This window comes from Mauremys reevesii, linkage group 4 (genome assembly GCF_016161935.1).
Source record: "Mauremys reevesii isolate NIE-2019 linkage group 4, ASM1616193v1, whole genome shotgun sequence".
Lineage (NCBI taxonomy): Eukaryota > Metazoa > Chordata > Testudines > Geoemydidae > Mauremys > Mauremys reevesii.
Window position 1 is genome coordinate 63557045 of NC_052626.1, and position 144179 is coordinate 63701223.

The 144179-nt window shown below is 42.9% G+C and overlaps 4 protein-coding genes across 15 annotated transcripts in view; 1 reads left to right on the top strand and 3 right to left on the bottom strand.

Annotated features, from left to right (window-relative positions):
• The first annotated feature begins 1204 nt into the window (after positions 1-1204).
• MIDEAS (mitotic deacetylase associated SANT domain protein) lies at positions 1205-89187 on the top strand. 10 transcript variants are annotated; one of them, XM_039533208.1, is made up of 15 exons: positions 1205-1501; positions 12771-12901; positions 37218-37546; positions 65188-66874; positions 69546-69860; positions 71454-71799; positions 72309-72375; positions 75315-75457; positions 78644-78747; positions 80006-80081; positions 81113-81201; positions 84599-84748; positions 85284-85442; positions 85860-86071; positions 87902-89187. In XM_039533208.1, exons 4-15 carry the CDS (start codon positions 65414-65416, stop codon positions 88104-88106), a joined length of 3327 nt encoding a protein of 1108 aa, XP_039389142.1. In that variant the 5' UTR covers positions 1205-1501; positions 12771-12901; positions 37218-37546; positions 65188-65413; the 3' UTR covers positions 88107-89187. The 10 variants fall into 10 exon arrangements, with proteins under 10 accessions (XP_039389142.1, XP_039389146.1, XP_039389143.1 ...); XM_039533212.1 differs by having other exon boundaries at positions 12774-12901; XM_039533209.1 differs by lacking the exon at positions 37218-37546.
• A 17255-nt stretch (positions 89188-106442) lies between these two features.
• On the bottom strand, positions 106443-122751 carry DNAL1 (dynein axonemal light chain 1). 2 transcript variants are annotated; one of them, XM_039538854.1, is made up of 8 exons: positions 122515-122533; positions 118929-118967; positions 115251-115360; positions 114171-114226; positions 112152-112207; positions 110518-110644; positions 109936-110082; positions 106443-108198 (listed from the first exon to the last, which is right to left on the bottom strand). In XM_039538854.1, exons 3-8 carry the CDS (start codon positions 115283-115285, stop codon positions 108152-108154), a joined length of 468 nt encoding a protein of 155 aa, XP_039394788.1. In that variant the 5' UTR covers positions 115286-115360; positions 118929-118967; positions 122515-122533; the 3' UTR covers positions 106443-108151. The 2 variants fall into 2 exon arrangements, with proteins under 2 accessions (XP_039394788.1, XP_039394787.1); XM_039538853.1 differs by lacking the exon at positions 122515-122533 and adding an exon at positions 122575-122751 and having other exon boundaries at positions 106444-108198.
• A 6455-nt stretch (positions 122752-129206) lies between these two features.
• Positions 129207-139081, bottom strand: LOC120404305 (acyl-coenzyme A thioesterase 5-like). The gene is made up of 3 exons (XM_039536578.1): positions 137539-139081; positions 133269-133471; positions 129207-132834 (listed from the first exon to the last, which is right to left on the bottom strand). Exons 1-3 carry the CDS (start codon positions 138098-138100, stop codon positions 132259-132261), a joined length of 1341 nt encoding a protein of 446 aa, XP_039392512.1. The 5' UTR covers positions 138101-139081; the 3' UTR covers positions 129207-132258.
• Positions 139082-139663: 582 nt separating this feature from the next.
• Positions 139664-144179, bottom strand: part of LOC120404304 (acyl-coenzyme A thioesterase 1-like) — an 8725-nt gene continuing 4209 nt past the window's right edge. Inside the window, exons 2-4 of one of the 2 annotated variants that reach the window (XM_039536577.1) lie at positions 143507-143709; positions 140271-140766; positions 139789-140017 (exon numbers count right to left, since the gene is read on the bottom strand). In XM_039536577.1, the coding sequence (XP_039392511.1) occupies positions 139911-140017; positions 140271-140766; positions 143507-143709 (806 nt within the window). In that variant the 3' untranslated portion in view covers positions 139789-139910. Of the gene's footprint in view, positions 140767-143506; positions 143710-144179 lie in introns of both variants that reach the window. The other variant, XM_039536576.1, reaches the window with a different exon arrangement.

The following is a 144179-nucleotide window of genomic DNA, read 5'->3' on the forward strand; positions in this document are numbered from 1 at the left end:
AATCCCCAGGTTTGAGTACAGTACAGTAATTCTGTATTAACCTTTGTGTGCTGGATAGACCCAAGCCTGGGGCAAAAGTAAATGGGGGTGAGAACATCAAGTGCTCAAAAGTGAGAGAACAGGGATATACAGGAGTCTTTTCACAAAATGTTTCCATCTTAATTTTGATTTGACTTGTTAGTACAGGGGTAGGCAACCTATGGCACACTTGCCAAAGGCGGCACGTGAGCTGATTTTCAGTGGCACTCACACTGCCCGGGTCCTGGCCACCCGTCCAGGGGGACCTGCATTTTAATTTAATTTAAAATGAAACTTCTTAAACATTTAAAAAACCTTATTTACTTTACATACAACAATAGTTTAGTTATATATTATAGACTTATAGAAAGAGAACTTCTACCAATGTTAAAATGTATGACTGGCATGCAAAACCTTAAATCAGAGTGAATAAATGAAGACTCGGCACACCACTTCTGAAAGGTTGCCGACCCCTGTGTTAATATATTTTTTCTATATGATCCCAGGGATGATTTTTCTGATCATTTTAAGACTGTCCAAAGCATTGCTTTATATATTTAAAGTTTTGCTTGTGGTTAATGAAACGGGGTGTGATGATGGAACAAGAAATTTACTTCCTGACCTATAGTGGAGCAGGGTGAGCCTGTTTGCCAGCATGCAATATTTATTTTTTTTCAGGCCAAGGTGACAGAAAGGGTTATATTCCAGAACTGCACGCGAATCATTGAGAAATCCTAGAAGTACATATTCCACTGGGCGAGAGAACAATTTCCTGTAGCAAAAAGAAAATTCTTTTAGAAAGTTTCAGCTGTTTGAAACATTCAGCATTTGTTGAAATACTTTGAAGATTTGTCAAAAACACAGAACACTATGGTTCCCAGCTTTTAATCCTACTGTATTTGCTGGGGGACGGACGGACCGGGAAATATATTCTCTGGGGCAAGTAGCTCCCTAAAACAAATCACATTATAATCCTTCCTTTTAAAAATAAGTAAATAAACCAACCTTAACGGGAAGACACATTATATAACCTAGGAGTTTTGCAAAGTATGACATACACAGAGCGGCATTTCACAGCGAGGTTTTGCTTCACAAATCAGTGCAGCAGACCTTCCCCTCCCCTCTTTTCTACAAATAAGTAATAAATACTAGGCACAGAAAGTCAAATAAAAATTTGTGAGAAGGCAAGGGCAGCAAGGATCACGATACTGCCAGTCAGAACTCCTCAATAATCAAGGGTGGAAGAGAGGAAGGAGCTGCTTCCCGGCTAAAACTCTAAACTACAACTTCTATGAGAGGAGCAGGAGGGAGGAGTTGAATTAAAGGGACTCATTGGGAGCCTCCTCTACTTACAGTATGAGGAAGTGACGCTTTTAGTGAGCCCCAGAGAGAAAGGAGCAAAGTTTTGTTTGTTGTTTCCTCTTCGTCCCCCCTTCTCGGAGTAGCAGACCTGGGAACAGAGCTAGTGCCTTTAGCTTCCAAGGTGAGCAAACAAATTCTACTCCCCACCCTCTTTCCTGCAGCTTCATTTTTGGTGTTAATTTATTTCCGTGTCAGTGGTATTGTGTTTTTGTTTTGTTTAAATCAGTGGGTTGGTCTGTGGTTATTTGGTGCAAGATGAGACGAAAAGAACTAGAGAGGGAGATCTGCTATTAAGTTTCCGTTTGTATGGCCTTGACATCCCCCCCCACTCCATCTCACCATTGCCAAATGACAGGAGCAGCTGACTTCGCCCTTCGGGGGCCCAGGGGCAAGCGGCTGTAGTTTAGCAGAAGTGCAGTGACACCAGTTCCTTTCTTGATGAGAAACACAGCTTTGGTTTCTTCTGTTTGAAAACAGTAAAGATTGAACTCCTTTAAAATACATTTAAAACGAAGGCCCTGCAAAGCCATTCTCTTTTGTTTTTTTGGATTTTATTGTTGTTTTTGCCAAAGCCACATCAAGGCTCTAAATATGGGTTTGCAACTCTGCCCCCCCGCCCCCTCCCCCCCCCACACACTTAAGAAGCAGTCTCTTGCGTGTTTGTTTTTTTTTTCTCCTGTTAAAATTTCCATCCGATCCGTATCGGGATTTCAGTGCAAGATTTTTGAATGTTCCATGTTTTATTAGCCTTTGCAATGTGTAAAGTGAGGGGAAAGTGTTGTCTTTAAGCCTCCTGTGCATGTAGGAAGGAAGCTGCATTATTTTTTTAAAGTACTAAATTAAACAGAAGGGAGCTCTTGCTTTGCAACGTTCATAAATATCACTGAGATTTAATCAGTTTTGGATTTTTTTTTAACTTGTTTTTGACAATCTTGCATTCTAAGTTGTACAATTCTTCATCTGACTGTAACTGCAAAGGACTGATATTTTGCAGTTTACTAGTAAAAGCTGACAATACACCCACGCACATATGCGAATGTCTTATATAATACAAGCCCTTTATTCTAATACATTTTAAACAAAGTTTTATTTTTGCTTTATAAAGCCTTGCAAGGTTGCAAACCTACAGGATTTTTTTTCCACACTGCATTTTGTAGACTTATTTCACATTTGTTCTAAATCAAACAGTTGAAAATTTTATAATATGATAATAACTTGATTAAATCCAGGTTTGCTGGTTTGTAAGTAGTGCAGAAGTTCTCTGCATCAAAGCAGTGAGCAAACAGCAAAGGGAGGGGAAACCAGAGAAGAAATATCCTAATGCAGAGACTGAGATTAGTTGTTTAGAGGATGATATTACAGTTCATAGCAGCCATGGCTTTATGAGTGTATAATTACAATGTGATTGCATAGGAAGGCATTGTTGGAACTAATGTGCATACACAGGCTATTGTGCAAGACTTCAGTATGGAACAAAAAGTAGATTTGCATTGCAAATAGTAAAAAGAAAATGTAGCCCTTACTAAACGTCTAAGTTCCTTTTTGCCTTTTGACCTCAAGTCATGATGATCCCTCCCTGACATATTACCAAACACCTGAAAGTTAAAGAGAGGAGAGGAAAATGAAGTTGTTTGCATTGCCCCACCTAAAAAGAAATGGGAGAAGGGAAGTATTGCACAGGAAACTGGTGCCACTACAGGAGTCCTAGATTTGATGTACTGCACAGAAAATACCTATAACAATGTCTGAACTTGTAAAAGATTTTGAAAGCTTATTGAATCTGTGGACTTGCAGTCTGACAATTCAGCGGATACTAAGCAGTCAGTTTTGCTAGCAGTTTGGTGGATTTTGTGTAGACTTCTGCTGTACAATTGTGACTCTAGTCAGAGCCTTGTCTCTTGTCTACTGGGTGAGGAAAAACAAGTGCATTAAAATTAAAAAGTGGTTGCAATTCAGCTATCCTGTTTTTTGGTAGAGTGAGAGTCAAAAGAGGTAGTTTGCATGTTCTGTCACAAGAAGTAAAAGGTTCAGAAGAGGAGTGGTAACAGAGACCTGATGTTCCCAACTCTGGTGATTTTATTGTGAATCTGGCAATATTCAGTGGTGTTCTTTTAAAAAACAGATCCAGGAATCTTTTGATAACAGAGAATCTGTTTGCATTATTATTATTATTGTTGTTGTTTTATTTTATTTTATTTTATTTTATTATATATATAAAAATAATTCTAGCCCTCCCTGGAGGCATACAAGCTTGAAAACATGACCTAAGTATACCCTAAAAGCCACAAAAACCAAGAGGCAAATAACCCACTCCCCAAATTTATTATTTAAAAAAAATCTCATGATTTTAAAGATATTTAATGATTTTTGGAGGGGCCCAAATCATATTTTTTTAAATATTTGGATTAGGCAATACTGGCAGAGCAATGGGTAGTTTGATCCATACAGCAAACCTACCAATTCTTTGGAAAATCAGAACTTAAGAGGAACATTGATTTTTCAATAACAAATTTTGAACCTCTTTTTTCTGTAGGTAGTGTTGGCTCCTACTTAGAGCAAGGAATTGGGAACTAGGATTTCTGGGTTCTATTCCTGAGTGCCACTGACTTGCTGTATGACCTTAGGCAAGTCTCTTTGACTAAGATTTTGAAAACTGGTGTGTAATTTTGGGTGTGTAAGTTCATAAGTGCTCAACTTGAGACACCGTAGAGCAGGGGTAGGCAACCTATGACACGCGTGCCAAAGGCAGCACGCGAGCTAATTTTCAGTGGCACTCACATTGCCTGGATCCTGGCCACCGGTCTGGAGTGCTCTGCATTTTAATTTAATTTTAAATGAAGCTTCTTAAACATTTTTAAAAACCTTATTTACTTTACATACAACAATAATTTAGTTATATATTATAGGCTTATAGAAAGAGACCTTCTAAAAACATTAAAATATATTACTGGCATGCAAAACCTTAAATTAGCGTGAATAAACGAAGACTTGGCACACCACTTCTGAAAGGTTGCCGACCCCTGCTGTAGAGCTTTTCAGAAGTGCTGGGCAGTGATTTCATTTGAAGTTGTGGGTGCTTGCCACTTATGAAAATCAGGTCCAAAGTGGCTCAAGCACTGAGAAATTGGAGCACCCAAGATCAGAGGCCACTTCTGGAGAAATTTGGCCTTAAACTCTACTTCAATTTCCTCAGATATGAAATGGGGATAAATACTGTCCTACTCTGTGGATGCTGTCAGGCTTACTTTTTCATAGAATCATAGAACTTAAGATCAGAAGGGACCATTATGATCATCTAGTCTGACCTCCCGCAAGATGCAGGCCACAAAAGCTGACCCACCCACTCCTGAAATAATTCTCTCCCTTGACTCAGCTGTTGAAGTCCCCAAATCCTGATTTAAAGACTTCAAGTAGCAGATAATCCTCCAGCAAGCGACCCCTGCCCCATGCTGCGGAGGAAGGCGAAAAACCTCCAGGGCCACTGCCAATCTACCCTGGAGGAAAATTCCTTCCCGACCCCAAATATGGCGATCAGCTGAACCCCGAGCATGCGGGCAAGACTCTCCAGCCAGACACTCAGGAAAAAGACTTTTTTGCTTATAAAGTGCTTTGAGATCCCCCTGGTAAAAGGAACTATAGAAGTGAGAAGTGTTATTTCATAATAATGTCTTGGAAGCTTAGGGTAGATTTCAGCTCTACCAGAAATGTAATTCCTTTGATGTGCATATACACATCAGTTTATTACTGTAGGTTTTCCCTATCATCGGGCAAATAGTGCATATACAATTATTCTTAGTTCTCTTGAACAAAGAGCACTGAGTTTGTTTTAAGCAGAAATTTACTTGAGCTTTGCAAATAACGTATAAACCACAATATGTAGGTCGAATGGTAGACCCACTGACCTTGCCAGTGTTCCTTCAGTGAACCACCTGTAAATTAAAATAAAATAAAATAAATAAGGTATTTTAATCAGTGCATGATTGAACCGTTATGTACTTGTGCATTTCTCTTCATCCTGCTCCTCCTAGGGTGACCAGACAGCAAGTGTGAAAAATCGGGACAGGAGGTGGGGGGTAATAGGAGCCTATATAAGAAAAAGACACCAAAATTGGGACTGTCCCTATAAAATCGGGACATCTGGTCACCTTAGCTCCTCCTGTCTGACTTATTTAGTGAAACTCATAATCACGTGTTCTGACATCAAAATTATTTCCAGAAAGAAAGACAAAAAATCCTCAGAAATGCTTCTTTCTTGTGCTGTAATGCAGAAAGATCAGCTCTCACTGAAATCTTTTGTTTTCTTACAACTCATATGAAAGAAGTCTTAGGCCATGTTCCTGCAAATCCTTACACAGATAAATAGCTTTATTCCCATGAATAATCTCATGATATTCAATGAGATGACTCATAGGCATATAGTTACATGCAGAAGAGTGTGCAATATTGAGGGGTTAGACCCTGATCCTTCAGAGACTTAACTATATGCTTTACTTTACACACCGGAGTTGTCCATTGGAGCCAGTGGGACTCCTCACATGCATATAGTTACATGCAGAAGAGTGTGCAATATTGAGGGGTTAGACCCTGATCCTTCAGAGACTTAACTATATGCTTTACTTTACACACCTGAGTTGTCCATTGGAGCCAGTGGGACTCCTCACATGCATAAAGTTAAGCATGTGCATAAATCTTTGCAGAATCAGGGACTAGATTTTAATACATATGAAAACAGTAGGCTTTTTGAACCATTCTATTCAAATCAGTATCAAGGATACAATTGTCTATTCAGCTTTTCTAGGATGGTTCAAGAAACCTCTAGAAAGATTATGCTTTTTTCATTAAACTTTATTGGACTTTATGATGAATAGAGCCCTACCAAATTCACGGCCATGTGTCATGAACCAGGAAATCTGGTCTCCTGCTGTGAAATCTGGTCTTTTGTGTGCTTTTACCCTATACTATACTGATTTCACAGGGCAGACCAGCGTTTCTTAAATTGTGGGTCCTGACCCAAAAGGGAGTTGCAGGGGTGGTTGCAAGATTATTTTAGGGGGATCGGGGTATTGCTACCCTTACTTCTGCACTGCCTTCAGAGCTGGGCAGCCGGAGAGTGGCAGCTGTTATCTGGGTGCCCAGCTGTGAAGGCAGCACCTGCCAGCAGCAGTGCAGAAGTAAGAGTGGCAATATCATACCCTGCCACCCTTACTTCTGCGCTGCTGCCTTCAGAGCTGGGCGGCCCGAGAGTGTCGGCTCCTGACTGAGGGCCCAGCTCTGCAGGCAGCAGCGCAGAAATAAGGAGAGCAATACCATACTATGCCATCTTTACTTCTGTGCTGCTGCTGATGGTGGCTCTGCCTTCAGAGCTGGGATCCTGGCCAGCAGCTGCTGCTCTCCAGCTACCCAGCTCTGAAGGCAGTCCCACCACCACCACCAGCAGCGCAGAAGAAAGGGTAGCAGTACCGCAACCCCCTCTGCAATAACCTTGTGACCCCCCGACAACTCCTTTTTGGGTCAGGACCTAAGTTCGCTCTAAGCTGTGCGGCCGCGCAGCTGCCTATTAAGCCCCGCGCAGGAGCTTAGTGCTGTGGCTGGGAGAGATGCCTTTCCCCCAGCACGGACCTGCTGCAGCTGGGGGGAGGCCCCTCCCCCTGCTGGACCCAGCACAGACCTGCTGTGGTTGGGGGGGAGGTGCCCCTCCCCCTAGGCCAGGTGCTGCTGCGGGGGGGAGAGAGATGAGGGGAGTCCTCTCTCTCTCTGCCGTAGCTCCCAGGCAGCCTGCACCCCAAACCCTTCATCCCTGACCCCACCCCATAACCTGCACCCCCAGCTGGAGCTCTCACCTCCCTGTACCCCAACCCTCTGCCTCAGCCCTGAGCCCCTAATCCCTGGCCCCACCCCTCACACACACACACACACCCCCGCACTCCAATCCTGTGCCCCAGGCCTGAGCCCCCTCCCGCACTCTGAACCACTCAGCCCCACCCCCACCACATTAATTTTGGTATGTGCACCAGTATGGAGATGATGTGTGTATTGGTGCACATAACAAAATTCATTCCGCACATGCATGGGAAAAATTTGAAGGAACATTGGTCAGGACCTCTACAATTATAACATCATGAAATTTTAGATTAAAATACCTGAAATAATGAAATTTATGATTTTTAAAATCCTGTGACCATGAAATTGACCAAAATGGACCATGAATTTGGTAAGGCCTTAATTATGAAGATATTGGAGGGGTGGGGGGGAATATACAGCCAACTCTCCCAGAGTTCATTACCTGAAGTTCTCCTCATCCCCCAGGGAAAAAAATTGTGTTTGAACTACATTGCTTGCTTTTTTTTTTTTTTTTTTTTTTTACTTCTAATAGACATTTGTTCTATTGTTTCACCCAGCTGATCAAATAAAAAAATGGTTGGAGTAAAATGATTTCTGGCTAGGGTAAACTTTGACATAATTTTTATATCTTATTTCCTTTCATTTTGTTTGCAATTTTTAACGGATATTTTTGCTGCTATATTTATTCAAAAACGTGTTGATTCTATTAAATTAAAATGCAAAGGACTCTTCATTTTGCCTTAACATCACAAATTTTCCCAGTAATATGAAAAAAAGAAACCCAAATCACTTCAACCGTGAATTCACCTCTCCTCATAGCTGTGAAGAAAAGATAAGTTTTGCAACACATGCCTGGAAGATTAACAAATTCTGGCACTGGCAGATCAAGGGCGAGGAGCAAGTTCCAAAACAGAGACTTCTCACAGAGAACACATCTCCAGCACTTCTTTTCTATTTGCAGCAAGGGACCACCTTCTTCAGCACCTCCACTGATCAGAATTGTGGCAATATGGCAAAGGGAGATTGTCTGCTGCAGAGGTTTTGGTTATGTTCTGCGTCATGTGCATAGGTCATGCTATGTAGTACGTGTGAGACCCCTGCTGAGAGATGGTTCCTTTGCTAATCCATTGACAGCTATACAGTTGAACACCAACACTTTGAATTCCATGTGGAAGTTCACTGGCAGCCTGTGCATCTCCTGGAGCACTGATAGAGTGTGTTTCCATCCATGACACTGCTTAATAAGCAGACCACGGCATTCTCCTTAGCTTCTGTTTGTGAATGGTTCCAAGCTGTAGCCCTTTCTAGAGTACATTGCACCAATCTAATCTTGAGGTGGAAAAAGTGTGGATAATCCTAGCAAGATCAGAGAGAAAAGGTTCTCACCAGGAGAAATGAAGAAAGTGCTTTTGATTATAGCCACTACCTGGACATCCAGGAGCAGCCTAAGATCTAATAAAACACCTAAGTTGCACATCTCTAATACAGACAGTGGTCACATAGTTAGGGATGCTGAGATAAATTCTGCTAACTCTTCTGACTGCTTTTCCCCAACGTGCCAGCATTCTCAGTCTTGTCTAGATTAAATTGTGACCACCTGCCTCTCTTCCACACTCAGATAGACAATGGTTTATTTTATTTATTCTATACTACATAAAATGTACTGACACACTTTGGAATTTACATATCTTTTGATCACCATTGAATCTGACAAGCAGTCATATGTACTAATAAATTACACTACTACCTGTTGTTGCTTTGACAGCTAGTGTTTAGCATGAAATTAGACTTGTAATTTTTTTTTTAATAGTATGAAGTTAAAATAAAGACTGGGAGAACCCAGATAAGTTTAGAACTTGTCAAAATAAGCTATTTTGACAGACACATAAAAAAGCACGGGAGGACTCCTGGGTTCTATTCCTAGCTTTGTCACTGTCTTGCTGTGCATTCAGTGTTTGAATACAAAGAGAGAGAGCCAAGACAGTGCAACATTCAGGTTTCATTCCTCCTCTACATATGCTGGCCTCTCATAAAGTACTTCCTGAAAGTGTAATTCTCTAGTTCCTTGACATTACCCTATACATAATCATACTACAGCTGCTCCCATGGGGAAGCTATCTGGCACAACACTTTTTTGTCACCTTTATTTCAGAAAGAAAAACTGAACATGTATACTATAACTCATTAACATATTTAATGTATCATACTCCCTTAAAGTCTCCCTTATATATAAAAACTTAATATCAACATATTTTTGCAAAAAGAACAGGCGTACTTGTGGCACCTTAGAGACTAACAAATTTATTTGTGAAAGCTTATGCTCAAATAAATTTGTTAGTCTCTAAGGTGCCACAAGTACGCCTGTTCTTTTTGCGGATGCAGACTAACACGGCTACTACTCAGTCTAAAAATGTTAGATTTCAAACTCTTCACTTGCTTGGGAACTAATCTCTGGATCTGGCAGGTTTGGGGTTTTTTTTTTTTTTTTTTTTTTTGCTTTAATATTTGTACATAGTCTTTTGTATAACTTCTAGGCAGGTTGGTGATGGAGCAAGTATAACTTGTTTCTTCTCGTGATGTGGTGTGTTGAGAATCTTTTCCAATATCTATTAATCACTTGTGAGCCTGTGTTCCTGATGATCAAGTCACAGAGCAGTGTATATTTCTCTATTCTCCACATCTATGTCTTGTGTTCATAGTGAGTGAATGTATTTTAGTTTCAGTTAAATATATGTCTATCCCCTGTTGTCATATGAATGAGGATTTCTCTATTCAGTACATCTTGCCTGCTTCCAATTGCATAATGTGGCCCAAGGAAATAATTGGATTTTGGCAGGATCTCCTGTTGTGATTTTTGGAAGGTCTTTAGCTTGTCAATCATAGCAGGTTTTGGCCTTTGCAAGTCTCTCTTCCTTTTCGTCTGTTACTCCTTCCACCACTGCCAAGTATAGTAATGCTGGGGCTATGGACAGCAAGGTACGCATGTCTCAACATCAAACATTGCAATGGGCTGCTATTAAGGCCTTCTGTGTGAGTTTTTCTTAATTCAATAATAATTTGCCATATATTTTCTTTGCTTTTTGCAGCTTTCTTTAGTAGAATCTTAGCAATTTTTAACAGCCAGTTCAGGTTTCTCATTTGACTGACTATTGTATGGTGATGATGTGATATGATGGAATTCCCATTCCCAGTTAAATTGCAGGAATTTGCTGTTGGGATACCATGCTGCTGAAATGCTTCACTGCTTTGTCTGTGATGGCCTCTATGGTAGTGTCTGACAGTTCATCGGTTTTAGAGGTCTGAATAGTAGTCTACAGTAATGAGGTAGTTGGTGGTGAAAAGGTCATACTTTGCACCAAGGTCAGTTGGGGATGTTGTCTATTTTTCTTTTATTTTAATGCTTTCCCTTTGCTACTTGGTGAATTATCTCTTGCTGGCTTCATTTACTCTCTGTTTTGATGTGAGCTTGTTCACTAGCTTTGCATATGTTTATAGCTTTTGGTAGAGTTAGTGTGGGATCTCTTAGCATTCTCATTTGAGCTTCTGCATCTTTCATCTCTATTACTAAGTTACCATTAATTAGTTAATCTTTTAAATTTGATAATCACAGAAGTTGGCCATTTTGCACAGTCGGGCAATATACTGATTTATTGTTTCTCCATTTTTTTTCATCACAGTTGTTGGAAATAGGGCCGGTTCCAGGGGTTTGGCCACCCCAAGCAGCCAAAAAAAAAAAAAAAAAAGCTGCGATTGCGATCTGCGGCAATTCAGCGGGAGGTCCTTCACTCCAAGCGGGAATGAGGGACCCTCTGCCGAATTGCCGCCGAATACATGAAAGTGCTGCCCCTCTCCGGAGTTGCCGCCCCAAGCACCTGCTTCATAAGCTGGTGCCTGGAGCCGGCTCTGGTTGGAAAGATACCTTTTGTATATGACATTTTGTGGGTTGAAAATGCTTTTGGAGCGATTCTAGGTTTTTACATTTGGTTGTGTTCTAATGCAAAATAAAACTGAAAAATTTCTAAATTCTCCGCAAAAGGGGATGGAACTGCAGCTCTGGGGCAGTCTGCCTGGTGGGCTGTGGCAAAGCCAGAGAACCTGAAAGTCTGGTCTGTTGATTAGGGAAGCTGGGAGGAGAACAAGTAGATTTTGAACCCTGACTGGGTTCTGTTGGAACTTTGTCAAAATCAGTGGCCGCAATTTAAACCAACTGGCAAATTCTGACAAAAAAACTGTCCGAATTTTTTCCAAACCAGTTCTAGACGTTACCTCCTATATGTAATCAGTCATAACACTGTGATCTTGTGCAAGACACACAATCTTTCTGTGCCTCAGGTTCTTCACAGGGTAGTTGTGAAACGTGACTAATTCTTGTAAAGGGCTTTGAGATGCTTGGATGAAAGATGCTAAGAAATTAAATGTACTGTTCTTAGGACTGGCACTTTTATTGTTCTTAGACTGTGAAATCCTTGAAGTAGAAATGATCCTTTCTGAGTGTTTGGCAAGTACATTGCTAGGGCCATACCAAATTCATGGTCCATTTTGGTCAATTTCACAGACATAGGATTTTTAAAATTGCAAATTTCATGATTTCAGCTGTTTCAATGTGAAATTTCATGGTGTTGTAATTGTTGGGGTCCTGATCCCTACAATTTTAGGGGGGTTGCAGTATTGCTACCCTTACTTCTGTGCTGCTGCTGGTGGTGGTGCTGCCTTCAGAGCTCAGCAGCTGGAGAGAGGCAGCTCCTGGCCGGGAGCCCAGCTCTGAAGGAAGGGCTGTCACCAGCAGCAGCACAGAAGTAAGGATGGCATGGTATGATGTTGTCACTCTTACTTCTGTGCTGCTGCCTGCAAAGCTGGGCCCTCAGTCAGCAGCCACCACTCTCCGGCTGCCTAGCTCTGAAGGCAGCAGTGCAGAAGTAAGGGTCTTGTGGTGTGGTATGGTATGGTATTGCCACCCTTACTTCTGCGCTGCTGCTGGTGGGGCGTTGCCTTCAGAGCTGGGTGCTCGGCTAACATTTGCCGCTCTCCAGCAGCAGCTCTGAAGGCAGTGCAGAAGTAAGGGTGGCAATACCATGATGCTCCTAAAATAACCTTGTGACCCCCTTCCCTGCTATTCCCTTTTGGGTCAGGACCCCGAATTTGAGGAATGCTGGTCTTCCCTGTGAAATCTGTAGAGTATAGAGTAAAAGCACAAGAAAGACCAGATTTCAGGGTCCAGGATGTGTTTTTCATGGCCATGAATTTGATAGGGCCTATACATTGCACATAGTGGGTGCTATCACAAATAAAAAATAATATTGTTATGATGCCTTTGTGTCATTTGTGCAAAAAGCAGCATTTTCGTTTAGTCTCAGAATTGAAATGGCCTTCGTTCAAAAACTTTACTTCCCCGCGTCCAAAACTGTGTGTGAGAATGAGGCACTTAGGAGCTGATTTGTTTTCTTTCCCATTGCACCAAAATATATATCCTGAAGTCCGACGGCTGTTTTGAGTCTTTACTTCTGCTTTTGGTGCTGGTATGTTCATCCATTTTTATTTTTTTTTCTCAGCAGAGGCAGAATATCCCAGAAACAACATTCTGCAGAACCATCTTGCTACTGGAGCACTGTAGATTACTTGTGATTATTGACATTTTTTCTGCAGTGACTAGGGTGCCGTGACTGCATACAAGAGGGGAAATGTGAGAATTATGATTTTTTGTTTATAGAATATAAACAATGTTTGATTTATTAAGTTTGAATTTGAAATAGAAAGAATAACCACTCAAAGAAATATTCAAATGTAAAAACTCAGGAAGTTTAGAGTGATACCCTTACTCACGTTAAACAATTCTGTATTCCTTAAGTAATCCTCTTGAAGTCAGAGGCACTATTTGTAAAGTACAGCTCAGTATGAGTAAAGGTATCACAATTTGCCCTTTAGTGGGTAAAACCCCCACACCTAATGTATCAAATAGCAGAGGATGCATGTCTCAAGCAGCTGCAAATATTCTATCTCAGGTTATCACAGAATCTTACTACTGTAATTAAAAAAAATCCTAACCAATTAAACGCCCCCATAAACTCAAAACAATGGCAAATAAATATATTTAAATATCACTCTCTTCAACATCAATTATTCATTTATCATCTTTCTGAACAGGTGAAGATTTGGAATCTAGAAAAGGTTTAGCTTCCTTATAGTCCTAAAAAGTTAAATTGGATGTTGTGGATGATATTGGACAAGTTTACGAGGTATAAAAGAGAGGCTGTTGCTCCAATTTACAAAAATCTCACTTGAAAGTCTCAAATTTATATCTAGAATTCTGATAGTTTAGACAAATTGGGGAATTATTTGATTAACCAATTCGTTTGTGTGTTATTGCATTGTAATATTACATTTCTTAAAGCTCTTGTTTTTGTTCCAGATTTAATTCATCTGGGGTTTGAAACTGCTAGACATGTGCTTTTCCTCTAACCTGTAAATACCTGCCCACTTAAAATAAAAGCTTGAAAGCAATTTTTAGAAGTATATTCTGGTTCTGTTTATTTTTGTCATTATACCAAGAGTCATGGTGGATATTCTGTTACTGACCACTTTTTAATGAAGATTGAATGTTTGATCTGAAAGATATGCTGTAGGAATTGTTTTGAGGAAGTTCTTTGGACTGAGTTATACAGGAGGTCAGACTAGATGATCACAATGATCCCTTCTGGCCTTGGAATCTATGAAGACATAGTGCTTATGCTAGCCTATCCTAACATTTAAAAATGTAATATTTGCTACTAATGGTATGGTAGGGTTACCACCTTTGAGATGCAAAAAACCCAGCACCCACTCTCTCCACAAGGCAAGCCTGCCACAACCCCAACCACAAAACAACTCTATAACCTCCCCTCCACCCCCTTCAATAGCCACTTATAGTATCTAGAGAGATACTTAATCTTATCTATATATGTTAAGAAAATAATGTTCTCACACTGCAGAAGTGGGAACACTGCAACATCTTTAGCTGGACACAAACTTTTAACATTAGATATACCAGTGTATTGTGATGATAATGCAAATCTTTAGATCCACATAAAAAAAAACGGGCAGATCAAATTATTTTTCTGGCAACTGGCAAATCCATAAACAAGCCCGCCAGGCTGGTCAAATACTAGCCAGGAGGTAACCTATGGTGTGGTGTACCTATTGCAGGTACTAGGATGAGGAGGCCTAGGCCTTCCCACAACTAGAGGCCCACTCCCTCAGTTCACAGGGAGGAACCACTGAGCCCAGTTGCAAGTGATTATGAGGGACAACAAATTAAAAAACAGGAACAGGAGTGGTCATAGGACCAAAACAGGGGATCCAAATGGGGACACCGAGCAAAGAACCCCAGACATCACCCACTGTTCCACAAAGGAATCTAAATATTTAGTAGCCAGTGCCAAGAGGAACTCTGCCTGAAGACATGATACAGAGGACTGGAAACAGGCCCCAGAGTCATAGAGAACTCCCTGCATTTAGCTTCCTCCTCCTGGTGTGATGGATGGCCATCCTTGCCAGTGGCAGAAGGAGGTTGATGAAATCTTGCAATTTTGTGGGGCCGCAGATAGGGTGTGTAAATATAAGAAGGTGTGTGCAGAAATGCAGCCAGAACCTCTACAAGAGGTTCTGGAGGAACCAGAAGAGGGGCTGCAGCCTGACACACTCTAATAGGTGTGTGCCAGGGTCTCCCTCTCATTGCAGAAGAGGAAGGTGTTAGAGGAATCCATAAACTGTGCCAACCACACAACCATACTCACGGCTCCAGGTAGGAGCCACCAACTAATATCCTCACCGGGATGTGGGACCAGGGTTGTGAACAAGCTGGTCCATTGGGCTCCCTGCCCTCTGCAAGTGGCAGCGGGTCCTGCCGCTTGGTATTGGGGTGGAACATAAGGGCAAGGAAGTGGGTGGTATGGAGCATGAGCATGTACAGATATTCTCTGTGTGCGGTTCAGAGATGGACTAACTGGATGGCATTCAGCCTACTCAGGTTGTGTATTGGGGTGGAGAACTACTCTTGAGGCAAGGATCCAATGACGACCTCGGGTGGTCAGGGAGCGCCCTCCCACAGGGCCTGCTTGAGAAAAGTGAGAGAAGCAGGAGGCAAGGCTGTCGTCACCTCCTGGAGCACATGACAGGGGATGCGCAAGGTTGGCAACCCCATGCACTAGCTGTGCACCATGGGCTCCACTCAGTCCCTCCAACGGTAGTCCAGAAGGTCTTTGATTCTCGTGACACCGGCCAGGACCATCTTCTGGTGCACCAAGGGGGACTCCACCACAAGCACACAAAGGTGGGGTTTGCATAGTAGGGGTTCTGTGAGGAGGTCTTTTCCCTAAGTGGCCACTGTGAACATGGATGCTGAAATTAGTTTCCAAGTCCAGAGGTGGTCCTGGTAAAAGACTGGCAGCTTGGAGAGGTTTCAGGGCAGACACCGCGGGTGGAGATAAAATAGCTGTTGGTTATTTCTAAGCCAGTGGAGGAAGATGTGCACCAGCACACTCCATGCCGGACTATGACTACCATAAAGGAGTCTCTATGGGGCCTGGAGGTGGAATCTGTGGACCTGGCTGCTAATGCAGACCAGACCCTGCCCACTCTCTCTCAGAAGGAGGCTCAGGACATCTAAAGAGACCTAGTGCTTTCCCCAGCTGGAAGAACTCCAGGATCTTCTTTTGGAAACTGGCCAGGGTAGTAGTGGTGCAGTGTAGGATCCATTTGTCGGGCCTGATGCTGCAGTTTCTCTGTGCACAGAATTTTAATTGATTTCACCGGTAGTTCTGAGTGTGAAGTGCCTGTAGAATCAGGTCCTTGATGATGCCATTTTCTTTGGATTTTCTTTCATTTATATGTTTCTGATGAACTAATAATATTCACATCTGATCTCAAAAGAATTTACAAAAATAAATAGGCATTGTGATTTCAGTTTTACAGATAGCATAAACTAAAGCACAGAGGAGTTAAGGTCATCTTGTTAGGCAAAATAGAGCCAGGAAAAGAACCCAGGTCTGATTCCCTATTTGTACAGTTCTTCTGTAGCATTGAGATTCTTTTATAAATAATTACTATTAATAAAGCTACCTGAGCAAAGAAACTAAATCCTCCAAAGTAGTGTGTAGTGCCATTGTAGGATGAGTTGGATGAGTTACTCTGCTTATGTGCTGTGCATATGTACCCCAGGAGCATAGAACAGACCTGAAATCAGCCAAGCCTCTCTGTAAAGAAGCAGGCACAACTATTTAAGAGGAATTTACATCTTGGTATTTTGGAGAGCAAAGTTAGATTATTTTTTTTTAATTTGGTATCTGGATGTGCTGCTGCTTTTCATGAGTTCATAGTTTTCTCCACAAAGTGCCTTTGCCACAGGCATGGCTAGGCAGGTGTGAGACCAAAGGCACTGTCCCAAATACCTGTCAACATAAACAAACAACTGCAGACCATGTGCATAAAGATAGTTTATTTAAAGGACCAGTGTACTCTAATAGTTTAGATGGATAATAGAACAAAACCATAGTCACAAGACACTCTTTGTTTGAATACATGTGTATTAATGTGCTATATGTAACTGGCTTTGTGTTACATTGGATTAGCTTTTTGGGTGTCTTTAAACAAAAAAATTTCTTTCAATGGCAGGACTAAACCAATAAGCTAATCCTGTCCTAGTAATTATATTGTTTGCAAGTACAAAATTACTATTGATTTGCCTCTTTAGGACTTGTACAACATAGTGATAGTCTGTTAGTGTCAATCATTAAACTGCAAAACTAAAATAGTGAAAGATGCCATAAATATAGATTAATATTTAGACCCACTATTTTAATTCAGGGTATTGGTACTCATTCTAGCCATGTACTTTGAACCCAGAATTCAAGTACTACACTAAATAATGCCCTGCCTACTTCCACATACAGCAGACTGGGAGAGTTACAGGGTGACAAAAAACAATCAAACATCCCCCCCACCCCGAAACACGCACACGCACACACACACACCCCCTACCTCTCAAGAGAACAAGTGCCCCTGGTTGGTGGTGGTGGTCTGCTTCAATTCCAGCTCTTCAGCAATCTTGCAGCCTTTGTTTCTGATACAGAAAATAGTATATCGGGGTCATAAAACTAAGTTTCAGGTTAATTAATTTGTGGGCCTTTCAGCCTTAGAGTGTCTTTTTTTTTTTTTTTCAAAACAAAGCATGATGACTGTAGATGAGAAATGTTTGTTCTAAAAATGAAATAGGACTAAACTTTGTTTCACTAGTCCCTGTTTGGGGATCTTCTGTTGCCTTTTAGTGGTAGACTAAAGAGACTTGAATGATTTCTACTCAACTCCTAACTTGCTTTGGGGAAAGATGCTGCTGTTCTATGTAGCATGAGAACTGAAGAAGAAATGTTTCTCCTCTTGCATTATAAAACTCTTAAGCAAAATTCTCCTATGTCTTCATTTCAAAACTTAGATGAAGGCCTTGTCTACACAGTGCAGTGGGCACTACAGGGGTTTTGATTTCTAAAATGCACTAGCATGTTGCACACTAAATAGTTTTATTTCAGCATAAGCTTTCGTGAGCTGAGCTGTAGCTCACGAAAGCTTATGCTGAAATAAATTTGTTAGTCTCTAAGATGCCACAAGTACTCCTGTTCTTTTTGCGGATACAGACTAACACGGCTGCTACTCTGAAACTAAATAGTTTGTAGACCCTGCTGGTGCACACTGTAAGGGTAGGTCCATACTTACCCGCCGGGTCGACGCGGAGAGTTCGACGTCTCGGAGTTCGAACTATCGCGTCTAATCTAGACGCGATAGTTCGAACTCCGAACGCGCTCCCGTCGACTCCGGAACTCCACCACCGTGAACGGTGGTGGCGGAGTCGACAGGGGAGCCGCGGAGTTCGATCCCGCGGCGTCTGGACAGGTAGGAAATTCGAACTAAGGTAGTTCGACTTCAGCTACGCTATTCGCGTAGCTGAAGTCGCGTACCTTAGTTCGACCCTCCCCCCCCTGTAGTGTAGACCAGGCCTAAGTTGACTAGTGCACTTTAACACAGTACTATGTTAAAACTCAGTAGGGAACTTCTAGTGTCTCAGCTGGGTCTACAGGGACCAATTTGTGCACTTCAGAAATCACACCTCCATAGTGTGCACTGCTCCTCCATGTAGACAATTATGGATTCTGAACCAATCTGGTTTTACTACTACTTCTAATGCAATTTAAATTTAAAACAATGTATATTAAACTGAGGGCTGCTCTCATGGCTTCTGGGATCTATAGGTAATTCTTCTGTTTAAAAGGAGATTCAGCAAAGTGATCTGTTAGGATTGCCAACCCTCCCAGTTCTGCCAGGAGTCTCCTGGAATCGGGCTCTATCTCCTGGAGGCTACTGAAGCCAAAACAGGAGATTTTAGGCCCCTAAAAGTCCAGTGGGGCTAAGGCAGGCTCCTTGCCTGCCTGCCCTGACTCTGCGCCACTCTCAGAAGTGGCTGGCACGTCCCTGCAGCCCCTGGGAGAGGCCGGGGGGTCTCCACGCACTGACTCCACCCCGAGCGCTGACTCCGCAGCGCCCATTGGCCGGGAACTGTGGTAAATGGGAACTGTGTGGGCGGTGCCTGCAGATAGGGGCAGGGTGCAGAGCCCCCTGCCCCCCAGGGGCCGCAGGGACATGCTCGCTGCTTCTTGGAGCAGCGCGGGGCCAGGGCAGGCAGGGAGCCTGCCTTAGCCCTGCTGTGCTGCCAACCGGGAGCTGCCTGAGGTAAGCGCTGCCCAGCCGGAGCCTGCACCCCCCACCCCTTCCCACATCCCAAATGCCCCAGCCAGATGAAAGTGAGTGAGGGTAGGGGAGAGCGAGGGATGGAGGTAGGAGGGACAGAGTGAGTGGGGTGAGCCTCAGAGAAGGGGTGGGGCCTTTGGGAAGGAGTGTGGCAGGGGGCAAGGCAAGGGTGTTTGGGTTTGTATGATTAGACAGTTGGCAACCCTAGTTAGCTAAGGCAACAATCCAGCAACTGGGTCTGCACTGGCAGACCTCAGCTCCTGTATGGACCTACTGCTCAAATTCTATCTCTGTTTTAAAGAGAGAGGCACACTTTTTTCCCCCTAAGGTATTAATTACAGTAGGAAGTCCAAGTCAGACAGGACCACAGTAAGTCAGTGATTTTTACCTAGCCCTTCTAAAAATGTGTTATATAAAACCTTAAACATGTATCTTTGTCTTGAAGTAAAACAGGGGTTCTCAAACTTAATTGCATCGCGACCCCCTTCTGACAACAAAAATTACTCCACGACCCCAAGAGGGGGGACTGAAGTCTGAGCACAGGTGAGCCCTGCCACCCTGGGGTGGGGGGCCAAAGCCCGAGCCCCACTGCCCTAGGTGGGGGGCAAAGCTAATGCCCAAAGGCTTCAGCCCTAGGCCTGTAACCTGAGCCCTGCCACCCAGGGCTGAAGCCATCGGGCTTTGGCTTTGGCCTGGGGTGGTGGATCTTGGGTTTCACCTTCAGCCCTGGGCACCAGCAAGTCTAATACCAGCCCTGACGACTGCATTAAAACGGGGTTGTGACCCACAGTTTGAGAACTGTTGGGCTAAAATATTTTCCATGTCCTCCTTTTCAGCTCAACAGAAGACTGGTACAATGTTTTATCAGCCTTGTCTTTGAATTTATCTCATGCTTAGCAGTACTGATTTGTGCAGGAACAGCTGACTGGTGCTTTCTTTTCCACCAACTGTCTGCACTTGGTGTTGCTGTGGTTTTGTTTTCAAACATCAGTGCTATGTTCCTGAAACCGTTCTGGAAGAATGTTTTAGCCTGCACTGTTTTCATTGATGTTTTGTCTGTACGGAGACCCAGTGAGCTGCTTATACTGAAATGAAAATTTCCTATGAAAGGGCATAATGTGCATATAGGGCTCAGAGGTGTTTTTTCCTGTTTTGCCCTGGCCAAGCAGGTCATTATAGGCCTGTAATTTTAAAATGTGCCATCTATTGGATTAAATACAGGATTACACTTAAGAGAAATATAATTGGTACAGACGGCAACTGTACTATATCAGGAGGTAGTATGGTCTAGTAGTTACAGGACATAATTGGGAACTGAATTCTGTGTTTTTAGTCCCAGCTTTGTCGCTTGTTTATACTGTTGACATGTAATTTTACTCTTTCCTTGCCTCAATTACCTCATTTGTAAAATAGAGATAATTACCTACCTAACAGAGCTGTAGTGAGGCTCAGGGCCGGTGCAAGGAAGTTTCGCGCCCTAGGCAAAACTTCTACCTTGTGCCCTCCCAGCCATGCGGCAGCTCCCCCCCGCCCCCGCCCTGAGGCGCCCGCGGCAGCTCCCGCCCCACGGCAGCTCCGCCTCCTGGCCCGGGGAGCCCTGCAGTACCTCCCCACCCTAGCTCACCTCTGCTCCACGTCCTCTCCGAGCACACTGTCCTGCTTTAATTTTCCTCCCAGGCTTGCGGCGCCAAACAGCTGATTGGCGCCGCAAGCCTGGGAGGCGGGAGAAGCGAAGCAGCGACTGTGTGGTGGAACCCCCGGGCTGCCAGCGGCGGCACGCTGACCGAGGGGAACCCCCGGGCTGCTGGCGGCGGCGCGCTGACCCAGGGGAACCCCCGGGCTGCCGGCGGCAGCTCAGACTCCCTCTCCCTCCCAGGGCAGCGGCCGCTCAAACACTTTTTTAAAAAAATTGGGGGCGCTGCTTTCTGGGGCCCCCAAATCTTGGCACCCTAGGCAACTGCCTAGTCTGCCTAAATGGTAGCACCGGTCCTGGTGAGGCTTACTTGCATCCCATAAAATACTTCAAGATTCTTGGATGGAAGATGTTGCGTACATTAGGTAATAAGGTAATAATTGGAGATATACCAATCTCCTAGAACTGGAAGGGACCTTGAAAGGTCATCTAGTCCAGCCCCCTGCCTTCACTAGCAGGACCAATTAAATGAAAAATATTTTATAAATTAATTTGCTGTAACAAAGAAGAAAAAAATATATAATTTGGGAGACAAGAAATCAGCTATAGAGCTTTCACTGCCAAGTCACTGGTTCTAATTCAAACCAGGTTGGTAGTGAACAGAAGGAATCATTGTCTAATGATTGTAATTCTGTGAGAGTTAGTGGTCTCAGTCCTGTTCCTAGTGACAAGTCCTCAGTCTAACTGATATCAGCTAGAGCTGAGATTAGCAACCTCATCAGAAAGGTCAAGGACTGAGAAAAACAAGGAGATTGATCCCTTAGAGGATGATCCCTCCAGCTCCACACTGAGGCACAGTGGCTGGGGTATTTGCACAGTAGCTGCCATAGGTGGTGGGTAAAATAGGCCAGGGAGGCTAAGCGTCCCCTGGCACAGACACCGCCACTGGATGCCCAGTTGTGGGTTTTGACAGTTTGCACGGGGGAAGTTTTTGCTTATTATTATGCCCCATGCAGGTTCCGAGGCATCTGAGGAGGCAGTATGTGATATTCAGCTTCCTGGGTTCATCAGTAATCTCTATGGACTCCAGGGAGATTACTGATGAACCCAGGAAGCTGAATAGCACATACCGTCTCCTCAGCTGCCCCAGAACCTCCCTGGTGCATATCAAAAGTTCAAGTTCTTCAGGAGACAGGAGGTTTTCCTGTGGGGTGGCTTGGGGTCTCAGTAGGGGAGGCACGGCGTAGCTGGGGCAGCTCGGGGTGGCCTTGGGGCTCCAGCCACGAGGGGGGTGTGGGGAGGCTAGGGTGGAAGGCGCAGAGCTGGGGGGATAGCCTCCCCGGACGGGGGCTCCACCCACCGCCCCTGGTAGCTGTCCATGCCATACCCATCCTGAGGATGAATAGGACTTTAGCGTCCACAACTCTCAGTATGTCAGTTTTCATAAGCACTAAAATCACTTCAAGAAAACAGTAAGAGGAAATCTCCCTTCACAATTTAAATAAAATCACTTTTGGTTTAGTAACAGCTACAATGGAGACATTTTAAAATGACAGAATTTGCTTGAAAAATATTCCGCTATGAATAAGTATGAAATGTTTAGTTGTATTTGAGTAAACATCACTGCTGTACAATGTGGGTTGCATGGGGAGAATGTGAAAATCTATTGACATCTTTAGTTACTCAACAAGTTTATTTTTGGGAGTTGATAAATTGGCAGGACATAGTGACCCTATGCAAAGAGAAGGAGTGTAATCATGTCAGTGCAGGTATCTTAGCAAATGCTTTATGAAATGCTTAGCAAATGGCCTGGAAGGCTATACATCTCTATGCATAAGGCTTTCTGTCATCTTTTCCTCCTGACAACAATAGGAAGACCATGGAGTTTTAACCATTTGTCATGTGGACAGAAATGTTCTTGTCTTAGTCTCAATAAATTTTTAAAAAACATCTTTATGCAAAGTCATAGCGTGGATGCTGTGCAGCCAACAAAAGTTACTTCAGAATCTTTTAACTTAACAGGTTTGTGGGACAGGAGATCTCTGCGTTAAATTTGGGATTAGTTTGGAAAAATGAGCTGAGAGGCAACTTTGCAGATCCGTAACCACTTATGAGGGTCATATGCTTTTTTGGGAACAGCTATAGGTTGTATTCCGAATCAGCTCAGGGCAAGAGGTGCTGCACGGTTGTGTGGCCTACTCCAACAAGCATAGATACCCTACTATTTCCTTGCATATCATTAATGCTGAGTGTAAATAGGCAAAGAGAAAGATTGCTGGAAAGCACTGTCTGAACAAAAGCACAATTGTATTCTGCATGGCACTGATGATGATCAGGCTGGCGACTATATGCTTTGCACTCTGTGGCTGGGAATATTACAGCAAACAGGGTCAAAAACTGCCAGTAGCAACTGCAGACTCTTGTAGTATACTCTCCCCTCCCCATTATAAACTCTCTGCACCTGGCTGACTGTTATACAAAACTAACACCACTCATCCAGTGGAGTTGGTAAGGAAGGGTTGGAGGAAGAAAGCTTATCCTTTCCAGCACTAAATTCCTAGTTTGGAGAGCTGACATGAGTTTGCATGCAGTAAGTTTGTTCTTTGGTTAATGGTTTACGGAAGTATCTGGGAATTTACTTTGAATGAAAGCTGAATCTATTTGTGTCTCAACATTCCCATATCTTACACAGGCAAAATCCCCTCCCTCCATGGGGCAATGCTCTGTCCCTGTCCTCTGATGTCCCAGAAACTGCTCAGACCCACTTTTTTGTACTGTTCAGGCTGTATTTTATTCTAAACTCTTCCACCCACTCCAGTACAGTGCAGCATTCCAATTTTAAATCCCTACATCTTTCAGCCTTTCTTTACTAGGGCCCTAGGAGGAAAAAAGATCTCCCTCTCTAGGAGATCTAGGAAGCTCTTTCATTCTAGGCTCCGCTAGCCTCCTCATCGTCATCCTCATCTTTCCCACCCCTTGGAATACTTCCTGTCAGGTTAGTCAGCTGAGGGTTAATTGGTTCCTTACTTCCTCACACTCTCCTTCTGATTAGCTAACTGTTCAATCAACCATCACTGGAGGAAACTAATTGAGGCTACAGTGATTAGTGTGCTGACCCACCTGTTGCACGTGAAAGTTATTTTCAAAATTCAGTAACTTTTTTTTCATTGGCACTGTTTCCAATAGCTTCTCAAAAGTGTAAATGAAAGGTTTCCTTACTTACGCTCCACCACTACATGCATACGCCCCTATTAATGATATATGTCACAGATGTGCATGGTGAAGCTATTTTTGCCCTGTCTTACCCTAATTTATAGGGTTTCTTATGGCTGCAAAGGTATTGTATGTAGATCTTCACCTCTCAAATGGCCTTGGTTAGTTTGTATGTTGTGTTATTTTGAGAGTGTGGTTTTTTGCGTAATTTTAAGAAAAAATATTTGGCAAAACTGCCCACTGTCCAGCATTTCTTGAGTTATAACTTGTATGCTGAATGACATTTCTAGAGATAAGACAAGGTCAATCAACAATTTCAGGTGTTGCTAACAGACCCTTGCTTAAAATATCCTTTGCCACCAGCATCCTTCCCCTCTTGTGCAAAATTGCTGTGGCCAAAAGCAATGTAATGTTGTGGGATCATTGCTTTTCTCACTTATCTCCAGGCCAGAGCACTATGTATGAATTTGGCCTGTGTTGCTCTGGGGCTGCAAAATCTTGGAATATGGTCCTGGAGTTTTCTGGTTGGTTGGTAACATGTATCACTGGGTTAGTTCATTTTATTTACCGAGTGGTTGCAATGTGTGGATTCTCCTTCATTGCTGGAAATGAGTACAGAAGATCTAGGATGACTAGAGGAATACTTTATTTAAAAATAGTAAATATTAGTACATATTGCATACATTAATAGATAACCGTATAGACTGAGAGGTAGTTAGGTGCTCGAAGCATCAGATTTGAGCTTAATGTAGTTTACCCTGAAGAATCTTTTGGAGGATAACTTATTTAAAGAGAAACAAAAAACAGAGGGTTTATCCCCTCTAACCGGAGATCTTTAATGACCAAGCACTTTTCAGAAGAGTAGGGTTTTCCTGCTTGTCACTTGCCCCGTTTCTTTCCTGCTTCACTTTTGTCTAGCATGTGGTGAGCTGGCTTCCTGCATAGCCTCCAGAAGCAGCTGCATACAGTTGTTGGTGTGGTACATATATAGATCAGGAAGCACTTTGGGGGTTCTTTGAGAGGAAAGGTGCTATATAAATAACATAATATAGGTAATGAAATTAATATAAATAATAAAAGAATGTAATAGAACTTACTTATTTTGTTCCATTATCATTATCTTTCTAGTTTCTGGAAATAAATAACTCTGGGGGAGGGAACAAACAAATTAAAACAAAACAGGTTTGCACTGAGTCACTGAAGAATTAATAGCTAAGATAGGAAGGGTGGGTACCTCTGTATTCTTGCATATGAGCTGATCAAAAAATTTGGGGAGGGAATTTAAATAATTTGTTACAGTGGTTTTGCAAGAACTTCTATGGAAACTTTTGGATTTTAAACTTTTTTTATTTTTTTCCACCCCTCCCCCACCCCTTCCATCCACCTTTTCCTCTTTCCATTTTGTCAATTCAAAATGGGGACAATGGGAAGGGGGAAAGCAAAAGTAAACTTTTTTAGACAGATCCAGTGCCCCTTTCATCTTGGCACATGCTTCCCCTAAGAACAGGAAGTCATTGGAGGCTTCTGAGAGGGCTCCAAAGAAGCCCAGGTCACTTATGAGATCTGCAGTTTCCAAAACCTTGACCTCTGAGCTCAGTACCATTGAGTTGAAGGACTCCTCCACCAGTACTGGCAGTGCCAGAAATCCCTGGAGCTCGAGGGAGAGACATGGCTCTGACAGAGCTTCAGTACTGTCTACCAGGGACAAGGAGGGCAAGCATAATCACCTGATCTGGTACCATCAGGCTCAGGCCTGCCATTGGCAGCTACCTATTCAGTACCCTCGGTACAGAGCAAGTGATGGCATCAGACTCCATCGGCACCTATATTGGTATGCCGGCCATCGATCTTCAACTACCACATCTCTCTTCGGCTACTGCATTGGTACTGTTTCCCTGCTCGGTACTGCAAGAGTTTAGAGGGACCTGTCCGTAGTGGATGAGCCAGAATCCTCATGGGTACCAAGCATGTCTTGGCACTAACACCTTGGTCTCCAGATTGCTATTGTTCCCTGGTACTACAGGACTTTCCACCCTTTTCTATGCAGACTCTTCCATTGGATGATGTTGAGGAGGATGAAGGGGACTTCTAGTCAGTGTCTTCAATTTCAGTCCAGGATTCCCCAACATAACTTGTCAGGAACTCGTTCTTTGACAGTGACAGGGAAGATTGCAACTGTAATCAAGGGTGGTGGAACCAACCCTGCATGCCACCCCACTCTGGTATGCCCCACATCAGTGGCCGTACTGGGATCCCTGGGCTGATTACCAACAGCATTTATCCAGACCACTGGTACTGTCTCCAAGGGACACTAGGCTTGTTGAGTCCTCTCCTCCCCAACCAGCTCCCTCACAGGAGACGTTTGAGGAATAGGAGGCCAGGATGGATAAGGAGGCCACCCCTCAAGCACCCATCTCATTCTTGTCCCCAGATGAAATGGTTATACCTCCACCACCTTTCCTGGCTGACAATTTTAAGACCTGATAAAGAGGTCAGTTGAACACTCTTCAGATTCCACTTGAAGATGTCAGGGATTCACAACACAAGCAGTTGGGTATCCTACAGTCAGCAACACCCTCCAGGGTTGTGTTATTCATTAACAAGGTGTTCCTGGATCCAGCTGAGACTACGTGGCAAACACCTGCTACTATTCTACGAACATGAAAAAGGCTGGATAAAAAGTATTATGTTCCCCGTAAAGACTCTGATTTCTTGTTCTTCCACCCTCCACCTAACCCCTAGTTGTGGATGAGGTAAATGAGGAGGGCAGGCAACACTTCTCCAGGTCTACTCCACCTGACCAGGACCAAAAGAGACTGGATCTATTTGAATGGAAGTCCTATTTGTCAGCAACCCTGCAGTTCCAGACTGCAGACTACCAGGTGGTCATCGCCAAATACAGTTTCACAAACTACAATAGATGCATGACTTTTTTTATTGAACATCTGCCCTAGGAACATAGGGAGCAATTCCAGGTAATCATTTCAGAAGGCCAAATATTGGCCAGGACCGCTCTTCAAGCATCCTTGGTTGTAGCGGACACTGCGGCCAGGTCCATCTATATGGTGGTAGTTATGCACAGGGCATCATGGCTCCAGCTCTTGGGATTTCCAAGAGAAGTACAGAATACTGTTGAAGACCTCCCCTTTGACAGTCATAGGCTTTTCCTGGAGACTGTAGATGAGTTCTTCCATACACTGAAGGACAATAGACCCCTTTATGTTCCCTGGGCATATATACAGCTACAAATAAAAGATGGTGTAGTAGGTCTCGCACTGCCCAGAGGTTGCATCCTGCTTAGTCTTCTGGATTCCCTAGAGCCACCAACCCCCCCAGAAAAAGACATAAATTCAGAGAAAGAGGGCTGCCCCCCCAAGACCACCCAACCATTGGGCTGGTCTAGGGTTTGAATTCTCCTGCATCTCTGGTTTTACAGGTGTGGCCCATTTTCCCACCATTCTCTCTTTTTTGAGACCACCTTTCCCATTTCCAACATGCCTGGAGAGGGATCACTCAGACAAGTGGGTCATAGAGATCATAATATTGGGCTATACTATCCCTTTGATGTCACTTCCTCCCTTCAATTTCCCTTCCCCATCCCTCTTCAAGGACCCCTCTCACAAGCTTGTATTAAGACACAAGGTAAACTCTCTCCTCCAATTCGGAGAAATAGACCCAGTCCCTCCCCCTCACAGAGGCAAGGGGTTTTATTCAAAGTATTTCCTTGTACCAAAGAAGGACAGAGGATGGAGACCAGTCTTAGATATAAGACTTGTAAACAAGTTCGTAAAGCTATAATTCCTTCAGTGGAGAAGGGGGGATTGATTTTCAGCTCTTGATGTCCACCGCATTGCTTAAGAACATACCAATGTCTGATATATGTAGGTCTGCTACATGGGCTTCAATACATACATTTTAGAAGTACATGCTTTAATCTATGCTGTCAGATTCGATGTGGCTCTGGGTACTGCAATACTATCTTCAGTTCTGGACTCAGTTCTGAAGCTCCCTCCTCCTTCTGGGGAAACTGTTCAGAAGTCACGTCAAGTGGAGCACCCACAGGGACGCTACTCAAAGAAGAGGTTACTCACCTTGTGCAGTAACTGCAGTTCTTTGAAATGTGTGTCCCTGTGGGTTCTCCACTACCCGTCCTTTCCTCCCCTCTGCTTCAGGCTGTTTTCTGTGGAGACATTCAGGTGGAGCAGGAACTGAGTGCAGTTGGCCCATGAATCTCTATATAGCCTCGGTGTCTAGCATGAGAAGGCACAGCATGCATGCGCGGGCCTTATGAGCCCGATCATGGGCTCAAGAGGCACATGCCCACCTGAAGTGGATCACCCATAGGGAAATACATTTTGAAGAACTGCAGTTACTACACAAAGTGAGTAACCTCTTCTTTATTTCCAAAAGCCGTATCTTTTTAAAAACACATTTCATTTGAAAGACCTTTGACTATATATCATAGTAGTTTGTAAGGGAATTTACCTTAACTCGTGTTACTTTAGGCTACCACATATAGGCACTGATCCTGCAATCAGATCTATGTGGGGAGACTGCTGTGTATGTGTAGAGCTCCACTGATTTCAGTGAGGTGCTGCACATGTGCAGGTGTCCACGCACATAGATCTGATTGCAGGCTAGGGGGTATAGAGAATATTTAAAAATGGAATTAAGGTACAAATTCCATCTCATATATTCACAAGGAAGATTGTGGAGCAAGATTTAAGAATATGTTAACCATAAAATCCCTTTCTTGGTCCAAAATCTTTAATCTCTACCATACTTAGATTCCAGCTTTTAGTTTATCTATTTGAGGAGTCTTCACAGAGAGATTCTGATAGACACCCCCACACCCCCCACCCCCGATCCTGGGGATTACCTTCTCTCTCATCCACAATCACATAACATTCCTGTGGCAGCTACAGAAATTGCTTATGTCATTGGTTTGCAATCTGGTTTTTATTGGAGCCTCCGACTCCTTGGGATGGATTAGTGGCTGGGTGCTGCAGTCCCCATCCCTCCAGATGCTGCTAGCCTTAGTTTATTCTATCCTCTCTCTCTCTCTTCGGTCCCTTTCTGTCTATTTTCTTAACTTTGTTTTTGTGTATTTTTTCTATATCTATTTTAGTACGTTTAATATGTAATAATATTTAATAGGTTTTTCTGCTCCTCTCCTTTGATTCCATCTCTGTCCCCTTCCCTGTTCCTCCACTTACCAGAAGGCTACATGCTGCTGGGAGTGAGGCTTCCCCTGGTGCCACCCAAAGCTGAACTTAGTGCTGCAGGAGCAGAGCAGCTTGCACTAGTAGCCTACCCATGTGAACTGATCCTGCAACCAGCTCTATTTAGGAGCAGGAAGAGAAGGCAAGTGGGTTTCACAGATCTTTATATGCCCCACTTAACCAAAAACAGAAGCATGTTTGGAGAAGCATGGATCTGGGGTTCTGCAGCTTTCCCAGCTGCAATGCTCATCACTTCTGTCTTGTGCCTCCTGCACCCAGTTTGGGGCAACACAGGTTTAAATGGAAAAAGTAATATGAGGGAAGTATTATTTTTATTATAAACTGTGTCTAGTGAGAAGTGTTATTTCCTTTCCATTGTTTACTTCTCCTCTTAACTTAGTCTCCCCCGTCATCTGTTCTGTTGTCCTTTGTCCTCCTCATCACCTGCACATGTTTCCCAGCTACTTGCTTCCTTGTTCCCTTAAACATGTTGACCAGTTACTTGGTCCTCTTCTCCCATCTGGACATACCACCTGGATGCCTCTTTCTGCTTTCCTAGATGGTTCTCTTTCACTGGTAGCTAGTGGCTTTGGACCCTGAGGTTAGTTCTTGTTTGTTCCTCCTCATGAAGCAGAAGTCCTAGGAGAGGCAGCTAGGCAGACTAGGGTGACCAGATGAGATGAAGAAAATATCGGGACACATGCAGGGGGGGTCCACCAGCGGAGGAAAAACAAACAAAAAAAAGCTAGGTGCTGCTGGCAGAGCAAAAAAGAAAAAAAACCAATAGTGCTGCTGGCAGAGCGAAATATCGGGACGGGACACGGAACAACCACCCAAAATATTGGGAAGGTCCGGATTTTATCGGGACGTCTGGTCACTCTAAGGCAGACAGGCTAGCTTCATCTCATTTCCAGCTGTTTATAAATCTCTCCAGGCTCTTGTTGGCAATGAAGTGCTTGGAGGCCTTTAGAAGCATCTGGGATCAAGGAGGAGGAGCCAGCACCACAAGACCAGCCCATCCTGAGGCCTGAAGCAGGTGCTCTGTCATTGATTGGTGTTTTATGTCCCACCCCTAGCAGAGAGTCATTTCAGGGAATTAGAGCCCCCGTACAGGAGTTCTTGTCTCAGGATTAGCTATTTCTCTTCCCCAATCCTTTTTGCAGAGCCAGTTTATGTTTGTAAAAAAAATCCAAACAACGAAACAACCAACCAAAAAAAAATTAAATCCCTCAGTCCCGTGTGGAGGCAGTTCATGGAGAGGGGTAGTGAACTGCTTTTTGGAGATTACCCCTCACTCCACCCTAAAGTAGTCACCAACGGTATTACAGAGAGAGAAGCAAGGAGTAGGGACCATACAGCTAGTATTACAGTTCTTAGTGTGAGAGAGATGCATGATTTTTTTGAAAAATAAAATGGCTCTTGTATAGAAGAGGTAGCGCTCACAGTGAGCAGGCACTGAACACCAGATTCTGAACAACAGATTTCTGTTTCATCTGAGCAAGCCAAATAAATGTTAAATAATTATTGTTTTTTTGTATTGCTGTTGTGCCTAGGAGCCCTGGGCATGGATGAGGACCCCATTGTGCCAGGTGCTGTACAACCACAGAGCAAAAAGATGGGCCCCTGACCCAAGGAACGTACAATCTAAGGCCATGTCTACACTAGCGAGCTTACAGCTGTACCGGTGCAGCTGTGCTGCTGTAAGATCGCTTGTGCAGCCACTCTGTGTCGACGGTAGAGAGCTCTCTTGTTGACAACATAAAACCACCTCCACAAGAGGCAGAAGCTCTCCCACCGACATAGCGCTGTGCACACTACCACTTATACCAGCAAAACTGTCGCTCAGGGGTGTGATTTTTTTTTTTCCACACCCTTGAGCGACTTACGTTTTGCTGACATAAGTCATGTCTACACTACCATTGAAGTGTCAAGACAAGAAACAACAGATGGGGAAGTACAAGGAAACAATGAGACCGGATTGGTCAGCATGATCAACAGTGGTCTCAGCACACCAACAGCCCAACTGTTGTCAAGTTTTGTAGGCATCATGGCAAAGAAGAGTTTGAAGGAGGATCATGAGATAGCTTTGTGGATGTTTACAAGGAGCACCGCCCACGCATGAAAGGCAGCGTGGAGGAAAGCATGAAGGTGCTTTTTTTGAAAATCTAACAGGTGGGTAGTGGAGGCTGGCATCATGGGCCAATGGGAATTGAGCATCAACATCTTGATAGTGAATGAGAGATGATAGGGTAGGGATTGACAGTGAAGGATCTTGAAAGTTAAGACAAGCAGCTTATGTCTGTGATGGAGAAGATGGAGCCAATAGAGAGATTTAAAGAGAGGGGTAATGTTGTCTAAGTGATGGGTTAGGAAAATGAACTTTGCAGCAGCATTCTGAATAGATATGAGTGGGGCAGGATTGTATTGGTCCAGGCCAGAGAGAAGGATGTTGTAGTAATCTAGATCAGTGGTTCTCAAACTTTTTTTTTTGTTTGTTTTTTTCTGGGCCACTTGAAAATTGCTGAGGGTCTCGGCAGACCACTTAATGATCTTTCCAAATGTTGTTTGTACTGTTAGCTAACTAGTGTAAAGCGCTTTGGATAAAAGCGCTATATTGAAAAAAAACTTAATAATTGATTTTCTTTGTTCTACAAATAAAAGCACACAACTCATATTTTAATATCAGTGGTCTTACCTTTCTAATGTGACGGATGTCCCCTCTCTCCCCAGCCATGGCAGCCCCCAAGCTGAGGCTGGGAAGGAGGGCTGTCTCTCCCTGGCAGCCGCAGCCCTGGAGCTAGGGAAAGTCACCTCTTTCTCTGGCCACCGCAGCCCTGCACGTCTCAGATTCCCCCCACCCCTCTTCTCACCCCACTTTCCTTCCCACCTACTCCCTATTCCCCCAAGTCCACCACCTCACCTTACATGTGCGTCTTCTCCAGGGTCCAGGCACCTAATTAGTGGAGCCACGCTTGTGTAGCTCCACTAATTAGGTGGATGGTCCTTCATTCTCTTGTGTGCGGCCGCCCAGGCATGCACCTTAGAGGGAACTATCCATGGACCACCTGAATGGAGCTCGTGGACCACTGGTGGTCCACAGACTGTAGTTTGAGGACCTCTGATCTAGATGCTAGATGATTGAGAGTCTGGAGAGATGATGTTTTTTAGATGTGTGAATTGATGAGAGAGGCCATATCTTTGATCTGTTAATCCAGGAAGAATCAGCAAGATTTAGATGTAGTCTGGATTTGAGGCCCAAGAGTGAAGTCTGAGTTGAAGATGATGTCCAGGTTGCAGGCCTAAATTGTAGGCAAGATGGTGGTGGTGTCCAGAGTGATTGAGAAAGGAGGTAGGGGGAAGGGCTTTGGATGGTGGTAGGGAGATTAGGTTCCCTGTTTTAATCATATTGATCTTGAACTGATGGCTAGACGTCCACAAGAAGATGTCAGAAAGACATGCCAAGATTTTAGTTTGTACAGAAGGTACAACAATTGTGAAATAATGTTAAAGGTTGTTTGCATGAGGGATGAGTGGGACTTCAGTTTGTCTTTTTTTGCTTCATTATAATATATGAAAAGCCTGAAATATTTGTGTGTGGCGGGGTGTCTTTTTTTTTTTTCCCCCCTTAGTATCAAAATTTCAGGTCTTCCTCCTTTCAAACAGTAGAGAGCTAGTAACATTGTGCCATTGCAAGAGTTGAGAAACGAAAGTTGAGCAATTGAGGGGGAATTTTGTGTTTTAGTTACTGATATTCTTGATGTTTCTAAATATTAACAAAACTAATAAGAAACATCCCTTCTTATTTATAAATAAGATAAAAGGGATGGGGCAAACCCTCAATTTCTTGAAAGTGGGGAGTAAGTTTCAGATAATCATTAATGGATTAGAGAAAGTCCCTACCTCTTCTCTACTTACTACTAAACACAGCTTTGTGCATGAGGCTGTTCTATAATGTTCTCAGCAAAGTGGAAATCAAAATATTACCATTAAATAAATAATCTATCCAGCTTTGCTGAGAAGTTGAATAGCATTTTTCTGCCAATGGCTGCATTCAGCATGTCATAGTTGTTACTTATTGATCTTGTATGTTGCAGGAAAAAAATGAATTGCACTTAGTTACAGCACAGATGTCTATATCCACAAAGCTACCTCACTACTGCACTTAGGAAGCAAGAATCCCATGCACTGCTACAGGCTGGGGACCGACTGGCTAAGCAGAAGTTCTGCAGAAAAGGACCTGGGGACTACAGTGGACGAGAAGCTGGATATGAGTCAGCAGTGTGCCCTTGTTGCCAGGAAGACCAATAGCATATTGGGCTGTATTAGTAGGAGCATTGCCAGCAGATCGAGGGAAGTGATTATTCCCCTCTATCTGGCACTGGTGAGGCCACATCTGGAGTAGTGTGTCCAGTTTTGATCCCCCCACTATAGAAGGGATGTGAACAAATTGGAGAGAATCCAGCAGAGGGCAACGGAAATGATTAGTGGGCTGGGGCACATGACTTATGAGGAGAGGCTGAGGGAACTGATGTTGTTTAGTTTGCAGAAGAGAAGAGTGAGGGGGGATTTGATAACAGCCTTCAACTACCTGACGGGGGGTTCCAAAGAGGATGGAGCTAGGCTGTTCTCAGTGGTGGTGGATGACAGAAAAAGAAGCAATGGTCTCAAGTTGCAGTGGAGGAGGTCTAGGTTGGATAGTAGGAAACACTATTTCACTAGAAGGGTGGTGAAGCACTGGAATGGGTTACCTAGGGAGGTGGTGGAATCTCCATCCTTAGAGGTTTTTAAGGCCCGGCTTGACAAAGCCCTGGCTGGGATGATTTAGTTGGTGTTGGCCCTGCTTTGAACAGGGGATTGGACTAGATGACCTCCTGAGGTCTCTTCCAACCCTAATAGTCTATGATTCTATCCACCTTCAAATCCCTCTTCAAAATTCTTCTTTGCTGTGATGCCTACAAAAAAATTGATAACAGTTAGGTTGTTGGTGTGCAGAGGCCACTGCCTGTCACCAGTAATGTCTCATTGTTTCTTTGTACTCCCCATCTGTCTATATCCATCTGCTGTCTCTTGTCTTCTACTTAGATTGTAAGCTGGTTAGGGCAGGGACCATTTTTCTGTTCTGTTTGTACAGCACTTCACATCATAATAAGTACCTAACAGTGCACTCCATGAGATGCTTTTTTCCCTTATGGTGTTCTATAATGTCCCACAAAGAAAGGAAGCAAATACTGATTTTAATGAGGAGATGCTTTTGTAATTGTAGGTGGTAGTGGATGCACTTCAGAAAAATGTTACTGGGTATGCTCTGCTATCCCTTGTGGAACAATTTCTGTTCCCATGATCTCTTTGGGGCACCAAAGGCATTTGGTAATAAATGCTGGACTGTTGTCATGTTGTATTGAATGTGCAAAGGGAATGGAGAATGCAGGTGCAAGATCAACTGTGCTTGCAGAAACCAGCATTCTTCAAGGTTCACAAGGCAGTTAGTTAATTCTTCCTTCTAATATTCCATCCTCGGACATTTCACTCTGCTCTTAGTTGCAGCCTTCTTGCACATTGCAACAGTAGTGGAAATGAGCTGTTGTCTGTGCTTGACCTCAAATTTTAAATACCCAAAACAAACATGGGGGTAATGGAAATGTCAGATTCTTCAGCCATAGGCCCTGAGTGGCTACACTGGTGAGTTGCAGCGCTGGAAAGCCTCCACCAGCGCTGCAATTAGTAAGTGGCCACACCTGAAGGGCACTTCCAGCGCTGCAACTCCCTGGCTGCAGTGCTGGCCGTACACCTCACTCAGCATGGGGAATAAGGATTCCAGCGCTGGTCATCAAGTGTGGCCACACACCAGCGCTGTGATTGGCCTCCAGGGTATAAGGATGTATCCCAGAATGCTTTTATAAATTACTCTCTTTGTTTTGTTATGCAGCCTCTCTTTGTTTTGTTATGAACGAGCTCCGCATGGAGCTCCGTTGCCAAAAAACAAACAGAGCTCCTGTTTGCTGTGATCATCTGTACCTGGCTGTAAACAATCAAATGAGAGGCAGTCAGGGAGTGAATCAAACAGCGGGGAGTCGTGTTGGCTGCAGGCTGTTTGCAATTAAGAGTTAAGACTAAGGGGTCGGAAACATGTTCTGATTTTTCAAGGCAGGAAGCTAAACACACAGTGTTGGCTCCAAAAATCCCCTCTCTCTCTCCCCCCACTCCCTGTCACACTAGACCCCACTCCACCCCCCTCTTTTGAAAAGCATGTTGCGGCCAGTTGAACGCTGGGATAGCTGCCCATAATGCATCACTTCCAACAGCGCTGCAAATGCGGCCACACACCAGCGCTGGTAGCTGTGAGTGTGGCCACACACCAGCGCTGGCCCTGCACAGCTGGACGACCAGCGCTGCAAACCGTAAGTGTAGCCATACCCTCCTGAGTCTGCAAGCTGCTTTAAGGAAGCCTGCATGCCTGCACAAAACCCCATTGTGGGGCATCATACAAGCATAGGAGTTCACCTGCATGGAACATCTTGCAGGGCTGGGGCCCAGGACTGTGCTTAGAGTGCAGAAGAAAGCAGGCTGGTTTTAGCAAGGCAGTAGTTTAGGAACGGTCCATGCAGCATAAATCTAATCTGATTTTTAAGGGACGTCGTCTCTTAAAAATTACTCATCAGAATTTTCCCCCTAATATTCTTGCAAGTAACACACCTAAGATTAAAGAAAACAAATATTTATTTAATTGTTTTATTTGCTGTCTTTGACAGCACTGTTTTCTTTATATAGTCAGTTTCTCTTGTAGTTTGGGATTTTTCACACAACAACAGGGAGAAGAAAATGTATTTTTGAAAACCACAAAAATTGTCAAAGGGACTCAAAAACAAAGAGAACAATTAGTTATTTAAAGCGATAGCCACTGTACAATCTAATCAATCAGAAAAAAATAGTTAAAAGTAATTTCAGGTTCAAAGCATGTTCTTAAGAAATACTACTACTTAGCTTTTCTCATGTGTAAATCTCAAAGCACTTTAAATAGGTGTCTATCGATATACCTGTCTTACAAAGCAGAAAACCAGTTTTGCCAATGTTCACAATTTTACATTTAATGTTTTTTCTTAAAGCCTCAGGCCCTGGAGACTAATTATTGTGAGAATTTTGGCTTTTGTATTTTTAAGTGAGTTTCTGGCACTCATGGTTGCTGAGAAAAGCTTGAAAATGCCCCAAGTGTATACTAAAAGCTCAAAACCAGAGGGCAAATGAAAATAAGCAACCCTAAATGTATATATTGTATTATTTTTAAATTGTCATGATTTTTAAGCCAGTGTCACGCTTATTTGGGGGTCCCAACTTACGTTTTTGAATGTTTGGGGTTGGCAGTGCTGAGAGCCAAAGTGTTTAATCTTAGGTAAGGCACTTAAACAGTGAGTCATCAGCAGAGCTGCTGAGACCTCTGATCTGACATTGTCCTATGTCCTGTGCTACTGAGTCATGCTCTATCTGTCCCACATATATGTACCTCTTTTTACTTGCCTAGCCTACCTGCACCTGGAGAGTTTGTAAACAGAACTGTTTTGTCCAGAAGAAGGCCTGTTGGATATTTTGTCTCTGATATGCACCCCAATTATCAGTTGTAATAGCTAAATTTCCGTTTAATGCATCTGTAACTATTTTGAACATAGCAAATTGCAAAGAGAGGTTTCCTCAGTGGAAAGATAAACTGCATATGTAGTCTTGTGGGTAAAAGAATGTTCTCCAAAAGTCATCCTCCTGGTGTGGTTTGAAGAGATGCTAACTGGATGCTTTTTTGCAAATCAAACAGTAGATGTGTGAGAGAGAAAGGGAAAGCTATTATGTAGAGCTAAAATATGCTGGAAATCCCCAACTCTGTGGAGTTGCTAAAGTGGTTTTTAAACCCTTTCACTGCCTTATATGGCAACAGGAAGTGGGAGTGGCCCAGGCCTGCTTGAGCAGTGGGGGAGCGGGAGAGAGATGGCTCCTGACTTAGGCAGTTGTGCTGATGAAGTGGAAGAGCTGGTTTCAGTTCTCCATAGTGCATGTGTGTTTAGGAGGCGGGTGCTTCTTGTTTCCTTGCCTGGGAGTTGTGCAATCCTTTAGGTCGGAGAAAGCGCCCTCCCTAGCTGCTGCCGCCACCGCCTTGTTGGTTTTTTTTTTTAAAGCTGTGAGCTCAGCCGATGAGTCAGAACCATGCAATCCTGACACTGCATCGTGGGACTGGAGGTGAGAGAGAATCAAAAACAGGAGCTGTAGATTTCAGCCAAGTACAGTGCAGGACTTCGCTTTGCTTGTGCACAGAAGGGGAGCTGAGTAGTGACCACTTCGTGGGATATTCTTGATTGCAAGAGAACTTCCTGCTTCTTTCCTGGAAGCCCAGAGGAGCGGTTCTGGAAAACACTTTTTTGTCGTCTCCTGGGAAGTGAAGCAAAAAGAGAGAGAGGAATCGCCCCGTTACATAATTCTGACTGTGTCTGTCTCATATTAGGACGAGGTAAATTGAAATCTAGGGTTCTTACAAGGTCCAAAGGGCCTGCGCACTCCTGCACCTTGCTCCTGATTGAGGCTAGAATCAACACCGTGGAGGCTATTTGAATCATGGCTGTGGTTTTTTGCAAGCCTGAAGGTTTGCAGCAAGGAGCTGTGTGCGTGGAGGAAATGGGGAGATTGAGTGCTTGGTAACTTTGCTTTTTATTTTTATTTATTTTTTTATCTGTATAATGCATGCAAGCTGCGTATGTGCAGCTACGCAGCTCAGCGCTGCTAATGGACTGCCTCAACAGGAAGACTGCCTTTTTAGTGTGGAAACTTGGTACAGAGAATTCTGGCTAATATTCATTTTAGTGAAATGTGGTAAATTGCCCTTTGGATGGGGAGTTGCTTATGGTATGAGAGCAGAGAGGTGATTCAAATTGCATTGCTGTTGTTCATTATTTGACAGCTGCTGCAGTCTTGCTGCGTGCAATTTAAAATTAATACCCCTCTTTTTGTCTTAAAATTTTAGAGTAAACTTAGTGTTAACGAACATGAGGGACTTATGTTTAGTACAGGTAAGAGCTGTACAAGAGCTCCCTCACCCCCAGCCTCCCAAATCTCTACCACGTTTATCTTAATTCTGAGCCGTATACGCTGCTATCCTAATTCTGGACCTTTTGAGTACAGATTCTTAAGTGGACAAGCTGGGTGGGTTTTGGCATGTATAAATAGGGGTTAGGTCATGCCTTGCTTGTTTTTTGATAGGTATCCAAGTCCCCTGGAACAGGTTTCTGTGCTTTCTGTAGGTCAGTGCTTCTGGCTCAGGTTCTGAAATCTCCATGCACTCAGGTATTTGATTGCAGTAACTGCAAGCCTGTATCCAAATCTTAGCTATCTTGTGCAAGGAGACTGATTGCAGTACTTAACTTCAGTTCACTTTCAGATCTCAACACTAGCATGTAAGGCACCTGGTTTCAGCATCCCATAAGGACAGAGCAGCAGCCAATAGGATAATCTGCAGTTTGTTACCACCTTAAGATTTTTGCTCGTCAGTTTACTTATGGTTAGAAATATGATGCAAGCTAGGGAGGGTTAAAGTGAACCAGTGTTTGTTAGGTAACTGCAATGATTTCTTACTCCTAGAATATTAAATTAGTTCCTCTGATGGCTGTTCCTGTTGAAATCAGTGGGAATTTTGCCATTTGCTTGGGAACATGATTAGGGCCTGTATTTGAGAGTGTCTCATTATGAAGATGGACATGTTTGGCTCTGAACCGCTGGACTCTAAAAACATTCAGCTCTAAGATATCTCAGTTCCTTGGGGGCCTGGAAGCTAGTTTGTGTATTTTGATGGTTCAAAGATTGCAATTGCACTGTGGGGGTGGGAAAGAGAGAAACTATTCCGTCTTCTGGAGTAGGTTAGGGAAGTAGGTGGCAAAGTTGAGGGTAATGTACAATCAAGCTAGAGCTCTCACTCAAAAGCACTATCTTGCTATAACTAATTTTTTTTATCCTTTTAAAAATAACATCAAAGTGCATTTCTTACACTTTAAAAGGTTTTGATCTGTGTTTCTATCTGTTAACTGTAATTTAAAACAAAGTAGTTTTAACTTTAGGTAAGTTAAAATGCCCCTTTAACACTGAAAATACATTTCATGGCAAGGATTCGGTCAGATTGTCTAACGTTGGTCTACAAAACATATGGCTGCCCAGACACAATTAAGGCATAGTTCCTGCTGAGGAGAGACTGGAATGATGAATGCTGTGTGCACAAGCTGTGGCCCTATGAAGTGGACTTAATTAATGTTCCTGGATTGTGATAGGACTTCCTCTCTGTGTGCCCTGTACATTACTCCTGTTAAGAGCCTAGTATGTCTTTTGTGGTCCATTGGTGGCAAAAGGAAATTGGTAGTATCCATTCTAAACCTGTCTCAGCTGCAATACAGTGTTACCATAGCCTTAGTTTAGTATGAGTGGCAGTCCCTGCTGAACACTGGCCCTAGGCTGGAATAGAAAAGGTGTTGCAAACCAGCATTGTGGTAGGTTAGCAGAGGACTAGGGTGAGGTCTAGGACTGGATAACAGAGGAAGGAGGGTCTACTGATTAGTGTGCTAGTCTAAATCTTGAGAGACCTAAGTTCAGTTCCTTGCTCTACCACAAACTTCCTGTGTGATCTCAGGCAAGTAAGTTAGCAATTCTGTACCTAAGTTCCCATCTGTAAAATGGGAATAATAGCACTTCCTTACCCTATATAGGTGTTGTGAAGATAAGTGCATTAAAGATTCAGGTGCTCAGATACAATGGTGATGAGGGCCAAGTAAGTGCCTAAAGAAGTGGATGCTACAGTTCAGGAATGAGGTGCAGGGGCAGTGCAGCAACAGGTAAGGTTGCAAAAAAGTCAGTCTGCTCTGTGTCTGAATCCTGATAAATGTTAGTTTTATAAACACTAAATTCACTCAAACATTTTAGGTGCCATTTTCTTTAGCCTGCAGTTTCAGAGAGAGCTTTTGGAAAAAAATACAAAGGGAGTATAGAAGAACAGACATGCGACATCATGATTTGGGGACATCAGTAACTCAGGCAGAGGTTATGAGTCTCTTACAGGAGTGGGTGGCCGAGGTTCTATGGCTTGCAATGTGCAGGATGTCAGACTAGATGATCATGATGGCCTTAGTCTTTGAGTCCAAAGTACTGGTCAGAGAGCTGTCCTATTGATGTTAGAGCTTTTCTATAGATAGCAATAGCCAGGCTTGTGTGTGTGTGGCTTTTTTTTTTTCTTTTTCTTTTTTTTTTTTTTTAAGAAAAATGTTGCAATTATACTGAAGTAGCATGATGCTATCATAAGTCTATTATTTACACAAGAGGTCTCCCAAAGATCTGTAGTGGGAGTTTGCAGGTGATAAGAAATTGCTCAAGATAGTTAAGTCCAAAGCTGACTGCGAAGAGTTATAAAGGGATCTAGCAAAACTGGGCAACAAAATGGCAGATGAAATTCAGTGTTGATAAATGCAAAGTAATAAACATTGGAAAACATAATCCCAACTGTACATACAATAACGGGGTCTAAATTAGCTCTTACCGCTCAAGAAAAGAGATGGTGGTGTTATTGTGGATAGTTCTCTGAAAACATCTGCTCAGTGTGCAGTGGCTGTCAAAAAGCTAACAATGTTAGGAACCATAGAAAAGGGATATGTAATAAGACAGAAAATATAATGCCACTATCTAAATCCATGGTATGCCCACAACTTGAATACTGCTTGAGGTTCTGGTTGCCCCATATTCAAAAAGATATAAAGAATTGGAGAAGGGTAAGAAAAATGATTAAGGTATGGAACAGTTTCTTATGAGGAATGATTAAAAAGACTGGAACTGATCAGGGTGGAAAAGAAACGATTAATGGGAGATATAATAGAGGTCTATAAAATCTTGACTGCTGTGGAGAAGGTGAATAAGGAATTATTTACTCCTTCACATAACACACAAATCAGGGGTCACCCAATGAAAATAATAGACAGCAGGTTTAAAACAAACATAAGGAAGTACTACTTCATGCAGCACACAGTGAACCTGTGGAACCTGTTCCCATGGATGTTGTGAAAGCCAAAAGTACAAGTGGGTTCAAAAAATAATTAGATAAGTTCATGGAGGATAGGTCCATCAGTGGCTATTAGTTAGATGGTCAGGGGCACAATGCCATGCTCTGGATGTCACTAAACCTCTGACTGACAGAAGCTGGAATTGGACGATGGGGTGGATTACTTGATAATCTCACTAGCCATTGTCAGAAGACAGGATACTGGAATAGATGGATCATTAGTCCAGGCCAGTATGGCCATTCTTATGTTCTCAAAGGTGGGATGAGCTTGTTAGATGATGGTTTTTTTTTTTTTTTTTGAAAGCTGTACTCCTCCATATTATTTTCTAGATTTTAGTCCATATGATCAAAGTATAGATGTTTTTCCTCTTTCTGATGCCTTCCAAACACGGTCTGAAGGAATGAGCAGTGGATGTTGGAAGCCAGGAACTCCTGAGTTATAATCCCTGCTTTACCACTGACTCACTATGAAGCAATGGGCAAGTCTCCCTGCCTCAGTTTACCCATTATAAAAATTGGATTAATAATATTTACCTACCAGCTCAATTGTGTTGTGTGAGACTTAGTCAATTAGTGCTCATACAGTGTTTGTGGGACATCCCCTTCACTCACTTCCCCCAAAAGACATACAATATTCTATTCAACTTAGAAACTAGCATATTGTGGGAGATGAAGGGTATTTATCTAGTTTAGTGAAAAATCCCTTTAACTCAGCTAAATTGTTGGTCGTATTGACAGCAAAAGGCCTCCTGCTGCTCCTATAGAAGTCTTGGCAAAATTCCTTTTGACTTCAGTGAAAGCAGGATCAGGTCATCATGGAATTTGTGCCCCTTCTGGGATGACTGATCCGTTTTTGCTACAGTTTGCAAAATGATATAATTTTCATGTAAGAACTTTTATTATAATAACACTTGGCTGCTTTATATGGAAGTGGTCTAATGATTAGAGAGGGGTCGGCAACCTTTCAGAAGTGGTGTGTCAAGTCTTAATTTATTCGCAGTAGTTTAAGGTTTCACATGCCAGTAATACATTTTACATTTACGGGGGCTGGCGGATGGAACCCCAGACTGGCAGCAGGCTGAGTGGACCAGTGGCTGGGACTCCAGGCCGGCAGTGGGCTGAGGCGCTCCCTGCCAGCTGGGGTCCTGGCCGCCGGCCCCGCTCAGCCCGCTGCCGGCCCGGGGTTCCGTCCATCAAGGCCGGCAGTGGGCTGAGCAGGGCTGGTGGTCGGGACCCCAGGCTGGCAGCAGCATGCCACAGTAAATCAGCTTGCGTTGCCGCCTTTGGCACACGTGTCATAGGTTGCCTAGCCCTGGATTAGAGCTAGATGCTGGACTCTGTTGCCAGCTTGTCCAGTAAACTGCTCTGTGATCTTGCCCAAGTCATAGAGGTATTCACAAGTGAGGAGGATCTATGGCTCCTTGTGATTTAAATTGGAATTATGTGCCTAGTTAGCACCATGGAAAATCAAGCTCTTAACCTCTCTGTACTTCAGTTTTCTTCATCTCTAATATGGAGGTAGCGATACAAAGATGTTGCAGGGATTAATTCACAAATGGTCTGTACGTTGTTTCAAGATCCACAGATGGAAGTGCAGAGTAAAATGTCAAAGCGCTTTACAAACATGAATTTATTAACCCCTTGCAACCTTTCCCCTCATACGTAGGTAAATTTGGATGTTTTATTTTGTTCTGTAGTACCAGTTTGATTGTGATAAAATATTGTTACAGTTTTGTGTAATGTTCAGAATTGAGTCTCATGCTTGACAGGGTGTATTTGATTTAAATCAAATTGATAGGAAGACTCGACTTAATCATGGATTTCTACATAAAAGTGCATTCTTGTTGGTTGTTATAACCTTAATACATATTCTTCACAACTCAGAGATAGATGTAGGTTTCATTTTTAAAAGGTACACACTATACATTTCTAAAGTGATTTATTTTGAAAAATTTTCAGATTAGTTTCCAGCTATATCAGAAAATGAATGATTGTTTGGTAATTTCATTTACCAAAGGTGATTGAAGTAGATAGTTCACCTCCCAATGACTTCGTAAATATCTCCAATTCAACAGGTTAATCATTTAATATTTGGAGGATTTTCTTGCCATGCTGTATTAGGAGGAGAACATCACCAGGCAGACATTTAAGTTGTTTTATTTAACTAAAACAACAACATTATGTATTCTGGATTTTTTCTTCAACAGAAAACACATAATATTTTAACAAAACAAGCATATACATTTTTGAATTTAGTTAAACATTCAAGTTTTTTTAAATCAGGTTTGTTTTTGTTAAAATTGTATTTAACTAAAATAGTTAAATGAAATATTTAAAAAAAAAATTAAATGGACTACGTCAGCCAGGTCAACATGAGAAACTTAAAATATTGGCTTCTGCAATCATTTTCACCTTCATTTTCCTGTTAGTTCATAATCTAGAAAAGAAAAACAAGCTTTCCTGCTTTTTCAGGTCTCAAACGACTTCTGAGTTTGGAATGAATTAGTCCAAAGGAAGAAAATATTCTTTCTACACTGGCAGAAGAAGCTACTGCTGTTAAAAGTGAGATTATCACTTCAGCAGTCTCTGAATCCAAGTGCTTAAGTGACTTCCACCAGTTCACTCATTTGACTTTCTTAAAAAAATTATCAGCAAACATATATTTCTTGAATGGTTCACCCTTGGCTCTGAAGTTTATTATAGTTGGCATTATGGAAGGATGATGGCTATGACATGGACATCCAGCAAACTCCTCCTCTTCAGCAGTTAAGGTTTGACCCTGTTACCGAGTATTGAGAATTTTTGCAAGAAAATGAGCTGGAGATAGTGCTTGTCCCATTCATTCTTTTAATGCTTGTAATTTAACTCTGTCATTGCATATTTCTCTTTTTAAGATCTCACTCGGTTCATTCCAAATTTCAACAACGTAAGCAATAAAATAACTATTTCCTTGCATTTTGTTCAAGACTACAAAAATAGGCTTCAGGGTACTCAGTGTGTGTTCAACATTTCTCTTAAGCCCAGTGTTGAGAACTTTGGCTGTGACAGTGCCATCTATTTTTTCACGATTTTGTTTACAAACTGTCATTGGATTAGGCCAGTTCTTGATATAGTGCTCAAAACAGTCGTCTACTGAGTTCCATTGCACGTCTTGTGAGAGAGTTAGCTTGGTTCCTCCCACTTTTTTTTCAGAGCAGCTGCTGCAAAGTGATTGATTCAGAAGTATTTTGCAGTTTCAACAACATTAGCCTTTATCTCTGGAACACTGAAGTCTTTGACTAGGAGGTGCATCAGATGAGCACTGCAACCCTATGTTGTTAGCTTGGGACTCTCTTCACTCTCCTAAATTTCTTCTCATCTTGGATACATTTGCAGCATTGTCTGTGACCAAGCTGCCTACTAGACATATGAATTTTTTTTCACTGTTTGTTACAGCTTTTACTGCTGCTACTTGTAAGTATTCTGCTGTGTGTGCAATTCCTGAAGTATCAATTGTTTCTGTAAGGAAGACATTCCTTTCTTCTGTTGTCACACAAGCACATACATCAGGATCATTGTGGACATTGCTCCACCCATCAAGACTCAGGTTAACAATTTCACCATACAGACCTTTTCCACACTGCTCAATTTCTCTTTCATACACTTTATCCAGCAGTTTGCCTGCGACATCTGCTCTGTTGGGTGGACTGAATCCTGGTCTTAATGACTGAACCATGTTAATGAAGTGTGGGTTCTCAATCATATGGAAAGGAGAGTTTATTGCATAAACAAACCGGGCAGTTTTTTTTATCAATTACCTCTTTTTGTAATCTGCTGGTTCTTATCACAAACTTATCCCTGGTTGTTTCTGGATGATGGAGATTTTTTTTCCCCACTTTGCTACAGGTGATATTACTGTGGCTATGTGACATATATGATGCAACTGAAACACTATCATTGGCAGATAACTCTGAAACTATAGAAAATGATGGTGATCTTGAAGGTGGATAGTCTTCAGAATCCTGTATGTTGAGGATGGATTCTCCTAAACAAAATAAGTCAATGCAGTTGTTTAATTATTATTACCATACTGCTCATTTAGTATTACTTACTGCATTCACTGACACTCAGTACAACTTTAAAGGTGAAATTGTAAAAGGAAGATCTGCCTATTTCAGTTATCTATTTATTTTTATCACAACTGCATCCAAAATGATAGTACCATAGAGTAACAACTATATTTTTTTGCTCCAACATGAGAATTCAAGAATAGTCCTTAAGAAAGAAGTATGAAATAAAAAAGTTTACCACCTGGAGATCCTGCATATTCAGCCATGTTCCTTTCATCATCTTTAACGCAGCTTCCTCCTGAGAAGGAACACTTCTCATGATGTTTCATTTGGGCACCAGGCCTTACATTTCGCACACATGCGTGTCTTATCCACAGGTAGATTCATTAAAATATTCCCAAACTGGGTCTCTCTTAGGGCCTGCTGCCATTATAGGGTTTCCCTTCTAGTGTATAATATATCTCAAATCAGTGAAGGCTACATTCAGAAAGACCTCAAGACTTCTGGAATATGCTGCTCAAACAGTTTCACTTTTGTTTCTACTGCCTGTCCCTCCCTTCTCACATTTATCTCCAGACTTCTTCTTCTTGTCCAGATCTATTCCGCCCCTAACAATCTTCTATTCATTGAACTTTTTGAAACTTTGCACTTTTAGAGAAAGGTAAGGGATTGATTCTTGTGTACACAAATTTGCAGAGGGTTGAGGTCCTTTATTTCTCACGTCTATATATTTATTTATTTAAAAACATTTTTGCTGTTAACAAGCATGTTAGCTCTGGAGACACAAATTCACAGTTTGAGAACTGCAAAGCTAGGCATCTCTGATGGTATCTTCTAGACTGAGCACTGATTCCCATTGGGTAGATAGAAAGATTAATCTATACAGAAGCCCCTGAAACTACATAAGATTGGGTCCCTAATCCATGAACTATTGGAACTCATTTACAAAACTTTTCTTAAACATTACCTGAATATATTGTCTCATACTATAGAATTAGAATTTATAATCCCTATTCCATGTTGCGATATCTTTGAGCTATAGTGTATCTTTGGATAGGTTTTTCCCTCAAAAAGCATTTTATCAAAAAAATGCAATTTAAATTAAAACTGATTTTTTTTAAATCATTGATTTTTTTATCCACCCTGATGCTTGATTTAAAACTTTTTTTGCAAAGGTTTGCAGGCAGGAGAAAATTTGTTCCAAATGCAATTGTAAAGAATGTTACTCTTTTTCCTGAATTATTGATAAGTGGAGGGCAAGTGGTTTCTTTCTCTGCTGGCACTTGTGTAAGTCTGTTTTGCAGGAAACTTCTGACTTTCTATGTAAGCTTAAATATTGCCTTTAAGAACATAAGAACAGCCGTACTGGGTCATACCAAAGGTCTATCTAGCCCAATATCTGTCTACCAATAGTGGCCAATGCCAGGTGCCCCAGAGGGAGTGAACCTAACAGGCAATGATCAAGTGATCTCTCTCCTGCCATCCATCTCCATCCTCTGACAAAAAAAATAAAATAATTGGAGATATTCCTATCTCCTAGAACCAGAAGGGACCTTGAAAGGTCATCGAGTCCAGCCCCCTTGCCTTCACTAGCAGGACCAATTACTGATTTTTGCCCCAGATCCCTAAGTGGGCCCCATCAAGGATTGAACTCACAACCCTGGGTTTAACAGGCCAATGCTCAAACCACTGAGCTATCCCTCCCTCCACAGTTCTTGTTATGTTGATTCAGAATGTGGTTTAATAGGGACACAAATTAGCTGCTACAGAATTGGTCAAAAATTTGCTTTGCTTTTGATAGTTTTGGTTCCAACCAACCTGCTCTTTTCGTCCTTTAGTGTACTCCCTCCCCCCCTTAAGGTGTGTGGGTTGGGGGAAAGGGGTTGTTTTGGGGGTTGAGGAAGTGGGGAATTCTGAATCTATATCCAGGAAGATACCTCCAAGGCTTAAAACTTGTAGCATTCACTTCTTAATAATTGCCCTCCACACTGCTGGTTGTCCATCTAAAACACAGCTTGAAAATGCAGTTACTGAAACGATCCTTCTTACCTGTTGACCTGACCACGTCATAGGCACTGCCCAGTTCAATATCCTACATAACTACCTGACCTTGCCCCTTACTTCATCACTTGCTCACTCCTTTGCTCTACTAAAAGTGACAGCCTTGATAATCTTTTGTCTACATTTCCCACAAACATTCTAGTCTACCAGCAACTACCCTCATGTCAGCTAAAACCCTTCAGACTTTTTTCCCACAGTACTTTAAAAAAGCTACACTATTTATTTAACAGTTTTAGAAAATTCAACTGAACCGCTACAACCTTGTCTACTCTTGGAAACAGCATCAATTTTAGCAATTGTTTGCTAAATGATAGTCTGTCGGTAAGTGTAGGCACGGACAAACTGTGTCCAGTGTTGGTTCAGCTAAGCCAGTTACTGAAACCATACGATTTTCTAGTGTAGACCTGGTGTAAGATACACATATGACTAATGAGCAACTATAGGATCTTACTAGTGTAACCTTTGTCCTTCCACCTGTCTACTCCCTGTTGTTTGATTACCCCCAACTTGTTGCGTCATGTCTAAAATTAGATTAAACTCTGGGGAATAATCCCTATTTGTACTATAAAGTGCCTAGCATACTTGTGGGTGCTATAAAGAATAATAGCACCTTTCAACTGGGGATTTCAAAGCACTTTATAAACATTAATGTATTTAGCTTCAGAACATCCACGTGAGACAGGTATTATCTCTGTTTTACCGATGAAGGAACAGAGTTGAAATGATTACTTGAGATTACACTCTGTGGCAGGGCTGGGAATAGAACCAAAATCTCCTGACACCTGTTCTGTGCTTTTTAGCCATGCAGCCCTTGCCCTAACCTCAGGCCCACACAACAACTAATACCTACCTGATGATTGGAACAGTGTCTCTGCTGTGGACTAACAGCTGTGGAATTTTGGATCCATATCAGTGAGTAGGAGACTCTCTCCTAGTAATGAAAAGTACAGTTACCCCAGCTTTCCCTCCTCGCCCATCAGAGGAGACTGTCACCTCCACAAAGCCCTGTGTGGGGAAGGAATCTGATCAGCATTCGAACTATGATCCTCCATGCAGTGTGGACACCCAGGTTTGTCTTGCTTCTTACTCTTGACCCAGATGACAGGAAAGGTCAAGAAGGGACAAAGATTTACCCTGCAGTGTATATTCCTGCTGCAGCCCTGCAAAGTCAGGCATGTATTTTTCTCGGTGCAAAAAGGCACAATGACTTGGTCACATCCGCTGGGCATGTCCAATTCCACGGCTGGCTTATTTGCGGTTGGGAAGAAACTCTGAGTGAAAGAAGTATGGCTATGTCAGCTATGTGAGTGCAAGCGTAAGGAGAGCATCTTGGCCAGCTCTCTGCCATTCTGACTATAGAGCTGTCTTCAAATCCTGCACGCTAGAGTAAACATTTCTCTCTGTTGCTAGCAACTGCCTTCCCTGACAGTTCCAAACAGAAGAGCCTAAAATAGCTCTAAGTCCTTACAATTAGTAGAAGTGTAATCCATTTCCACAGGAAAAGAATAGCACAGCGCTTTCTAGCTTCATGTAGTCTCAGAACATACAATGTTCTTAAGTTCTCTGCTTCTATGTGTGCATGCCCCACCACAGGCTGCACAATCTTCTTCAGATCATGTTATTTCTTAGTATTATCTGTCATCATATTTGGCACTGACAGCACTTTCAACTTCAATACAGTTTACAAACATTAATTAATTAGAGGAAACAAATGGCAGAAACCTACTTTTACTGAAGTGTAATACTGCACTGTGGTGTTCTCCCCTACGTATACATGGCTGTGCTTTCCCTCCTACCCCTTTCCTGCCCACAGTAACCCCATTTATGTCGGCTGCTTTCTCTTCTATGCTAAATGTTGCACGCTCATGCGTGCAGAAGGATGGCATGGTATGGTATTGCCACCCTTACTTCTGTGCTGCTGTGTGCAGAGCTGGGTCCTCAGTCAGCTACCACCACTCTCCACCCGCCCAGCTCTGAAGGCAGCATAGAAGTAAGGGTGGCAATACTGCGATCCCCCCCCTAAAATAAATTTGTGACCCTCCTGTAACTCCCTTTTGGGTCAGGACTCCTAATTTAAGAAACCCTGGTCTCCCCTCAGAAATCTGTATAGTCTAGGGTAAAAGCACACAAGACCAATTTCACGGCAGGAGACCAGACTTCATGATCTGTGATGTGGTGTGTTTTTTTTTTTTTTTTTTTATGGTCATGAAATTGATAGGGCCCTATTTATGAGATAAGAAACTGATGCTTTGCAGCAGTCTCCTTTTTTGTTATCTTGCAAGATTTGAAAATTTTCAATTTAGTTATTTTGGAATCATCACTTAGAAAGTTAAGCTGAGGATCTGGTTTGTGCTAATTGTTCTAAATTTTCTGCAGCTGCTAGAAAGGACATTGTCACCTCTACAATCATTTCCCCGCCCCCCCTCCATTGTTGCTTGTAATAAGCTTGAAACACAAATGTTTCCTTAACATTATTTGTTTTCCTTTGCATGCATGCTGATTTTGTTCTTGTGGGGTGAGTCACAAGTGCAGGACTTCTTATGCTGCTTTGCTGTTATGGGTTGAGCTCAGAACCAGCACATCGGAACACTGCTTTCTTAAAATCCATCTCCTGTTGCTTTCTTTCCTCCAAAAACCAAAATAAAACCCAGAAGCATTTGGAAAGCAAACCTTGAATAATTTCAGAGTTTACAAACAGGTATAAGAAAAACTGTGACAGTAGGGCACATTGACATGTCCTTTTAAAGTACAGAATGTCCTCCGGATAGGGCTGTTGTCTGAAAGCCTGCTCTGAGGTGCAGCTGCTGCTCTTCTGACCCTCCAACCCCATCAGGCATTCTCTCTTTATAACATGCCCTTTGCTAGAATGTATCAAAGTATTTGGAAGGAATGAGGAAGGTGTCAGTGAAGTTTAATGGGTAAATAAAAGCATATTCATAAAGTTAAATGATAGGCCAAAGTGACAATTGGAGTGCATGTTTGGGTGGAATTGTGATTTTTTTTTTTTAAGCTGCATGTAAACAAAAGAAACCAGCCTAATTAAAACAGGTGTTTTATAATTCCTTTTCAGTGCTTTCCTTTCTCTTCACAACCACCAAAAGTGAGAGAGGTCATGATGTGATATAAACAAAAGAAATAAGAAGGATATTAATTTCTCCATATTCCGATTCATGTTCATCAAAGTGAAGTTTATCCTTGGTCCTTATTTTTCTTTGCATTGATTTTTTTTAATCACTTTTACTTCCTGTTTTCAAAACAGTAATTCCCCATTGAAATTCACTTTCATTTTTTGTTTTGGTCATTTATAGCAATATTCTTGATGTTTAAATCTCTGATTTCCTGAAGATCCTATATCAAATAGGTAGGTAGATTGCTGTATGATGGCAGACAGAGTGAGCAGAAAGCTATCACAGAGCTGCTGAACTTCACTCTAAAGACCCTGAATGGTACATCTGCTTAATGGGGTTTTATTGATTTATTACCAGGCTGTGAGTGAGACTGGAGAAATGAGAAGGGTGGTAATAGTATCTTTAAATAGGTGCACCAGGTGGCTGTTCTGGCTGCTTGAGAAGTTACTGCATCATTACTTTCTTCAGTAAGGATGTGTCAGGTACATGAAAAGCAACCTTGGGGATAGCGCCATGTAGCCGTTATGTACAGCAATGCTGCAGCGGTTACATTTCCTGGGTGCTAATTCCTCTCCTTCGATATTGCCTGTCTCTCATAAACTGTTTCCCCTTACACCGTCATCCTCCGAACACATGCATGCACTGGAGAGTTCCTTCTGTGCTGTGCAGTATTTTCCCAAGGGGGCTCTCTTTGATCCCTGTCTTTCAAAATGCCTTATTGATTTGCAGGACTCTCACCTAATGCAGTTGCCTAAATTATTCTATTCAGTCAGGAATGGCAGCCATAGGCCTACACTACTCCTGTGTATTTTATCGGCACTCGGCCCTTAGAAAGCTAGAAGCAGTCCTGCCAGTCAGCATCTCTTTTTCACTTTGAGTTTAGGTTGTCTCTACTTTGTTGCACTGGGCACCTGTACAACATATCTCTTTAGACCGAAGCCTTTTTGGAATTAATTGATAAACTCAACATTAACAAGTCACCGGGACCAGATGGCATTCACCCAAGAGTTCTGAAAGAACTCAAATGTGAAGTTGTGGAACTATTAACTAAGGTTTGTAACCTGTCCTTTAAATCGGCTTCAGTACCCAATGACTGGAAGTTAGCTAATGTAACGCCAATATTTAAAAAGGGCACAAGAGGTGATCCTGGCAATTACAGACCGGTAAGTCTAACATCGGTACCGGGCAAATTAGTAGAAACAATAGTTAAAAATAAAATTGTCAGACACATAGGAAAACAGAAACTGTTGAGCAATAGTCAAAATGGTTTCTGTAAAGGGAAATTGTGTCTTACTAATCTATTAGAGTTCTTTGAAGGGGTCAACAAACATGTGGACAAGGGGGATCCAGTGGACATAGTGTACTTAGATTTCCAGAAAGCCTTTGACAAGGTCCCTCACCAAAGGCTCTTATGTAAATTAAGCTGTCATGGGATAAAAGGGAAGGTCCTTTCATGGATGGAGAACTGGTTAAAAGACAGGGAACAAAGGGTAGGAATAAATGGTAAATTCTCAGAATGGAGAGGGGTAACTAGTGCTGTTCCCCAAGGGTCAGTCCTAGGACCAATCCTATTCAATTTATTCATAAATGATCTGGAGAAAGGGGTAAACAGTGAGGTGGCAAAGTTTGCAGATGATACTAAACTGCTCAAGATAGTTAAGACCAAAGCAGATTGTGAAGAACTTCAAAAAGATCTCACAAAACTAAGTGATTGGGCAACAAAATGGCAAATGAAATTTAATGTGGATAAATGTAAAGTAATGCACATTGGGGAAAAAATAACCCCAACTATACATACAATATGATGGGAGCTAATTTAGCTACAACGAGTAAGGAAAAAGATCTTGGAGTCATCGTGGATAGTTCTCTGAAGATGTCCACGCAGTGTGCAGAGGCGGTCGAAAAAGCAAACAGGATGTTAGGAATCATTAAAAAGGGGATAGAGAATAAGACTGAGAATATATTATTGCCCTTATATAAAGCCATGGTACGCCCACATCTTGAATACTGTGCACAGATGTGGTCTCCTCACCTCAAAAAAGATATTCTAGCACTAGAAAAGGTTCAGAAAAGGGCAACTAAAATGATTAGAGGTTTGGAGAGGGTCCCATACAAGGAAAGATTAAAGAGGCTAGGACTCTTCAGCTTAGAAAAGAGGAGACTAAGGGGGGATATGATAGAGGTATATAAAATCATGAGTGATGTTGAGAAAGTGGATAAGGAAAAGTTATTTACTTATTCCCATAATACAAGAACTAGGGGTCACCAAATGAAATTAATAGGCAGCAGGTTTAAAACAAATAAAAGGAAGTTCTTCTTCACGCAGCGCACAGTCAACTTGTGGAACTCCTTACCTGAGGAGGTTGTGAAGGCTAGGACTATAACAGTGTTTAAAAGAGAACTGGATAAATTCATGGTGGTGAAGTCCATAAATGGCTATTAGCCAGGATGGGTAAAGAATGGTGTCCCTAGCCTCTGTTCGTCAGAGGATGGAGATGGATGGCAGGAGAGAGATCACTTGATCATTGCCTGTTAGGTTCACTCCCTCTGGGGCACCTGGCATTGGCCACTGTCGGTAGACAGATACTGGGCTAGATGGACCTTTGGTCTGACCCGGTACGGCCATTCTTATGTTCTTTTAAATATTTGTTGGAAAGGTTTTGCTGCCTGCGGTAAAGTGAGAAGAGGCATTTGGGAGGATGGCATAATTTAGTGCAGGATTTAACTTCTTTTGCTTTCTGGTCAAGGGTATGATTTTCAGTGCCTGATTGCCCTGGCAAGTCTTGTTGCTCCACCCCTTGGGTGGATAAAATAGACTCAGTTCTCTTCCAGATCACTTTACACAGCTTACAATGATAATTTATTTTTTCCTCTCCTCTTCCTGATTGAAAGAATGCTGTGTTGCTGTCCCTCCTGCTTTCAGGAGTCTGAGGGTAGTGAGTGGGAGGAAAGGCTGAGTGAGTTCAGTCTGCAGGAATTCTGTTGGTGTTGACCGACTACTTGGAAGAAAACACTTGAAAATGTGAGAGAGTTTTTTGGAGTAGAATTTTAGTGATTGTGAGACCACGATTTCATGGCTATGTGTAACGTATGCAGAGGCTGTGCCATAAGCTCTGCTGAGTTCATTCTTCCCATGCCTGCCTTCATCACTTCTTATCCAAGTATTTCACAATAGATGGTGATTTAATGATGATAAACCTCCAGCAGGCTGAGATGAGAACATTTTTCCTGCTTATGACCTATCCTAAGTCTCAAATGATGAAAAGCTATTGAATTAACACCAGTGTGCCACATTTTGCATCTACACTCGCCCTCATGTTGATGGATGAGGGAATTGTTCCCATTTCAAAATGGGAAGATTTAAATTTTTTTTCTTTCACCCTGTGTGTTTATGGAGTTGACCTTGTTCCCGTCACCTTTGCAGCTGGTAATTTGACAGGTATTGTCTGTGTGTCCCACCCCCTCAAAGTTAATTTATTCACACGTAGGAGCTCTTAGAATGTCTTCCCTTGCTTTGCTTCCTAGTCCTTGGTATCCTACATCATAGCCACAAACTTTGCACCTGAGGACTGGAAGGATCTCCTTTCAGAAATAACTACATTTCATTTGCTGGCTAGAGGGAACCGCAAATACAAAAATTCCTTCTTCTCTTTCTCTCTTACTGCTCTCCCCCAGATGCTTGTGGTTCTGGACCATGAAAGGAGAGATCTGAACCAAATAACTTCCTTTTTGTCTTCCACATAGTGGCATGGAGCGCAATCACTAGGCAGTGGATATGAACTGTACTGTGACTTTTTGTTGTTAGCTCCTGGATCAATCCATTTTCTCTGTATGTCAGAGGAATTAGTCTATTATTCCCCTTCAACACCAACATAAAAGTAGCCTATCTGCTTTGTGTAAACAGCCCCACCCCCACCACTTAAGGCTCATTGCTCAGCTATACAATATTATACAGCTGGGGCGTATTAACTGGAGTGTCGTACATATGACCCAGGAGGTAATTGTTCCACTTTACTAGGCACTGGTGAGGGCTCAACTGGAGTAGTGTCCAATTCTGGGTGCCTCACTTTAGGGAAGATGGGGACAAATTGGAGAGAGTCCAGAGAAGAGCAACAAAAATGATAAAAGGTTTGGGAAAACCCTACTTATGAGGAAAGGTTTAAAAAATACCTGGGCATGTTGTTTAGTCTTGAGAAAAGAAAACTTGGGTGCTGGAGTGGGGGCGGAAGGATCTGATAACTCTCTTCAAATATATTAAGAGCTGTTATAAAGAGGACGGTGATCAGTTTTTCTCCATGTCCACAGAAGGTAGGACAAGAAGTAATGGACTTAATCTGCAGCAAGGGAGATTTAAGTTAGATATTGGGAGAAACTTTGCAACTAAAAGCTCTGGAATAGGCTTTCAGGGGAGGTCATGGAATCCCTATCATTGGTGGATTTTAAGAACATGTTAGATGAACGCTGTCAGGGACGGTCTGGATTTACATGGTCCTGCCTCACTGCAGGGAGCTGGACTAGATAACTTCTCAAGGTCCCTTCCAGCCCTATATTTCTGTGATTCTATAAAAGGGACTTAAATAAAAATCATATAGTTTTATTGCCTTTTAGGTAAGTATTGAAATAACTCTATGTATGTACATTTAGGGAGTGTTTTATAGTACATAGAGCAGGGGATTAATAGTCATGACTTTGTACTGTTCATGATTCTGCCACTGATCTCTTTTAACCCTTCTGTCTTTAGTTTCTCATCCAGTAGAATGTGGGTCATGATACTTTACCCACACGTCATAAATCCCTTGAGATCCCCTAATAAAAAGCACTTTGAAGTGCTAATTATTAAGGCTGGAGGAAGGTTGTATCTGAGGCAACCACTCTGTCTTAGAAGGGAAGCAGAGAACTGTGTAGCCTGGTACATCTGATTTTGATTCCAGGAACAATTTTTAGATTCATTCACTAGAGACAAAGAAATTGAACTTCTTAAAGAGGAGAGCAGTAAGCTTAGCAGCTGCCAGCAAGAGGATTTAATAAGAAACCAATCTCATCAAACTAATCTGATAGCGTTTATTTAAGGGTCTGACAAAGAAAATTGATGTGGATAAGGCAATGGAGGCATTTTAGCTAGATCCCAGCAAGGCTTTTGATGAAGTATTGCATGAAATAATTTGTAAAATGGAGGAGCTTGGACTCTGTGTTAGTTGTGAAATAGAAGATGACCTACTACTATTTATTGTAATTTCTGCATCCTATATTTCATCCATTTTTCTGAAGAGAAGCCACACAGCATCTCTCATAGCTCAGTATTGGGGCCTTCTATCTAATACAGTGGTTTTCACACTGGGTACACATACATCTAGAGGTACATGAGCTCTCATCAGGGAGTACGTGAGAAAAATCCTGTAATGGCGGACAATGGATCGTGTTATACCTTATAGACCTTTTTTTTTCATAGGTATATTATGACCCTATCTTAGATGGGTGTATGCAGTAGACCAGTGGTTCACAAACTAGGGCCGCCGCTTATTCAGGGAAAGTCTCTGGTGGGCCGGGCCGGTTTGTTTACCTGCTGCGTCTGCAGGTTCAGCCGATGGCCACGGTTCGCCGCTCCAGGCCAATGGGGGCGGTGGGAAGCGGCGGCCAGTATGTCCCTCGGTCCGTGTCGCTTCCCGCAGCTCCCATTGGCCTGGAGCAGAGAATTGCAGCCACTGGGAGCTGCGATTGGCCGAACCTGCGGACATGGCAGGTAAACAAACCGGCCCGGCCTGCCAGGGGCTTTCCCTGAACAGGCGGAGGCCCTAGTTTGAAAACCACTGCAGTAGACTACATTATTTAGAAAGGGGTATGTAGCCTAAAAAGTTTGAAAACAACTGATCTAATAGTTGTATGCAAAAAAATCTTAAAGCGGATCAGTAATGCATAGAATTTAAATTTCCTTATGATGCCAAATATGGGTGGAACAGCAGGTGAAAGTGAGGAGACCATAAAACTGCAGGGAGGCTCTCAACAGAAGAGCTGGAGAATAGAGTTTCATGGCATTACAAAATGTGAGGTCAGGAACTTGTCATATTAAATGGTAGAGAGAGAGATTGTTAAATGGAAAACAGTATTTAAAGAAATTAAGAGGAACTGGGTGAAATAGTAAATTTCCAGGCAAAACCTTCCAAAATAGAATTCATGTTGGAAATAAAGGTCTATTCGTGTGAAATATTATTATTAGACTGGTGTACATTTAAAGAAGAAAATTATGAAAAAGCTTTTTAATTAGGATAAAAATATGGACATGGACATTAAATAATAAGGTTGTAGTTAAAAAAATCTAAATGTTAAAGTCTAGAAATATTCTGTCATTCGATGTCAATCTGAGTTTTTCCCTCTTATGCTTGTCTATTGTCCCGCTACTGGTAGAAGAACACAATTATTTACCAAGTGACAGAAGCTAAATTATTCCCTCTTCGCTAATTGGTTCTGCATTTTGTTGTTTGATCACATAACCTTCCTCTGTCCTTTCTGCCCATATCAGATACAGGGGGTTCTTGAGCTCTTCTTGAGAGGGTGCATCAGATATTCTTTGTCCTTGTATTTTGGGTATGGGAGGGAGGTAGGGAGGGAGGAATGCAGCTCACAGTGAGTTGTTGAACAGTCCTTGACTAAAATTCTTCCCTGTCCCCAATACTATACTGTATTCTGGTTGTTTACTGCCCTCCACTCCAAAAGTTGCAGTGTTTCATTGGTGCTATGTGTTTATATAGTGCACAGTGCCTTGGTGGGGGATTCTGTAGCAAGAAAAATGAGTTAGAAGTTTAAAATACTAATAAAAGTATAATGAGAAGTACAAGACTAACATGTTATAGAAAAGAAGTACTCTGAAGAAAAGCTTTGTGAAGAGTATTTTTACCTGGAGAGGCTGCTAGTATATGGAATAGTTGACCCAGATGTGTCAGGAGCTGACAGTCTTTGACTTAATTTCACTAACTTTAAGTCCTGCCTTTTCTTTACCCTTTGTACAAACAGTACCACATAGCACTCTCAGACACTAAGAGGTAAGGGAGCGTGGCATGGGGGCTGGTTCCTGCGTATGCTGTATGCCAGTGGTTCTCAAACTAGGACTGACTCTTGTTCAGGGAAAGCCCCTGGTGGGCTGGGCCAGTTTGTTTACCTGCCATGTCCGCAGGTTCGGCCGATCACAGCTCCCAGTGGCCGCTCCAGGCCAATGGGAGCTGCAGGAAGCGGTATGGGCCGAGGGACGTACTGGCCGCCACTTTCCGCCGCCCCCTTTGGCTTGGAGCGGCGAACCATGGCCAGTGGGAGCTGTGATCAGCCGAACCTGCGGACATGGCAGGTAAACAATCCGGCCCGGCCCACCAGGGGCTTTCCCTGAACAAGCGGCGGCCCTAGTTTGAGAACCACTGCTGTATGCCACAGCAGTTACCAGCTAGAGGCATTCTATGCTGCTGCTCAGAGGAGTAGTACACTTAACAATATGTTGCAGAAACCTGTCCTAATGCAACTGCAGGATGACTCTTGTGGAGAAATGTTAATTTTTTTTTTTTTTTTTTTAACTGACATGAGGATGATATGAGGTCATCCCCAGACATCAGGGAGGGGAGCCTGCTTAGTCATTGGGGCAACAGAGCTCAGCAGTGCAAGCTGCCAGTTGGGAACAATGATGCTGCAGTCTGAACATAGATCTGCTTCATCTTAAGCTATAGATGATGATTATTATTTTAAAGATGGCCTGCAAAGAATCTTTTGTCCTGCTTTATTGTGTATAAAAAAGGCTTGTAAGGTTTATTTATGTATTGTTTGTTTTTAACTTCAGAAGTATTAGGAATATAAAATCTAATTCTTTGTTGTTTTGTTTTTCCTGGAGGAATCTTGAATGTAATCTGTGAGCTCTCATACCTTAATTGAAGGTGCAGGGTGTTTAATCTTTAGCAAATAGATTTCTTTCTCCCAAGTATGTCTGTCTTTATTTAAAACTTTGTTTTTTTAATAATTTTAACTATTCCCTTCCTTTCTTAATAACTCAGTTTCAGTATTCTGATTTTTGTGATGTTGTAACTTCACTAGTTTTCCAGTCACTAGGATCTTCCAAAGTAGACAAGACTTAAATTTCTTCTATACGCCTCTACCCCGATATAACACTGTCCTTGGGAGCCAAAAAATCTTATCGCTTTATAGGTGAAACTGTGTTATATTGAACTTGCTTTGATCCACCAGTGTGTGCAGTCCCGCCCCCTGGAGCGCTGCTTTACCGCGTCATATCCAAATTCGTGTTAGATCGGGTTGCATTATATGGGGGTAGAGGGGTGTGTGTGTGCGCACGCTCTTCTGACAACCTTTCAATCCCTCTTTGAACAATACAAAAACACAAGTCCTTTTTTCCCCTTTACCGGTCACCTTTGACCTTCTTTCATAATTGTTGTATTACCATTTTGATGTTTGTTGCTTCTCTTTTCCAGCTAAGTACATCTCCAGACCACATACTATTACATTCTGCATGCACAAGGACCTCATCTAATAATGGAAAAACAAAAGCCAATCCTGGGCAAGTAGAGAGTTGGAGACTTAATATGTACGTTAATAGAGGTCTTTTTTGTTTATCTGAGACAGCTATTTTTGAAGGTCTCATTACCAGGCCTTACCCTGTGTCTGCACAATGGGCCACTATACTAAATGTGTTTGTATGGTAGATGCAGATTGGAGCCACACTTTGTAAGTACAGGGTCAACTTTCTTTTGGGAAGATACAACTTAAACAATCTTCCCTTGTCTGTCAGCTTGTGGGTAGTGTTCCTTATGGCCGCCTCCAAGACACAGGAGATATGTAAACTCAGTATGTTTAAGGTTCAGACTTGCAAATGGAAAGCTGACTTGGTGGTACTGTTTTGTGCTTCACTGAGAACCCCAATCTCCTACTGCCAGGTTTTTAGAGCACCTTAGACAAGGCATGCTAATTCCCAGGAGGAAAAGAGGAAACTGTAACCTGAGCAATGCAAGCTTTTATAAGGGCCCTGCAAGCCCTCAATTCCTACCACTTTCTCAAAATATAGTCTCTAATATAGACTCCAAAGAAAGAGGGATGGAGGGTCAGGATTGTGTATCTGCAGTGATCTATTCAAAGAACTCCAATGCCAAATAAATCTTTCTATTTTGAGTACTATCAGTATAGATTCCTACCCTTGGGAGCCTCCAGGTAAGTGGGACTTGAGGAGTCTTTCTTAGTTGAACAATGACTGCAGCACAACTGTTCCAAACTGGGCATACTAACACAAGGCTGGGTCAAGAGAGCAAGGCGGAGGGATAGACAGTCCGTGAGATAATCTGGGGTGTGTTATGCATACAGGGCTTGGAAAAGGCCAAGGATCTTGAACTGAAAGCAAAATTTGACTGGCAGTTATGCGGAGTTTGGACCAGTGGAGTGAATGTGTTTCCTCTGGTTGACCCTCCTGAGGAGGATGTGATGTTCCATATGGCCTCTTGGGTTTGTGCTAGAAGTTCATTAGTAGATGTTTGGCTAGTTTAAGAAGGTGTAGGGCATTTCTGATCATTGCAGCTTTCAGGGCCTTTAGGAGTGGTGAGGAGCTGAATGGAACCCAGAGTATGACCCGACCATATTTAATTCAGATGCCTTCAGTGTTGGGTGAGAATAAATTTTTATCTGTCTCCAAAAAAAGACTTCCCTTGCACATCAATATTCCCTCTGGATTGGGTTTTAGCCAGCTATGTTTGCTCCAGTTTCTCACTTCACTGTATTGCATGACTGGGGGAATCATTGGGAAGATGATGCAAAGCAGAGCAATGGTGTTTGGGTTTTTTTTTCCTCTCTCTTTCACTGCAACACTCCCTTCGCCTTCCAAGATTGAGGTCCTCAAGCTTTGAAATCTGTTGCAATCAGCAACAAATCTTTTAAAACCTCATGCCCTGATCACGTTGTAAGAGAGAACCTGAGATCTGAAGGATTTTCTTCATTTATTTCTAAAAAATAACTAATACACTTGATTGATGGTTTCTGAAAGAGAAATAGGAAGGGTTTGCTAGATGTTCTAACTAAAGTAAGTGCAAGTCAGAAGAGAAATTCTACAAGAGATTCTAAACCAGTGAACAAGTAGGGGAGGCAGGTATCTGATTTGAGAACAGTCTGTTGAACATTAGCAAGAGGACAGGAAACTGCTAAGGTTTTAGATGAATTTGTACAGATAACAATAGGCTAGATTTGAATAGTCAGTACTATAGGAATTCAAAAAGGACAAAGGAAGGAAAACTGCAAAGGAATTGGATTTTTTTTTCCAAACAAATATTTTGCGACTGTTCTGGAAGGTATAGTAGTATCATAAGGCACTATTATTTGTATAACCTTACACACTGTCAAACAATGCTGCTAAATTTGTAGCAATTCTGCAGAAAGCAAAGGGGAAAATAACACTAATACTCTTAAGCCTGTACATTTATTACTTTTGTCCAAGAGTGTTCATGTTTACAGCCTGGGTTCCATTTTAAAGCATCTCTTATCTTGTGGGATGTGGATTTTCAGGGTTTCATTGAACACATTTGGTTAGTTACATTGTGTGTTGGTAGGATTTTAAAAAGAGAATTTTTCCATCTCCTGTGTCTCTCATTTCTTTTGGAGTTATTTTTGTGCTGTCCAAAGGGGATTGGAAAATGAGCTGAGAGAGTTTGTGCTCGGTGAAGGAAGGAACGCACGCCCTGGCCTCTGTCATACTAGGTGGCAGAGTTCCATTGCTTATGGCCAGGGTGAAGGAGTAGGAGGAGGGAAGAGAACAGCAATAAAACAGGCAGAGGAAGTGAGTCAGTTCTCACTGAAACAGCAAGCCGTGATTCCACTTGCAGGGAAGCCAAGCTTGGTCTAGATTGAAGGTAGAAGTTGCATAAATCCCATGCCAGCCTCCCCCCTTCCCAGTTTTAAAATCTACTCTGCAGCCATGTGAGGTTTGAGGAGATTCAGGTTACAGGACCTTGGGCAGAGGGGAACATCCAGTTTAACTTCTGTTTTTAACACACAAAATATTTTATTGCACCTTGTTGTTGGGGTCTTTAATTAATAATAATGAAAATGTCTTGTCTGCTCTGTGTGGGTTTTAAAAATCCCATGGCAGACTCCATAAGAGATGGCCCTGTTTTCCTTGCTTAAGAATTCCCTTACACACACGCGCACACACACACGCGCACACACCTGCTGTGTGTCATTTGCTTCCTTGCCATCCCAAAGAAGGCTGCATTTCTGTAATGGTTGAAGTGATCCTGGATGGAGTATAAGTTGTGTGTTGGTTTGTAAAGTGCTTTGTGATTCTCTGGGATGAAATACACCGTTTAAATGTTAGTGAAGAAACAAACTCTTTAATGGTGTTTTCTCCCTTCTCCCAAGCCCTCTGTACTTTTTTCCATTCCCATTGTTTTATGGGAATTGTGGCCTCCTAGTCTGCATCTATGCTTCCTGCTCTTCCTCACTGTTTCTACAACCAATTCGGCTCCACAGGTGGGAGCTTTGAACTTTGGTGACTCTTATTTTAGCAATGCCCAAAACCAACCAAACAAAAAAATCCACCAAACTGAGCACAGTTCTCAACTTGCTGTAATCATCATTCATTTCTCTTTGATAGTAAAAGGAAGGTTGTGGTCACTGTGCAAGTCAGATAGTAGAGTCAGTTTGTGGGCTGTCATTCAGACTTTTCACAATGGGAAGGAGGTGGGGAAATGTAAAGAGCAACTGCAAATAAATGTTTCTACCCCCGAGAGACTCCATGTATTTTTCCTCAAAACTATTAAACGCAGATCAACCCCTGCAGCACAGACCAGGAATGAGGGGCTGAACTGGAATCTAGGAGTTGGGTTCTGTATGCTTACGTGTACTGCGCAAACCGTGAGTTGGACTTATGTTGTTCACTGGTGTTTGTGTAATGTAGACTGTATAAGCAGGCGGAGTCCCCACCATCCTGCAAATAGACTGAGCATATACAAAGGATATGGCTCAAATTTACCCTCTTCCTGGGGCCTCTTCCTTCTATTTAACATAAATAATGACCGAGTATTTATTTAAGCTATTATATTTTCCATTAAGCAACAGACACTGAAAATACTGCCCTTTGGGGAAAAGTAAATACACCTCTACCCTGATATAACGTGACCCGATATAACAGGAATTCGGATATAACGTGGTAAAGCAGTGCTCGGAGGGGGGGGCTGTGCGCTTCGGCGGATCAAAGCAAGTTCGATATAATGTGGTTTCACCTATAACGCGGTAAGATTTTTTTGGCTCCCGAGGACAGTTGTAAAGACTGAAGATGATGTACATATCTAATGTAGTATATGACATATTATATACCATATTTGTAAAGCTTGACATCGAAAGTTAAACGCTTTCCTCTGATTTTATGTATAAAAATGCAGACTTTAACTAATTTCTTACTAAATTTGAGGCGGGCTCATTGATTCTGCTTATTTTTAATTTATTTTAGTAAATTTAGACCTCATATAGGTAGTCATGAAGTCTAATTTAATTTTAACAGGTTTATTTTTAAAAAGGAAATATTTAAATTTAAAATCTATTTAAATCATTTACAAATACAGGATAGATAAGAATCATTTATAAAACGTGTGTGTATAATCATTTAAAAGAAATACAGTAAAAGCACCATCATATCCCATATGTCGTAGTAATATCCACACGATAGTTTTTTTCCGTGCATTTTTCACTGCCTCTCGCATTTTGCCCACTAATCCTGTCTTCCCAGGACTACTAGTGAAATTCCAAAACTAAGTTTCAAACAGCTGCCATTTAAAATACTTTTTTTTTTTAATGTTTACACCATTAGCCATAACTGTTCTTTTCCTTTCCAAATGCAGAATTTCTTCATCTCTTCCCTGCCTTCCTGTCCATTCCCCACCCCGTTATAAAAAAAAAAAAAAAGAGAGAGAGACTTAGTTACTTTCGCCCAAATCTTAGGTTAGGTGATATTCAGGTTTGGGCAAGTGACAAATTTAAGATCCAAAGTCTTGGGCTCATGAGAGCTAGAAATGGTTGCTATTTCTTATTGGAATGTGAAGATTCCTACTTTTCCAATGGGATCTGTGGCACTTCTTGTCCTGTAGGCCCCAAGGTTTTTTTTACCTTGGAATCATGGCTTTATTAACTTGTTCTAGATCATTTTTAGAGATTTATAACATTTATTAGCATTTTCTCTCCCGCTGAGGTCTGAACAATTAGATTGTTCGCTAAGAGAGACTAGCTTTGTAGGTGGATAGATACAAATAGCATTACTATTATTATTTATTATTTTAAATCTAAAACATTTCAGAAATAATTCTTCTGTAAAATGTGACTTACTGGATGAGTCTGTATCAGTATTCTCATGACTACATAGCATGATATCTAGGTTTGGGATAGCCTCATTACGTGGGAGCTGGTATTTCTATGTATTTTAGTTTAAGATAATAAGATTCCTATCCAAGGCTTAAGGTGCACTACTGTCATTAATAGCCCACCTTTTAAGAGAATGTGCCAGTCCATGAGCGTTCTGGAGTATGTCCCATAGAAGATGGCTTCCTTTATTGTGGCTTTTCATCCTTGATTATGTGTATTCATGTGCTTGAGGGACCTTATTTTCCTGTTGCATACCAACAGATATTTAGTCTGAAGATTGTTAAAGGTGCCTCCAGACTCTTCATAAACCACTATTCAGTGTGAAATCCCTTAACAGAAATGGCAACTTCTAACTGCCGCAAAAGACACTGAGAGTACAGCAGGTTGGGCAGGTCCTGCCTGCAGTGAGCTGTTAAGAGGTTTCTTGGCTGATAAGCCGATAGGCTGCTGCAGAAGCAAGATGATTTCTCCACAGTACAGCTACTGGCTACTTCCCTTCCCCCCCGCCCCCCACTGTTGAATGGAGCACCTTTCCTTTATGTTCAGCTGAAGATTTTGGTGTTTGTTTTTGTTTTGTTTTGTTTTTTTTTAACCATCTCGGAGAGGAAGTTTGGGAATACTGAGATAATTTAAATTGTTTTGCCTTTTTTAGTTTTAGCAAGTCATTGTTATTTTTTCAGGGTTTGAATTAAAAGCAGATCATTCAGCTTACAAGAAAGAAATTAAATCAAAATCAAAGGCTTGATGGGAGAGAAGGGAGGAAGGTGGGAATGTTGAACAGAAAAGGCTTCAGAGTGGGCTAAAGCAGTGGTGCCCGATCTTCTTACACAGGAGCGCCACATAAACCTAAACGCAATGTCGTGTGGGCCAAACAGATCCTACATATTTTAATAAGAAATAGTCACCGGTATTGATTTATATTTTAAGTTCATCTTATTTCATGTGTATTTAGATAGTTTGTTTCTAAGTACAGTATTGTCTATTTATACACTTGGATAAACTAAAATGATGTAAACATGACGACAAAACACTGATGAATTGGCTGATAGTATATTGTGTTGAAGCAGGACGTAGGCCTTATGAAATGTTGTGGTGGGCCGTGTGCGGCCTCGTGCCCTAAATTGGGGCACCCCTGAGCTAAAGTGTTCATTATTGAAATCAGAAGTGCTGTTTGCAACTGCTGTTCTTGTTGTGCAAAAGTACTCTGATATTTTTTATTTCTTTTTGAGTGGGATAAATCAGTTAGACTCTACAGAGGGTCAGATCTATTTTATCTTCCTCCACTCCATTCCCCATGGGACAAGATTTTCCTGGTCATGATTTTTTTGGAAGGAGGGACAGGCACAGACCTTGCTGTTTGCTGATTCTGAGGGTGTATATGCCATCTGATGTCCTATTGCTGTTTTGTGCTCCTTACTGGTGACTGACTGATGTTCATTCTCTGTTTCAGGCATTGTGATCAAGTAGACTCCAGCATCCTCTGAACTGCAGACAAGAAGAGCAGAAAGAAGAAAGGGAAAGGCGCACAGAGGAAAAGGAGGTGGAGGCACTTCCATTTGGATTTGTACGGAACTGGAACTGGATGGGGAAGTGAACTGTTTGGTGTCTTTTCTTCCCCCAGTCTTTGAGATGGGTGGGTTGTAAATCTGTGTGTGTAACTGGGAATAGACTGAACCATGAATCTTCAGGCTCAACAAAAGTCTTCAAACAAGAGGGCTGGGAAACGGATTGCATATTTTAATGAGCAGGATGTAGCTGTGCCATCGAAAGAACTGCAACAGCAGCTGAAGGAAGGACAGTACTATGGACATGGAGGGGAAATACCTGCTTCACAAACTATGGAGCTTTCTAAAGCAGGGGGTTTAACTGGTGCTCCCAACAATGTTGCCTTGATGAACTCCGTTGTTTATACTCAAGATAGGGGGGATTCCATGATGATGTCTCAGCAGCTGGCTGCTGTCAAATGGCAGAACTCATTGATGGGGAGCAGGTTGCCTGAGAGGATTGATTCCAGTTGGCAGCCTTCACCTGCGGCATGGAACCACAGTGTGGTCTATGGGGGCAATCAGAAAGGGGTCCACCACAGTGCCAGTGCCCCAGGTTTTTATGGCCATCCTGAAGCTCTGAAAAGAAGCCAGGAAAAAGAAATGGAGGTGCCGCAGCTAGAAATATATGGAGATGCTGCTGTTCAGCAGATGATGGCCCAGAAGATTCAGCTGGAACAACAAGCACTGATGAGACAGCAAGCTCAAATGAATTCGTATCACCAGATGCAGAAGCAGCAACAGCAGAATCAGACTCTACCTTTACAGCCTTTCCAGCTTGCATTCGGTCACCAAGGCCAGAAGCAAGGCCTTCCTGAATTGTTACATGTCTTTCAACAAGCCCCAGCTTCCTCCAACCCAGTCTTTACTACGCAGCAGAAACAACAGTCTCTTCCTCAGCTGCAACTGTTTGAAAACTTCTACCCACAACAGCAGCAACAGGCCACCACGCAAGCCTTCAACCTCCAGCAAGCTGCTTCTATAGCACAGCCCCATGTGGCAGCAACAGCACCCCAGCATCATATGGTGGCCCACCAGTACCAGCAACCGGAGAGGAACCAGGAACTCTTGAAAGCCCTAACAGAGCAAAACCAACAGACTGTGCTACCTCAGACCCAGATACCCTTTCCAAGGAGATCAAGGAGACTCTCCAAGGAAGGTATTTTGCCATCCGCTTCTTCAGGAGAAATATTGGCTTCTAAACCAGTAGAGGAACAAGCTAGCAATCTGTTCCTGCATCACTGGCAACCACAGCAGCAAGGACTCCAGTTTCAGCATGAGACTGAAGCTCTGGGCCACAACAAGGGTAGCTATCCACAGCCCACGAGAACACCCCTGGGACAAAAGGAGACCCTGAGTAGTAATGAGTTGAACCAGCCTGACACAGAGAGGCCGGCCACATCCTATAATAGCAGAGATGGGGAGAAGCAAGTGGCAATGACCGAAGAAACCACTCAGAGAACTAATGACTTTGTGGGGGTGAGAGGTGGTGTGATCCAGAGCACCCGAAGAAAACGGTGTGTTTCTCAAGAGGCCAACCTTCTAACTCTGGCACAAAAGGCTGTTGAGCTGGCTTCTCTTCAAAATGACAAGGTAAGGGATACCTCCTGACCAATATAGCATTTCTAAAATAGCCCCCATACCATATCACATCCTGAAAATACAGTTCTCAGAGAAAAAAACGTGTGGGAAGTCAACCTAATCGAAAACAGCAAGGAGTTCAGTGACACCTTAAAGACTAACAGATTTATTTCAGCATAAGCTTTCATGGGTAAAAAAATCAGTTCTTCGGATGGTTTTTTACCCACAAAAGCTTATGCTCAAATAAATCTGTTATTCTTTAAGGTGCCACCGGACTTCTTGTTGTTTTTTGTGGATACAGACTAACACACTACCCCCTGATACTTAACCTAATCGAAGAGAGACAGAGTATACTACTGCAGAGTCAGCTCTGGAATGGTAGCAGGGTGGGGGATGGGACCTGGTTACAGAAACTCTTACGTGTATGAGAGTGATCTCATAGTGCAGTGCAGTTACCTGAGCGGTGTCATTTACCCCACTGGTATTGAATAAAACTCCTGACCCGGGTTCTCAAAATTAAAATATAGCTAGTTATTCAAGCTGATCAAGAATTTAGAATAACAGGTGTAAATCTGCTTGGCTTGGTTTCTTATGGCCTGTTTCACCTGACTTCTTTCTCTTGACTAATCCTCAGTCAAAACATAAAGGAGGACATCTTTAACAAATCATTTTAAAATATTTTTAAAAAATTAAATAAATTTTTAAAATTCCAAATTGAGACAGCCATGAAGAAATCTGGTTAACCTATAGGACAAAGGCCTGTAGGAGCCTTTGTAGGACTTGTTGGGGAAGATGCACTATCTCTTGGTGAATAAGAGATAAGAGCAATCACTCCATTGCTCCCTCTAATGTTCCATAGCCGTAAGCTGCATAGTATCATGTCACATGGTGAGATGAGGAAATAGGAGGCCAAGAACTAAGGGGCATAACTGAGAGCTATGTTCTCTTCCAACCTTGCTTAGACTGGTCTTACAGTGAATCCCTCACATGGGAAGGTAAAATATCCTTTTCTCTGAAGACTTCATTGCTGAATGGGGTGGAGGTGGTGGGGAACAAAGCATGGATTTCAGGATATATAACTATCTTTGCAGCGGTGTATTGGAGAACAGTGACAAGAAAAATAAAAACATTTCCTTTTTGCCATTTCCCCCCCTTAATCTCCTGCTTGCTCAGTGGCTGCTTTGCCTATCCACTCTATACAGGGATGTGTAGTTTATTCAGTTTTTGTGAGCAGGTCAGAAGAAGTGCACACACGCTGCTAAATCTGTTCCACAGAAGACCAACAAAAACCTTCATCAGTTAGTTAATCGACCTTGTGAACATGATCATCTTTTCCTTGCTGTGCCATTCCTATTGAGCAAGTTACTTGTTAGCACACTTGGTAGAAAACTGGGGAGTAGTTAGCAATGTGAAATATGTACTCTCTTGCTTATCCATTGCCCTCTCACCCACAACATGCTTGTACTTATCCAAGTAGAGCTGCATTACACGCAATCTGATCACCGGCATGGTGAGTGCAGTTAGAGAGATCTGGTTGTGTACTTAAGAAAAGGCTTGGGGAGATCATATAGAATTGACAGTTGAAACAAGAAATTTCACCCCTAGTCATGCCTGCATATTGCCATGGTTAGCAACTTGAGGACAAAAGAGAGCAATATTTATGACCAATTCTGTTTGTTCTCCCCAATGAGCAGTGAAGAGGGTTTGATTCCACAGTGGCCCAAATGGAAGAGATTCTGTTCACCCCACTCTTCTAGATAATTTTATACATTCAAGATGAGATTTTCAAAGATATCCTTCTGGGGCTAATGAACTCTACATTTTTAAGGGGTTAACTCCAGTGGATCAGTGGGTGGATGCGTGTGAGAGAGAGAAGACATATGTTTGTTTGTAGGAGTGTGGTCTGCTCCCCCACTCTCCTCAGTCCAGTGGTTTTCTGTCCCACAATACAAGATGCTGCTTCCACTGTTGACTCCTTTCCGCTGATCGGAAAACCTACTGAGCACAAATCCAAAAGGCACCTACCTGATTGTTGTAGCTTATGCAAAGAACATATATAAGAAGGGTAGGGGATCACAGAGCTGATGAAAGAGGTTTGTTTATTCATTTTAGTAAAGTACATTTCCACTGGATAAACTATAGTACAAAAGTCAGTTTTTAGTTCTTTGGTCAAGAAATTCAATTATAGGAGCTCTCAAAGAAGAGAGAGAACCAGGGAAAGCAGGTATGTTATAGTTCAGGAATTTGGATCAAAAGTCAGACACTTGGAACTGCAATATACAGATGTTCCCCAAATAATGAAAATACTTCCTCATAAGCACATTAGGGGGTATTGGGGAAGTTATTTGCAGGGCATAAGTCAATCTGGAAAACAAAATGTAAAACTATGGATGTGGGAATGAAGGATCAAGAGAGTAGTTTGATACTGTTTCTAACCCCAATTGAAATAGATGGGACAACTCTAAAATAGTTTTGCCAACTTTGGAAGATAGTTCAGATAAAGTATCCTTTTTCCCAGGTATTGTAGTTCTGAGTACTTTCCAGCTAAGAGAACGATGTGTTGAGAATACCATGGAACCCTGAAATAAGAGATTTAGACTGAAAGTGACACATTGTCTAATTAAAAGGTGGGTGATGTAAAACTTTTAAGGTGCATGTGGGATTTTTTTCTTCTTGTCTTCAGGAATTGGATACTTCAGAAGAGAAGAAGAATGTGGTGGCTGCAGCACCTGCAGCAGCCAAAAGTGTTTTGGAATTTGCCAGTTCTCCACAAGCCTCCAAGAGACCCCGGGAAGATAGCAGCCTTGTTCCTCTAATCATGCCTGTGTCTGTGCCCGTGAGGAAATTCGATTTGCAAGCTATTGGGAAGGAAAAGGGTGAGGAAGGGAAACTCCAGAGGGTGCTGGCAAATGATCGAGGTCTTTGTGAACGCAAGCCCTCTGTGATAGTCACCCGAAGAAGATCCAATCGCAGCTCCAACATGGAAACCTCAGTCCAGGTATGGTCACGTTAATAGACCTAGAAGTCTGCTGGATCTATGTACCCAGCTTCATCCTTTCTGTTGAAACAACTTTTTAAATTGTGAATGAGTAGTTTGAGTCTCCTAAACTTGAAAGGGACACCTGGTCTTTGGCTGAATTTGATTCAGAGACCATATCTGAGTTCTGTATGTAGAGGGTTGGGTTTTTTAAGTGCACCCCTGCCATCTGATGGCTAATCTGTGGAGAACCATTGGCTTTTTGAGGCCTATTGCTGGTACTAAAATAGCCAAGTAATGCCCACAAAAAGTCTGAAGGATAGAGGAAATTAAGGTAGACAAAATGTGTGTCTGGGTAAATAATGTGTTTGCTGTTGGAAGCTTGCTCTATTCAAGTGATCTTCATTTAGCAGAGCTATGCTCTAAATAAGGGACATTTTTACCATTCATGCACAGGTAACTTTGAGTTGTAAAACTATGTGCCTATCTTTGGGTTCTAAGTCCCAAACTGGACCTTTGTTCACATGGCTACCATGATGTTATAAGAATCCCTTGTTGGGGTTCCCTCAATATCTATTTTTTATTTATTTATTTTAATATTGCATCTAGTCAGAAGAGAGGGATTGAGATAAAGGATTATAGTGGATAATTTTGCTGGCTGGAGAGATGACAAATAGTATATAGTTCCTAAGCAGCTGCAGACTTTTGAGAAAAGACCCTTGGATTTTCCTCTGTTCTATCATTCAAAGTGACTTATTCCTCCTCTCACCCTGTGAGGTCATCTGTATGTGTCAGAGTTCTGTTAAAATCCCATCTCCCCCCTTCATGACCACCACGTTGTAACTGCCATCTTTCTAACCCAGCATCAGACTGGACCTCTGTCTGGAGCCTGTAAATGCAACTTTATAATCTACCAGAAGTGTTGTCGCTGAATAATAGTTGTCCCCCCATTAGGGCTGCATGGAGTGCCTCTTAAGAAGCCCTAGCCAGCTCCTATCCTGCAGTGCACTGAGCATGTCATCTCACTGAAATTTTTTAAGCAATCTGAAGGTATCATTACAATACAATTTAGTGTTTAGATCAGTGTTTCTCAAACTTAATTGCTCCGCAACCCGCTTCTGACAAGAAAAGTTACTGCATGATCCCCGTACCCTGTGTTACTCAGAATAGTTAGTATTTTAAATAAAAAATGCATTACAAGGCCGTATCAACTAAAAGTAGCCACTAAATATTTTAATGCACAATACAATCACAAGACAATCTTTATATCCAGTAGTTAAAAAATAAAAATAAATATGCACATAATGGGAGGGGTGAGCTTGCATTGATGAACACAAATCCTTGAAGTGGGGCTCTGTGTGGCTGAGGTAAAGACAGAGGTCATCTTCAACAGCGAGACCTGACCTTTGTGTGTTTGTTTTTTTCAGTGCTTCAGCCCACAGTCGCCTGCGGAGAGGTGGGCAGGCTGGCTGGGGCTTCAGCTTCCCTTTTCCCGTGGACCTCTGGGTTGGGGCTTTCTGCCCTGGGGACCTCATCAAAATGAGGTTGTGACCCACACTTTGAGAACCCCTGGTTTAGAAGGTTGTATTCAAAAGATTTGTTTTCTTTTTGTAGCATGAAGATGCTGTTCCAAAGGAGGAATCAGAGGGCTTTTCCCGGAAACCAAAGCAGCGCCCAAGACCTGAGCCACTCTTCATACCACCGAAAGCAGGCACCTTCATTGTCCCTCCAGTCTATTCCAGCATCACTCCATATCAGAGCCACTTACGCTCACCTGTGCGCCTTGCAGATCACCCTTCAGATAGGAACTTTGAGCTACCTCCTTACACACCTCCACCAATTCTCAGCCCAGTGAGAGAAGGGTCTGGGCTGTATTTCAATGCTATTCTCTCTGCTAGTGGTCACTCAATTCCACCTCCAATGACCCCTAAAAGTACTCACAGGACTCTGCTCAGATCTAGTAAGTTCTTTTCTTTGTCTTGTTGGGAGTGGGAGGCTGAGTGCCAACATGAATGAAATTATGGCTCTCTTAGACAGTTATAGATAGCTGGATGTGGAGCTTCCTGTTGGGAGACTCGGGGAAGTGGGATATAGCAGAAGCGATGCTGCCATATTTAGAGATGTTACTTGGGATCAACCCACCATTGATCACCTGCACCCCCTACTGACTTCCTAAAGAAAAGATTTAGTCTTGAAAGAGTTAGTTGTTCTCTCAAGCATGGGATTAGTTTAGCTGATGTATGAGAGAGTTTGCTTTAAGGGATGGGTTACTGTCATGAAGATGGTGGACCAGAATGAAATGGTGGGTGAAAATTCAAAAATCCCTCTTCAGCTTACTGTTCTTTGGCAGTTGAATGCCTGTTTTGGGTGATGGAAAGTCTGTGCTCTGATGTGGTGTTCACATACTTCCACATCTGTCCCAAACATAAAATTGATGAGTTTTGAGCAAGTCTGTTGCTTGTCTTACAGATAGTTCAGAAGTCACCCCTCCCATCCTTTCAGTAATGGGGGAGGCCACTCCAGTCAGCATTGAACCGTAAGTATCAATACAATCATACAAAATCCTCCACCTCGCTTGATGGCAAGCGTGTATTCCTTACACGGCTTCCAGATTTAGGAGGATAGGAAAGTGCCGCAGAGTCCCCTTTTGTTGGTTTATCTTTTAGAAATTTACAAACTCACTGCTATGAGTGAGTGTAGGGTTTTCTTCATGCACTAAATATAATTTCTAATGGTCCACTGAACAGTTGCCACAGTGGTAACTATTTTCCATCACTACTGTTCAGTTGCTGGGCTGAATTTGAACTACTGTAGTTAGCTAAAGGTGACAGGGTCACTGTGTCATTTCACCATGCATAAACATTATTATGCATCTTGTATACTTTTTTAAGAGTTAGGAAATATTGCTTCTTAAAGGGAAGGCAAAGCACAGAATGGACAAACATAGTTAATTTTCAGAATTTAACCAGCTTCAGGAACAAATTCATAGGGCTTTCTCTTTCTTTCTTTTCTTTTAAATAATGGTAACTGAGTTAGCAAAACAATGGGGAACCTTTAACCCTAAAAATAAAAATTGCATTAATCATGTTCTCTCTACTTTATCTTGCTACTATCTGGTGATTCTAGAACTTATAGCAACTGGTGCTGAAAATGGTTTAACTACTATTGTACATGAGATGGAACCATTTTCAGCACCTTTGCAAATTCCATCCAATATGAGGCTTGGTCTACACTTAAAACTTATATCGGCATAACTGTGTCAGCCAGGAGTGTGAAAAAACACTCCTGATCGTCATAGCCATGCTGATTAAACCACCAGCATAGGCATAACTGTGGTGACAGAAGTTGACATAGCTATTCAGACAGGTGATATTCCTATACCTGCAAAAAACCTGCTTTTATTGGTGTATGCTGCATCAACACTAGGGCATAGGCTCCGTAGTGTAAACATAGCCCCTGTCATGCTTTCTTCAACCATTTTGTTAGTCACTTGTTAAATTGTTTCACACCAGTGCAATGGAACCTGGTGTTGACCACTATTGTCATCAAGAGATCAATTTCTTCATCTAGATCATGGCCTTTGAGTCACAAAATACGTAATTGATTTGGGCCAAATTCTCAGTTTGGTATAACTTATTAAATCAGTAGAATTGTGCCAGCAAACAATGTGAACCTTCACTGGAATTTGTGAAACTTTATCTTTGGAGGTTTCGGGTTGCAGTCAGATTCACCATTTCGCCTAAGCTCTTATGGCCAAAAATTTCTTGCGCTTTTGTTTTAAGCGGAACAAGCACGGGAAAGGTCAGGTTGAAGACTAAAAGTAATGGTTCTTTTCTGTGCCTACTTGTAAAATGTTTGGCATCATAGGGCATTGTGGTGTGAGCCCTCTGGTTCAGTTAGGTCCATATCCGCAAATCATGCCAGTGAAAGGTAGATTTGAGTTTTTCATTGTGGGTATGTAGTGACTTGTTTTTTTCCAGCAATATTATCCATTGAGGGTGTTCTTGATGCTTCTTTTTCTTTCTCCTGGGCCTCCAAACTTTTTTTTCTTTTTTCTAATCTGTTCTTGGCCTGATGTAGTCCCCCTTTAAAACTGATCGGATTATCTAAATATATCAAAATTGCAGTTTGACATTTTCACTGTTTCTTATAAGGTAGCTTGTCACACTTAACATTTATGAAGACATTAATACAGAAGATGAGTTCCCTTTCCAGTGCTAATTCTACTTACCTACCTTACCCCTCCTTATGACCTGCATGGCTTGATAGAGCAGGAAATGGGGACAATTCCATTTCAAGGAGTGGGATGCAAGGATCTATCTTGCAATCACTCTTGGGCCCCAATTCTGCAAAAACGCACATGCTTAACTTTTCTGCTTGGCCCAATCATGTTTACAACCCTGAAAAGTCCCACTGAAGTTAAGCTAGTATGTGCATAAGTGTTTACAGGCTCAGGGCATTGGGCATTATCAATAACTGTTGCAAGTAGTAACGTAATTGGTCTTCAGACTAACAGAATGTTATTCATCCCATCTCTCAAATAAATTATTTTGCAGCATAGTAGCTTTTCTTGGAAACAGACTTCCTGAGCACGGCAACCGCCTGTGCTGTGACATTCAGCCTCACCTCATGTCCCTACAGATGGCAGATCTGTGTATGCCTGATAATGTGATTCTAATTCTAAATTCTTTCTTGGAACTAATTTTTAAAAAATGGAGGAGGGGATGACAGGAGACATTTTTATTCTGTAGAAAAGATATTTTTAGTGTGATCTACTAATTTTTATTCTTGGGTCTGCCAACATGTGACCATAGTTCATACTTACCCTATACTTCATTTTGAGTTGCCTGTCTGTGGTTCAGTTGCTCAGTCTATCTCAAGCCACCTGTTAATGCTGCTCAGTAAGTCAAATGATGGCAGAGATATGAAGTGAGAAAGAGGGTAGTCAAAGGTTGGACTCATATTTGGACTCATGAAATAGTACAGTGTGCAGCTGTGCTCAGTGGGGCTGGTTGTGGATTTTCTTCTCCTTTCCTCCTGTAATGAAATCTCTCTGATTTCGAGTCTGGATAGCACCGCTTCTGTCCTGCACATAGGTCAGTTAGGAGAACCAGGGGAAAACTACTAGAAGCTAATATACTGCTTGAATGGTCTTAATTTGTATTAGAGCTGGGTGCTTTGTAAGTAATCAGACCTCAGATTAGAGACTGAGTTGAAGTTCAGCAGTTCTAAGGGACCCTCTCATTAAATAGAACAACATAATTAATAAAACAACACTAGAAATCGGTAAAAGGGCATGGAGCCTTTCGCCTCTAGGTCACCATCTTAGGTCTGACTCAAGTAGTACTAGTTACTGAATGTTGTTCTTGCCTTATAGCTATCATGTGGCCTATGTTTTTGTCTCTTTGGGATTGATTGTGTTTTTAGAAGATATTGTGAGGTGAACATTGTCATTATTTGTTCTCCATTTCCCAGGCGAATCAATGTGGGATCCCGGTTTCAAGCAGAAATCCCTGTGCTCCAAGACAGATCTTTGGCATCAGCTGACAAGCACAAGGCAGACATGGTGTGGCAGCCATGGGGGGACCTGGAAATCAACAAAGCTACTCAAGAGAATGGTAAGGGTCTGGAGAGATTGGTAAATGGACCCCAAACAAAAAATAGCAGCTTTGGTAGGGTAGCTGTGTCCTCTACCTTAGGCTCCATTTTAAATAGCTTCACACTACTGATCAAGTGTCAGGTTTCACTGAGTGCTGTTGAAAACTTCTTGTGGAAAATTATGGAGAACAAGGTTTCATAGACCTGAAAGGGCAGAAAGGACAAATTAGATCATTGGCCGAGTGAAGCAAGGCATTACATTCAACTCTGTTTTTGCAGTGTTGTTGTAGCTGTGTTGGTCCCAGGATATGAGAGAGAAAAGGTAGGTGAGGTAACATCTTTTATTGGACCAACTTCTGTTGGTGGAAGGTATGAGCTTTGGAGCTACGGAGAGCTCTTCAGGTCTGGGGAAGGAAGCAGAATGTCTCAGGGCTTGTCTACTCTTTAAAATGCTGCAGCGATTCAGTTGCACTGCTGTAGTGCTTCAGTGAAGACGCTGTCTATGCTGACAGAGTTGTGAATTTAAGTTCCCAGGCTCACCTTTTGAAGGTGTTCTCCTCAAGGGAAACCTGCACTAGCATTGAAAGTCAAATATGAAGTGATCACTTTGTGAAAAGAGTTTGTTTGCAGTGGTAGGTGAGATGTTGTCTTTTTTTTTTTTCTGTGTGTTGTGTTGAGAGCGTATGATTTTCTGGTTTTCACAGTTTTTTTTGTGCATTGATGCACTGGATGAGGTATGCTACGTGTTACAATAAGCATGTGTAGGACCCATGAATCTTGAAAGGTGTGTTGTGGGTAGTATTGATCATCATAGCAGTGGAGATAGGTCTGCAGGTTTTGCATTTGTTGTTCCACCAACAGAAGTTGATCCAATAAAAGGTATTCCTTTACTTACGTTGTCTCCTTCAATTCTATGGCATTTCTTTGTCTGTAATATAACTTTTGTATGTTTGTATCAGATCAGTTCCAAAATTTCAGGGAATGTTCTAAGTGGGCAGCGGGCAGAACCCTATAGATTTTTGGTGAAAAGTGGAAAAACTGAAATTGGGGAATACATGGAATTCTAGCATCTGGTTAGCACCCAGCAGCTTCAACCACCTCTTCAATTGTCTGAAGATCAAAGAACCAGTTGATGGCAGCCAGCCATTGACACCTTCCAGCATAACAGTAGCCCCCATCTCAGCTCTGCCCATCCTCCCACTACAATTTAAAAATATTGACACCTAAATGACTTCTGTCCCAGACAGAGGGAAAAGGAATAAGATGGGGGAATGGGGCTTACATAGAGCACCTGGCATGGAGGAGAGACTTGGGGACATTGGTGTCTGATGAGGGAGACACAGGGGACACACACAGCCCATGGCATGGGGTAAGTTTCCCATCTCCCAGGGGAATGCTCTAATTACCAGACTGTAGAGTCATTTTCATTATTTCTCTGGCCAAATGGCTATCTGTTGTCATTCACAGTGGCAATTCATAGTCATTCATGATGACGATGGATAGTCATTTGGCCAGAGAAATAATGAGACTGACTACAGTGTGGTTAGGGTACTCACCTGGGAGGTGGGAGAGCCAAGTTCAAGTCCCTGCTCCAATGACTATTTATAAAAAGTGGAACAAGTGGAGAAATTGAGAGCGCCCCACACCAGAATATCACATAGCCTAATGGCTAGGGCACTCTCATGCAATGTGGAAAGCCCAAGTTCAAATCCCATTTCTGCATCAGGCAGAGGGGGGAATTGCATCTAGGGACAGGTCTACAACTAAAACTTAGATTGACCCCTAGCTACATTGCTCAGGGTTGTGAGAGACTTAGTTAAGCCAACCTAAGCCCCAGAATAGACACTAGTAGCTCAATGGAAGAATTCTTCTGTTGACCTAGCTACTGTCTCCTGAATAATAATTCCGTCACTGTAGCAGGTGTGTACACTACAATGGTGTAGCTGTAGCGCTCATAGTGTAGTCTCAGGGTCCCACATCCCAGGTGAGTGCCTCAACAAGTGGGCTAAAGTTATAAGAGAGGTGGTGGCACCACCACTTTCTCCCCCATACATTTTGTCAACTCAGTCCTCCTTCCCTTTGCTTTTGTCAAAATGCCGGAAAGTGGAAACAAAGATGTTTTTTGATTCGCCGAAGAATTTTGAAAAATGCCTTTTTTTTTTACATAGCTGGGCCTGCATTAGAGGTTTTTCTGGCATAGCTGTGCCAGCTAGGGGAGGTGATTTCCCCCACCACCACACCCCGACCAACAGAGCTGTGCCAACAAAACTATGTAGAGCAGTGGTTCTCAAACTAGGGCTGCTGCTTGCTCAGGGAAAGCCCCTGGCGGGCCACGCTGGTTTCTTTACCTGACGCGTCCACAGGTTCGGCCAATCGTGGCTCCCCCGGGCCGTGGTTTGCCGCTCCAGGCCAATGGGGGGCTGCAGGAAGGGCGGCCAGCACATCCCTCGTCCCGTGCCGCTTCCTGCAGCCCCCATTGACCCGGAGCGGTGAACCATGGCCACTGGAAGCCATGATTGGCCAAACCAACGGACACGGCAGGTAAACAAACCGGCCTGGCCCACCAGGGGCTTTCCCTGAACAAGCAGCGGCCCTAGTTTGAGAACCACCGATGTAGGGTAGAGCTGGCCTGAATCCTTGGTTTGTTCACTTACTGAAGCAGTAGCTCTTGAGCAGCCTTTTCTCGAAAAAGAAGGAAATGGTATTTGTACGTTCATTCAGATTTGTATTTTCTCGCCTTGCTCCCATAGTGTTCTTAAATGCTAACCTAGAGAGGAAATACCTTCCACCTCCCCCCCCGCCCCCCGAGTAAGAGGGAAATTCAACATTGATGTTCATTCAGTCTTGGCTTTCTTCCCTTCCCCTTAGTCCTGCATTATTATATCTTATCTGAACATCACCTGGATTCACCATCCTTTCTTAGAGTGAGAGGGAGTTCAAGTTCTGTGATCATTCAATCTTATGTTCTTTCCTGGTTTCTCTAGTTTTTGAGTGGAAAGGACCAATTAGGATAAAATAATGCAAATCCTATTGTTGCCCAAGATATATGTGGGCACTAGCTCATCGAAAACTATGCTGAGACCCACACCAACCAAACTCATTGAATATGGGAAAAAATAGCAACTACTTTTCTGTTTCTTAATCTGATCTTTTGCTTCTTCCACCCCATCCCTTTTTTGGATTTGATGGCACTTACCTGGTAATAGTGGAAAATCTGCTAACTGCTGCCTGTTCAAGTATTTTTCCTGGGGCTGGTACCAATCAGGAGCTGGCGCTGCATGTCTTGTATGAAGCAAAGGGAAACATTCTGGTGAGTCCTCTTCAATGTTCTGTCTAGCTTTTGGGATTGTTATTGCTCACTATAATCAAGGACTGGTTGCACAAGCAAGAAGCTTATTTGAAAGAAGGAAGCTTGCAAAGCACTACACAGTTCTGCCAATACATCTGAATCCTAATGCTCATCACCTCTTCCTGTCGCTATTCCCAATCTGGCCCCTCACAGCTCTGCAGAAGCCAGATTTTGACCTGCACCATCCTCGCTATTTCAGTCTTTGGCCTCTCCTAGGCAGAGACTGCTAAAAATGTCAAACTGCATCAGACTGTATGTGGTTTCTGGTTTTAGCTTGCAGGGATCAAATGGCTGAAATTGCTAAACTAAATTCACTTGCCATCTAAATTGGAAGACAAGTCTCATGTGACGGAACATTTGTCTACTGGTTTTACAGCATGAGACTGGGAGTTAGGACTCCCGGGTTCAATTTTTGCCTTTGTCACTGACTCTCTTTGTGACCCTAGGCAAATCACTTAACCTCTCTTTGCCTATCTGTGAAATGGATATACTTACCTACCTTGCAGCAGTTTATAACCATTTATTTTTATAAAACACTGATTTCTTTGATAAATGCTGTAAAATTGCAAAATGTAGCTGTTTAGTGCACCAGTCTTTCATAAACATCTCTAACTTCAGGACAAATGGTAACTATAGTTTAAGTGCAAATAAAAAGTGGCTACAATTGAGTGGCTTTATAGTCGCTGAGATAAATTTCTTCTGCTGAAGTGATCCTTCCATTTTATTTTGGAATATTGTTTACTCAAGTGAGCTGAGATTTCTAAACTCATTTCACTGGTGTTCTGAATCTGCAAAGGAGTGGTGGCCAGTGGAAACTGGCTTTGTAAGAGAGCACATGCTACATGGGATCATCACTACACAAGATAATACTTCTATAGAGCCTTTCATCTGTGGGAATAATAATCATATCTCTCAACACCTTTTATGAGCTAGAGTAGGTGAGTAGTATTTTATCCAATTTACAGATGGAAAAGTGGAGGCATGGAGAGGTGAGGTCACTTGCCCAAGGTACCAGAGAATCAAGATCGGAATGCTGGTGTCTTGACTCACATTTTGCTGTTCCAAACGCTAGAGCATAGGGTGGGAAAGAGAGCTTTTAATACAATTAATCTGCTGATAGAGGATGATACTAAGGGGATTGCCTGATGTTCTTTGTTGTTATACCTGTATAAATTAGTGTCCTACATGAAGCTAATTCTGTTGTTGTACTGTCTCTTAGGCTACTTTGACCAAATTGTTGCTGAAGAGGCCAATGCGATCGCCACACCACCCACTGGCAGACTATCACTACACAGGTATGCTGAGGGGAACTCAGCGCAGCTGCCTCTGCTTCCTTTGTAGCTGGCAGCCCTAGCTGCAGATAGGGATATTTTAACTGATCCTCCTTCACCCTTTTGCACAGCAGGTGATGGTGGTTGTTGCTGCTCTTTTAATATTGATATAGTGTCATACTTTTTTTTTTTTTTTTTTTTCAGGAAGCTTTATAGGAATTAGACATCATCCCTTGCCTGGATGAGTGAAGTGGTGAATTGCAGAGATTCTTGCCTGCAGCTGTCATGACACTTAGGATTTGCTAGTGTGCTGCATGCACCACTAGTCACTGGGCCACTTTTTTGTATACCCAGGCTTGTCAAGGGACTGGATGTCTTCACAGAGAGCGATTACAGAAGGGAGGCTTATGGGTGATGGAAGGACTGTCCAAATCTCAGAACTGCAACCTCTGTGGCATGAATTCATAGCAGGGAAATGAGAGAGAGTATTAGTGGGAGAATTTCCAGTCGCTAGTAACCTATGCTGCTTACAGTAGGACGTTAGAGAGCTCAGACACTAGCAGGTTATTGCATCTCATTGTTTCCTCTATGGAAGCAAAACTGCAATGTCCGATGTAGCTGTGTCTGTCTGTACCCTCACTCAGTATATAACCAATTGCAAGATAGTATCTTTCGTGACTGAGGATGGCCCTAGGTAACTCTGGGAGACCTTGGTCTGGTGAGGGTAGAGAGAAGCTCAATAGCTCCATCTCTAGTGCACAAAAATTACACATCTGTTCACATTACAAGTACAACAGCTCTTTGACACGACCAGAGTACTTTCCACTGTGGCTGTGTGGATAAAGAAAGAATGTGGGAGGGCTAAGGGACATTCTGGATTGTGTGTTTTCTTGTTGGAGGTGCAAGAGTATTATTGTACTAAGACTACTTCAAATGTGTCATGAACTGCATATAGTTTGGGCTGATTTTATTTAAAGGTAACCTAAAGAAAAAACAACTAGAAGACTAAAAGCTTGAAATGAAATAGGTTTCAGTTTAAACTTCTTTACTTATAGGATCAGACAGGTGGAAAGTTGATGAGAAGAAACTTTTCAACAAAGGCATTGCAATCTACAAGAAAGACTTTTTCCTGGTCCAGAAACTTGTAAGTTACTCTGCCAATTACTTAATACACATAGAAAACACATTAAAAACATAGTGCCACTTATTAATCCACCCCCCCCATTAATCAATCCAATCTCTCTCATTTAGCCCAGGGCACAGATCAGTTACACAGAATATATTTATAAAGTGAGGGTAGTGCTCCGGTAACACTCAAGTAGCCCAGTTACAAAACTGAATGGGAAAAATTCCCATTGTGGTAAAATGGCCCATAGATTACTCTTGACAAAATTCTGTTCCCCTGCAGAGGTGCAGAATTCATATGGCCCACATATTTCTGTGCCCCCTGTGCAGAAAAATGCAAAAGAAATCTGCAGGGGGACATTCGCCTTTTCCCCGGTAGCCCAGGCAATGAGTCAGTTCCGATGTGCCTGGCCCTGGAGCAGTCTCAGATATGCAAATCACTGCAGGGGGAGAGGGGGAGACTATCACCATCACGGGGAGGGGCTGGGCATGCGTGCCTGCCAACAGGCGAGAGAGACTCTGTGTCTCTCGCTTGCTATTGTGGCTCACCAGGGGTGTGGAGGGACAGGTCTTTTTATTATGCATGAGGAAGGCTCTTTCCTGCAGGCAGAAATGTAGCAGCCTATCTGTGTAGTAATATTGTTAATGTTCCTGTTGTTCATTAACTGTTTCCATTCTCAGTCGATTCCTCTTGGAGCATAAAACCTGTAAAAGGTTAAAGTACCTACATTGCCGGAGTGATTATTATATGCCAGAGAGCCTTATTATAAATGACAGTAAGGGAATCAGCTAGGAAGATCTATGTGCTTTCTCACTTTTTTCCTGTGCCAAAGTGGCACAATAGGATAAGATTACAGCTCAGGATTTATTGTACTTACCCTTTTAAAAAAAAAAAAAAAAAGTTTGAGGGCAAATAAAACGTTTACCAAGCAGTCAATAAAAAGTCAGGACAATCAGAAGCAAGCACTTCCCAAAGTACCCAGCCACGTCCTCGACAATGATTAGCAAAACTGTATGACTTTTATCTGTGGAAGTCTCTGAGCAATTTAAAATGACATTCTACTTTTTTGCTGTTTGGCATTCTGTAATGTAATTTAAAGGAAAATCCAGGATTATAACTGTAATGCAGGGTATTAGTTACGAAGTGTTTGTAAGTCAACTTTCATGTGTTTAGGAAATGCTGAATAGTTATTGTGACTTTTTTCTGTATTGTAGTTTAAATAAATTACCAAAACAAGTAAAACTGATGTGATTATATTGCATTATTTTGACAAATAAAATATGCAGAATTTTGCAGAATTTTTAATTTTTTTGGCACAAAATTTTTAATTTTTTGGTGCAGAATCCCCACAGGAGTAATAAATGGATTTGTGATTGGTGAAATATCTAGTAGTTTTACTTCCAGTGATCTATAAAAGTTAGAGACAGTAAAAGTGTCCTTTTAGTAAATGCCTCCTCTCCATTTTAACCCATCATGAAGATGTTTCCATTGGAGGGAAAGCTCCAGGAAAAAAAGAAAGTCAGGAGTAGTTTTCAAATTTCTCATGAATAAATAACAAATATCCAAAACTTTGTATTAACTTGTTAATGCCTAGGCTTTCACAAAAGCTGATACTCTGCCTCCAAACTCTCAAATACGTCACAGATAGAAAATGTGTAATTGTTCCTGGGTCTGCTGATGATCATGTGTTCCCAGATGGGTACAGAAATGAAAACATCTGCAAGCCTTCCTCCCGATCTCTTAGACTTGCTTTCTGGTTGTTCCTTAGCTAATATGCTGTTGGAAACTAAATACCTCCCAAGAAGCTGTAAGTCTGCTCTGATGCCTGATAACTCAATTGTTCCTTAGGGAGCACCCATTTATCTTTGTATGTCTACATTGCAGCTGGTTGCGAGCCTCCCAGCCTGGGTAGACAGACGCTCATTACCAGGACTTGAGCTTAATGAGCTCAAAATAGCAGTCTGGACGTTTCAGCGCAGTCTGCAGCTTGGGCTTTTAAGTCTAGGGGAATGCATGAGTGTGAGAGCCCAAGCTCCAGCCACAACATCCACACCGCGTGTGTCCACCCATGCTGAGAGAGACTCCCTTACCTGCAGTGTAGGCATATCCTCGGGCTTGTCTACACATAAACCCCTACAGTGGCACTGCTCCAGCTGCACTGCTGTAGCACTTCAGTGAAGACCCTACCTGTGTTGATCAGAGGGGTTTCCCTATGTGCATAGGGACGCCACTTCCCTGAGAGGCGATAGGTAGGTTGACAGGAGAATTCTCCCGTCAACTTAATGCCATCTAATGGTTTAACTGTGTCACTTGCAGGGCCAGATTAACTCTTCTATGGGCCCAGGCCTATTAGATTTTGTGGGACTCCTGTATACAAGTATTTTTCCTGGGAGGGAGTTTGCTGCATAAGGGGGCTGTGGCAGGGGACTGGGGTGCAAGAGGGAGTGCGGGGTCTGGGAAGCAGTTTGGGTGCAGAAGGGGATTCTGATCTGGGGCAGGAGGTTGAGGGTGGAGGAGGGGTCCAAGTTGCAGGCTCCAGCCAGGAGGCACTTACTACAGGCAGCTCCCAGGCTGTGGCACAGCGGGGTTCAGGCAGGCTGCCTGCATGCTGTGGCTCCACGCTGCTCCCGGAAGCAGCTGCTGAGAGACCAGTGTGTGGGAGCGGGCAGTGCAGACACACAAGTGCCGCAACTGTAGCTCCCGTTGGCTGCTCCCATTGGGAGCTGCAGGTCTGATACTGGGGCGGGGGGCAGTGTGCGGACCTGCCTTCCCCCAACACACACCAGGGGTCACAGAGACGTACTAGCAGCCAGCCACTTCTGGGAGCAGCGTGTGGCCACAGCATGCAGGCATCCTGCCTGAGCCACCCTGCTGCGCTGTGGGACTTTTAGCTGCCCGGAGTTGGAGATTGCAGCCTGTGATTTATTTTTGCTGGGCCACCCTTGAGCCAGGGCTCTGGGCGGCAGCCTCTAAAGCCCCTGCCTTAATCCGGCCCTGGTCACTTGGGTGTAGATTTTTCAACCCCTAGAGCGACATAGTTATATCAACCTAATTTCCTAGTGTAGACTAGGCCTCAGTGCCAGTTCTGCCATCCTTGTGTTGACTAGTACCATATTGTGCAAGTAGCCCAATTGAAACTTATGGGATTATTCAGCCTAAAGTGCTGCTCAGTGTGAGTAAAGGTGCCAGAATCTAGCCCTAAGTAATTCCAGTGGAGGCTAAAGAAAAGATTTGTGGGAAATGTAACACAGTGTAAATAACTTAAAACAGTTTTCATATAATAGAAAGATTTTGTTGGAAAAGAAAATTACAATGTAAAGTGACTTGTAATTACACCTTTAATGAGTACTAATATACCCTTTAAAAGGAGTTTTCCTTTTTTTCCTCTTTTTTAATTTTTTTTTTTAAACACCAGATAAAAACCAAGACGGTGGCCCAGTGTGTAGAGTTTTACTACACATACAAAAAACAAGTGAAAATTGGTCGGAATGGGACCTTAATTTTTGGGGACATTGATGCCACTAATGAGAAGTCTATGAAGGATGAAGCTGAGGTTGATATCAAGGTAACCACCCAACCCCCTTGCCTGCTTTTGGCTTTTGTGCCAAATGCAAACTTCATGGATTGAATCACAGTTCACTCTTTATAATTTTACTGATGCTACATATATACAAGAAATAATAAATATTGTCCTAACTATTGCATAGATTCCTTAAGTAACTGTCTGATTAGAAACTCTTGTGTTTCTAAGGCCACGTCTACACTGCCACTTATGTTGGCAAAACTTTTGCTCAGGGGTATGGAAAAAAACACCCCCTTGAATGACCTACGTTTTGCCAGCATAAGTGCTGGTGTGCACAGAGCTATGTCAGTGAGAGATGCTCTCCCGCCGACATAGCTATCGCCGCTTGTTGAGCTGGTTTTATTGTGTCGACAGGAGCTCTTTCTCCAGTCAGCATAATGCGGCTACACGAGCCCTTTTACAGTTCACTAGGCTCAGCCTCCTATCCTTTTTCACATAATTACCTTGACCTGCCATAGAGCTGAAGCTTGAAGAAGAAAATACTAACTGTGTCTCTTTATCATTTCTTCTTGTCAAGAGTTCCCATAGGTTTGCACGTGTTCTTCCTCCCAGAAAGGAGAATTACAATGAGGATCATACGCACGTGGAGGAGGTGGCTGAGAAGGAGGAAGGGTTGGATGACAGGAAGAGCACAGTGCCTCCGAAGGCCACGCAGACACTACAAGCCAATGAAGTGGTCAGTGTTGCACTGGGCTGCATGTGCTTCCCCCCACCAGTCCTTTCTACCCTCCTCCCCCAGTTAGCAGTTTGGAAAATGATGAATAAAGATACTTTGTCTGGAACTGTCTATCTTCAGCTTTAACTTTTCCTGGTGGAAGGAGCTGGAACTGGAATAACTCCTGAGTATTACCAGCATCCAGATGGTGTTCTATATGACTTGATGATGGTGACTAGGAATGTGATGAAATCCTACACAATGCCCTGGAACTAATGCTCGGAGAGGAGGACGAGTGGCGCTAGAAATACCAGAGAGAGTTTCTCATTAGGGATGGCTTGGATTGGAATACTGGGGGGTCAGAGTGCAGCCAGCAGCCTTTATTCCAGAGATGCTCCATTTTCAGTTTGCTTTAACAACTGTCTGTTTGCCATGTAGGTCAATGAGGTCCTTGTTTCAAGAACCGAGGAGTCTAATGCCCCAGGGGAAGCCAGCAGTAGGACTGTAAGGAAGCCTAAGGAGGCAGCAGTGAAGCCTCAAAAGCCGTCTCCCCCAGTGCAGAGAAGGAGACGGAAACCAAAGCCAAAACCGGACACACCCAGTAAAGCTCAGAACCAAGAGAACACGTTTCCATGTAAAAAATGTGGCAGGTAAGAGTAAATGCATTGACAATCACAGGAACGTCATACAAAAGGAACATTAGCTTGAGAAGCAGTTTTTGTGGAGATGTACAATAAATTGTTGGGAATGGTGGCAATAATATGAACAGCTTACCACCACTGGTGCTGTCTTTCAGATTAGATCTTAAAAACAGTCCTTAATGACTCAAGGTTGTCAAAGGTCCCATAGTAGTTTTCATAATCACGGGCATATTAACCCAAGTGCCCTGAACAGATTACAACTTGGATGATCACATTCTGTGCCCCCGCCCCGCCCCATGTATGCTGTAATGTTGCTGTGCGCTGTTAAATGGCTGCACGACCCACCTCAGCAGTGTTTACATTTCACTGGTGTGTGGAGAGATTCCTGTATAGTGGAAAAAGCACTTTACGAACTTTTCAGATGACTAATACTATAAGCATGTAGAGCGTTATCATTACGATAGCAACAGGTGCCAGGTAAGGGGTGAACAAATGGTTTGATTAAATTTACACAGGTCTCTTGTGCGTATCATAGGTGTATTACTTTCTCTCTCTGGCTCCAGCCAAGAAAGTTCAGTTTGCTGCCTAAATTGCTTAATCCCAAAGAATAACGAGTCTCATAATACCAGCAGTTCCTCACCATTTTAAATATAGAAGCGGAATGATGAGGAGAACCAGAAGGAATGACATCTTTGTCTAATTCAATCATCAGTGGTGGTGACAGGTTTCCACAGTGTGGGGGGGGTCACTTAGCTGGCACTGGCAGGACACCTCTCCACTAGGTCATGGAGTAGCCCTTGGCACTGAAGTAGCACAGCTTTGAGAAGTCACACTGTTGTCTTTCTAGCCTGGACGCTTACGGGAGAAGCAGGAGGAGAATCTTAATGGTGTTCACTAAAATGGAGAAATTATTGCAGGGGAGAAGAGGCTAGAGAGAGAATGGAAACCACAAAAGGCAAAAACCATGGACCCTGGGGGGAGAAGTGCAAAAAAGAGGGCACTGATCATTGTTTGTCTGCTTGCTTGCTTATTTATTTGTATTACAGTTGTGCCTAATAAACTGGGGGCTATTCTTGCTCAGCAGTGTACAGATCCATAGTGAGAGACGGAGCCTGCCTTCAAGAGCTTAGAATCTAAATGGACATGACAGATAAAGGGTGGGAGGGAAAATCAAGGCATAGAGAGGTGAAATGACTGGTCCAAGGTCGTAGAGCACATTATTGTCGGCCAAAAACAGAACCTAGGTCTCCTGAGTCCTAAGGTAGTTCCCCATCTACTGCACCACACCGCTGCGTACAGAATGGGAGTGAGAGCAGTTGTAGTTGCAGTAGTTCCATGTTGGTGGTGATACAGGATCCTTCTCTGTAGTCTATTGACTTCAAACCAGAGATGCAACAGCCCCTTTGGCAAGGGAGAAAAGAGGAGGTACGGAGAGACTGAGCAAACAGGTACATGTGTGTGTTCTTCCTGTCAAAGTCAGACTCAGGACTCACAATTTGTCAGTCCACTCTGTTTTATTAGCACACCCAGATAACATGAGTGCCACTACCTTATTTTATACAGATAAAAAGGGTGCAAATTTAACAAGAGGACAAAGAAAGCAGAACTGACAAGTTTACCTGAGGCTAGACATACATAGTTAGTTTCCTTACTAACTTTTACCAATCTCCGGTTAATGTTCCACCATTAGCTTAAGTGGACTTATTGTTTATGCCTTAATGTTTCTTTTCCTGACACCTGTATTTCAACATTCCTTATTTCTGCTTAAAGGTACATACAGCATTTCTTTAATCCATTCTATTTTTACAATATAATTCATTCTACTTTCATGTTCCTCAGGGTCTTCTACAAGGTGAAAAGCCGCAGTGCTCACATGAAGAGCCACGCAGAACAGGAGAAGAAGGCAGCAGCATTGAAACAGCGAGAGAAAGAGGAGGCAGCGGCGGCGGCGGCAGCAGCGCAGCGGGAGGAGACCAGTGACGAGGGGAGCAGCAGCAGTGACAGCAGTGGCAGTGGCAGCTCGGATGAGGATGGGGAGATTTAGCCATAGCCCAGGGGAAGTCGAGGGAGTAGCAAGGCTGGACCCCACCTCTCTCTCGGTGTGTTTGCCTCCATTCCTGCACTTTCCTTATCTGGACTGAGTTATACTAAGCTTCTGTCCATTGCTGCCATTTCCTCATCCCACATTCTGCACCTCACCCTGCCAGTATAGACTGAGCCAAATCAGTGGATAAAGAAATTTGTGTGAACTTGGATATTCTTTTTTACAAAACAGATTTCTATTTTATTTATAAAGGCACCTGAGGTACGTAATAGAACAATGTCATCAGGAGTGGAATTCAGTTCTCCTGCGGATCAGTCAGGGCTTTCTCCTTGTACTTGCCAAGAATCATGGCACTGAGACTCTTGAGTATAAAGGCTTCCAGACCTGAGCAAGAAAAAGATGCTCTGCCCTGAGACTGTCTGCATCTAGTTACTGTGACACCAGTGTTTTGTAGTGATTTCCTTCCATAGAAAATTGCCTGTCACTGCCCTTCCCACTTTCCTCTCCGAGAGCTATCCAGGCTCTTAGCAACTTCTGTGGAAATATGAGACATACCCTGGGTCACTGTATGACGGAAGTGTGAGGGGAAGGGGTGAAGAACAATTCACCCCACCCCTCTCCTCTGAGAAGAGATTTCTATTTTCCTGTAGCAAGGGGATGCCTGATATTTCCTGTGTCATTGAGAGTTCAGTAGAGGACACATAGCATCCTGTGAGATAAGAGTAGCCACAAACCTAAAAGATCTGGCCACACTGTGTACAGGAAGCGAAGTAGTTATTGGGTCACTTTTAGAAGAATTTGCCCCCTCACAAGTGCAATTTGAAAGGCCTCTAACAATCACATCTGGCTTTAACTCATTGCAAAAGGGAGCAAGGTTGTTAATGAGACTTGACCCAAGAGACAGCTTTTGCAATGTGCACACCTCACAGAGATGGGAAGGGTGGACTTGGTTCTCTTTCCTAGGCTTCTTTATTCCCTTCCACAAAGGGCCGTTATGCAGGAGGATGCCCATTTTCCCTTTACCCATCCCTTTAAATGGCCACCTACAAGAGTTGCACTGAAGAAGCTGTGTGTCCTTCCATTCATTCCTTTGCAGATGTGATTGGACAGCACAGAATGCTGGGCTATCCCATCATGGCCCCCTTACCAGTGAAATGTAGACTCTTCAGGCAGAGCTGGCATTGACATGGTCCCATTAGCCAAAAGTCTAGGCAGCTAGGCCTAGTATTCAAGCAAAGTGTTAAGAGAAAGCAAAAATAGGTCAGCTGAATGCTAAAATTGCACAGAATTTGTCTGTACATACATACATAGTGTTCACATACCTTTATTGCATAAAACTAAAGAATCGAGTGTAGTTGCAGCTGTGTCGGTCCCAGGATATTCAACAAGGTGGGTGAGGTACTATCTTGTATTGGACCAACTTCAGTTGGTGAGAGAGACAAGCTTAAAAGCAGGGGTGCAGTATGCAGTACCAGCAAGAGATTTTTATTGGGTATGAGGTACTGGAAACACTTGGGGCAACACATCTCCCCAGTGGATGAAGCTGCACTCTGCTCCTTAAAGGAGCAGAACACAGCTAGGGAGGACATTCACTCTTTATATGGCTTTAACAGCACAATACAAAGTTTGTTAGCATATATATTGTGCTGTTACATTGGTCAGGAGTTTTCAAGAGGGGAGGGATGCGGGGACAAAAGGTGTTTTTGATTCTGTTTCTCATTGGCCTGAATTATCCATGACAGCCACACTGCATCACATCAAATCCAAATCATTAGAGAAATGCCTCTGCTTGCACTGACCAGTGGATGTTTGGATTCTGATGTCAGCCCAGTTCTGCAGCCTGATGGGAATCAGGTGTTGTCCCCAGTATACATAGAATTCCTTTTTGCAGCCAAACTAGTCTAACATTCATTTTGCTAACTGGAACTGGAGCAGCAAAACTAAGAAAACAAATGCCTTATTTTCCAGCTTTGTGGGTGAGAGAACTATAAGTGAAGATTATAATGCTGGACACTGACAGCCTTTAACCAGGTGCCTCAGGAATCTGACAAGAACTCTGCTGAAAATATGTTCTTCATCTTAGCAATGGAGCTAAGACTTATCACACATTTGCCCACCTTTTATTTAAATGAAGCTCCTTCTGATCGGACAGCTCAGGCATTGTCAGTTTCACCCAGAACAATTTACAAACTTGGAACCTAATCCTGTAAACCCTTTAATCATTTGATCAATCCCATTAAAGATAATGGGACTATTTGCATGACTATGAACTACTTTTGTGGGCTGGTAAAAGTTTCAGGAGTCTGTTCTGTTCCTGTAAAGGAAGTTGAATCCCCCATTGACATGCAATGTTTGGGTACCATAAAGCAGTTAAATTTTGTCTTTTAATAAGTCATACGTGGGCTGAAATGGCTCCTCACCCAACTCCCATATTCCATATAAACAGACTGAATACTACATATTTGGGGGGAAAGTGAGTAGTTAAGCATGTTGTTTGTATATACAAAGGGGGGGAGGTATCAGAGGGGATGGGAAGAGCGTGGGGGCCCCGGGCTCGGGGTGGGGATGAGTCACTTGGGGAGGTCATGTGTCGTCCCCCCCGTTGTATCCCTCCCATGAGTGCTGTATCAGCAAGAAATTATTTCTACTTGCACCACTGCTTTCGAGCCATACAGAGCTCTTCTTTTTCTGAAGAGCTCTATGTGGGTCAAAAGCTTGTCTCTCTCACCAACAGAAGTTGGCCCAATACAAGATAGTACCTCACCCACCTAGTCTCTATAAAGAATCCAGTTGTTTCCTTGTGCTGCAGCCATTGCAGAAGAGAGTAACTGGCTCCTTTCATGGCCTCTGCCCTTCATTATAAGTATAGGGAGAAGAAATGGGGAGCTCGGCAGGAGCCAGTGAGAATAACTGAAGAGGCAAATTGGATTTAGTGGCAACAACACCCTGCAGTGAAGCATCCGTAGTACTGTAAAGCATTTGTACATGCAGGCAGCCAATTCTCACTCCCGCCTCCGGAGGAACATCATGTGCTGATATTTATGTTGCACTTAACTGCATGAGCAAAGAGCTTTAGTTAGTAATGCAATGTTTAAATGTGCCAGTGAATTGCCAGTTTTCTGGTGCCAGTGCAATGCACATCCAGGGGCGGCTCTAGACATTTTGCCGCCCCAAGCACGGCGTCAGGGGCGCTCTGCCGGTCGCCGGTCCCGCGGCTCCGGCGGACCCTCTGCAGGCATGCCGCCGAAGGCACCCTGCCTGCCGCCCTCCCGGCAATCGGCAGAGCGCCCCCCACGGCTTGCCGCCCCAAGCACGCACTTGGCGTGCTGGGGCCTGGAGCCGTCCCTGTGCACATCAGATCCACGTGCAGTTCAGTAATGGCATCTGGTGGTCAGATGAGTTACTGTAATTGCCTGTGCATTCCTGAGCAGTGCTGCTTGGCTAGTTCCAGTAGATGACAGGAGGCGGTCCCTGATCTGGCTGACTTGCAATAGGCTCTCCAAGCTGCTGGATAAGTTTCAGGTAAGAATGCCTTTGTGCTTGTTCATGTCTTGTGCTTGTTCAACTACAATTTAATATAGGTCAGATTCCAGCCTGTCACCTGCCTCAAATTAAGTCCCCAAGCCATATATTTGGTACCCTACTCTTTAAGCTGTTCATCTTTGCGCAGCTCCTTTCCCTTAGAGAGGCTTCTTCCTTTATAATAAAAATAAATATTGTTAATTGGCTACTATTTTTTAAATGTTACTCATTTTAACTGACAAGAAATGCCCCCTCTTTCCACCTGCATATTTAGCTTCTGTAACTTGCCTAGGCTTATGCCAATGCCAGTTTGGGGGTCAAAAAGCTGGCTTCCAGTCCAGTATCCAGATCTCCGTGTGCAATCATATAACAACCATTGGTCACTGTGTGAACTGGTCTGGACTGGAATGTGGAAGCAGATGGCCTGTCACCTGCTATTAATTTTTCATTAGCAACTGCAGAGAACCAAAAGCAAATAATTTTCACAAGAAAAGCTCGAGCAACAAATCTTAAGAATTTAAATATTAATGATTAATAAAGAATATTTTCATTTGAAAATTGGGCACACTCTGCATGCCCTGCGCTATCCCAGCAGCGCTGTAAATAACTGCACATTTGGAGTGCTATGTCAAGGAGAGCAAAAAGTCAAGTAGCTGTGTATTATTTTCCACTCAAAATAAGTCACTTCTGAATTCTTCACATCTGCTAATGGTCCATTTTCAGGGTTGGATGTAAATTCCAGTAAAAGGTTACAATGCAGTTAAGCCTTAAAATGGCAGTTCTTTCCAGAAGATAGGAAATCACTAATAAATGCCAGACCCTGAGAATTAGAGAGCAAGGCAGCGGTTTAAAAAGCAAGTAGGACGATTAGGTGCATTTTAAAAGGGATTGAAAATAATGCAGAACATATACCATCATATTGAACACCTTGAGTACTCTGGCCTGTTATAAAGTGGAGATCAAAAAGGCCCAGAAATAAGCAACAAAGATAACTGGAGATACAGCTGGATTTACATGGGTGGAGAGAGTGAGCCATCACTAGGATCATTGTGTTGGAGAAGAGGCTTGATTGAGGTATTGAAAATTATGAAAGTTATAAGGGGAAGCTTATCAGTCTCTCTCCTTTATTCCATAATAATGGAACAAGGGAGCAGTCCCTAAAATTCAAGGGCAGTGCAGTTAGAACAAATACAAAGAAATACTACAGCATGTAGCCACTCTGGAAATCATGGCGTCAGATACGCGGGCAGGATTTCAGAAAGGGCTATATAATAGCACAACCTCTTGAATTCTTAGCTAGGAAAACGAAGATACGGCTAATTAAATTGTATGGGTCAGAAAATGTTCTTTTGCTTTCCCAGTGAGAACAGTGCAGAGTTAGCTAGGTGAGTGGTTCTTTACCTTCCCCTGAAGTTAGGTAAAGATGCCAAACTAGATGAATCATTAATCTGCTCTGCCTGTGGAAAATCCTCCATATAGGACAGAGATTCTGGGACACACCATCTATTGTGCCCCAAAAATGCCTGTTCTCCCTTTCTGAACAGAAATTAAATACAGTTCTTTCTCTCTTACTCTCCTTCCCTGATTATGCCCTGAGTAAAATGATTTAGTATTTTTAAAGTGCTCCCAAAGTGTGCTTGGTGCTTTAAAGAACAAATAAAGTCTAGTCACTGCCATGAAGAACTTAGTCTAGTTGTAGCTATGTCATGGCAAATGATGGTAGCGGTCAGTCAGGAGGGGAAGGGGTGAGGGAAGTACAGGGTGAAACAACCAGATCATGAAATTGCTCTATGCATTGACTTAGTCTTCCTTATGGGATTAATTGCAAGTTCTTGCACTGATACTATCTACTTCTAGGAGCCAGTAGACTAGCTCCTTACTTAGATCTTCTTTAACCTCTTTCTCTTATACCAGGGGACATCCATCTAGACATGGGCGCTGATTGATTTTGCTCTGTAGAAAGAGTTTTGTTTTTTTTTAAATGCACAAAATTAGTGGATTTATTAGATATTAATGAATCAAGCATTGGTTGTTTTTTCATCCATGCAGATTTCTTCTGTCCTACCTTTTGCAGCTTGACAGACTGTTCTAATTCAGTGTGTGTGTGTGTAGGTGGAATAGGTAGAGTTAGTACATTGGGTGTGGGATGCTTAACAGAGAGAGCCTTTTCTATGGGAACAAATGCAATGTTTAAACAAAATCCCCTTGTAGATTGCAATTCTGCCTGTGTAAACATAGTGTACTAGCCTGTTCACTGTTGGAGGTCGAGGATGTAAACCTACTTGCCATTTGGCCATATTTTAAACATTACCCATTTGAATATACCAGACACTGGATGCCATTGAGATGTACTGACAGGGTGCGTGTGGGAAATGTTCTCTTTTGCCTTCCAGTACTATTCCTGGCTTTATAAGCACTCAGTATTACACCTGCTGTCTGGTGTGATCTGCATAGGGACAGCATTTCAGTTTTGTAGCAGTGTGTTTGTTTCTATAGCTGTGGTTATATAAGGAGAGATGCAAATCTACTGTAGCTCTGGTATGTTGCAATTTAGCTGCAATTCCACATTTTTATGTATTCAGCTCAGTTCTATTTCAGGCTGGACTGAACAAGTAAAACTGTTCTGAGAGAACTTGGCTCTGAGGAAAATGTATCTCAAGTCTACCAAGATGCTACAAAATAATAAACAAACAAATGAAAGCCTACAGTGGCACATAGTATTTTGAATGGCTATGCAGGGGTAAATATGTTTACTAGTATGGCATTTGATAGCTAGAGACTAGTAGAAACACAGTTATATGACAGCAGGTAAAGGGTAACTTTGAAATCTGAACCTAAAGACTCTGTTAAAAATATCTGTTCATCCCTATGATGATGATGTAATGTGAAATTAAAGTTAGCTAACCAGATTTCTGGGTGGCTGATCTTTATTTATTGACTTTAAGAATTTAATTGGATGAAGCTTTTAGTTATAGTACACTAAGATTAATAAAATGGCTGACACACAAAAACAAGTGTTTCCTAAGCCACACAGAATGCACCTTTTTACAAATGTCTCTGCCTGTTAGCTGGTGTAATTCTACCAGTCACTGGTCCACAAAATCATAATATGTCTCCTGCTTTTAAAATAAATATTGTGGGGATTACGTCCATACATATCTTTGTTTCCTTTCAGTATTTGTCTACAACAGGAGAACTTGATATTATGACAATGTTCTAGCCCCAGGATAGTGTCTTCTAAGCAAAGCTCTATAATTTACTGATTACTGCAGTCAGTTAAAAGCTAGAACATTTTCCCATGCACTCTTTTCCCTAACATGCCAACACAAACTGTATTCTCCTCCAATGTACACTTTTGAAGTTTATTAAATTTGTCAGAGATTAGGAAGCAGTGTCTGTATTGCCAGCTTTGTTTTGTATGAGTAGCGTGTTTTTTGTAAATTTTCCATTTGGGTTCAGCTGCTTCATTCACCCGCATTCTTTCCTGTGTCAGTTGTTGGGAGAAATACAAAATTCTAATCCCCAGCTGTCCAAAAAAAAAAAAAAAATTCTTTCTCAAACAGGGGATTCCATCAACAGCTGAGCCTGGAAAATCCCAGCTCCTTAAGTCTGGGAGAAGGCATATATTTTTATAAAATGTAATTGCATATTTTTAAAAACCTTTCCATGTTCGCCAGCTCTCAAAGTGTATTATTTTCCCCTTGTAGCTTAGATTTGATACAAATAGTTTTTTTGTGTGCGTTTTACCCTTTTTTGTTCTGATTTACATTTGGTGATGTACTGTACAGGAACAGTCTCAGCCTTTGTAATTACTGTATAAATGCTTTATTATAAAAAGTATATTACTTTTATTTTCACAAATGAGCAGACACTGCCTTTCTGTGTTTGTTGCTTAGGGCACCTCTTACAAGACTGTTACATATTAAAATAGTGTACATATCTATATAAAATATTTACCTTTTTTGCTGTACAGTTGTGATAGACCAGACTGAATTTATTTTTTGTGCTCTTTTTATAAAATATTAATACACTAAAGGAAATCTTGCTGATGTGATGTAATGTACCCATGTAACTTATTTACTTAATGTCCCTCTGTATCTTTTTAAACCTTTTATTAAATAAGGTTTAAAAATAAGCTCTATAGCTGAAATTTGTTGTTTTGGTTGACTATTTTAAGATAGACGGTGGAAAGGGCTGTATCTCAGCTGTTATGGTGTCTGAAGCATTCTTAAATGTGGCCCATGTAACACAAAGACAACTGTTCTGGTTCATTTTTCAGAGTAGCAGCCGTGTTAGTCTGTATCCGCAAAAAAAAACAGGAGTACTTGTGGCACCTTAGAGACTAACAAATTTATTTCAGCATGAGCTGATGCATAGAATGGAACACACAGACAAGAGATATTTATACATACAGAGAACATGAAAAGGTGGAAGTATGCATACCAACAGGCAGAGTCTAATCAATTGAGATGAGCTATCGTTAGCAGGAGGAAAAAAAACTTTTTGAAGTGATAATTAAGATGGCCCATAGAAGGTGTGAGGAGAACTTAACATAGGGAAATAGATTCAATTGGTGTAATGACCCAACCATTCCCAGTCTTTGTTTCATGTTACCAGTCTCCTTTTGCCTTGTATGATCTGTGATCCAAAAACGCACAATAGCTCCTGCGAGTCCCAGTCACCCTGAGGAATCCTCAAGAGCTTGTCTCCATTTTTCTCTATATACCCTTTTCCCAAGACAACATATTGACCTGCAGCAACTTCGGCACATCCAGGAAAGCAATTAACAGTGAGAAATGTGTCTACCGTACTGCTTCTGAAGCAGCCAGAAGGCTTGCAGTAAAACAATTCATAAGAACATAAGAACATAAGAAAGGCCGTACCGGGTCAGACCAAAGGTCCATCTAGCCCAGTATCTGTCTACCGACAGTGGCCAATGCCAGGTGCCCCTGAGGGAGTGAACCTAACAGGCAATGATCAAGTGATCTCTCTCCTGCCATCCATCTCCATCCTCTGACGAACAGAGGCTAGGGACACCATTCTTACCCATCCTGGCTAATAGCCATTTATGGACTTAGCCACCATGAATTTATCCAGTCCCCTTTTAAACATTGTTATAGTCCTAGCCTTCACAACCTCCTCAGGTAAGGAGTTCTGAAGAAGAACTTCCTTTTATTTGTTTTAAACCTGCTGCCTATTAATTTCATTTGGTGACCCCTAGTTCTGTATTATGGGAATAAGTAAATAACTTTTCCTTATCCACTTTCTCAACATCACTCATGATTTTATATATCTCTATCATGTCCCCCCTTAGTCTTCTCTTTTCCAAACTGAAGAGTCCTAGCCTCTTTAATCTTTCCTCATATGGGACCCTCTCTAAACACCTAATCATTTTAGTTGCTCTTTCTGAACCTTTTCTAGTGCTAGAATATCTTTTTGAGGTGAGGAGACCACATCTGTACACAGTATTTTATATAAGGGCAATAATATATTCTCAGTCTTATTCTCTATCCCCTTTTAATTATTCCTAACATCCTGTTTGCTTTTTGACCGCCTCTGCACACTGCATGGACATCTTCAGAGAACTATCCACGATAACTCCAAGATCGCTAAATTAGCCCCCATCATGTTGTATGTATAGTTGAGGTTATTTTTTCCAATGTGCATTACTTTACATTTATCCACATTAAATTTCATTTGCCATTTTGTTGCCCAATCACTTAGTTTTGTGAGATCTTTTTGAAGTTCTTCACAATCTGCTTGGGTCTTAACTATCTTGAGTAGTTTAGTGTCATCTGCAAACTTTGCCACCTCACTGTTTACCCCTTTCTCCAGATCATTTATGAATAAATTGAATAGGATTGGTCCTAGGACTGACCCGTGGGGAACACACACTAGTTACCTCTCCATTCTGAGAATTTACCATTAATTCCTACCCTTTGTTCCCTGTCCTTTAACCAGTTCTCAATCCATGAAAGGACCTTCCCTTTTATCCCATGACAGCTTAATTTACGTAAGAGCCTTTGGTGAGGGACCTTGTCAAAGGCTTTCTGGAAATCTAAGTACACTATGTCTACGATCCCCTTGTCCACATGTTTGTTGACCTCTTCAAAGAACTCTAATAGATTAGTAAGACACGATTTCCTTTACAGAAACCATGTTGACTATTGCTCAAGAGTTTATGTTTTTCTATGTGTCTGACAATTTTATTCTTTACTATTGTTTCAACTAATTTGGATCATCCCTAGAGCCCTTTTTAAATATTGGCGTTATTAGCTAACTTCCAGTCATTGGGTAAAAGGACAGGTTACAAACCTTGGTTAATAGTTCACATTTGAGTTCTTTCAGAACTCTTGGGTGAATGCCATCTGGTCCTGGTGACTTGTTAATGTTGAGTTTATCAATTAATTCCAAAACCTCCTCTAGTGACACTTCAATCTGTGACAGTTCCTCAGATTTGTCACCTACAAAAGCCAGCTCAGGTTTGGGAATCTCCCTAACATCCTCAGAAGACTGAAGCAAAGAATCCATTTAGTTTCTCCGCAATGACTTTATCATCTTTAAGCGCCTTTGTATTTTCATCCCACTGGTTGTTTAGCAGGCTTCCTGCTTCTGATGTACTTAAAAACATTTTGTTATTACCTTTGGAGTTTTTGGCTAGCCGCTCTTCAAACTCCTCTTTGGCTTTTCTTATTACACTCTTGCACTTAAATTGGCAGTGTTTGTGCTCCTTTCTATTTGCCTCACTGGGATTTGACTTCCACTTTTTAAAGGAAGTCTTTTATCTCTCACTGCTTCTTTTACATGGTTGTTAAGCCACGGTGGCTCTTTTTTAGTTCTTTTACTGTTTTTCTTAATTTGGGGTATACATTGAAGTTGGGCCTCTAGTATGGTGTCTTTAAAATGGGCCCATGCAACTTGCAGGATTTCACTTTAGTCACTGTACCTTTACTTTTGTCTAACTAATTGAAATTAAAGGCCACAGTGTTGGGCAGTTGAGATGTTCTTCCCACCACAGGGATGTTGAATGCTATTGTATTATGGTCACTATTTCCAAGCGGTCCTGCTATAGTTACCTCTCACTCAGAATTAAATCCTCCATGAAGCAGTCATTTGAAATTTTATCTCTGCATTTCGTCCTGAAGTGAAATGTTCCCAGTCAATATGGGGATAATTGAAATCCCCACTATTATTGGGTTCTTAATTTTGATAGCCTCTCTATTCCTTAGCATTTCATCATCACTATTACTGTCCTGGTCAGGTGGTCGATAATAGATCCCTACTGTTATATTTTTACTAGAGCATGAAATTTCTATCCATAGAGACTCTATGGAACCTGTGGATTCGCCTAAGATTTTTACTTCATTTGAATCTACACTTTCTTTAACATATAGTGCCACTCCTCCCCCTGCACGGCCTGTTCTGTCCTTCCGATATATTTTGTAGAATGATTGTGTCCCATTGATTGGTCTCAGTCCACCAGGTTTCTGTGATGCCTATTATATCTATATCCTCCTTTATCACAAGGCACTCTAGTTCACCCATCTTATTATTTAGACTTCTGGCATTTGTGTACAAGCACTTTAAAAACTTGTCCCTGTTTATTAGCCTGCCTTTTCTGATGTGCCAGATTCTTTTTATGTGATTGTTTATCATCTGATCCCATTATACTTCTCATTCCTCTGCTCCTGACTATAACCTGGAGATTCTCTATCATCAGACTCTCCCCTAAGAGAAGTCTGTGTCCGATCCACACGCTCCTCTGCAGCAGTCGGCTTTCCCCCATCTCCTAGTTTAAAAACTGCTCTACAACCTTTTTAATGTTTAGTGCCAGCAGTCTGGTTCCACTTTGGTTTAGATGGAGCCCATCTCTCCTGTATAGGCTCCTCCCATCCCAGAAGTTTCCTCTTCTCTACACCATCGTCTCATCCACGCATTGAGACTCTGCAGCTCTGCCTGCAATTCAAAATGCAGTTCTTCAGGACAGACTGAACACCCTCCCAGGATGGGAGAGAAGGACCAAATCGGTTTCAGATTCTCTGTCTGGTTAACACCACAATGATCCTAGGAGTTTGCTGTTCTTTCCCACCCTTTTCAGAGATGCCAATTGTGGTATTCTAAATTATAGGCTTTCAGGTTATGTATGCAAACTAGAAAGCCTAGTGCACACAGTTACAGAAGCCCAGGGAAAGTGGTTCCAGGTCAACTCCCAAGATGTAAATAAGTGATAGGATTCTACTTCTGGCATTACAAGCTCCTAAAACCACAGCTACATGCCAAGTGCTAGGGGAGATGAAATGGTGGTGGTGGCTTGACTCCATTTCAGTGACAAGTGACTGAAGTATGAAATCCAGGAAAGATCAGTAAAGTGGTAGCATTGGAAAAAACATGCTAGAATAACTTCCTCCAACAGTCCTAGAACTAGCAGTAACACATCTCCCATGTTTGGTGCTTGAGTGCACAGGATGGAGAAATACCCAGTTATTCCAGCTGCAAATTATATATTGTTCCATAATTTGCTTTTTTACATTAGTGTCAGGTTTGGGTTTGTTTTTTTTAACTCTTCCATTTTGGCAAATAACCACATGGAAATAAACACATGTTCTTTAATCTAGAAATTACATCATTATGTCTCTTTGAAGGAGTTTGAGCTTTTTTAAATGATGAACCAGCACAGCTTTGCCTGTAGCTGGTGGTGTCTTAGCTATGATGCCTAATAAATATAATTCCTGTGGCTTTAAAAAATAGTCTTTAGATACTGTAGTTAGGTGTGTTATATAGTAGGGTGACCAGATGCCCTGATTTTATAGGGACAGTCCTGATTTTTGGGTCCTTTTCTTATATAGGCTTCTATTACCCCCCACCCCTGTCCTGATTTTTCACACGTGCTGTCTGGTCACCCTATTCTATAGTGCTCATTGTCATTGCATCTAAGTGCCTGGATTCTATTTAAAATCAACAAAGTAACCAAAACAGGTGCATCACTAAAATTGGCCACGCTGTGTTAGAAGAAGCGCCAATGTAGATGGGATCTAAATGAGGGAAGCTTCTAATCAAGGGCAGCGGTTATAGAAGCACAGGTGGTATTTTGTTTAACTGTTTTAGAGGGAACAGAATTGCTATTGATCGCAAAACAAAGTGCTTACTTAAACACTGTGGCTTTTTAAACAATATACTCAAAGGCTGTGGGACATTTTGTCAAAATTGGACCTACATTGGAATGGGTCCAGTGTCAGCCTTGAAAAGTAGATTGTGTAGCCCTGAAATGGTTAAACTATGCAGATTTTTTATTTTGCTATGTTTGGACCATTACAAAGGGTCATAGATCAAATTTTGAAGTCTCAAAATGGGAGCCACTTCCTTTAAGAAAAGGAAGCAACTGGTTAAAATCAACCATTCCCACTCTTTTCCCCACCTAATTTGTGTATTTTTCCATACTTAGGCTGGTTACTAAGGCCAGGGCTGTCCTTAAAAATGTTGTCAAGTTAGTAATATTGCTTAATGACATTTTTATACCATAGTTTAGGAAGAGTTATACTGGCAAAAACATGCTTTTGCTAGTAAAGCTTAGTTCATTCCAGGAATTGGTATAAGTTGTGTCTTCAGTAGGACAATTTATTGCCATAGCTAGCCTAGCCAACCTTTTTTAATGTGGACAAGACCTTGGAAATTTGAGGTAATGGGTAAGTATGAAGTTTGGCTTTGCAAGAGCCACTAAGGCAGTATTAACTTAAAGAAATGCACCAAGGCTCTGTAAGCTTTCCAGACCATTTTACAATTGTTTCAGAATATTAAACAGAGGATTTTTCTGTGAGAGGGGAAGTGGTGATGGGCTAGTGGGACTGGGCCCAAGTCACATTTTCTATTACAAAAGGTAAAGGGATAAGGAGGGTTAAGAGTAAAACCATTTCACTAAAGCCTTATGCTGTAAAGCTAGGACAGGGCTGTGAGCAAAAATGGCAGATAAGACATAAGGTTCTATACACTGTCCTTAAGCCAAACTATTGCTCATTATCACACACAACAGGGAGGCACTTTTTTCTTTATAAAATAACATTTATTACTATTTATAAACACACTTCACAAAGTAATATTTAGAATTTATGCCTAAATAACTTAATACACAGCAAGTTTAACACTTTGGTCATGCTACAAAATTACTTGTATATAAAAGATTACCAACAAACTAGGTGTTAAAACTGCTCTCCCACTTGGAGTTTGTTCTAGAAGTGGAGACTTCTCATGTCTGCACTGCAGCTGGATGCATGCTTCCCAGTGCAACCTAGGCAGCAGTGCTATCTTAGCCCATGCTAGCATGCTAAAAATAGCAGTGTGGCTGCGCTGGCATGTGCAGCAGCTTGGGCTAGTCACGAGTACCCCTCATGTAACCTGAGTGAGCCACACGCAGACTGAGCACTGCTGGCTTTAAGGTCCCTTCTCATATTCTAGCACCAGTTTTCAGCGTAATTACTGAATGCATTGGCTGCTTGGAGACTGACAATATGTTGGCAAGCATGGAAACACTCATCCGTTTACTGACACTCCGCTTACCTGTAGCAAATTTCTATAAGAAGAAAAAAGTGGGAGGGAGGTGTGGGGAGAGCCCACCACGCTATGTTTGTGGGGGAGAGCAGGCATCCACATGGCTTGAGAATTTTACATGGGTGCTCCTTTCACCCATCATCAACTCACTAGGTGCTAGGTATCATAACAGATGTGGTGAGACATGGAAGAGCAGAGAGTAAGGAAATCATTTCAACACCCTGCTCTGCTAGGCCCAGATCCTGAATGGTACTTAGGCTCCTAAATGGTAGGTCCTACTCCTTACAGCTACATCTCTGCCATACTCTCCACCAACATCCAGTGCATAATTTTTAAAGTGCAAATCTTCTTTTAAAAAAATCAACCCCCTTCACTTTATTTTGCAAATGTAAAGTTTGATTTGTTCATAAGCATAAGCATATACATTAGGCAAGGCAAGACTTTAGCTGGGCTTTCCTGCCAACAGTTGGCGGGGTGGGGGAGAAATCAGATTTTGGTAAAAGCTTTTTCTGCTATCAGTAAAGGAAACCCATTTGGTGCATTCCTTAGCAAATGCTCTCAAATAAGTCTGACATTTCAGTTCTTGTCAGAAAGGATGTTAATCCCCCTCCTGTCCCCACTCCAGCTAAATTACCATTTCACATTTATTACAGGATAAATTTTGTGTTATAAAATGTACTTTAATGTCAATGAGCTTGGATGCCTAACCCCATCAACAGTGAATTTTCATTGTATTCACAAGCAGCACAATTCTACCAATTCCTTAATGGTTGTAAGAGCTGCTCTTGGACTTTGCTGTACAGATACTGTTAATATTTAAGACAGAGGCGGCAGGAATTGCACTTTGTTCTGTAACCATCACCCTGGATTATCCTGCAAATCTTTTCACTGTATCACTGTTTTGTGCTAATCCTCTCTCCTGCACCTTTCTAGTCTGTTCTCTAATGTTGCCGCTGCCTTGGGAAATTCTGCCTGTGTACTTGCACACTACAACGACGCTACATGGAGCTAAATGAACCAGCAGGACTGTGGGTAGCATCGGAAAGTGTTTTTCATACCTGCCCTTCATCCACAAAAAAGGATGTTAAGAGGCTCTAGCTAGTTTAATGCCACTGGTGAATGCTTAACTAAAATGACAAAGCCAAATGGCTACATCTGTGCCCACTGTTCTGAGGATGGCCATACTCACAGGCTACATGATAGCATATTCTTCTCAAATGTGTATTAGAGCTATTGTCAACTGTTTGGAGTTGCTTTTTCCCCCTCCTTCCCACCTATTGCCAGAGCATACACTCTTGGTAGAAGGAGAAGGAAAGCAGAGACCAATAGCATTACATGAATATACCAGAGGCAGCCTCAAAGCTCAGCATACCTGAGGGCACACTTCTCTGACAGAGGGCTTGGCTACACTTACGGTTTGCAGCGCTGGTCATCCAGCTGTGTAGGAGCAGCGCTAGTGTGTGGCCACACTCACAGCTACCAGCGCTGGTGTGTGGCCACATTTGCAACATTTTCAGCGCTGTTGGGAGTGCTGCATTATGGGCAGCTATCCCAGCATTCAAGTGGCAACAACGTGCTTTTCAAAAGAGTGGGGTGGAGGGTGGTGTACTGTGACAGGGAGCGGGGAAGAGAGAGAGAGAGGGGATTTTTGGAGCCAACACTGTGTGTTAGTTTCCTGGATTGAAAAATCACAAAATGTTCACGAGCCCTTAGTCTTAACTCTTAATTGCAAACAGCCTGCCTCCAACACGGACTCCCCGCTGTTTCACTCACTCCCTGTGGTGTACTGTGACAGGGAGCGGGGAAGAGAGAGAGAGAGAGAGAGTGGATTTTTGGAGCCAACAGTTTAGCTTCCTGGATTGAAAAATCACAAAATGTTCACGAACCCTTGGTCTTAATTGCAAACAGCCTGCCTCCAACGCTGTTTCTCTGTCAAGCAAACATTCACTCCCTGCCTCTCATTTGATAGTTCACAGCCAGGTACAGATAGCTCCTGTTTGCTGTGATCAGTGTTTGTTTTTTAGATAAGCAGTTCAACGGAGCTCGTTCGGAGTTCACAACAAAACAAAGAGAGGCTGCATAACAAAACAAAGAGAGTAATTTAGTTAAAAACTTTCTGGGATATCTCCTTATTCCCTGGAGGCCAATAAAAGCGCTGGTGTGTGTCCACACTTGATGAGCAGCGCTGGATCACCAGCGCTGCAATCGCTACACCCCAACCTGGCCAGGTGTACAGCCAGCGCTGCAGCCAGGGAGTTGCAGCGCTGGATGTGCCTTGCAGGTGTGGACGGTTACTAATTGCAGCGCTGGAAAGCCTCTACCAGTGCTGCAACTTGCAAGTGTAGCCAAGCCCAGAGTCAGTTTTGCTAGCTGTGCTCTGGTCATGACTCTGCAGCAAACAACCCAAACTGGAAGTGCTACGCAGGGCTCTAAAGGAATTACAGAAACTACAGTTAACCACCTCCTTCTACTAGCACTGAAGCTACACATGTGCAAACAGCTTCAGAATGTGTTACTTTAGGAAACCTGGACACCAAGACTTTTGAAGGGAATTCATTTCAGCAACTAGGAGTGAATCAATTCTAAAGTAGGTCCCCACTGACTGATGCTTTCCTTAAGAGATTACTTCGAAAATCCTCCTCAACCCTCCACAGGAGTCTGTAAAATATGTGAAGAGGACTGTTCCTACTTGGCAATTCCATTTGCTAGCAGTATTTAGTCAGGTTTCATACTCACCCAGGCTTTTGCTTGCACTGAGAAATGCTAATATTTTAACTATAGTATTCAAGGACACAAATCTAGCCTGCTGTTCTTGTACACAGGAGTTGATGGCAGCAGAGGCTGAGTATATCATCAATGTAGGGTTTAGAAATAATGTGTAAAGCCACCTCCTGTCCAAAGAATTGTTAATTACTAACTCTCAATGAATTTAGTGCTGAAAAGGATAAAAATGACTAGCCTGGTAACAACAGTTAGCTGTCTACAAATTTCCCAACTTTACTAATCTCCCAACAGTATTGTCTATGGCCAGTACTGTCTTGTCCTGATCACCAGTAGAGCCTGCAAGCCTAGAAAGTTACTTTTGAATGGCAATTTGGCTATAAGATGACCAACAGGCCCACTGAGAATAGAGTCAGACTGCATTCAAGGCAGCACATCAGGCTGTCTGGAAAAGTTTTATCTTAGGTGAAGAATGTCAAAGGCAGAGGACTCTCTGCATCTGTTCATTAAAAAGGAAGAAAAGACCCTAAAATTAGATTTGAGTCTTACCTGCAATGACCGGGCAATTACTGGGCATATATGGCATACATATTCCTGTGGGAATGTACAGAGTAGCTATAAAGAAGGTAATAGCATTGAATTGCTTTGCCTGTAGTCTTCTACTTCACACTGGTCACTTAGAAATTGAGTGTCAGAGCTGGAATTGTACCAGAGTTTGACTGGGGAAAAGTAATGGTACTGCCTACCATAACAGGAGCTGAATACTGCCCTTGCCTGGGGCTAACTACATCACCACTTTCCTATCTTTGAGCCTGGATTCCAAAAATCCAACCACAGCTTCAGCTTTAGGAACACAAGACAAATTACGAGTGAGGTTTTGCTTCTCTCCCACACTCATTCTGCTCCTCACACAGCAATATGCTCATTGCTGCCGTTTTAATTTGATTAAACTGAATTGGTACCAGGAATAGGAAAGTAAACCAGAACTTTAGCAATCTGAGCTGCTAAAAGGCCTGTTTAGATCATTTTATGCATTTTCTAGGGGTCAGTGGTGCTTTCTCCAATCATCATTTCATGCATTTAATTTTAAAAAGATTTACTTGTCACATCTGGGGACTTCACTAAGATGTCACCATGTGGCAAACCAATTTAGCTCTTTATCAGTATTTATTTTCCAATTCCTACTTCCAAGCTCTTTTGTCCTTTCCCCAGCAGCTACCTAAACCTTTCAGTCAGCTGCCTACATCTGTGCTTTAGAAACAAATGAATACCCCCCAATCAAAGCTTATAAAAATACCCTCAAGACCAGGTCTTTTGTACATTTGTTTGTTTCTAAACAGTTATCAACCTCCTTAGTTTAGTAGAATATTCTAGAGCTGTGAAGGACTACATTAATCAGTCAGCTAAAAAGAAAGTCATGCTCAGGCTAGTACCACACGCCAGCTATTGGCTAGTAAAAGTCTATGTATTCAAATCTAAAGTGCCTAATTTCTTATAACAATGTAAAGAAAAAAAACAATAAGTACTTAAATTCCACCAAAAAACTATGCAAAGAGTTTCCATTGCTTCATTTAAAAACAAATATATCAAAAGGTAGTCGTGGCCTTCTCAGTAATGAAGTTTTGAGTTCCAGGGCAGTTCAAGATAATCAGTTATAGGTCCACTGCTAATGACAGGAGATCATTAGACCATTCACTGCCTTTTCTAACATGAGCCCTGACAACTACTGGGACTACTGAGCTACAGATAACTGGCAGAGCGCTGAAGGGCAGAAAAGACAGCCTCACATGTTCTTGAAGTGTTATGGGGTAGTGATTCTTCTTTGAGTAAATGCAGACGTGTATTCCACTTCGGTGTGTGTGTGCCTAGCATGCTGGACCAGAGACTTCTGCCTAGCAGTACCTGTAGAGAGGCAGTGCATGCGCCTTGTGCCTCCCCTGACTATATGAGGTGGCGCCGCCCCAACCCCCCTCAGTTGCTTCTCACTGTCTGTGTTTTTCCCTAAGTTGCAGTTCTTCTGGGGAAGAGTGCATCTCCATTCTCTGGACGTCAGGTGATGTCTAGCCTTCTATCTCGACAGGACCACCGGTTCATGCTTCACCTCGCCTGTTCATGTCACATGCAGTCTTCATGAAGGGGCAACTGGTCTCTACACAGACCATCTCTAGATGGATAGCATGCTGTATCAAGACTGAGTATGAGATAGCTTCACTTCCTCTGTGGAAACAGGCTCACTCCATGAAGGTGCAAGTGCTGTCCATAGCGTTCCTCAGTGACATTTCCATAGTGGACATTTGCAGGGTGGCCACGTGGTTGTCCATACATACATTTATGGACCATTATGCTACTGCAGCATCTTCCAAAGGGAACAAAGACCTCAGAAGGGCGGAAGATTTAAAAACAATCCCTACTGCAGTAGACTCCAAGCCTCGGTTACAAATTGGGGTGCTTGCTTAGAAGTCACTAAAGCAGAATACATGTCTGTATCCATTTGAAGAAGAAGAAATGGTTACTCACTGTGATTGTGGTTCTTCAAGGTGTGATGCAGGCGTGTATTCTACAACCCACCCTCTATTCCCTCTGCATCAGAGTCTCCTCTCATAGGCTTTTGGTGCGAAGGAACTGAGGGTGGTCAGGGTGGCTCCGCCTCTCATAGCATGGGGAGCGCCTACAGCCACAAGATGCAAATGCTGCCCCTCTACGGGTACTGCTAGGCAAAAGGCTCCATGCTGAGTGTGCACACACATCTGCATCACATCTCGGAGAACCAGTTACAGTTAGTAACTGTTTCTACCTGTGAGGGTATTAAAAAATAACAAAGTCTAGCCTGCAAAGAGTGTGTAAAACAAAATACTGTTGTTCTGGTCTCCATGTTTCAAATGATTAAAAAAAAAATGTTCAGCTGCACAGTTAACAAGAAAAACAGTTCTATCATAACCAGAAAGACAGATCTACAATCATCACTAATCGGGATAAAAATCAGTATGTGGTTTTAGTTAAAGTCTCTCATTAAATTAATCAGACAGACAAACACTCACTTTCAATAGTCCTCACAGAAGAGCACATGAAATGTATGAAGTTAGTGTGCCCATGTTTTGGTAATTAACTCTTTGGGTGAGGAAAAGAGAGTATGGAGATGAGTTAGTTAAAAAAAATTGTCCATAGATTTTCTTTGAAACAAACATTTATACAAAAGCTTTGTGTGCTGAATTGCTCTGAAGAAACTTAAATAATATAATACCACACAAGAAAGAGTTGTGTTAGTTTTCTCCTTCTTCGCCTTCTTCTTGTTTAATAACTGGGACACCTAAAACACAGAGAGAAAATGTCTGCTAAGAATCACTGATGCAGTACCCACTAATGCTAGTCAACTAGGAGTGCAGAGGAGAAGCAAGAACAAGTTTAAGTTGCCACCAGCAAAACAGCCTTTTGCCACTGCTTTTTAACTGAAGACAACAAATCAAGCTTCCCATGCGTCTGAATATCCCCCTCCCTTCCCGATTCTAACTGTTGGTTCTCCCTTCAATACCCCAGGCCTCAGTTTAAGAGCTCTCTTCTATGCTGTTGCTCCCATTTCTTGTGCAGCAGGGACTACAGTATATTAGAGCATGGCCTACCAATAATGAGTGGTCAGTGTTCTGCCTGACTGTGTCACTGGAGAAAGCACAGTGTTTGTGTTGAGAAACCACAATGCAGCCACCCCAAGAGGAGAGCTGCACACCTTCTTCTTGGAGGTACATGATCTCGTGCTGTCAGGGTATGAGGAACACTGATTAACTCTTAAACCTTGGTGTGTGCCACTCTAACAGTGCACTGGTGTCGTTATGTAAACAAGGGTTACCCCTTTGATCATACAAATACATGCCTCACACCAGCTTCTCTATTCAGCTGTCTACTCTTCTCACACAGCACCTGTTGCTCCAGCCCATCCTTCATATCAACATTTCTCTCTGGCCATGTCTCAGTGTCCTCTTTCCTCCCACCTCTTCAATAATTCAGGCTCTGACTTCTCATCCTCTGCTCCCAACACTGATACTGTATTCTTCACTCATTTGCCTGCCTGCCTCTCCTACTGCTGCTTTCACCACTCACCTCCCAGCTGCTACCCACCCTGCCCACTTCTCCCACTTGCTGTCCACTATTACCCAACAAACTCTCCATCCTTTAGAAGCCATTCAAACAGAGAAGCTCTTTAGATTTGCCTTAAAGGAGAAGTGAGCTGCTTTTTAAATAAATACCAGAAAGATTTATGATCATCAGCCATTAACATAAAATTTTAAATAAGTTTAAAAACAAAACTCAATATTTGAAAATCATTTCCCCTTTTATTACCTACCAGGACAAGAGCTTGGAATTCTGGCTCTTCCTTGAAAGAGCTGATGACATCCCTAACCCTATAATCAAGGTAAAGAACATACCGCGTTGCTACGACCTAGGTGTTTTCCCTCTCACCATTTCTTGTGGGAAAACCCAGAATCCTGAACACGGGTGTTAGGAGATAAATCCACTTACATTATTGTGGTCTCATCATTAAGTCAACATGTGAATTCCACAAGAGATTTAAAATGTTAACAAATATTGTCTATCAAAAAATCAAAACACATTTCAGTTCACCTCTAAGTTATGCTGTTAAGAGTATTTTGACCGGATACTAGTTCAACACATTAGAGCAAGACCCTCTCTGAAGTGCTAGTGATGCACAGTGACAGGTCTAATTTGAAACAGGCTTTGTTGTAAATGAAGTCACTTTGAAGGCTGAAGCCAATTCAGAGGAACTCCACAGCACTCACCCTCTTTCAAACACTTGAAAATCCACTCTCAGAAGAAGTTGAGGCTATGGCTGAACAATTTAGCTTGTGCAGAGGTGAACACATAGTAGAGTAAGTGGTGAAAGGAAGAATGCTGCTCATTGAGTTGGTTCCCACCCTCCTCCAGATCTCACAGTTGTACTTTTGAGGTGCTGAGCCAATACCCTACTGGTCTCATTACACTAAGCAAAAGATCTTGTATAATAAATGCCACCCAGCTGCTGCTTAAAGCTTACCATCTAGTTTTTTCAGCCTGGGCACTCGTTTGGTTGCTTCCTCGACCCAGCTGCTCTGCTGATCGGCAGAGTATTTCTCTTCCAGTGGATTGCCCACAAACACCAGATCCTCCAGTAATGGCAAGTCCGCCAGTCTCACAAACTCTGCTGCAGTCACAAAAGAAGATGTTAGAAATAGACTGTGGAACACAAAAAGCACATCTGCACCAAGGCTGCCTTTCAATACCTGCACAGACACTGCCAGGGTGTTTTTAGGTGAGGAAGGATATGGATTTATTGGGTACCAGGATGAAGAATGCAGGTGATAGATGATAAAAGCAATGGGTCAGATATATAGTTCAAAGAACAAACCCCACATGACACAGAAGTTGAATAAACAGACTTTCTCAATATATTTTAAATTCTCTTGTATGAGCAGGCAATTGGAACAGCTTGTTCATCTCTGCAGGCTCCATGCTAAACTTGCCCACTCAGAACCTTAAGGAGACAGTTTCCTCACTTTGACCCAAGCTGTCTCAGCTGATGCACACTCACCATACTCAGTAAGGAATTTCAGAAGAGAAACTAGGAGCCTAGGCTTACCCCAATCTTTCACCAAATTATTGGACATATAGAGAATCTTCAGCTTCTTCATGACATGGATGCCCTTTAGCTTCTCAATTAAGTTGTATGAGATCCACAGTTCCTCTAATGTATCTCCAACTGCCTCCTGGAAAATGATAACACCTCTCAGAAAAGTGAGAGTAAGTCTTCCTATATTTCCCAGATTATCTCTGCTCCCTTTCTCCCCTCCAGATGCTATGTCACACAACAAACAGAACCATATATTTCAATATTCCTTGTTTTCTTTTAAGCAGGTTCCTAATTCTGGATGACAAAGCTTCAAGGAAAGAAAATCCCAAATTTTGAAATACATCTCTCAGCTTGTTTAGAAAAATAAATCAAGACATGAACAAGATATACTGAACATCTGAGCAGAGTTCTACTCAAGGCATATGGAGAGAAAGGAGCTATTTTAGCTGCACGAAGAGAGTTCTACAGTGCTAGACGACTGCAGTTCATCAATTGCTTTAGAGGGTTTAGTTTGTAATATAAGGGATTGCATAGTTTCAGACAAGTGCATGCTTATATCTGCAGGTTTCAAATTTCACTTTCTATCGTCAGCAATCCTCCAGCAAGAGGAGAAAGAGAGATTACTTACCATAACTGTTGTTCCTTCAGAGTCGCTTCTGTGCATTCACACCTGTGGGATACAGCAGCCCTGGTGTTGAGTGGAGGAACTGCCTGGAAAAGCCATATCCTGCAAGCAGGAATGCACAGAAGCTCTTGAAGAACAAATTCTTTCCTTTATTTCTGTGGTTTTAATTATACAGACATCTTAACACAGAGGTAATAAAATTGACCCTGATCTGCTTCCTCTCCTCTAGATCTTTGCCTTGTTATCTATATTTCTACCCTTGCCTCTCTGCCACATGCCTTTTATCCCATTGTTCAGTATGCCAATCACCCCTGTGATGGGTAGAGAGTCACAATGTGGTTTATAGGCAGGCCAATGTGTGCAGTGATTGACCACAATATCAGAACCACTTTCTGGCAGGAGATGAGATTCATATAAGCAAAGGGAGTAGAAGTTATAATTCATATAATGCCACTGGAGTTTATGGTACTTTATGGTATTTTCTACCAATGGATCTTACAATCTAGGAGCCTGCTGTTGTATGCAGAATCTCATGTTATGTGAATTGCGTGTGGAGGGGCTTACAAGATCATATCCCAGGTTAGAAAAACGACAAAAGCAATAGCAAAGGGGTCTGGGAAAGTTGGCTGAGTGAGACAATAAGGGTAGCAGATAATGCATATCTAAAAAGAAAAATGTTCCTCTTAAGCTTATTGGGGGATTTAAATGTTGTATTTGGTGGATTAGCATTTAAAGTCTGTAAAGATGGAGGGCTTTTTAAGGAGAGATTTCAGTGAAGAGAGGGTGGTTAACTGGCACAAGGGAAATGGGAGACTGGTCCTAGCATCATGAGCAACATGTAGGAAGGTGCAAAGATGGCAGCAGAAGAAAACAAAATAAATGGTTAGGCACTAAGGTTGAATTATGTGAAGAGAGATGCAGGGGTAGGTAAATCACTCTTCCCCTATGCCTTGATGCAAGAATTATGTAGCACTTCCTTGCTAATTTTAATAAATGTAAACTACAAAAAGGGACGTACCAGCCCATTCAGATTCTTTATGTTGTTTCTCCCCAATGAAAGAATCCGCAAGTTTTCTGCAATGGAGGGAGAAGAGCTTCTTATTAACAAATGACTGGTGCTTAAAATGTAAAGAGCTTGGAAATCTGACAACATACTGCATACCACAGACAAGAGAGGTTTATATTCTGAACAGGCTATATTAAGGAAGAATGACATATCAGAAGCAAACGACATACTGTTCTATATACAGATTGTAATGAATGGGTGGAGTGGATGGCTCAAGTACGGGTATTAGAAAGTCTTTCATCTGTAGGCTGCCTGTTCACATCCAGTCCAGGTAGGGACTGAACAAAACAGGCTGTCATTCTGGTGTTCTAGTGCTCATGTGCGTGAAGCAAGATTAAATTTTTGGTCCTGATCTTACTTCCCAGACCAGGAGGGATTGGGACCAATACTAAGGAGGCAGACTCAATTCCTGAATAGGAGGCAATACCTGGTGTTACTTTATAGCAACCAGTGTCTGATTAGAAAGAGGTCAACTATTTTGACCCATGAGATTCTAGTAGCAATACAGCCACTCTGATGAGATTTATTTTCAAATTGCCTATATTTGTTCAGCCACAAATTGTTCTTGTGATGTGCCAGAACATCTGAAGCTATCACAAACAAGGAGTCTTTTTTGTGAAACTTCATTTCCAGCTGTTCTTCCAGATATATGCATGCACAAAATCATTCTATAGTGTCTAGTTAGGTTAACCTCTAATCAGTAGTTTCCATGGCTATTTCAAGCACTTTCTCACGGTGTGCATTTGAACTAGGCATTAATTACCTAATGATCTTGTTTTTCTCCTGTTTGCACAATGATGAGAAATACAGTATGTACTATTTAATGATGAGGCAAATGAATATTCCACTCAAGAACCAATGGGTGCTGCAGAGAAAGCACATCAGCTGTTTAGAGTGGCTGGGATGGGCTTTGGGTTGGTCAACAGTGACCTGTCCTGGCCAGCCACACCTGTAAGTAAAGGAAGGTTGTGATGACAGAAGACCTATTTATAGAAAGTGGAAGAGAAGGGGAAATAGATGGGCTTTCATGAAGAAATTCAGGTGCAACTGGAATTCTTAATGAAATCCCAGGATCTGTGCAAGTCCTGGACACCTTACTTTCTTGTGAGAAGAATACGATAGGGTGTATTGTCAAAAGGTAGTTAGGTGATGTCTTTGGAAGGGAAAAAGTAAATGCCACTAAAAATATAGTAAACCTGAAGCCTATTGGAACTATTTTACCTCGAATTTCCCAAACTCCCCATCTCCTGGAAAAAGACTCTTGATCTAGCCAAATTATCTTCATGTTCTTTGAAACCATGATTAGAAACTATGGATACTTTTCCAAAAGGACGTAACATTGGCCTTTTGAGTACCTGTTCAGTTATTATAAACCTTAAAATATAAAATTGGGGAACTGATATTATCTGAAATGATGTCCAATCGGGGAAAATATTACTCCTTAAATACTCTTGTACTCAGAAATCCCAAACTTTGCAGGAAGCAAGATTTTCCCCAATGTAATACTGACATTAAGTAAAACACAATTAAATGATTCAACCTGGCCTAAGCCTCATCCCTCAAAGGGAGGTAGGCACATAATTCCAGGCTGGAGGGAGGCATCTCCCCACTACTCAGAATTTACAGTCCTGAACTCTCTCATAGAGTTAGGTGCCTCAGCCAGGTCAGCACTTTCTTTAAAAAAATGGAGCCAACAGTACCTCCTTATAGCCAATGGCCCATTGGTTAAAGCACTCAACAAAGATGTGGGTTCAAATCCCCATTTTGCTTGATGTGAAATGGGGACTGGAACCAAGGTCTCCCATCTTCCTGGTGAGTCCCCTTTACTTTTTTTTTTTTTTTTGGAAGTGGAGGAATGGAAGGTGATGTCAGAACAGGATGTCAATAGTTGGCCATGTGCCACAACTATGGAACACATCTAATCCAAGCAGCTAGAATATAAACACAATTAGTCATTGACATATCACTTACTTAGGCCGTTCAGGTTGGCGATTTTTTCAATGCAGTTTGTAGACAGAGACAACTTCCTTTAAAAGCAAGAATAATTAACAGCTTATATTAACAGTGCAACAGAAATCACTGAATCAGAAGAAGGCCCTCTCACAAATAACATTTTGTTAGAATTAAATCACATTTTATTCTTCTCCTATTATGTAGTAAACCACTGGATACATGCACAGTCCTATTCTCCTCAAATCACGCATCTCTGTAAGATTTAAATTTCACTTTTTTGGGGATTCCACCACCAATTTTATACCATATGTGTGGCATCCTCCTTTGTGTGCCTGGCTCAAACCAAAGACAGGTTACAATATTTCCCAAACTTTTCTTTCTGTCACTACCAATTAGTTCTATTTTGTCCTCCTCCTTCCTCATTCAGATGGAGCTAACATTACAGTGTTTCTCTTGGAGCTACTTTGGTCAAGAGCAATACCAAGAGCAGCAGCACTATGAGCTGTCATGGATGCTCTAGGCCCTAATACTAAGATTCCTAGTCCTGTGGAGACCCAGGAACTCAGGACAAGTCAGTCATTATGCTGTTAAGAAAGTAATACTGCAGCAAATAAATTTTGGTACTATATGAGATTGAACCTCAAGACTTATTTCTGAACAGCAGTTCCTAGAGAAAGCCTGGACATCTGAATGTGGTGGTGTAGACTTTGGCGCACAATTTCACACAAAGAGATTATACACCCACAACAGTGCAGGAGTCTTCAAAGGGACCACATGCTCGTCCACAGCCTGGTGGACTCCAGACATGGGACAGAAATTATTCACTTCAATGCCATCTACCAGCCATTCAATGGACTGGTATTAAGGCTGAGTTTGCATTAATGTCTGAGAGAACTAGGTTCTGTCTTCTCAAGTAAGTGGCAATTATATTACTAAGCAGAAGAACATCTGTATGTTTATATGGGAGAAAGAGCAGAGCTTATTTTGCTCACATCTAGGAGGTAATAGATGTAGGGGGAGAAAACCTAGACTTCAAAAAACCAGAAGCAATGATTAAAAATGGATTATTTCCAGGTTTGTTTGTTTAACAGAACTTACTCGCAGTTACCAAGTGTGGACAGAGATGCATCCATCTTCTCTACAGGAGGAACCTGGGCATATAGTTTCACCTCCTTGGCCTCCGATGCCTTCTGGCCATTTTTTTCCTCCTGAGGAAAACAAAGAAGGAAAAGAAAGGGCAAAAAAACGAGACACTGATTAGAATCTGCACTTGTTATAAAAATTATCCCTAATCTTCAAGAAAACAGAAGAGAAAGGGTTTTAAATCTTGTTTGTTGTTGTTCTGGTGGTGTTGTTCATCTGAATTACATCTCACTTCCAGCAACCCAGACCCTCACTCAACTGTGTAATTAACAGGGATGATAATACGCACTCACACCCCTTTAATTTAAAGAAAAAGAAGAAAGAGAAGACTGGCTTATTTCCAGGGCTGGGGCAGAGGGTTTGGGTGCAGGGGCGAGGGCTCCAGCTGGGGGTTAGGGCTCTGGGGTGGGGCTGAGGGGTTCAGGATGTGGGAGGGGGCTCAGGACTCGGGCAGAGGGCTGGGTGAAGGGGGGTGAGGGCTCCAGATGGGGGTGCCAGCTGAGAGGTGGGGCTGGGGATGAGAAGTTTGGGGTGCAGGCTACCCCGGGGCTGGGGCCAGAGGACTCCTCCTAGCCCTCTCCCCACCGGCAGCAGCTCTTGGAGAGAGGCGCTTCTCCCCACCAGCAGGAGCTCTGGGGCCGGCGGAGAGGCGCCTCTCCCTGCAGAAGCCCTGCATGACCCAACTTGCTCCCCCCCCCCCACCTACCTCTCTCCTCTCCCCACACCACTGTGGCTGCATGCCTGTACGATCCTTTATAGCCTGCTGCGCAGCCGTGCAGCTTAGAGTGAACTTAGGTCCCATAAAACCCAAGACTACTGGGAGGTCTGATCCTGTGCACTGAATAAGGCAGGGGTCTTATGAGAAAATAGTATGTGATCACGTCAGAAAGACTATCTTAAAGCATATGAAGAAGGGGGCTGGATTTAGGCTGTGTGGGCAACCATAAAAAACTAGTATTTCCTAACTTTCAAGTGCTAGACTTTGCAACCTAAGTAATGTCCCTCTAATGTAATTTGTTGTATGTAATTTCCTAGAGTTTGGTGGGGAGTGGGTAGGAAAAAGGTAAAAACAAGTTTAATTACATGCAACAAGAAGTTATAAATACCATCAGCATCACGATTTGAACCACAGACCTTCACCACTTGAGTTACTGGACTAACTACATACTAGAAGCAGGAGCAGGCATTTATTCCGGAGGAAGAAGGACCATTGGGTCCAAGTACTAGGTCTTGGGGGTAGGTCATAGGGAGCAGATGGAGGATATACTAGCCCAGCTCTCTCCCCCTACTCTCCTCCAGGAGTTGTGGGGAACTTCAGGCCCATGTAGTGCCCTGAGAGGTTGGAAAGGGATGCTGGACCATGTGCTAGGGCTGTTGGGTAGGCATTTATGGAGGGGAGGAGCCTGGCATGTTTCCTCTCCCATGGGTGCCTCCAGAAAGGTATATTGGCCACTTGGTCCACATGCCAGGTCCTGGGGTGTGAGAAAACACAGGCTGTCTCTCTTTCCCCCCTTCTACTGCTGTAGCTGGGTGTTTGCTGTAAAAGGTTTCTGCTGTTGCTGCTATGGTGATGTTAGCCCAGTCTCAGAATGTTCATGTGCATAGCTATTTTGACAGTGCCCCTGTTCTGAAGAGTTTATATTTATATTTATATTGTAAACAAAAGAAACTTGCATGTAAAAGGAGAAACAGGTTGAAACCAGGAGGGACTCAGTCAGATTCTATCACATCTCCCAAGGATACAGGTTGGGAGTACAGAGAAGAATAGTTAAGAAAAAGGAGTATCCTGAACTGAAAATCCAAATATGGTAACAAAGCTCTATTATCCTACTCTTGGGTTGTGCCTATACACTCCACACCAAGTCCTGAACCTGCTAGAACAGTGATTTTCAAACTGCAGGTTGCGACCCAGTACTGGGTCGTGGAAAGTAAAGCACTGGGTCATGGTGGCTCTGCTACCCAGTTAAGGCAGGCTAGTTCCTATCTGTTCTGACACCACGCTGTGCCCTGGAAGCAGCCAGCAGCAGGTCCAGCTCCTAGGCAGGGGGGAAGGGGGACGGGACAGGGCACGGAGCTCCACGCGCTGTCCCTGTCCTGAGCACTGGCTTCGCACTTCCATTGGCCGCTAAAGGGGGCAGTGCCTGCGGGTGAGAGACGCGTGGATCCACTTGCGCACCTCCGCCTAGGAGCTGAACCTGCTGCTGGCTGCTTCCGGGGCACAGCGCGGTGAGCGGTATCAGGACTAGCAGGAAGTCTGCCTTAGTCCCCCCCCACCACTGTGCTTCTGGCCAGGAGCCACCCAAGGTAAGCCTGTGCCCCAACCCTGGGCGTCAATCCCCTGCCCCAGCCCTGAGCCCCCCCAAAACCCAGAGCCCCTTCCTGCACCCCAAACCCCTCATCCCCAGCCCCACCCCAGAGCCTGCACCCCCAGCTCAGAGCCCTGAGCTGCACCACAACCCCCTGCCCCAGCCCAGAGTCTCCCCACACCCTGAACCCCTCATTCCCAGCCCCACCCTGCAGCCCTCACCCCTGCACCCCAACCCTCTGCCCCAGCCCTGAGCCCCTCCCACATCCCTCATCCCCAGCTCTGTTGGGTCATGGGCATCAACAATTTTCTTCAACTGGGTCACCAGAAAAAAAGTTTGAAAATCACTGCTCTAGAAAGTAAAACAGTATAAATAACTTCTCTAGTATCTGGAAGGAATTGAGCATGTGTGTCACACCTATGCCATGATTCAAAGCACATTGAGGTCAGTGGAAAAATTCCCATGGATTTTAGATCAGGTCTCTGGACTATTTTCCATACCACTTTTTGATATCAGAACTGTGTGATCTCTAACAAAAAGAGCTTTCTAGAGGGTTCCTAATTTATAAGTGTGAAGGCACTTAGTCCATAGGCACATCCCAAAAAATGGAGATCTATACTAAGTTTAATTGAAAAAGAATAATATATAATAAACTTGTTGCTCATTTAAACTTTGCAGAGTGCATTATGGATCTGCATGCATGGGGAAAAACACTTATGGATGATACTGATGTAAGTCATCTTTAGCCTTTACACTGTTAAAATATTTTAAACAGAGACTTAGTTTTGAATTCAGACTTTTTTTTTAAGTTACTTCTGGGAGTTTTTGCTTCATGCACTGTTCAGATAAAAACTTGGCTCAACTATGTCAATGGCAAAACTCCAATTGACTTCAATGGGGCCAGGATTTCATCCTTGATTATTTTGTGCTAGGGATAAACTCTAATTAGGTGATCAAGATTGAACAGAGTATAATTAGACAGAGAAAATCAAAAGACATCCTGCAGAGAAAACCTCTTTGTAGTATCAGATCTTCGGTCAATGTACAATCTGACAGCGTTAGACCAGAAACTAAAATAGAGCTTTCGTGGTCAGGACAATTTACTAGGAATAGAACACAGGGGTTCAAATGAAATTTATTTCAGTGAGATACTAATAAAATTATATTGTTTCATGAAGCTTCTTTTAGTGACAGATGTTTCAAGGAAATTGTTTTTTCTACATTATTGTAATGAATTCATCAAACTGGATGAAGCCATTCTATTTACAACTGAGATCCAGGCACAGAGTATCACTGAGACAACTGCAGATACTTCTCTTGTACTTACCCATCTGGCTAGAGCTTCTTTAATAGTTGTTGCTTTTGCCTAAACACAAATCAAAAGAAGAATCATTATAATTTTTTTGGCTGAATTGTTCATTGCAGAGCATTTTTTCCCCTTAAGTTCCATGGTCTCTCTTCCTACAACCGATCCTAAGAAGCAGAAATTGAACCCCCTTCCAAAAGCTGCTTTTAATTTCATTCAGTGAGTCGTCCAATGCAATTTTAGAGGTGGTGCAGTAAGTCTGAACATACATACATGCACAATTTCCCCGGGAGACCAAGCACATCATCTTCTTGATCTTGCCTGCTCTCTGTAGGCATGGGTAGCACAGGGCTTGGATTACTGGACCAAGTTCTCTGCATCTCTGGTGAATCTCTATTGAAGCCAAAGGAGTTATACTAGTGATGAAATTTGGCTTAATGCCCTTAGCAGATCACGCTTATCACAGAGATTTTCCATGTGGAAATTTGCTAAGCCTTTTTGAAACATACTGAGGAAAACTTTGTCCTTCCTGCACAGGGTCAGGTGTAGCCTGTGGGATTTTCTTATTTTATTTTGGTTTTTGCATCAATTACCCTATGCTTCTAGGCGCCTCAAATAATTGAAAGTCACACTGTGGTCAATTAAAAAAAGAAGTGTGAAAGCTACCATACAATATTCACTTAATGGACTGACCCACAATAACAGTAGAAACTTGGTATACCTTACTGCAATACCTCACCCACTATATTGAGGCCCATTGCAAAACCCCACTAAATCCTCTACCTATTTCTACCCTAATGCCAGTGAAGAAAGAAATTTTGTGGCATTCCCAAAAAGTTTAAAAAAAAATCAAGGCTCTAAAGGACAAAGGGGGGGAGAAATGTTTCAGAGTCAAGGATCTCGCAGAGCAAACAACCTGTCAAATGCTTCCTCACTTTAAAATCAAGAGGACTCCAGCTTGAACACCTCTGCTGATCTTAACTGTACAGTACAGCACAGGGAGAGATTTCCTAGTAGCTGAACAGATCAGAGAACACTAGTGTTATGTACTTTATGTCCAATGCTCCACTCAGCAAGACTCACCCCATTCTCACTAACTTTAGTTTCTGAATGGTCTCATCGTGTAACCCCCATGTAGAGCATATTACTCTAGTGCAATCTCAAAGTGGCAAAGCATGTATAATAGTAGAAAGGTTAGATTGTAAGACCCTGGGGGCAGGGACCATCTTTTTGTTCTGTGTTTGTACACAGCCTAGCACAACAGGGTCCTGGTCATGACTAGGACTCCTAGGCATTATGGTAATACAAATAACTAATAATGATAAGAATAACAACAGCAGCAGCAGCAGCTCTAGATACAAAAGGAAAGTACATGTGCTTTTTGCCAGACTACAGAACATATACATGGCTATAACTGCTGAGTGGTCAAAGTGATCCAGAACAAAATTCCAAACTTGTGAATTGGAACTCAACTGACAGGCATATTTCTTCATTTGGGGATGGAGATATAAACCTCACCAATTCTTCCAGTTGCTTCCCCAACCTTCTACCATCAACACAATCTTATCTAGATTAAGCTACTGCCATCTAGCCATCTATGTCCAGTCACCTAAAAGACATTTGGTAATTTGTTCCACCACACTATCTGAATCAAACACCAAGAGCATTATAGGGCTGAGAATCATTCTTGAATTAAGAACACTGCATCCCTTCTTCCCTCACTAATTCTCACACCTCTATCAATCCCTGTGAAGGACCACAGATGAGCCAACAAAAGTACATATCTTTTGGATTTTCAGCTCTTTGGGACATGATGTGTCATTTATTATATGTTTGTTTGATGCCTAACACAATGGGGCCCAATTTGATTGCAGCATGCAAATGCTACTGCAATAATAAATATTAAATAACTGGTTCAAAAGGAGGTGACAGATATAATAAAATCAGCATGAACTCTTGATCTGTATCACTCACCATTAAACAAAAAGATGACTAGTACAGTTTTTTTCCCCATACTCTAGCCTAAAAACTTACTGAATTTGAATTTAAATAATCCATGTGATATAATTTAAATAGTGACCAGTTTCTTTCCTGACTTCTTCAGATTTGCACTCCTAACTGTCCTGCCTCTTCCATTGCTGACACCTGGGTTGATGCTGATGGTGAGGATGAAAACCAGAAGCAGGGAAATAGGTCATCTGGGTAGCATAGATCAGAGATCAGGGTTTCTTAGAGTGAGTTCAAATTCACTCCAACAAGAATACCAATATGGCCTGCCTGCTTATACTGGAAGGCTTCACTGATCCCAGGCATGGTGCACTAACTAGCCTTGCTGTAAATCTCACATGAACCAGCCCAATTCCAGGCATCCTTCACCTGGGAACTGGCTGTCTTCCCAGAATGACTCCGGTTAAAGGAGGTTAGATTGCCGAAAGGAAAAACAAGTAATCAAAATGCTGTACCGCTGATTATGCCAAATCATCAAGGGCTGAAAATGTCACCCTTGACAGCTCACATTGATGTTACAGGAACAAGAACAACAAAAAATAATCTAAGGAAAAAATAAAAATCTGCACACACAGAGAAGTGGTAAAATATAACTGAAAAATATTAAATAATCCATGCTCTGCCCCGTCCATGGAATAATTTCTTACAATCATTACAAGACATTTACAAAAATTCAACACATACAGCAATGTTCCCAGGGGAAAAATAGATAACTGGGCTTAATCCTAATTTTTATGCATTTAATTATTCTTGGTCATTTCAGTCAAATAAAACCACATGGAATTTCATAGGCAAGGGAGCTGTAATCAGGCTAGTCAAAGTAGATTGTGTATTTACTACAGTCTTCAAACCATCTATTAATTCAGCATTTTAATGATGGTGATTCCTGGCACTCAAGCAGCTCTGGGATGAGGAATAAGATCATTTGCTCCCACTATTCTGATCTAGCCCTGGAATAACTCTCTTTCCAAGACACAACCTTTTTTTTTTTTTGGTTTATTTGTTTCTTTATAACAACTGTTCACAATTGCAGGAAATAACCTCAAGGTCCTAGATAGTGGGCTAGTTTGTGTGTTGCCCTATGGCCCATTTATACCTCTCCAGGGATTGGCTCTGCTACTAAGCAGTTCACTCCACACCAACACCCCTTGCAGCTCCCATTGTAGGGGCCTGTCAAGGAGAAAGTGGGGACAGCAACAGTAAGTTGCTCTCTGGCTATTCTGGACTGAAAAACACCCTCTAAGATGCTGTTGCAGCTGAGAGCAAGTTAGAACAACCCTGAGACTGATCTAACTTATGCTGGGGGCCAGATGGGCTCCTGGCAGGGCCCAAACACAGGAGGGGCAAAGCTCCTCCTGTCTGTGTCGAGAAACACGGAGAGTCCGGCCCGTCATTGCCACGTTCGGTGAAATATGCTCCAATGGCCAAGCCAGGCTCCCCAAGCCCCTTCCCATAGCCAGGGCCCGCTAGGTCCCCCAGCTCCTCCTTTCCCCCCACCCCAACCAGGTCTCCTCAATCCCGCCTCGCGGCCCCCGCCAGCCAAGTCACCTCCTCTCTCCCTCAGCCACCCCAGCTGGCCAGGCCCCGCCTCTCCACTTACCCCATCCAGCCCTCAGCGCCCCCTCCCCCAGCTCCCCGCTTCGCCTTTCAACAGACTCACCATTACGGTTGCTACTGTCGCTGATCCGGTTGCTATGGCACGCTCGACTCCTGCGCATGCTCACCTGCAGTAAAGGCGAGGAGCCGGAGATCATAGAGACACCAGGCAACTAGATAGTCCCTAGCCCGGAAATCACATGACCTTTCCCGCCCGCTCTGCGCTCACTCGTCTCCTCTTCCGCTGTGCAGAGCGCCGCTGTATCGCTGAGCGCAGTGGTGCGCGGGAGGGCACGGTCGGCGTCGGGGTCTCTTGCGAATTCGGCACAGCACGCACGGTACGGTAGGTCACCGCGGCTGCGTGCGTGGTGCTCTGCTACGTTGCGCTGGGGGGGACGCTGGCACGGATGGGGGCTAGGAGGGGCAGCAGCATGGCTGGGGGCGGGGACGCTGGCACGGATGGGGCTAGGAGGGGCAGCAGCATGGCTGGGGGCGGGGACGCTGGCACGGATGGGGGCTAGGAGGGCAGCAGCATGGCTGGGGGCGGGGACGCTGGCACGGATGGGGGCTAGGAGGGCAGCAGCATGGCTGGGGGCGGGGACGCTGGCACGGATGGGGCTAGGAGGGCAGCAGCATGGCTGGGGGCGGGGCGCTGGCACGGATGGGGGCTAGGAGGCAGCAGCATGGCTGGGGGCGGGGCGCTGGCACGGATGGGGGCTAGGAGGCAGCAGCATGGCTGGGGGGGCGGGGGCCGCTGGCACGGATGGGGGCTAGGAGGGGCAGCAGCATGGCTGGGGGGGCGGGGGGCGCTGGCACGGATGGGGGCTAGGAGGCAGCAGCATGGCTGGGGGCGGGGACGCTGGCACGGATGGGGCTAGGAGGGCAGCAGCATGGCTGGGGGCGGGGACGCTGGCACGGATGGGGGCTAGGAGGGCTGCAGCTTGGCTGGGGGGGCGGGGGCCGCTGGCACGGATGGGGGCTAGGAGGGGCAGCAGCATGGCTGGGGGCGGGGCGCTGGCACGGATGGGGCTAGGAGGGGCAGCAGCATGGCTGGGGGCGGGGCGCTGGCACGGATGGGGGCTAGGAGGCAGCAGCATGGCTGGGGGCGGGGACGCTGGCACGGATGGGGGCTAGGAGGCAGCAGCATGGCTGGGGCGGGGACGCTGGCACGGATGGGGGCTAGGAGGCAGCAGCATGGCTGGGGCGGGGCGCTGGCACGGATGGGGGCTAGGAGGGGCAGCAGCATGGCTGGGGGCGGGGCGCTGGCACGGATGGGGGCTAGGAGGGGCAGCAGCATGGCTGGGGCGGGGCGCTGGCACGGATGGGGGCTAGGAGGGGCAGCAGTATGGCTGGGGGTGGCACAGCTGGGTGGGGGCTGCAAGAGGGGCTGTGGGGGGTTGTCTGGGGGAGGAGCTGGGGGGTGGCATAGCAGGCCTGGGGGTGAGGAGGGATTGTGGGGGGCTGTGTAATAGTTATCCCAGCCTGGGGCGGCGGTGGTGCCGCCCGTCCCGGGGCTGTGCGGGGAGCAGAGATACGGCTGGGGGGCGGGGTGTGTGGGTGCGAGGCACCATGCTTGTGTTTGTTGGTCGATTGCTGCCTGGTTTAGGATTTGTGAGGCGGGAGGAGGGTGGTACAGCTGGTTTGGGGCTGCCTGCCGGTGCTGCGGGTGTGTGTGTGTGTGTGGGGGGGGGGGTTGTGTGGATCGTGCCCTGCTATGCTGACCCTCCGCTCCCGGAGGGGGGGCATTGTGGGCCACAGTGGGCCCTGGTGAGTCTCTGGCGCGTCTCCCCCATGGGTCTGCTGTCCCCTGACACTGGTGGGGATCCCTGTGATGGTTCAGTCACAGAGATCCCCTTGGGACAGTCTCCTGATGTGCTGAAATTAGCTCGGAGCCCCAAGAAACCTTAATTTGTTTTGGTCAATTAGAGTTAGCTCATTATCTGGTTCAAAATAAAAATCATGAAAATTGACTCTCTTTTGTTATCCTGGTTATCACTGCAGCAAAAATTTGGTATTTTCTGTGTCATTTTTTAAGTTTGTATTTTTAAAGTAAAGTTTAGTTGTTAACTAAAGTTAATTTAAAAAAAATAAGTTTTAGTTTCTTTCATTTGATGAATAAAAATAATGTTCTTTATGACTGAGTATCCACTAAGTGTTTGCCTTTTTAAAAAAAAAATTCCCTAGGGTGCACACCCTAATGAAATGTGCTGCACATGCCTATGCTAGGACCATAGACAACTGAAACCTAGGAGGGAAGTAGACATTTAAGTCCATAACCGACTCTGGGACAACTGACAACTCCACAACCAGCATGAGCTGAGAGGCACTTTGTCAACTCCACAGACAAAAGACTGGAGACAGGGCCAGCTTTAGGCCGATTCGCCCAATTCCCTGGAATCGGGCCCCGTGCCTTAGGTGCCTTTTAATTTTATTTTTTTTTACTCACCTGGCGGCAGTCCACTCCCGGGGTCTTCGGCGGCGGGGGGTCCACTCTGGGTCTTCCACGGCACCGAAGGACCCCCCTGCCGCCCCGGACCGCTGCCGGGTATTCGAATTGGGCCCAGCAGTTAATAAAGCCAGCCCTGAGTGGAGACAAACTTTCTCTCAGCAGGCATGCTACTATTTTCAACAGACAAACAGTTTGGGATTTCCTTTCCCTTGTCCCAGCACACATGGTTGTTCACAGATAACTGCTTGGAAATTGAGGTAGCTCCCTCCATAGGCGAGTCATTACCTAACAGACACAGGAACATTTCCTTCATTGTCACAACTCTTCACACTTCTAACAGGTAAGGCATAGAGATGTAGTAAGATGAGGCCCTGAAACATAATCCCTTATCAGAGGCCCAGTATGAGGCCTGAGGCCTGAACTAAAGTAATGGTCAAGACTTTGCTAACATAAAGCAAAGTTAAGCTGTGAGCCCTGCTCACAGAAGCTGGCAAGGAAAGGGCTGATACTGCAAAAAGAGACATACCTAAAAGGTACTAGACACCAGATATCAGAACATTCGCATACTTGTACACTCCACACAGATAACAAGGAACAGGCTGACCCATCCCAATGACAGGGCCAAAAGGGTAATATGATGGATAGAGTTGTTTTGTTCAAACCAACATGTACCAGGTGAGAGGCGGCACCTTACTACGTAGAGGGGTTGCACCTCAGTACGTCAGGAGTGATGTGAGAGGCGGCACCTTACTACGTAGAGGGGTTGCACCTCAGTACGTCAGGAGTGATGTGTAACTTGTTTGTACCTCTGTATAAGAATGCATCCCTGAGTGGATGTCTTTGTCCAGCCTAGGGGGCAGTGGAAAGTTCCGCCACTGACTGAGTTGAGTCCATTGCCAGGGGGCACATATGTACTGTCAATCAGCACCTTAGACTTAGTTTGCCCAGGTGCTGGAGACTGTGTTTCTCTTCGACAATAAACCTGGCCAACATGCCTTCGTACCTTACTAGAGTCTGTGGTCATTGGGGGTTCTCTTGGGATCTGCTGTGTCAGCTATCTGCGCAGAGCTGGGGCAGCACACAGAGGGAACACATGCACGCAGCTGATTGATATCAACATTGAACAGAGCGGAGCACCACACTGGTAGCATCTGACAACAAGAGATACTCCTGTTTCACTAACCTTGCCTTCCCAAATTGTTGATTAGACGAAGCTGCCTACGCTCCTTAAATGTTCTTTGCCTTTCTCTCCCTTATCCCAGCACCCCTGGTTGACTACAGACATAAATACTGGGAGAGTGGGAAGGCTTCCTTAACAGGCAAGTTGCCACTCCCAACAGACAGACAATTGGAGACAGTGGGTACGGCTACACTTGCAGCTGTACAGCGCTGAGAGTTAAACCTGTCTTCGTACAGCTGAGTAGGGAAAGCGCTGCAGTCTGTCCACACTGAAAGCTACCAGTACACTGTCATGGCCACATTTGCAGCATCTGCAGCGGCATTGGGAGTGGTGCATTATGGGCAGCTATCCCAGCGTTCAAGTGGCTGCAACATGCTTTTCAAAAGGGGTGGGGTGGAGTGTAACAGGGAGCATGGGGGAGAGAGAGTGTGGATTTTTGGAGCCAACACTGTGTCAGCACCCTGCCTTGCAAGTTCTGACCCCCTCCCCCACCCCTCTCTCACTGAAAGCAAACAGCAGCTGTTTGTTTGTTTCCTCACAGACCAGATAAGCAGCTGCTGCCGAAATGGACTCCCCCCCTGCGGCTTCTCTCCTCAAGCCCCCTCCCTCCCCCTTTCTTCAAGCAAACACTAGCTGTGGGTGTTCCAAAGGGAGCCCCCCCTGCCTCTGCTCATTCACAGCAAACAGGAGCTGTGTTTGTTTTTTTGATAAGCAGCTCCCCGAGTTCACAACAAAACAAAGAGCAGAACCTTCACTTAAAAGGATTATGGGAAGCTTCTAGAGGTCACAGCGTACTAAGATGATTCCCTGTTTACACTGGTGCCCCAGAGCAGCAGCAGCAGTGCAATACTCTTTATTCCTCTCGGGGAGGTGGAGTACAGGTAGCGCTGTAGCCACAGAGATACAGTGCTGTATGTGCCTTGCCAGTGTGGACGGTGAGTGAGTTACAGCGCCGTTGGTGGCTTTATTGCGCTGTAACTCTCAAGTGTAGCCAAGGCCAGTGTCTCCCTCAACAGATAAACAGCTGTTTACCACAAACAGTGGTTCATCATACTGAGCTACTTTAAGCAAATTATTTCTATTTTATTCTGGCCCGCTTGCACAAGCTTTACTTGTCAGCATTCCATCACCCACAAAAAAATCTGCCCTTCCCTTCCTCAGTTAGGTCTTTAATGTGATTATTAACTTTAATCTGCTCTAAAGAAATATTTTCCTGAGTAGTGAGTTCTTCCTGTGCGTCATCTAATTCCACATTCATTTGAGATATTAGATGGACATTCAGAAATTCCTTCTGCTTATAAACTGCTTTTCTGCACAAACAGCTATTTCCACAATCTCAAGGTCAGATGTAATCTTCCTTGCCATAGCATACCTGGTTAAACACAGGCAGACACACACACACCCGTCTTTCACAAATCTCCCTGTTAGTTAAGATAACACAGAAGATTCACGTTCATACTTATTAGTATTCCAAAGAGAAGAGTTTTATTTTTATTTTTTAACCAACACAAATTTAAAGGGGCATTATGAACTTAAAAAAAATCTCATTTTCTGAAAATTGTTTGCCTATTTTAACTGATTACAGTTCATATTAATGTAAGGGAGAGTTTAGAGCATTTTCTTTTTGCTACTTCTCCAGTTAGTTTACTTTGTTTAAGCTTTTGCATCTCTCTTGTCTGTCTCCAGCCCAAGGTAACACAGCATCAGGAGCGGCAGCTCACAGCATGTAATTGTGCCAGGTACTGGGTGGGGGCTTGAAGAAAACTCCTAGATATTGAACCTGGTCCTGATCGCTGCCGACTCCACCTGGAGAAGGGTTACATACATTTATGTGGACTTATGATTACTAAAAAAACCCAACCCATGGAATTTGTATAAAAACACCTCCTCTGAAATGGGTTGGGCTTGTTCTGAAATGTAGTGCTGCTTTTTTTTTTTCTTGTGAGACTTGGCATCACTCACTGTACGTGCACAGCGTGTTGTGGAATACCAGGTATTGTCTTTCCAGTTCTCATCCACTGCGCTCTGTGGTGAGTGTGCAGTGGATGTCAGATGGCTGCTGTCTGCCCATCCTGATAGGCCCTGTGCACTTTGCTGGGTCCCCTTCACTTTGCCACTTGCAGCTGCTCTGGGGCACAGGCTAGTGATGCCCTACCCAGCTTGGCTGACATCACTACCATGTCTAGTGGCCAAGACAGGATGCTGGCAGATATGGCTGTTGGGTTGGCAGCAGTTTCAGGTGCTGCGTCTTAAAGTGGGTAGAAATGAGAGGACAGGGCTCTCTGTCTGGTAATACATGTGCTGCCCGTGACAGACTGACTCATTCAGGCACACAGCATATTACAGCCCCATGCACTTGCTCTAAACAAATGGTGCCTACATGGGATCCTTATCAATGCTGGTACCTCGGAAAGTGACTTTTGGTTTCTCTATGGGGGAGGCATGCAAGTCTCCTACTTCAGCTCTTTTGCTTCAGCAGAATTTGATGGTTTGGTGACATTCCCTCTGCATGTCATCACTTCAAAAGTATATAGGTTAGAGTACCCTATTGTCATGCAAGTTCAGCGTCTCTAGTGGTTAATATGGTAATACTTTCAAGTGCTTTGAACATGAACTGCACTGAGAGACATCTAACAGTAAACGGATATCTTAAACTGACGAGTAAAGCTCATCTCAATAAAAATCAACCATTGTAACATAGATGAAGTAGTACAGAAACTAGGGACCTTTGCTTGGATCCCCCAGAATCTTCTGAGGCAGAAAGCAAGATGGATTTGTGTAAGTTTGGAAGGATCTGGAAAGTAGGAAATCTCTGCGAAAGGGAATAGAACTGTAACTGAGGCAGTGTTATCTTGGGCTGGAGACTGACGAGAGATGCAGAAGCTCCAAGAAGTATGAACTGCCTCATTCATCTCTGGAGCCTCATGGGGATAAAATTCATATCATTTAACTATTTCACTGCTGACCATTTTAGCAGAAACATATTTGGTATAGGTTCATGGGCAGAATACCTTCACTTCCTCCTCCCCACAAACCTTTGTTTTAAAAGAAGAAAACACTTTAGCAACACATTTTAGAAATTTATTGTAAGCTATTCATGAAAACAGGCAAAAAGATAAAATATTGCAAATAAAGTCAGTTGACACAAACAAGCTCCATCATCCCACTTGCAAATGAACAAATCACTAGTAATTTGTTGAACAAACCTCCTTATTTGGATCAATGTAGTTTATTTGTCAGACTGCATAACCATCAGCTGAGTTGATATGACACCTTGGGATTGATTTTGCTCCCTTTTGAAGTCAATAGGAATTTGGCCACTAACTTCAGCAGAGCTGAAGCAGGATACTTATGGCATTATCAACCTAATGAAAGGGTTGAACCATAGCCACTCTTGCACATAATGAGATTCTGAAACAATTCTGCAACTCCAATATTAATTTACCTTGATCTAGGGATCCTAAAATCCCTGATCATGCATTTGTTACTCAGACACTACTTCCACTGAAATTCGTTGGGAGTTTTTCCTGAGTAAAGAATGTAGACTCAGGGCCTAAAAATAAGGTGTTAAATATGACCATAACCAGGCACTCTGTTTTAAGGCATACTGTATGTTTATAATGGTATTCCATCTGCAGTGTAAACAAAATTCATTTTAGATTGTGAGTTTTTGTAAATTAATAAAATTTAATTGTATAAACAACCAATTTGCTACAGATCATTGTGTGTGTTCTTTGGTTATTGGTATCTTCTGAGTGTGAGATGTATTTACACAATCAAATTGCAGTATTAAGTGCTTTTAGGTTTTTTCCTTCTCCCCTTTGAAAAATCTGAACAATTTAAAAAAAAATAAAGCAGCAGCCTAATTTCTACACAATATTAAATGTTTTAATATTTGGTTTTCCTGCCCAATTACTGTTTTTAAAATTTAAAATGAAATTTTAAAGGATTTTGCTTTATGAATAAAGTGAGGACATTTTAAACCACTTTTTTTTTTTACAACTGTTGACTGGCTTTTTGATAATGAATGAAAAATGTGATATTCATTTAAAATTAGAGAAATCTAACAATACCTACATTCAGAATCTATTTATACATGAACCCAGAAGTTTGATCGGACTTGTACCTCTAACTGGCCCAGTTTGACTAGAATTGCACTGGATTTTAGAAACCTGTCCCAGGAACTTGCAGTAGTGGATCTGCATAGGTAAGATGACACCATGGAGATGCAGTGGGCAACAAAACAGGCTGGCAGGAAGCACTACCCAACCTAAGGCAATCAGGCATCTGGCTCCAATTGGTGGAGGTACATGTGAGAAGGGGGGTTAGAAAGTGCAGACACGGGAAACCAGTGGATAACCTCTCCTCCTCTGGTCACAACCTGGAGTAGCTTTGGTGAAGAGGAAGTAACATAAGTGCAGGAAGCACTACTGTGCTTATCAGAGCTGGCTGCAGGCCTGTGCTACTGTTACTTATTTTCAGGGAAGGTTTAGGCACCAAAGCCCTCTGCAACACCCATTCAACCATAACCAAGCACCAGCATGCTGACAGCAGACCAAAAAAGGAAAGGGAGTTTCCATAACACTATATAAAAGTCAAGGTCACAAGCCAAAGCTCCATTTCCTCTTGGGCAGCTCTTTTAAGCTGCTCTGATAACAGGGACCCTGGAAAGGGAATTGTGCTGGCAGTGGCACTTGGGAGCCAGACTTCCAGCACTACCACTATTTCAGAGGACTAGCTGAGGTCTGAAATATTAAAGAAGAAATTGTAATTCCTTTCCCTGAAGATGAGGGGAGGGGGCAGGCCTCATATGCAGGCAAGTGGGGAGGCACTAGCCTAAAATTAATCAAACAATCCCCTGGCAGGTGTGGGCACAATTGCTCCCTCATTCCTGGGCAGGTACAGGAGAATTATCCTAGGATTTTTTCATTTTTGATTGTCTGATACTTAAGCAGGACCCTGTTTACGACAGCTATTTAACATATGACTCTACTGCCTTCTGTTGGCCAGGCTCCCTCCATCATTTCAAATCATCCATCTGCTCCTCCGCTCCCCTCAACAGTGGTTATCAGTATCAGCCATTCAATATCCAATGGCTACTGACGGCCACTATCCATTACTAGGCAATTTAAAAAACTGGCTTCCTCACATCCCTCATTTAACAACAGTCATTACTACTTTAAAAACAGGCAGTTAGAAGACTGAACTGCAGGAAGAAAGAAGAAAATATATCAATGCATGTAACAAAACTGCATTTAATCAAGCTATCCAGTGGAACTGTAATATCCACTAGCCAACTATTAGAGCCTATGACACCACGGATAGAGATGAGTCCCTCTTGAATACCCAACTAGTAAATCATTCTGGCACTACCCCTCTCACTAGCAGGCACTGAAAACACTTCATCTTTCTTCTCTGCAACCAATTGGCTGTGTAAGGAGCCATTGGCTGTGCTTGCTGAAAGCTGATAACCAACATCAAGATGTTAGACACACGTATCCAGGTATGCACCCCAGATAAAATTGAAATAGAAAAGATTTCCAAAGCAGGCAGAGCAAACAGTTACAGCTTTAAAATAGAGTGCTCTGTGGGGACACATCTAGTGGATGACATCTGGGCTGAACTAGCTGGATTCAAGTCCCAAAGGGTGAGCCAAACATGTCCAGCTCACAGGGCATGGCTGTTTCAAAATCTTATCTTGGGCTGCCATCATTCCACTAGGTGCAGGTCAGTCTCCTCGACTGCCATTCTCTGCAGGCCTGGCCAGGTTGCTGGCTCCTTTACATGCTGTAAGCGAGGGGACTTCTACCACCTTCCTTGGGTGATTATTTCCCAGTCTAAAGTGATCTTGGCATCAGGAAACTTTTACTAACATGAACCCTGAAGTTTTCCATTATTCCATTTCTCCTCAATACTCCTAGTTATAGCCCCTTCCACCACTTTAAACCAATCCTCACCCATCTCCATGTTTACACCTGCCACTGAGTTGTCATTTGATTAAGAAATGCATATTTAACTTTTCCATCTTTCTAAGTCCATCCCTCCAGTCCTCTACTCCCTTAGGTGGCTCATCTCTCAGCTCCTTGCAATTTAGTGTCAGCTTTCAGGTAGTGAGATGTTCATCCCAAATGTAAGTGCAGAAACTCCTGGATCTTCCCCCAGGAGTGTTCCTGTGCATGGGCATGGGCTCTTCTCTCTCCACCACCCAGAATGGGCAACCCTAGGACACAGTCCAGGGCTACTGAGCAAAATGGCAAAAAGGGTGGATCGATTCGGTGGCCTGCTCCTGGATAACTCAAGAGTTTAAAGTTGTCCTTCCCATGTTGGCGCAGGCGCTCAATTGCCATCTTGGCAAATAAAGAGCTCTTCCAATTGCGATCATCTTCTCCTACCACCAAGAGAAAATGACCTTCTGCTGCTTCTATGGGGATGAGGCAGTGGGAATTAGCTGGATCCATTGGGTCATCCAGAGCGTCAAAAATATCAAACACACCTGTCTCAGAAATGCTGATTTTGCTCATGTCAAAGCGCAGCCCAGGCAGAGTCAGCTCACCATAGTGAAGAGCAGCGACTGTATTGGAGCTACAGCCAGAGATACAGACAGCAGCCACCACCTGTGGCAGGAAAGTAATCATGGAAAATGCCAGTTCTGCCCCTTTCCCTGTCCCGATTACTCCAATCCCTGGCCCTTTCACCTGCAGATAAAAAGAGGGAGAAAGGAGTGGCGGCAAAGAGAAGCACATGCATTGATGAGACTGACATCAAATATGTTTAGAGTGGATTCTTCCAGGAACACTGTACAAAATTAAGTTCCTGTTGGAAAATTACAAATGGGAACTGTTAATGCAGACCAGGATCATAATCCTGTTTCCCCTGTTTGTGTCCGATTTTTCAGAGAACACAAAAGGTGCCAACTCAGGTAAAATATTGTGAATTCTTGCACTCTAGGGTATAACCATTCAGACCTGGCCAGCAGAAATTATTATTTCCTAGAGTACCGTGGAAATTAATGTACTATTGTTCTTCCCCCCCCCGACACACATTGCTACCAACACAGAACTGTTGATGAATCTTCGCTCCAATCCCCACATCCAAACAAATGTCTACAGGAATTTCTCATTACACTCACCTTTGGGTGACGCTGTAGAAATCTAGCTGCCTCCTCAAAGTATTCGAGGTGCAAATCCTTCATGACAGAGGGCAGGTCCTCAAAGTCAAAATAGGGCAGAGAAAGAGCAGCAAAGCCACGGGTGGCTAGGAGACTGGATCTGAACTCAATCAATCCACCTTCATCACCAAACATGTCAATCACTCCTGGAAAGGGGCCGTCCCCTACAAAAATGAGAAAAAGAACAATAATATTATCAGGCCAAGATATTAGAGGGAATATATTAAAGTACATCCTGATGCAAAATACAGTAGCACAATTAATAGAAAACTTTTTATTACCTTTCCACTGGCAAGATATTATTAGTACTAGTGATATTTCCCATTTCAGCTATATGGTACACCTGCTCAAACAAGTAAACATACTTTTTAACTGCACCCAAATGTGCTTTCCAAAGGCTTTGCCTTCTCATCCTGAAGAAGCAGCTCATATGCTATGCCAATGTGTTGTTGCAGCCAGTCTCGTTGGCCCAGATCCTCAAAAGTATTTAGGCAATCAATGGAAGTTAGGAGCTTGAATGCCTTTGTGGATCTGGGTCACAATTACTGCATAATGGTATGCATTTATTTTCTAGTCATGTTGCTAGCATCGTAGAGAGTGGATACCTGATGAGTTTAGACCAGGGGTAGGCAACCTATGGCACGTGTGCCAAAGGTGGCACACAAGCTGATTTTCAGTGGCACTCACACTGCCCGGGTCCTGGCCACTGATCCAGGGGGCTCTGCATTTTAATTTAATTTTAAATGAAGCTTCTTAAACATTTTAAAAACCTTATTTACTTTACATACAATAGTTTAGTTATAGACTTATAGAGACCATCTGAAAACATTCAAATGTATTATTGGCATACTAAACCTTAAATTAGAGTGAATAAATGAAGACTCGGCACACCACTTCTGAAAGGTTGCCGACCCCTAGTTTAGACTTTGGCCTAGGGTTTGAGAATACTGTCCCCTGGATCTGTGAGAAGCACAAGCTATCTTTGTATTTTTCTGACTGGCCATCAAATAGCATGGTTGATCCATTCAAATCCAGGTTGCTGCAATGATCTACAGTTGAGAGAGGGAACAGGTCTATTCTCATGTGAATGCATCATAACATAATGCACTGATGGAAGAAAAGACCTCTTGGCTCTTAAGGAATTTTGGAAATGGAAGCGCAGAGCAAGATTCATTAGACTACTGAACAGTGAAGCTCCATTGCTTAGAACATTTAAAATTAGACAAGCACTGAAAATATATTGTAAGGAAAAATCAGGCAGTGCAAGGGCTGGACTAGATGAGCTAGTTCTCTTTTTCATTTCCAGCATCTGTGATTCTAACAGTTCTCACTTTTCCTCAGCAATAAAGTTATTCATAAAAGCAGCAGATTGAAATGGAAATCACTGAGCAGTTTCATTGCTGCTATCAGCCCTTTGAGCAGCTGTGAAACAGACTAGTATGTCAATTTCACCCTGATACTGCTTGAAGAATGAGGACTCAAACATAAACAGCTACTGCTCTACAGATGTTTCCCCTTGAGCCTCCCCGCTATGTTTTATAGTAGTCTCTTGCTAGTAAAGTTAGTCGCCTAACAGAAGTCTAATTCATTTTAAGGTAATGTATTCTGTCCAACTCTTCTGGAATTCTCACAGTGCAAGCCATGGGTAATCACAGAAGCCTTAATAGCTTTTTTTTTTTAAGCTTCTAAGTTGTAGGTGGCTTCTAACCAAAAGGGACATTTTTTTTTAGGTTGCATGAGAGGAATGCAGCAGGATGACGGCAAATTTACATAGCTTCTGGCCCAAAATTACAGGCCAAGATTTTCATAAATGGGAGCCATAACTGAGGCTCCTGAGGCCTATATAAACGTCCTGACTTTCTGAAATGCTGAGCACAAAGCAGCTCTCTGACTCAAACATTAATTTTACTGTAACTTTAATGGGAGTTTCTGAGTGCTCAGTTCTTTTGAAAGTCAGGCCACTTAGGGAAATTGACCAGAATAGCTATTCCAGTATAGCTCCCTGTGTGGCCACTCTATTCCAGAAGAAAAGTATTTTGATTCCAAAATTATTACACTGATTTGGATACACACTAATTATTCTGGAATAAAATGACTATTATTCCATAATGGTGTCCTCACAGGGAACTGTGTCAGTCAATTTGCCTGTGTAGACAAGCCCTCATATAGGTATTTAAGTATGGAATTAGGAGCCTAAATTCAGGCATCAATTTATGAAAATCTTGGCCATGGATGTCTTTAAAGAAAGCACAGGTTGCAGATGGAATCTGCTTTGGCCCTGATAAGTGTCAGTAGACTGGGTTGTGTACCAAACTGAATGGAACACAACTCAAAACAAAATATATTTATCTCCAGTTTTATTGATAGCAGCAAAGAAACATATAGCTCTTCTTCAGTTAGAGAAAGAATTGCCAATTTACCACATACAGACTGCAGAAAATACAGGAAAAAAACAAGAATCTTAGGTCCTGATCTTGCTCAAATTTAATTCAATGGCAAAAAAAAAAAAAATCATGATTGCAATGGGCAAAATTGGGGCTTTAATGAATTATACCCTACCATTGACGACAGCAGGACAAATTGCAAGAGACGCAGACCTTTTTATAAAATGTGTATCTGACCTCCTTGCTCCATCTGGGTGCAGAAAATGAGGAATCAAAATAGAATAGTAAACCTGTACATTTGGATGTAGTTTTCAGGAGGGCTGGCAAACATTTTGCCTCTGCTTCTGTGAGCAAGTGTTAAATGCAAGATTTTTCCTATTCCATAATGGTACTAATGACAAATGTAATAAAAACAGAAGTTAAAGATGAAGTGTGTCTTGTGAAATATAACAGACTGTTCCTATTGGGAGGGAAGATGAAGGATATAGTAAAACATTTTAGATGCATTAAAAGTTTTTGTATTATACATTTTGGAAACTCTTGAAGGTCTGAGTATATGAATAAGATACTCCATTGCCACTGCTTGTGACTGAGGGTATATTATAATTCAAGCAAAAGTACTATCTAGGCTACATATGGTAGCATCACAAAACAGGAATGTTTAAAGAGACAAATTTAGTTCGAGGTTGCAGACTTGTGGCTACCACTAAGTTCAGTGGAAACCCTGTGCATGCCTGTAAAGTGGATGTGGCTCTTAGCAAAATACCCTGGTTTCAATTGATGAATCGAGCGTGCTGACTAAGGGCCTCCAAAGTCCATTCAGATCAATCTGAGTCTTTCTGCTGATTTCAATGGACCTTGGATCACCCTCTAAATTAACCAGAGATCATGATCTAGGCCTCAATCTAGCAAAATACTTCCTTTATAGTATAAAATGCATGTATTTGCTATAATCTCTTCAGATGGCCTGCATATTTATATGCATTTAATGAAGAGATAGGGCACAATCCTACTCCCGCTGGAATGCATGGGGGATTTTCCCCTGATTAGCATGGTAAAAGAAATGGGCCCATAACTATCTCCAGTTAAGAAGAAAACATGACTTCTCACTAATTCAATCACCCTCCTACAAATTTTGGGAACTCCACCACACTTTACCTTACTTCAGAGTTATGGGGAATCCCAGATGCAGATCGATCAGCTCATCACTCCATAACAACTGCCTTTCTCTTGCTCCGTTATGCATTAATAAATTGTCATCTTTTGCTTTTACCACTGTTATAATAAACATCTAAGATACACAGCAGGATTATTTATACTAATATATATCACAGGTTAGTCCTTTTCATTTTCAGCATTCATCTTATTGTGAACTTAAAAAAAATAAAAGGTAAACTATTGCTGCACGGTGTGTGTGTGAGGACATGGACTATTTTACAGTCCTGTTTTGTGCAAACAGAAATCCTGTGTGATTGTCCTCAGATAAATTATATTTTGCACTTATATCATGTCATCCAATTATTTAAATCAGCTTTTTTAAATAACCATAAAGGCTTCAGAGCAATTTCTAGACTATTTTTACATAATGAAAGGCCCAATCTTATAAACCTCTATTGAACTCTGAGTCAGGAAAAATATGCTTTCACTCTCCCACAGCCACACTAATCAGATGAGATAGTACTTTGCATAACAACACTTCGCACGTAGAAGCGCCTTTCTGTCAGTGGATGTCAAAGCCCTTTACCGAGGCGAGTGATTGTCATCATCCCACTTTACACGTAAGAAAAGGGAAGCCGCCGGAGATTCAATGCCTCAGCCCACAAAAGGCAGAGCTTCCCTTCACTCACCCGAGGGTAGGAACAAGCTGCCTCTCACGCTGCCCTCTTTCAGCCTAATCCTTCGCACACCGGGGGCAGTGAACCATCTCTCCACATTGGCCTTGGCTAGGACCTGCCCCGGGATGGTGCCAGGAGGACTGTGCCCTTGGTGGACTAACACCTCCACCTTCATGGGGGTCTTAATCTGCTTCGGCACGAGCCTCTGGTAGGGTCTCTCCATGCGGGCAGGGGAGAGGCTCCAGAACAGCCCCATGGGCTCCACCCCAGTGTAGTCCCCTCCCTGGGAGGCGTCCCTGGACAGATCCACCTCCCCGCGGCTGTCCGCCAGGTAGTGGGCGCAGGAGTCGAAGAGGCAGCCCTGCTCGTTCGCCACGAGTCCCCTCAGCGTCACTCGCTGCCCCGGGGCGAGCCCCAGCACCTTGGTCGCCACCGGCTCGTCCGCCAGCCCCGCCGCGGGCTCCACGGCCACGGTCGCTGCCCCCCTGCTGCCGGAGCGCGGCCCCGGGGGCCGGTACTGTCTGGGAGGCCGCAAGCAGGCGGCCCAGGCCCTGGCTGTGGCCACTCGCCACATGGCGGACAAGGGCAACCCCGCTCGCCGCCCCTCTCCGCGCTACCAGCCACGGGGGCCCGGAGCCGGGCACTACGCGCCAGCGCCTGCCTCGCTGCGGCCGGGCCGGGAGACCTCAAGGCGGCCTCAATCGATCGCAGAGACACAGCGCCGCCTCCGTAGCAGAGGCTCTTCCAGGGAAGCCGCTTCCTGCAGCTGGGGGCGGAGGGGGGGCGCGCCCGCGCCCAGCCCCTGGAGTGAGAAGGAGAAGACGGGGTGAAGCCGCAGCCTAGATAAGCCGCCGGACGGGGCGGGAAGATCTTCGGGGGGAGGTTAAAAACGAGAAGGGGAAAAATCGCTCCCAGCCAGGCGTCCCGAGTAACCGACCACCTCCACAGCTGCTAGGAGCTTAGGAACAGTGTTAATTTGTGCCCACGCTGAGCCCAGCCACCGCTAGGCTTGACATTTCATAGCTCTGGTACCTCCAGGCTTGCCACGTCCGAAATTAAAGAAAAAAAATGGAGACCCTGCATATATTTCATTGCAAATTAAGCACTGCTAAAGCAACCCCCCACCCCCTCAGGTCACGGCTACAAGATTATGTTGACCTAAGAGAGGTCAGTATACAGCTGCCACAGTTATTACATCATTTGTGTGTGCACAGTATTAGCTCCTTGTGTTGGCAGCATCTCGTCCTCAGCAGCAGCACTTCAATTGATTGTATTGTCAGGGTAGGGCACTGTGAGGAAGCTCCTGAAAGCCATTAACAGTATCTCTAGTGGTTATAGACCCTTCTGCTCCATCTCCCCGAGCCTGGCCCCTTATATTTCTATCTCCCCTGCTTCCATTTCCTCCCACAGATTGTGTTCTCTTCTCATCCCTCCGCATTAGAGCAACTCAGGCTGCACCTTCCTTTCCCTCTACCCAGCCAAGGCTCCAGCGGGGGGTGGGGGTGGGGGGTGTCACTGAGATCAAAGGAGCAAAACTCCCTGCTCTCTGTACTGGTGTTTAGTGCTACAGCAGGCAGGAGGAGCAATTTCAGGAAAAGTCCTGCTCAGCCTATGTAATCGTGGAATGGATCATGCTCAGTCTGGTCAGCAGGAGGAGCTGTATGGGGAAGGGGTGTGCTCATTGCAGAGAGAATCTTTAAAGATTAATACTGTCAGCCTCTAACAAACCTCTAATGAGCATGTGCAAACTTCAATTTCTAGGGGTTTATAATTTATCTAAATTGGGCAGATTTTTACAAATCAACATGATACTAAAGTGATCCACCTGCCAAATTTTGAGTCCCTGCTCCAAACCCCTGAGGCACTACAACTTCTCAATAAAGTAGTTGTAATATTTTAAACACAGGAAAACCAAAAATTTCCCTACTCTTTCTTGAAAATGGCTGACCCATTTTTGCTGAAACAAAATCAGACTGAGGCAGATGACTAGCACAGAAAATTTCAGTCCAAACAGTTTAAGTCTGGCAAAGTTACAATCAGTTGAATATAGGGCCTTATAATGGAATATGTTAGGCAACCTTAACCTGTGTCGCTGCCAGCACTTCCTATAGTACAACAGCACAAAAATCCTCAAATATGTATTTATTTAATTTTAATGATAATGAAAAAAAATCTCCATAAAACACTGAGCTGGTCTTACAGTTAATCAATTTTAGCTTGGATTTTAAAAGGCACTGGATCTTGAAACTTATCAAACCAACAAACAGTTTAGGTAAATTTAATTCAGAAGTAATAGATGATATTTCAATTCAGTTGCTTATAATTCGAGCCATGAGACTAGAATGAGAATCATATGTAATGGCTAAATCCCCCCACAGTAGGCTCTACTGTGCACTAATCCTCAACTGGTGGGGTGTGACTTGCAAGTGGGTCATGTCCCATGGGCTGAGAAAACAGAAAACCCTCTGGTCCTCTAAGGTCCAGCAGCAACCTGGGCAGTGGAGAGGAGGAACAAAAAAATTCAGCTTAAAGATTTATTCACTCAAATTCCCTTTCATACTCACTGAAAGATTCTTTTACCCAAGTAAACTTTAACTAGTAATTTTATCTGTAAAATGCCCCTTATAGCTAGATGTGTCACAGATTGCCTCTTACACATTGTTTACCACTGAGGTGTTTGTGGAAGAAGGCTTGGATTTTCTGCCAAGCATCCACTTGTGCCACAGAATGAGCTTTGGGCTCACCTCCCCAGATCACAGGGCTGCCAACCAACAGGTGCATTGAGGCTGAGCACATTGGGTAAAAGGGGGGTTCAATATAATGCCCTGCTCCAGGGTAACAGACTATCTCAGGCTTTTCCTTCCCATGAGCCTGCAAACGATTGGAGGCTTCAGTGGCAAAGAATTCACTCTTCCAGTTATGATCATCTTTGCCAACAATGAACAGGAAGTGCCCCTCAGCCTTCTCCAGTGGGATAAAGCTTTGACGGTCAGGCCCCTCTAGTGGGTTATTCAAGACATCCACAATATCTGCAATCCCAGATTTGTCAATCTTGATGCGCTTCTGATTGATGCCAAGAGGTGGAATGGTGATATCCTTGTAATGAAGCACTGCAGCCACATTGGCCACAGAGCCATTGATGGTGACCGTGGCAGTAATGCCTTTTAAGAAGGAAGCCATGGAGATACATAGGTCACCACCTTTGGAGATTCCAAGTAACCCAATTCCAGGACCTTTAACCTGAGTGGGAGAGAAAGAGAGTTCATTAGCACTGAATGGAAATTAATAATCTCACATTTCTACAGAGATCCAAATGGATTAAAGGGCTCAAACTCTGGTAACTGTATGAACTTAATAGAAATCTATTCACCCTCTAGTGAATGCTGCCACATCTGGAGTAGGGTAGAGTGACTGTTTTTACATTGCGAATTGATGGTATTACAGATAACTCCTAGGAGAAAAGCCACTTACTGAATCAGCAATAATCTTTCCTGTAGTAGCCTAGATTTTCCTTTAATTCTTCCATCCATGTATTAGCTCAGTCCAACTCTGCATAGTTTATGAGATCACAGCTTGAGGAATGGCTTCGACCTCACTTCTAATTATAACTCACCGAGGGGGTCCCTTGCATTTTAGCTGGGTTTGAGCTTACTCTCAACAACAAAAAAACAAAACCTTGCAAACAGATATACACATTTTAAAACAGCTGTATTCTAGGTTGTTTTCAGATCTAGTGTGTTAGGGGAAGAGGAGGACATCTGTACTGAATATTAATTCCCAGATAGAAACTATGATAAACTGGTGTTAAGATTGAGTATGTATTGGTATTTTAAAGAAAAAGCATTTCAGCAATGCTGTTGTACCCACTGGACATGTGTGTTATACTTCCTCCACTGTGCCTAAGGGAAAGAGGATGCAAGTTGTTTACAACTCCCAGCTATGGAACCTGGCTCTTTTGCTCACTCAGTAGATAGATTTGTGCTTAGAACTCTGGAGGTCTCCAGTTGAATCCTGGTGTCAAGTAAGATGGCTTGTTGTCACACTAATTACCTCACACCAAGTATTTCAAGCCCAGGAAATTCAGAATTAGTGTTCTACTTAAAGAAATCCAAACATATTAAGATATAGTAAAACACAGTTAAGGCACCCAAACAACTTTAACTCCAGCCTATATTGATGCAATACAATAACCATACAATTATAATTAGTGTACAATTGAGTTTGCAGCCCCAGATGAGAGTAAACCAATTTTTAAAGATTCTGTACATTCAATTTGTCCTCCTTCATACTGGTCGTTGGTAGAAGCCACCCATGACCGGTTCTAGGGGTAGGTAAGAGGGGCAGTTGCCCTAGGCACCTTCTTCCAGGGGACGCTGGCACAGATTGGCTTTTTTTCCCTCCACTCCAATTGGTTGGCCGTTTTTGCTTTGCTGATTGGTTGGCCTTCCCTCCCGCCCCCTCCTTTCTCAGCTGCTTAGGAGAATGCTGTCCAGGGTGGAAAACAATGTGAAAGCAGCTTGGCTTCACTCTCACTGGGAAAATGAGAGAGGGCAGCTATTTTGAAAGAGGCCAGTTCTTCATGCAATTCTATGTAGAACATCATTATTATTTTACTGCCGTTGAAGGAGAAATGTTCAGTTAATAATAATGCTAAAAATTAACATTAATCCCGAGGATGTTTCTTCCACTGTAGCTGATGCACAAAATTTCAGTGAGTTTTAACTATTCAGAAAGTTTGAAGAGTCCACATTATTCTATTAAGATAACTGGTCATAGAAAAAGAATTCTTAAAAGGGCCCATTTTAATTATTTTTTTATCTCAAACTACTTACAATGTACTTGTAAAGAAAGAAATTTATAAGAATTTACTCAAAGAATAAGTGCTGTAATTTTGGGAAGGATACACTGTAATCTTCAAATACTGGTAGTTGAATCCCTGCTTTTAGTGCAAAATACTCAACCATAACTATGGAACTGTGACTGGTGCTTCCAGTGTACTTTCCTATATAGTTTCCCATTTATAAATGCAAATTCATTACAGTAAAAAACAACATGATTTTGGAGATAGATGAAATCCTTTACAAATATTTTAACCGGGTTGGCTAATTCCATAATGATTCCAGAGTGCTCATCAAGTGTAAGACACTCAAATGAACATTTAACTAAAGACTGTGCTATAGTTTACTAAGATTACTCTCCTTCACCACCTGTTTCACCACTAGCTGCAACTCCACTGGCTTCAAAGAACTGGAAGTAGGGGTAAAATTATGCAGGGCCATCAAAGGATGAAGGGCATGGAACTTTAACATGATATAAAATATAATGGGGGAGGGAGGCACTGACAGCCTTCAAAGAGGGTGGGGCATCCTGTGCTCAGTATGGTGGGAGAGAAAGGGGATTTTACCAATAGACTTTTGGGTAGATTAGAGTGGATCTAGTGGTTGTGGCTATTATAAATTGTACAAAGACAAGGCCTCAAAATATCCATCACCAGGTACTGGAAACAAATGCAGTCCCAGAATACAAAATTTTAACATTTAGTAGTGACCATAACATCTTCTTAAACTAAGAGGCAATAACATGGTATTTGTGGACTTCCTTGAGCTGTGGATCACAGAAGCTTGCCATGCATAAAAATACTCTGTCATGGCCAATCTACAGAAAAAATAAAACAACCCCCGCTCTTGAAAGCTCGAGAATCTCCGGCAACAGCCCTCAAAACGAAAACAGACACAACTTCAGTAGAATTTGATAATAATGTGTATGTGGGGTGTCAGTAAGACACCACCCAGGAAATGGTACCAGCTAAAATGCAAAGCTCAAATGGACCAGTCATAGAAGATTACCAATACAAGTTGTTTACAATGGACTTTGATAGAGATGAGATTTTAAGCACAGCAGCTGTGTATCAAATATTGCTTTACAACAGCCTTATGATGAGAGATCCCTGTATCATGGGAACACCCATGAATAAACTGACCTGTGAGTGTTGCAACATATAGTTCACAGCTTCCTCAAAATACTCTAGATGGAATTCCTTCATATCTTTGGGGAGATCTTCATAGCTATAGTAAGCCAGAGCCAGTGTGGCAAAGCCATGATTGGCCAGCAGGCTTGCCCTATATTCAGGAAGTCCCCCTCCAGTACCATATATGTCAATGATTCCAGGAAAGGGACCATCTTCTGTAGGAGACCAAATAAAGGGATGCAATTAGCTCAAAATTCTTCCTTTACATTCCAAATTTCAAACCATTTGGACCTACCTTACTCTAAAATGATTTTTAAGAAAAACTACAAGATTAAGGTTCACTAGGCTCTCCATAAACTACTAAATACTTCAGAGATTAGAATAGAAAACCTACTATGCCATGTGCCAGTCTGGATAATAATACATATTCTTGCAATTACTGAAGAAACCAAGGATTATTTGACAAGCCATTATTGTTTGCAATTTCCCCTACATATCTATCTTATGATTTAGGTACCAGAAATCTTTATTATTCAACAAAATTTAACAAAGAGAAAAAAAATTCAACCGCATCACAGACACAAGTCTCCAATTCCTTTAAACCTTCATCAGTCTCTCAGTTTGACTCCACCTTGCCCCATCCTTAGAGAAGGCCTTAGAAACAGGTGGTTCTTGCAATGGGTCC

What these genes read in the sequence shown, in the direction of transcription:
- MIDEAS (XM_039533208.1), top strand. Translation starts at nt 65,414, where the DNA reads ATGAATCTTCAGGCTCAACAAAAGTCTTCAAACAAGAGGGCTGGGAAA. An exon ending in GGCAGACTATCACTACACAG is followed by an intron (nt 80,082 to 81,112) that starts GTATGCTGAGGG and finishes CTTTACTTATAG; the next exon opens with GATCAGACAGGTGGAAAGTT. An exon ending in TTTTCCTGGTCCAGAAACTT is followed by an intron (nt 81,202 to 84,598) that starts GTAAGTTACTCT and finishes TTTAAACACCAG; the next exon opens with ATAAAAACCAAGACGGTGGC.
- DNAL1 (XM_039538853.1), bottom strand. An exon ending in AAGAAGCTCTAGCCAGATGG is followed by an intron (nt 115,361 to 118,928) that starts GTAAGTACAAGA and finishes TGTTTTCCTCAG; the next exon opens with GAGGAAAAAAATGGCCAGAA. An exon ending in TAATTTGGTGAAAGATTGGG is followed by an intron (nt 110,083 to 110,517) that starts GTAAGCCTAGGC and finishes TTGTGACTGCAG; the next exon opens with CAGAGTTTGTGAGACTGGCG.
- LOC120404305 (XM_039536578.1), bottom strand. Translation starts at nt 138,100, where the DNA reads ATGTGGCGAGTGGCCACAGCCAGGGCCTGGGCCGCCTGCTTGCGGCCT. An exon ending in CAGCTTGTTCCTACCCTCGG is followed by an intron (nt 133,472 to 137,538) that starts GTGAGTGAAGGG and finishes TCATTTTTGTAG; the next exon opens with GGGACGGCCCCTTTCCAGGA. An exon ending in TTCTACAGCGTCACCCAAAG is followed by an intron (nt 132,835 to 133,268) that starts GTGAGTGTAATG and finishes TTTTATCTGCAG; the next exon opens with GTGAAAGGGCCAGGGATTGG.